This window comes from Solea solea, chromosome 8 (assembly GCF_958295425.1).
Source record: "Solea solea chromosome 8, fSolSol10.1, whole genome shotgun sequence".
NCBI lineage: Eukaryota > Metazoa > Chordata > Actinopteri > Pleuronectiformes > Soleidae > Solea > Solea solea.
The window spans coordinates 22,155,670-22,259,364 of NC_081141.1; the positions used below are offsets into that span (position 1 = coordinate 22,155,670).

Sequence of the window (103,695 nt, forward strand, 5' to 3'; positions counted from 1 at the left end):
TGCACGCAGTGTTTGACGCATGTGTGCGCGTGTGTGTCTCAGGAGAACCACAGGAGCCTATAGTTCAATCTCACCATTTAAATGGGTCCGCAGGAGGCAGCTGAGCCTCTCACAGGGAGAGGATGGATGGACAGATTCAATGCATATTTCTCAATGGGCGTGTGGCTGAGTGAGCGCCACATGTATGTCTAGATTGATAGTCAGGTACAAAAGACAGGAGTAGAGATAGAGATAGAGATGTCATCCAGTGGGGGGGGATGGATGGATTTAACTAACTGTTCATTTAAAGCTGCAGAAGGCAATTTCGCCGGAAAAACTGATTATGGTTGAGTTTCGTCCACAGGTTGTTAAAGTAATGGCGTTTGTATAATCTCTCTATCTCTGATTTATTGTGCGCTCAAGGATTATTAATGGAATTATTGATTAATAAAGTTACGCTATAGTAGATACACAATGATGCTCCACAACTGAGCATGAAAGCTTTAAATAAACTGTCCTTTCTGCACCACTTTGGCGCTGAGAGATTATGACTGTGATAAAAAAAGGCTATTTCATCTGCTATTTGAGTTTCTGTATCTGTTCTGTCATGCTGCCCATCACCACTCACGGTCTATGTAGCCAGCTCTTGCTTTGGTTAAAACAAACGCTCCTCTTTTCCCCGACCACAACTTAAAAACTACCCGTTTTAGAGCAGCAGGTCTGAACAGATTGACTCCAGTGAGACATTCATTGGCAAACAGACCAACATTAAAGGTGATGTGTGTAATTAATGTGTTATATTAACACACATATGACCGTGATGTGTCACTGTAGGTAAAGGAAACATCCATCCATCCATTTTCAACCGCTTTATCCTCCACCGTGTGACCCCATAAAGGAAAGTTGCAGGCATCAACAAACATGTCGACCATTGAATAAATTATTTTATTGTGCTTGATTCCAAATAGACTGAAAAGTAAGCAGATTTTGTGGCGGGGGCATGTAAGAACACTGAAGGTAAGTCAATGCTGAGCAACAATATTTCCGCATGTCCGCCGTGACTTTTGACAACTTGCTTTCGCAGGATAGCCCCTCGAATCAAACATGCCACATCCTCCAGTGCACCAGTGAGTAAAGCCGATCACCTGGCAATCACTCTTGGTTTTCTGGCTGCAGGGATAAGCCAACAAGCTCTGGCAGCCGGTTTTAAATGCCCGTATAGACTCTTCGTCTTTGTCGTTTGCCTGACAAATTGGACCATTGACTCTGCCCAATACTGCCCCCAGGATTTCCAGTGGTATTGCTCAGTTTTGTCTGTCAGCGTAAAAGTACCGGCAAAGGGCTCAATCCATCCCCAAGTATAAATGGGTTTTAGCACTGTGTATAAATGCGGCTTCTTATTTATGTGTTTTGTCGACTCTGGCAGCCTCCGTGAGCCACGCTTAGCAAAGTTTTAAAACTGGGATCGCAGTAACTGTTGTAAATGCTGACGGTCGCTATTGTGCTGGTACAATATTTTGTGTATACATTTTACATATATCACTTTTAACATTGTATTTATAGATCCCAGGAGTGAGTTTCATTCCATTAGGGGCAGGAGATGAGGCCTCTCATCCACTTCTCCTACATTTGTAATTTATTACCTCTGTATTTTTGGTTCAGTGGCATCAATACATCTCGTCACAGTGTTTGCCCCCCCCCCCCAGCACTGAGATGATTACGTGCATGAGTATGAAGCTTCTGGACTGTTCTGTCTAACATGCACATGGTCTGCGTGGGCCATCGCTCATGTACACCCACTCGTGTCAAATCACTCGTCTAATCCACTCGTATCAAGTCACTCTTCTTCAGCCGCTATAAAATACGACCGGGCCTGTTGTCCCTGCGGCAGCAGTGAAGCTGCATGTAGTGACATTATTCAATGCCACCTCCTCTAATTTAACAGGTGTTGTCAAATATTTTATGATATACAGTATATATATATATACAGTACAGAGTCATCTACTGATAGCCTCTGGTGTTGCAGAGTAAATAAAAGGCGCCAGAACTCCGGCTGCCTCCTGGGAAACCATCCATCAATCACACCTTCTACCACTTTATCTTCCACATGAGGATCCCGGCGGGCGCTGGTGCCAATCCCAAAAGAAAAATCTTCAACTTTATGTTTAAATTAACTTTATTTTTTATTGTTGAAGATGTCTGAGTATAAAGGGAGGAGAAGGGCGTTCAGGAAAGATCTTCAGGAGGACCCACCTGGAAGCACTCATGTGAGGAGAAAGCTGAACATGCACAACCATTATCAAACAAAACACAGCCACTTGACCCACTTTTTTTTTTCTTTTTTCTTCTTTTACCATCTGCGCAATTACACAAAAGCAACGCCAACAACCGCCAATACAATCCCGAAACCACAGATCATTGTGGTCCTCCATGTGTAGCTCTCATCAGAAGCATGTCTGTGTGATACCTCAAGGCTCCCAACAAGTCTGGGTCACACAGAGGCCAGCCAATCACGGGGCTCGTAGTAAAGTCCTCATCCAAACCCCCCCTGGCAGAGCCAAGCAGCGTAACAGTAGATCATCTTAATCAGACAGACATCTGGAGAGAGTGAGTCTGCAGCTCCTACGTGCATCTGCTCTACGACGTGTATTGCAGATGGCGTAAATATCTGCCCTGTAACGTCCAACACGACAGCTTATTTGAATCCAAATTGTTACCCATGTGCGGGAGAAAAGAGGGTCTCACTGTCTCTGTGTGTCTTTCTGCCATAGAGGCGATTTGAGGAAACGAGAAGCACTTAGAAGCAACGAGCTCTGGAGTCTGACGTCTGGATTATGCTGCTCAGCCATGCATGTGTGTGTCTCTCTGTGTGTGTGTGTGTGTGTGTGTGTGAGAGACTGAATGTGTAATTCTGTGTGATGCACTGTAGCAGGCACCTGCTGGTGCACTTTTATGGGCCTGACCTCAGAGACACACTCGCTGGGCTCCAGGTGCAGGTTCAGTGCACTCACTTTGTTGGTGGTAGTGAGATGGAAAATAGTCTACAAAGCCTCGGGATGAACAGTTTGTAGTGCGGACGTCTCTGTTCCCTGAAAGGACAGTGCATTTTTCATTTATTTATTCTATTATTGGGCTGTACTGCATTGTCAGACTTGATTATTTTTGCAGGATGTGTGATGTAGTTGTATCTTGAAGTAACGCCAACATTAAAATACAGTGGTGTAAATAGGTCGAGCAAAGTCAGCTACAGACTTTTCACAGGAGGGAGATTTATTCCTCTCTTCTTCTATCTCACCTCCCTCTTTTCTTTTCTCTACCCTTCCTCTCTTCTTATCCCCCATTTTTCCTTTCACCCCAACCGGTCTGTGAGTCTGGTTCTGAAAACCAAACCAAAATTCCTCTGGTATACACAGTAAAGTACCTCCATTAAAAATTCTATTATGGTGAGGAAAATATTAACTAACTGGTATTTAATTAATTACACAGTTTTATCCAAAAAACAAGATAAGCTTTAAACTCTGCATTGTTTAAAAAAGAATTGCTGCATCAGACCTCATAAAAAAAGTCAATAGTTTTCTAATTAAAAGAACACGTTGAAACAAATTAGTCGCCGCTGCTTTATCAGCGTTCGGTGCAGTGGATTCATTCAGTGTTTGTAATTGGCTCGGCGTCGGCTTTGTGTGGAAGACGCATATTAAGATGCTCTGTGTTTGAACAACACCGGGTAATTGTTTGTTCATCTTCATTCATAATCTTTCCCAGAGGCTAATAGAGTCAATTTGGCTTCAGTTGACTTTTCCAAATGTCTTTGAGTGGATCAGAGACGTATCAGCTCTGCTTTCATCCTAAAAAGTGGCACCTGGAGCATTATTGGCCTCATTTAGCCCATCTGCCTGCCTCAGCCCCCCTCCCTCATTCTGCTGTCACTTCAATCCTGTACCCAACACTCTTTCCCTCCTTCTGAGTAATTTGCCCCATCTGCTTCCCCGTCTTCCCCTCTTTCTTGTCACGTGTGTCTACGACTCTGTCAGTCTGTCACATTTCTCTTTTATATCTGACAGCCTGCGAATGGAAACTATAAAGAGAGCAGAAGATGGAGAAAGAAAACAGCAAAAAAGCTGAGTGAAGTCATACTTTCAGTCTTGCTGCCCCCACCCGCCCGCCATCTTCCTCACTTCCCTGTCCTCTCTTTAGCTTAATGTTTGCAAAAGCTTTTATTCCAGAAAATTCTCTACGCTCTCATGAATAACACATGAGCATCAGCACTGAAACTCCCTCTTTTTTGCTTCATCCCCACCCTGTTCTCCTTTCTCTCTCTCACTGTCTTAAACACACACACACACACACACACACACACACACACACACACACACATAGACGTACAGATGCACACACTCTGACTCACACTTCTCTCACAGATGGCCTGGTCCAGGTCATTTCCTCTATGGATGGAGGATAACTGGATTTTCAGTCTGTTGTGTACTGTCGTTCTGACAGATCTGGTTATGAGCAGAAAATGCAAAACACAAGCAAAAGTAATAACGTGTCTGTGTGTGTGTGTGTGTACTTGTATAAACCTTACAAACCTATCTCTGTGGGGACATTTTGTCTGGGTCCTCACAACTTTAAAATGCTTTTCCAGGGTTAAGACCTGGTTTTAGGGTTAGGTTTGGATTTGGGTTTAGGTTAGGGTTAAGGTAAGGGTTAAGGTTAGTCACTTAGTTGTGATGGTTATGTTTAGGTTAAGGGGCTAGGGAATACATTATGTCTATGAGATGTCCTCACTAAGATATAAAAACAAGTTAATGTCTGTATGTGTGTTGCTGTATGTATAGCTTTGTGAGGACCATAAAATAATCCATAGGAAGTGAGGACATTATGGGAAAGTGAGGACATTTTGGCTGGTCAAGGGCTTTCGGGGGGTTAGCGTTAGAATTAGGTTTAGGTTAGGGCAGTACTTCTCAAATAGTGGGGCGGGCCCCCCTGGGGGGGCGGGGTGAGGTGTCGGGGGGCGTGAGAGGCAGCGCAGGACAACTCATACAGTGGTTTATACAGTTAAATAAATAAAAGTTATCAGGTTCTCAATAGTATTTCAATTCGGGGGGGGGGGGGTGAAAACATTTCTGTCCTCTTGGGGGGGGGCATGACAGAAAATAATAGAGAACCACTGCGTCAGGGTAAGGGTTAGGTATTTAGTTGATGGTTAAGGTCAGGGTATGGGGGTCAGGGACCTCTTTAGGACCTTTTCTGGCATAAACACTGACCTTGTCAGGACCAGTCGTCCTCATGGAGACCAAAACCTGGTCCTAATGAGGCAGAACCTCATTTCTGAAGAAACTTGAAATTGTGGTTCAGTCAAGGTAAGAGTTAGGCTTTGAGTGGTTGTGGTTATGGTTAAGTTTAAGGATAACATTTAGGTTAGGCTGTCCAAATGGTTGAACGTCAGTTCAGGGTCTCAAGAAGAATAGATGTGCAAACGTGTGTGTGTGTGTGTGTGTGTGTCCTCCAGGACTGATGATCGTGCTGCCATAACAGCTCAGTAACAGTGGTAGGAGTTAATAGTATATCAACCACCTCGTGACAGTGTAATGTTTAGTTAATGTGTTCAGCAGATTACTCCATTATAGCCTATTTTTGTGTTTTGCAGAGAGGGCTATAATGTATGTTATTTCTCATTTTTGTCACTGTGTGTGGTTACAACAGTCATCTTTACATATTACCCTGTATTACTCTGCTGGAAAAAGCTATTTCCACATTCACAGTCTGATTGCGTTTCCAGTGAAACAAACAGCCAGTGTCACTTAAATAAAACATTCCAGCATTTGTGATTGTGTCACATAAAGCTCAAATGAATACTCTGCCTACCAACATTCAGAGATTTGAAAACAGAATTAAAGAAAGAATTTAAAAGAAACAGAGATTGAAAACGAAAATGATGCACAGTCTTGACAGAAAAAGCCCAAGAATCTAAATCAAATATGACATAAAAAATACATAATGACACACGTTTTCATTCTCTTTTTTGTTGTGACAGGGAGAGACAGGCTCTTTTGTCTGTACCTTATTTGATTATATTCTTCTTTCTGCGCCAGTTTCATTGGTGTTTTGGGATTTTTCTTTGTTTGAGGAGTGAATTAAAGTAAAATGTCTTTGGAGCTGAGTGAGCAGGGTTTTTGCAAACATGAGACACAGTTTGAAGCCTGAAGGTGATTTCTCTTTGTTTATTCTATAAATCATTTTCTGTGGGCAGCATTTTTTTTGTGTGTCAATAAAGCACTTAAAAATTGTCCAGCAACAGTGTCCAGCAAATATAACATCACAGGCAGACTTTATGGTTATTTAGTTTTAAGTGTTTCTCTGCATAGGTACATGAGGCAAATCCAGGTTTGCCCCTGGAAGTAAGTTTTGTGCGGAAACAACCGAGTTGGCCTAATAACTGTGTGTGAAGTCATCAGCCCACACAGAGTCGCTGCAATTTTAATGCCCCCTCGCTTCGAAATGAACACACACACAAACACACACACACACACACACACACACACACATACAACTCCAAACTAAACAAACCATTAAAGTCAGCTCTGCTTCCCCGGGGTGTCATCTGTCGGGAGGTGCTGAAACATAACATGTTTCATGTTTTTTGACTCGAGCTGTCAGTCAGCTGCCAGTTTTGCCAGAGTTCCAGGCTGAGATCATGGATCAACCAACAGGCAGAGAGACACACACAAAGACAGACAGGACAACATGCACTGCATACACTTTACTATTTTATTTTTTTTACAGTGGGAACTAAAGGCGTGCTGTGAAAAGTTGATTTACACATCATTACGTCACTGGTTAACATCCGTTTATCTGTAATTAGAAGGGGGCGGACACTGGGCACCCACTTATCACAACTCACTAACCTTTGTTATTTACATGACATGGCTCAATAGATGCTGAAAGAAATGACCTGTGTGCTGTGCCAGGTGGGAAGTGGACTGCTTGAATCCAGATTGATTACTTTTTGTCCTCTGAGCACCTGCCTAAACACACACACACACACACACACATTTGTAGTGGTGGATGAATTCCCAGTCCTATGTTTGAGCTGCATTACAAATGCATACGTCGTGTTTAGAGTGGCACAGAGCTCCTTTCATATGGAGATGCCGCTATCTTGTTCGGCATTACACCCCCAGCTGCCCCCCCCCCCGTCCTTCACATGTCCCTCGTCTCTTTCATCCCCGGCTTTACTCCGTTCCCAACGACCAAAAAAAGCTTAAACATGGGTTTAAACGGGATTTTGACCAGCAGGAATGTATTTAATCTGCCTTCACTTGTGTTGTGGGTCACGTGACGCTACGATGCAGGTTGCTTGAATTCAAGATTCTGTGTGATCATTTCTTGGCAGCAATGTGAATTCTGGCATTATTTCCGGCGACAGTCTCGGGACAGTGCTCAATATTTTTTATTTTATCAGTTGCATCAATTAAAAGACTGATTAAATCATCATTGAGCTCCACTGTGTTTTTGAATCGTCTTGTGTTTCAATCGCGTCTGTGACATTATTACCTTCTAACATACAGAAGAAGTTACTTAGTATGTTCTGTATGTATATATGTATATGTATAAACTTTAAATAATAACATCACAGTTCATACATGGGTGACATAGGGTAAAACCACAGGGCAAACTGGAAATGGGGAACATCAGACTTTGTGTGTCTGCTCCATACATTCATCTTTTTATGATAAGTGTTAACAGTACAGTATGCAGAGAGATGGCAGGAATGCTGTCCCAGTTGTTGGCCTTTGTTGGTAGACTAGATAGTAAAAAATAATGATTTTGAATTCAGGGAATGAAATGCAAATGCACTACACAGAGAAAATGGTGGGGGAAAGAAAAGAGAAGATAGCAGGGGCAAAATCGTTCCTGTAGTCTGCCAGAAGATAAATCTGATGGAGATGAATGCCAGTGAGGCTCATTGTTTGGCTGCCATGAGAGGTGGAGGCAGCTCATCACGTATGTCAGTGTGTGTTTTTTGTGCGCGTGTGTGCACGCTAATTATATTCACACTCTGAGCTCCAGTCTGATTGTCAGGCTGACGTATCCTCACCTTTGTCTGAGGGGGAAGTGAGAGGGGAGAGGAGGAGCACAGAAGGAGAGCAGCAGGAGCCGGAGAGAGAGACAAAGCTTTGGAGGAAGTTGAAGAGGAAACAGGAGGCGACGAGTGTGTGTGTCCAGTGTGAGTGTGCGTGTCAGAGACAGAGTGAGGGGAATGAGGAGTCCTGCCACGACAATTTATCCGTTGCTTAGCAGGTGCAGCCTGACCTGCCTTCCTCTCCCTCCTGCTGAACAAAGGCAACAAAGTCTCTTTCTGTTGATTCTGAACAAAGAAACCGGATTAAAACTGTCGTACCTCGTTGCATCGTCTTACTCCAAAAACACACATTTTCTTTCTTGCTTTATTCTTGTCGCCACCGATACTTACACTGCCATAAATAGCCTTAATATATTTATTTCTGTACATTGGTAAGTAGGACAGTTGTGTTTGAAGTGTCTGTATGTGTGCACATCATTTACACTCAGTATGTTTCCATGCATAATTAAGCTCTGCTATAGTTGTAGCTTCACTACGCTGACTGTCTATGTAACACTCGAGGGGAAGTGATTATTGAAGTGGTGATATGCCCCCGTTTCAACGAGGTGTTTGACCTATGACCTCATTTTCGTGTTCCCGTAGCAGCCTCTGCATTAAGAACAACTGGAAGCTGAGTTTCGATTGCGTTGAGCTCGACGGTGATTGGACAAACGTGGCAAAAATCGCCACTTCCATGGAAGCTCGGCTTCTCTGGGAGTCAGTGGAACCAGTGGGCGGGCGCGGACACTGGGCTTCTGCATGATGATTGGAGGAAGTGTCTGAAAGGTGGAGCCAGTTTTTGATTGACAGTGTTGCAAAAATGCAACACGACAGCGGAGCCTTTTCTGCCTCAGTCCTGTGTGGATTTTGGGAGGGAAGTCTGTAGACACACAGCTGGTCGTTGTGTGTTATTAGCTTGTTTGTATATATATATACATTGTAAATAAAAACACTATTAAAGGATTTCAATTTATGTGAGAGTTTATGTATAAATAACTGGGCCTGAAATGAGCTCCCCTGTTTCAAAGACCAACAACCGCCACTGGTTCACACACATACCATGTTTTTCTTTTTGTTTTGTCTTCTTCTGTGAAACAGCGTCTTCTTTCATTTCTGGGTCAAAGGTCAGTTTGATTGAATCGGATTAGACATACACATGCGTTAGAATTACAATTAGTTTTATTTGCACTCAAATGATAGTGAATTAAGACTTCTGCATTAACACATAATCAGTTGTGAACACATACAAACTGGGTGCAGGAGCAGTGGTGGCTGGGTGCCAATCCAACCTTTGACCTGCCTTGTGAGTTCAACTAGCAGCCCTTCGGTTACAAGCCCAGTTCCCTTCCACTCCTCCATGGGCTCCCAACCACATTATCTGCGTGTGTTAGTTTGGCTTTGAGAAATCTGATTGAATCGATTTTCAGTCGGACTAAAAGTCTGTTTTTTTACTTACACAGTGATTTTTTTGGGCCTTGTGGTCTTTATTTGTAACATTTGAAACTGGAAATGTGAACAATATGAACAATATGTCAATACATATTATTTGCCCTTTCACTTCCACCCCTCCCTACACGCACACACAAAGTGGTTTCTCGGTGTGATGGCCTGCACTGAGCTGAAGATGGATTGTGAATAATTAGAGATAATTACTCAGGCAGGGGAGGAAGAGAAGATCAATGTTTGATTTTGAGAGTGTGTGTGTGTGTGTGTGTGTGTGTGTGTGTGTGTCAGGGTGGGACAGAAACTGTTTCTCTAATTGCTTAAAAATAGGACAGTGAGCTGCTCTGGCTGACATTTACTCTCCCCCCCTGCAAACAGTGGCAGCCTGCAGTGTAAATCAGTCACCGGTGGATGCACGGGCCTCCGTGCTCAACACACACACACACACGCGCACACACACACACACACACACACACACACACAGCAGATCGCCACACGGACAATATGTCACGCCTGTCATATTTAGGGAGCCATTAAGGAGGAGTCAGCACCTCTGCTCTTATTAATGATGTCACTGTGGGCAGTATGTCGTATTAATGATGTCACAGCGAGGAGTGAGTTACAGCAGCTAACGGTCATGAGCCTGTGTGTGTGTGTGTGTTTATAATAAGTGGGGATATTTTTTTTGTGTATAGGAGAGGGGTGGAGCACTGCTTCATTTCTATCACGGTGTGACCTTGATGCTGGGGAATGAACAATGGGGGAAGGGAGGAGAGTTGAAGGAGGTGGTGGAGGAGGAGGAGGGATGGAGAGGTGTAACATCTCTTTGTCATCGTTCCTCTCCTGTGGTTTTCCACTCGGCCCTGACGCTCCGCTCCGAGGTGCTTATAGTAGCACAACCTCATTTTGTGTTTGTGTGTCTGTGTGTGTGTGTGCGTGTGTGTGTGTGTGTGTGGGCCGCTGTCCTTTGCTTTCTCAGTGCAGTCTGTGTTTATTCAGACTCAGACACCAGAACATTCCTCTGGCCTTACACCTTGCGCTCATTCAGAAAGAGGGGATTATAAAAGAAAAGCGAGGGACAGAGACAGCCTGTTGGTTCTTAGCCATTAAAGACATCATATGTAATATTCCTGCAATAACATTTAAAACAAGATATTTTATTGAGTAGTGTACTAACATGAGCTGTTGTCTTGACGATGTTATTTTCTTTACTGTCTTTGCTATAACTTCTGCAAACTATGAAACATCAGCGGGAGGAAAGCAATATTCAGTACTCGTTAGCCAGTGTGTTGTCTTTTATTTTTTAATTTTGTGACGTGTTTTTATGTTCTTTACGATCACGATCAAAAAGAAGCAGCTAGCGACAAATCTAGCGACTTTCTGTCATAAATCTAAATACGTTACGAGAAGGGAATGCACAATTATGCCACACGAGTGAGATCCATCTATAACTGTATTTATTTTAACTCTACTTGTTTTCGTTCGTGTGCGAAAGACAGGACGTGTTCTAGTCTAATATCTTGCGTCGTCATCGTGTCTGTACGTGTCATCGTTTTCCTAAAGGAGTGTATTCGCTATAATATATTCAGGTCCCCTAAAACGCTGTCTCCGTGTGGACGGAAAGTCTCTCTGACAAAAAAAGGCAGGCATATTCACCTTTTCTAACCAGAACTACCATTTTTTATTGGATTTTCTTGACTCTAATGAAGAATAAGCTGATGTCAGAGTGTTTTGTGAGGCTGATGTCAGTTCAGAGGAGGTCAGAGAGGAGCGAGGTCAGGTTACCGTGTGTGTGTGTGGGGGGCTGAGGGTTGTGTGCACATGTAGGTGCTGACTATACTGTTCCACCGCACAACAAGGGTGGATTAGTGTGAACAAACGCACTTTACAGTGATGTATGCCTCGACTCACGAGGACAAGGTTATAGACTGAGCTCCTTTTTTGTGCCTTTTGTTGGAAGCTGGACAATGGGCTTGTAAACAATTTTCCTCCCTTTCATTTTCTCTGCGTGCCAATTCACCTCGCATTTATATTCGGTCACTTTAATAAAAATTCAATTTCCTTTCCTTTTGGATTATAATGCTGCCGCTGTTGAGGGAGGAGATGCATTTCTTTCTGAGTTCAGTTATTGCTTCAGAGTCTCTCTGGGGGGTTAGACCCCCTGTTGGCGACAATATTAGCATCTGGAAATCACTGTGTGTGTGTGTGTGTGTGTGTGTGTGTCCTGCAGCCTCCCACTGTGTTTGATGTATTTGACCTGCTCTTTGTCTTGAAACAAAGAAGTGCTTGTAGACGCGCTGTTCTCGGACACAAACACACAACGCACACGTTTTTCAGGGCACAGTTCTGAGTGTGTGTGTGTGTGTGTGCACCATGTGTGTGTTTTGCCTTTGACAGCTGTGTCCATGATGAGGACACTTCACCGTGATGCATTTTAATAGTGAAAATGCATGTGTCTGAAGCGGCTCTTCAAAACGTTCCCCATCACCTCCACCTCCACCTCGCTCTCCATGTGTGTGTGTGTGTGTGTGTGTGTGCGCGAGGGTGAACAGTTTTCAGGTAATTGTCCCCCCTGTTAAATGTGTCGCACAAAACTGATGAACACAGACTGACGCGTGAATACATTCAAACTCCTGACACCTGACAAAAGAGAGAATTAAATTACAGAAAATAAAACAAGTGGAATGAGGGAGAACAAAGAGAAGGGAAGAGGAAAGAAGGGTGGATGGAGGATGAGGGTGAGGAAATCTGAATTAGGAGAAAGTGATGACTGTTGGAGAATATTGATACGGAGGTGGTGGTATCAGTAATAGCGTTATACAGTGCCCTCCTATAGTATAGTATATATTGGAACAGTGAGGCCAATTCCTTTATTTTTGCCATAGACTGAAAACATTTGGGTTTGACATCAAAAGATGAACATTTCAGGTATTTACATCTGGATCTGATACACAACATAGAAGAGAGCACCTTTGTTTGAACGCACCCATTTTTCATGTGAGCAAAAGTATTGGAACATGTGACTGACAGGTGTGTCCTGTTACATTGTTTAGGAATTGGCCTCACTGTTCCAATACTATAGGTATACTATACTATATACTATACTATACTATACTATACTGTATACCAGCCTCCTCTGTTAAATATTGCGATTTCAGACATTTCCTTTGCTAAATGTTGGAGATTAAGACATGTTTCAGGATTGTTAAGTCTCTTTAACTGTGTAAAAGCAAAAATAACGGAGTGGACTCGAGCCATGCTGGTACTGTATAATGTATGCTGGTACTCTGGCTGTGAACAGTTCACTGTCCACTGCAGCTGGGTTTATCCGGCCTCTTATATTGGAACCTCCTGTGCTCCAGGACCAATCAGCTCCCAGGATCCACCAAGACACTCACACACATGGCAGTCAATCAAACATGCACACCTGCAACCCATCTCACACTCACATGCAGACACACACACACACACACACACACACACACACACACAGAAAAGGAAGCCACGACCCCAATTTCAACACTTAGAATCGTTTGTTTAATGTGTTGCTGGTGGTTTCTTCAGTCTCTCTCCTTCATGTCCAAAAACACGTCGTCCAAAAAAACACCAAAGAATCTTCCTGTGTAAATTGGATGAAGGCATGAAGGCTTTGTTCACAGCAGTGTCAGGTTCAAATCAGTTCCACTCACCCACCCCCCTTCACTGTGCCTCCACACTGATGGTGTTTAATGGCGGTGAGGCCCGCTGCTGGATCTGCAGGGCTCGCCACAATCACACATAAACAGACCTCTATGGGTGCGCTTTAATTACCAGTAAGTCACAGGGTGTCATGCTCACACAAACCAGAGCTGCAAATATCACAGCAAACATCTGAGCACAAACAGAGACGTGGACACACAGTTTTCCACTCGCACTCACACAAGTCAGTGAGCGTAATCCACGTAAGCCTCATTACACACATGCGTTATTGCAAACGCATGCACAGAACCCACTGTAATGTAAATGCAGACACAACCAGACGATCAGGCTTAAGTAAAACACTATGAACGACTCAAGATTATTGTTTCTATAGAGCCAGGGTTCTCAAATCTGTGATGTGCTTCCTCTGGTGCTGCTTGGAGGAAAATCAGAAATACTGTTCTACTGTATATAGACGTATATATTACATAGAAGATAAATGACATAATAATTAGTTACCTTATCTCTCGCTCCATCTTAATCTAATGTCACTATAACAGTGTGTGAAGTATAATGTGAGGAAGAGGAGGATGATGAGAGAGCAAATGATCTTATTGGGAATAAATCTGCCTCCTGTGAAAAGTCTGTAGCTGACTTTGCTCGATCTATTTACACCTCTTCAAGAGCTCAGTATTTTCTCAGGTGGTACTTGGTATGAAAAGCTTGAAGTGTCAATAAGAACACAAGTGTACTGCAGTAAAAAAACGTAACTTTAACTTGTACATTTTATTTAAAAAGAGCTCAAATTTGAATGGTAGGAATATGACTATCTTTCAACAATAAAGTCGTAATATCATTTGAGATTTTGCTGGAATAATAATTACGACTTTATTCTCATAATATTTCAACTTTATTCTCAAAAGATTACTACTGTATTCTCATCATATTACGATTTTATTCTCATAAAATTACGACTTTATTCTCATAAAATTACGACTTTATTCTCATAATATTACGACTTTATTCTCAAAAAAATTCAAATAAAAACCTTAAATTTGGCCCTAATATAAATCACCAGCTCTGGTGTTAAAACTTCGAGCTTGTTGTCTCAGACAACCCTTGCTAACGTGTTTGTACTTTATAAATCACTCACACCAGTTTCACTCAACTGTAATCCCTAATCTAAACATGAAGGTGTAGATATAGACATTATTGAAACTAGAGAAAAGAGAGCAAACATCCACCCACACATGCTGTTTCCTCTCAGTCTCCGTGTGTTCCCATATCTCACAAGGTTAACAAAGAAATGATCAGAATCATTTCTTCCATGGACCATAATCTAAATCCCAAGGAGAATGTCGTTGAACTCTGTCCTTTACTTTCTGAGTGATGCCAATGAGCTACAGTTAAATAAATGAAACCACCACCCAACTAAGCGTTTTCAGAGTGTGGGATTGCTGCTGATTTTTGATACGAGGGAGTAATTGCTGTTTTTATTAGTCATGTATGATGCAACCAAAGGTAGGGATTTGTTTGCACAAGTTGTTTTGGCTCAAATGAGCATCATTATCACCACCATCTGACATCAGACGCCTCCCAAGAAGCAACTCCAGCCACGACTTCAGAAAAAGTCAGTGTAACTTTTTGTTCAGTGATTCAGAATTGAGGTTTTAAGATGTTGTAAAAACTGAAGTGTCCCTTGATAGGAAAAAAGGTTCCCCACCCTTGATGCAGACCAGTCCCTTAAAACTGATGTATGCGGCGAAAATGAGCTCAAATAGACTCACGGTTGTGTTGTGCGTCCAAAGGCAGTTATTTTGTCCGCCCTTGTGTCTCAGTTATGTGCTGTAACTCGTGACATATTATTTTTGAAACAAAGTCAAGAGATTTGTACAGGTTTCACGGACTCTCAGTGCGTAATGGCTTTATGCTTCAGAAAATACATGACGCAGTGTTTTCACACACGCACACACACACACACACACACTTTTCTCCCCATATATCTGTGCTTTACTTTGTTATTAATATTTCTAACAACTTTTACTCCATTACATTTCCTTTAACTATAATAAAATCAGAAGAAGAGTTGGTAATGGTCTGTATTTATATAAAGCTTTCCTGGTCTTGATGAAGTCTTTCATACTCATTCACACGCTGCAACATGGGGTTAAGTGTCTTGCTTAAGGACACATATAGACTAGCAGAGCCAGGAATTGAACCCACAACCTTCCAGTTGACTGAAAACATGCCCTACCACTGAGCTACCATGTCTAAATCCTAACTCCACACCTTTTTTAATACTTTTACTTCTAAAACTTAAGTACATTTTATATTACTATTGTGACTTCAACTTCTACCAAAGTCATTTTCTGGTAAGATACTTCAAGAGTGTCTAACCCTAATCCTTTTAACCAGGTCCTAACCCTGACAAAGCTCTTTAACCCTTTGACACCAAACGTGTGCAAACAACACGTTTGCACAAGCCCACTTTGCATTAACGTAATTATGCGACGGTTCATGCTATTGGGAACATTTACAATGGGCTCTTAAAGCTGAGAAGTTGCACATCAAAACCAGCGTGTGGTTATTACGGTAATTTCGTGCCGGAGGACGCCAGAGAATCAGCACCTTTGTCACCAGAGAGGAGAGAGTTGGAAAAAACACCTGTACATAATCTGTTTTTGCTCATTGAGACACGAGACTCAACCAAATGTTAATTTAACGCACAGAATCTTTTTTCTCAATAAAAAAACATTTTTCTTCATTTTAAATTGTTAATAAACTATTTAAACATGCAGCAAATTGTAATTAACTGCCAGATATTGAACGTTTTTCTGCAAAAACATTGAATTCACAGGACATTTTTACATTAAAGTTGTAGGGCCCAGACAAAATGTCCCCACAAAGATAGGTTTGCACGTTTTTTTGGACCACACAAAGATATAAATACAAGTACACACACACACTGCTGCATAGACTTATGTGTAGTGAAGGTTATCTTCAGTCCCACATGGGTGACAAGCCACCAGACCATACAAGAAGCTATGTACTCTACACATAAGATGTGTGTGTCTGGGTGTGATACAGAAAGTGTGTATAACCACGCCTTTTCCTCCACCATAGTTTCATGAGTGCACACAAGCAGCTTGTGTGTGTGAGGAGATTAGCAACATTATGTCTTAGTGAAAACAAACCCAAAGCAAATTAGCATGTGAAGCAAGGTCATTTTAAGAGAGACGGTTTATTTATTTATTTAGTTACTTATTTTTTGAAGGAAAGCGAGGACAAAATCTTGACTGTGAATTTAAGAAATAATGATCTCAAAATGAAAGGCCATGCGTCTGGGGGGCGGAAGAAATGGAATTTGTCTCCCTGAGACGGGTTTTTCACACAAAAGACGAAAATGTGTTGCTGAGCGCGGGACTTCAGCAACCGCACAGATATGTCTATGTGTCCATATGTGCAGTTGGGAATGGCTATGGGAAAGGGATTAGGACAGATTTAGACAGGCTTTGGTAAATAAGCAGCACAACGGCTGCTCCGGATGGGAAGGTGCCCAAATACACACACAAGTATGCACACACACACACACACACACACACACACACACACACACACACATAAAGAAGACACCATAAACTACCAATAGGCTGAAAAAGCTTGGACCCTTTTGTTATAGTTGAGGACGCTCTGTGGCTAAGTATGCTGTATTTTTATTGGTGTGTGTGTGTGTGTGTGTGTGTGTGTTGGGATTGGGGTCCCTGGCTGTGGTAATTGGGACTGATGGAGCTGAAAGCAAAGGATGAACCATGGGATAAAGGCTGGATAAAGGAAAGGACGGGACCATGCACATTGCCCAAGGAACTGTGCGCTGATTGGTTGAAGAGCGACTACAATGTGTGTGTGCATACATGTGTGTGTGTGCGTATGTGGGTGTGTGTGTGTGTGTGATCTCTGCAGATGTGAACAGCTTAGCGATTTTCTCAGCGGACCAATTAGATGAAGGCAGTTTTGTCCTCAGGTGTTAAAGCCTCCTCCTGGTAATAGAGGCTTGATTAGTGGGACTATTAATTGGTTTTTTAACCAGTCTGACTCTGTGTGTGTGTGTGTGTGAGTGTGCGAAAGTGCATGTCTTTCTATAGTCACGAGGACAATTCGGGGGGAAAGGGTTTTTCTGAGTCTTAAAGAAGATTTAGACGCCATCATGTGACATTTAAGTGTCGCCCCAAAACTAAGCGTTGGCCTAGTCATTTGTTATTGATGGTTAGGGTTATATCCCATTGGTCAAAAAACAGACACACCTGTTCTCCTTTGCATTTGAGACAGTGTGAGTCTGTTGTTCTGCATTTCCCGGGTGAGTTTTTGTTGTTTACTTGCATGTTTTATGTCTTTTTGTTTGTTTATTTGTTTCATTACTACTGTACAGCACTTGGTCAACTGTTGTTGTGTTTTTAAATGGGCCTTATAAATAAATTGGATTGGATTGGATAAATCATGTTTAATCCTGGGGTTTAAATGGGTTATCGACCGGTGAGAATGTATTTATTTGGCATTTATTCCTGGATTGATGACTCCAATAATTCAAGTGGGATTTTCAGTGAGAATGCAAGACCTTGGTGAACAATAACATGACACTTTCTTCCTTTGTCAGCTCAATTTTTGTGCTGCATCATTTCCTGCGCAGTGCTATGACATGCATTCTTTTACCAGCCGTTAGGCACGATTGTTTGTGGCAGTTTTACTTATTTGGGACAGGACTCAATATATTTTATTTCATCAATGAGGTAATTGGAAGGATTGATTGACAGAGGGGACCAAAGTGAAAAATGCAATATAGTAACTGTGTGTGTTCTTGTATTTGTAGCATTGTGAGGACCAAAAATCGTACAGACCATACAGAGTGAGGACATTTTGGCTGGTCCTCAGGGCTTTTTGGGGGTTAAGACCTGGTTTTAGGGTTATGGTTATAAATGGGTCTATGTTAGGATTAGGCACTTTGTTGTATTCAAGCTTTCAATGTATTGTATAGCGCCAAATCCCAACATACATGATCTCAAGTCACTGTACATAGTAAAGCAAAAACCTTTACAGTATTATAGAGAAAAGCAAAACCCACACACCTTTTAACAGGAAGAAATCTCTGACAGAACCAGACTTAAAGATGTGCGGCCATCTGCCTCGACCGGTCGGGCTGAAAGGGAAAAATGGGGGAAAGAGGGAGGTGAGATAGAAGGTTTAAAAATTGCAGGTATACCCGTGTGTGTGTGTGTGTGTGTGTGTGTGTGTGTGTGTGTGTGTGTGAGGGTTAAACTGAAGGCATCCCCAGAGAAGTAGAGCTGAATGTCATCCTGTTGCTAAATACATGCAAATAAATTCTGACAGTATTTCCTATCACTGAAATTTGCCCATCAGAACATCTCTGCAGCTGCGTAATTATCCCAAAAGAGGCGTGCTGTTAGAAGCAACAACTCCTAGTAATGAGAGAAAAGATAAATGTGTGATGGGCTAAGTAGAAGCGAAGGAGGAGGAGGAGAGGAGATAGAGATGGAGAAGGCACGAGGAGAGAGGTGAGGCCTGCTTCTGAGCGCCACTCCCGGGAGCCCAAATGCTTCCTCATCGGTAAACAGTGAATAATTCATCTAGTTACCATAGAGAGCACACTCACTCATACATATGTGCATGCACACACGCAAACTGTTTTTTATATCTCAGTGAGGACATATAGCCCCTTACCCTAACCTGAGGTATCACAACTAAGTGCCTCACCCGAACCCTGAAACCTGAAAAGGCACTTTAATGTCAAACTGTCCTCACAGTGATATAAATACAAGTACACACACGCAGCAAGGACCCTATTCATTTCACAGACATTTCTTTCAGCAGTCAGACAGCATGGTCCGGTGTGATGCTTTTATTATTCACTATAAACTCTGTGGGACCCTTCGCTCACTCACTCACGGACTGTATGTGTGTGTGTGTGTGTGTGTGTCTCATTTTTCTGCATCTGTCAGGGTGAAAAGGAGGACAGAGATGCAACATTCCTTCATTCATAACCTGGAGGCATGCACACACTCACAGGGAAAACGACTAAAGCAGGTGATGGAGCGCCGGCTGCTCCGCTTTTATCCCGCAAAACAAATACACAGCTCAGTTTCTCACGACCTCCTGTGTACATAACATCACAAAGAACAATCGATTTGGGGTTTTACAAGCTACAAAAACACACCCTCGAAAGCCTGTTTTTCTACACTAAAATGAGTGTGTATACCTGGGTATTTCAACCTGGGTATTACCTACTGTCCTGTGGTGCTTCTGTTTCTGTTTTTACTTTTTGTTTTAAATGTGTCGAGGAAAAGAATGAATTGAAGGGAGAAGAGCGTAATAACAACAAAAAGGGAACTACCGTCATTACATTTTTGCATCTTTTACTTAAGTCTGTCATTCAAAATCAAAGGTAAAAGCTATGGTTAGCTAAAAACGTGTGTGGCTAACGGCTATGCTAATGGCTGGAAGATGAACGTACATGTGCCTCAGTGAAGATAATTCTCACCAGTGTCAAAATGATAAAGAAGAAGAAGAAGAAGAAATAAAGAACATTTTCATGTTCCTGAGTCTTGTGTTCCCACTAAAGCCAACTGGAACAGGAGCCGATAAAAACCCACTGGTATTCCAGAGTCATTTGACCCTGGAGTGAATCAGTGAATGTATTCCCACTGGTAAAACAAACCTGGGATTAAAACGTGTTTTTTCCAGTGAGAATGGGGCATTATAAGCATATACAAGCGTCGGCCACTTTATCAGACACACAGGACACAGTAATAAAGTGGCAGCAGCAGAAAGCTCAGCTGCTTTCTTGGTTCAAGGTTGTGCCTTCAGAGACTTTCCTCTGTGTACCTCGGTTATAATGAGTTTTTATTTGAACTACTGTTGTGTTTCTATCCTCTTGAAACCAGTGTGGCCACTCAGCTCTGACCTTTGGCACCTGACAGCTGTCGAACGGAATATTTTCTCTTATTTGGACCATTAAACCCTGGAGATGGTTGTGTGTGAAAATCCCTGAAGATCAGCAGTTTCTGACGGTCTGTCGACAACCATGACACAGGCACAATCCGCCGTTCTTCCCCATTTTGATTTCTCAGTTTGAACCAAAGCAGCTGGTCGTCTTGGTCATGTACCAGAGGGTCGTAAAATAAACTACGGTCAAATATGCAGTGTTGTGTTGGAGCAGTGGGCGGGGCACGGACGCTGGGCTGATGCACAATGATTGGAGGAACTGAAAAGACGGAAGCACCTTTTGATTGACAGCGTTGTGGAAATATTGAGGATACAATATTGAGTTCCTGTCTCTGTCCCATGTGGATGAAACAGTGCATTATGTGTTGCTCTACAATATAGACTCTTTGTACATGTTACACTCTGTAAAAACACGATTATAATAGCATTTCTTCATCAGTTTTACATAATTCCTGCATTTCATAGTTCCAGTTCATTCAGTCTTTCATTTTTTATCAGTGTTGGTTTGACTAAATTTGATGCTAAGATTTGCTGATTAGATATTTGCGTTAATAGGTTCAACAGGTGACCCTAATAAAGTGGCTGTTTGTGGTAATTGTTTATGCACAGGTAAGAAATATTAAGCTAATCTATTTTCTGTAGTTCAAAAGAAGCCCTTGATCTGATCTTTACTCAAGTCACAAGCACAGACAAACAAAATGTGTTCAAGCAAGTAACACCCAAACAATTCTAACGTACTTATGGAACACACCCATTAAACATTCACAGTGCCAGTGGAAAAACTAAGTGAACATACAGGTCTTGCCCCTTTTAACCTCAAGCAAAGGTTTGTGCAGCAGTAAATCAAACCTGCACGGCATTCAGAAGGACGTTTCTCTCGTTCTTCTCACAGACCTGCTTCAGATCAGACGCAGTCTCAGGATGTCGACTGTGGACGGCTCTCCTGAGGTCGTTTCACAACATCTGTGCTGGGTTTTCACCGGTTGTCTTTCTTTGAAGTGGTTGAGTTGCAGTTTTACGGTCACCGCCCTGCTGCTTCAGCTAAAAAGCCATCCTGATATCAGGCACATGGTACATGATGGTAAGAAATGCCTTATATTAAGTCATCCAATGACACCTGGGCCACAAACTCTGTACTGCAACACGCAGGTTATCAGCATGGAGCTGCAGCAAATCCTGGTCTTCAGGGACCTTTTCCCTGCATGTTGTAGATGGTCAGCTCGCCATGCGTTCATTTGAATCAGGTGTGTTGGAGCAGGGTTGAAAATGCTGAAATTTACCAAATCTAAGAATCCAGAGGAGAATTAAAACAAAGGTCTGCAGTTTGCATTTAACATTATAAAAGGTAACAATAGACAGACGTTGGTGAGGATAATTGTAACCAGTTTGGTTCTGTGATTTTTTTCTTCCTCATTAGAGCATAATGTAAGTTTAGTAAAGTTTGCTCCCATTTAGAGAAGATAGATGAAAAAGCATTGTCCATTTGTTATACTCGCTAATTGTTAACATTTCCTTTTATTCTTTGGTTGAAATGTATTTCAGTTGTCTTCACATCCTGCTCTCCTGTGTTTCCCGCCCCTTTGATTACTTGCACCTTCCCCAATGTGTTCCACCTGCGTCTAATTGTCTCCCCACACCTGCAGGTGTATTTAAACCTGCTCTTCCTCAGTGTTCCCTGACAGTTTGTCTCTGTCCTTTGAGTGAAGTGTTTCAGCATTTCTATCCTCTGTGAGATTTCCGAGGATATTTCGACCCACTTTCTGACTACTGACTAAGTTTTATCTTATTAAACCTTGAGTTATTTCTTTAACTACTGTGTTGTGCATTTTTGGGTTCAATCTGTTCCGCGCACTGATAACATGACAAACATGGGTACTCACCTGCTTGAATTCTGTAGTAATTGTGAAAGTTGTGTTCATTTTTGTTCACGTTAAGATCTGAGTTTGACATTTAAAGGTAAATTTATACACGAAATGCAGTTAATGTCAAAGACCTCATTTCCATGTTCTCGCCACTTGTGCACGTACACATCCCAGACCCTCGGAGAGCACAGAGGCAGAGTGAGAGTTGAGACCGGTGTCTATAATTCATATTTGTCTTGTATAATAACTGCTTGTCATAGCAGAATACTGCTGCGTGTGGTGGAATATAAAAAAAAATTCCATTTTATTTCATTTCCATAACTCCAGTCTGCAAATTGCAAAATATTACTATGCTAATAGCAGCTAGGACTACAGCCCTGCTGTTTCTTTTTTTAAATATAAACTGAAAGAAAACACAATGAAACACAGAAAGTGTCAGAATAATCAATGGTAAACTGTTTACTAAAGCTGCCCGTGTTGCATTGTGGTCTCGTTATTTGATTACAGCAGTATTTCACTTTTAAAACGAAACCAAATCTGAAGCAGAGAGCAGTGACATGCATGGCGATGAGGCAGAGGAGGAGGAAAATGGATGTGTGTGTGTGTGTGTGTGTGTCGTATGACTGACTGATACGTCTGACCGTAACCTCTGCCCCAGAATGCTATGGACACCTGTCTTCCCACGCAGGATCCTTCAGGACTTCCCTGTTCAATGCAGACCTGATTTATTAGACCCCAAGGGCTCCCTCTCTTTTGCTTTTTGTTCTCCCCTTCCTTCCTCTTACTCACTCTCTGAAGCGCACACACACACACATGCAGACAACGATCATCCTGAAGGGCCACGGAGAGGAAAAGAGAGAAATGGCTTCTGTCATTTTTCCTCTTTTAACTCGGCCTCTGCAGCAGTCTCTGTCACACAGGCCCCTGAGGGGAGGACATCAAACAAAGGAAAAACCTTTCACACTTTATTGTCTTTTACCACCGAGAGCTCATATCTCTTTTCTCACTCTGTCTCCACTTTCTTTCTTCTTTTTTTTTTTACACTTCTCTCATATTCCTCCCATCCATCTTTGTTCCCCCATGTCCGTAGTGTCTGCGCATCTCTTTCTAAATCTATATTTTATAAAGTTTGACGTTTTGACAACGCCCTTTCACTCTGAAAAATACAGAGGCGGGCAAAGGGGGGGGGGGGGGGGGGGGGGGGGAAATGGGGCAGAGCTGGAGGGAGACCGAGGGAGTCTCACCTGTGCTGAAAATATGCAAATGTCACCACAGGTTTCAACCAACATGTGTGTGCAGTTCAAAGACAGCACAGTGGACATATACACATATAAAGGTAGCACTCTTGCCTTCTTCTTTGCAGCAAGAAGACCCGGGTTGGAACAAAGGCCTTTCTGCATGGAGTTTGCATGGTTTCTCCGGGTTCTCTGGTTTCCACCCACAGTCCAAAAACACGCAATATGGGGATTTGGTCAATTGCACGCTTTAAAGTGACCGTAGGTGTGAGAGTGAATGGTTGAATGGTTGTTTGTCTCTATATGTGGTCCTGCATAGACTGGCACACTGTCCAGGGTGTGACCCCGCCTATGTCAGCTGAGATTGGCACAGCAACCCCCTCCCACAACCCGCCTGTGGAGGATTAGGTGGTAGAAAATGGATGGATGGATATTTATAGGTGCTTAATGTCAAACAAACATATGATGAAAGGGTTTGTCTTAAACGTTCTCATGATATACACACATTCCTCAGAGGTGAACACTTGATTTTACATGATTTCGACTAAATATCCGCACACGTCGCGCGCAGCAAAGTGCGCAGACCCTGACGTACTCGCGCGTCAGGGTCCTGTAGTATCCCACTCCGCCATCTGGTGGCGGTACAAGTCTGGACGCACAACGAACATTGCTACAGCTGCCTTGAACACGTCTGGTTCAAGCGGCTCACAGTTGAAGGTCCGTTGGGCAGAGGGGGTCAGGCTGTCGCTCAGGTTGAGGCTCAGGGGACTGTCCTTGGCGACTACTTCTTCATGTTGTTTTTCTGCTTAGTGCAAATTCAGGTCGCGCATGCGCTCTCCGCGCACGGCCAACGCTCTCTTTGCGTGTTGATGACACAATTCGTCATGCGCACGGTGCACGTTGGGAGCTGGAAGTATACCGAGGCCTTTAACAAGCATGTGAATGCACAGAGTGTTGATGTCAGAGAAGTCCTCACACACACACTCACACTCACACACACTCAGGGCCTGGGCAGGGGTTAACAGAAATGCCTCGGAGCGACTTTCATCTGAGGTTAACTGTTTCCCTGTGGACTTCCTGCCCTTTAGCAGGCAGCAGAATTTCTCCGAGTGAAGTTGCTCACAGCATCATTATTTTTCATCCTCCGTGCAGGAAACAGAGCGGCTTGACACAGCTGGTATCTTCTGGTCTGAGTTGGGGGTTTGACTAATCAATGCCATTGAGGAAGATCAATCCTGCTGTGAGTCTCTCTGCGGTTTCCACTCAGCGTTCACGAGTGTGTGTGTGTGTGTGTGTGTGTGTGTCATGATGGTTCCTGGTTCATGGCATTTAACTGTTAGAAGACCTAATGGGAGACCTTCAGACGACGGCTATCAGGAGCTACACACTGGGTTTAGCACAATCTGTTAGACACTCTGCACATATCGGTGCATATGTGAGTGTGTCTGGGGTTTTTTTTGTCCTTGAATATAAAGGTATATGTGTGTGTGTGTGTGTGAGTGTGAATATAAGCACTGCACCCAGGTGCAATGCCTGGAGGTTGGCGTGTCCCCAAACCCCAGCACAGAAATAAGGTCATATTTGAAAATTGTGTCAGAGGAAGAAAATGGAGATAGAAATAGAGCTGGGAGGTATTTTTTATGTAAATTACAATCATCCGCTGAATTAGAAATGTAGATTTGCAGCTGGAAATGTCAATATGATTCACTCAGCAGCACAAAAATGAGACTGGGAGGTTTGGATAATTTGGAAAAAAGTGATGCAGATGCATTTCGATTGAACGGATTCTTGTCAGGCAGAATATCATGTTTATTACTGTATTTCATTTTCTATTTAATTAGTGTCTATTATAAGGAAACGGAAACACAGGATCCCAGCCTTTAAACTCCTCATGGAGAGATAAGGAAACATATTATAGTCGACGAGAGACCACTTTCACTGTCATGTGTTTCACAATGGGACGAAAGCACCGTTTTAAATGGAGGTAGAGACGACGAGGTGACACTGAATGGAGATTACAAAGAACACCTGTGAGGACCTTTCCCTTTCTCTGCTGCCTCGCTCTGATTGCTGTATGATGACGTGGGCGTGGGTGTGAAGGAAAACTTGTAAAAATAACCAAGCCCACACACACACACACACACACACAGACACACAAAGACACTGCAGCTCCACAGACACCCACACAAACATGTACAGACACAATGGAGTCTGGCTATTTCTCAACAGTCAGGCCTTGAGGAAAGCGGTGTAAATCATGTGTCGCAAATATTTCTGGTGCACTGCCCGATGTTCCATCTGAATAAGTCATCAATTAGATTTTCATGCGACTGATTTTTCTTCTGTCTTCTGCAGCTTGTGTTTGTCCTCGGCTTTGTTTTGTGAACTGAAGAAAAATCCAAAATGTAAGAAAGGAACCCCTCAAGAGACGCATGCTTACCACTTTATTAGGTACACCTGCGGTCTTCTGCTGCTGCTGTAGTCAAGTTGCTTAAAGGTGTTACAGTTGGCTTTCTGTCGCGTTGGACTAGTCTGACCCATTTTTCAGCCCGTTCTCCATGAGACATGAAGATGGGTGTGTTTGAAACTCTCAGTAGATGAGCAGCTTCCTTTATTTTAACCCATTTATTCACCAATTTAACTGAAAAAAAGACAAGATTGACAGATAATGTGACACAGCAACACATAATTAAACACAACAAATCCAGGCAGAACAAACAGGGGGAATTAATCTAATTTAAAAAAGAAAACAAACAAACAAACGAACAAAGAAATACGGACACAACGGACACAAATACTAGGTTATTTGTGTCTGTTTGGGAACAATTTGGCCGTGTGAAGTTTTCAGCAACACATTTAACGCGTTAAATATGTGTTAAAATCAATACAAATATAACAAAAATCAGAGCAGCAGGTTCTGAAATACTCAAACCAACCCGTCAAAGTCACTTTCTTCCTCATAGTGATGCTGGCTTTGATCATGAATGTGCTGAGTTGCTGCCATGTGATTGGCTGATTAGATATTTGTGTTAACGAGCAGATTAACAGGTGTACCTAATAAAGTGGCCCGGGCAGTGTGCGTCGTAATTGTACATCTGGCCCTCATTCCTCTTGTTTATATGACACGCGTTACAAATGTGCCTGAATTCATTAGACTTATACTGATTATCATATTGAATCAACGCTCGACGCTGATGAATGGTCCACTGTCACTGCTCATTTTCTGTTTTTTGCCAAACTGAGTTAAATGAGGAAATTAGGCCGGAGAATGAATCCTGATGGATGACGTCTTTTGAACTTCAATTGTGCGTGGAGCCATGTGCTCTTATCCACAACAATAAACGGTGAAACCGGCCTTTCCTGTTTGACCGCAAAACATTTTAGAGAGAAGGACTCATACATATTCTGCTACGACACTTTCTTACAGTATCTGGAAAAAAAGTGTAACCATGCAAATATTTAATTTTAAGCACTCAGATTTCACGTTCTCACATTTTCGCTGCTGCAGCTCTAACAGCCGCTCTGTTGTTAAAGGGGTTTTGGACACTTTGCCCACTCACCCCAGCCTTCACCCGGCCTGGGTGGGCCCCCGCTGCAGGGTGCCAGGCGGGGTGTCTGTCTGTGGGCCAGCGACACATTTTTGAATTGACATACTGTTTAAAAATGGATCTGTCTAAATTATTCAGTCTGTTATTTTAGTGTCAGCGTTCGGCGATGATGTCTGGTTGTCACGGAAACGTGGTCCCATGATCCTCAGCCCACAGCTGAGTCCCCTCCTTTGGAGGAGGAGGAGGAGGAGAAGGAGGAGCACTGAAGCGGCAGAAAATGTGGTAAAGAATAAACACTGTCACTCCATGTGAAAACGAGTATGGAGAGAAAAATAAAGAGAGAGAAAAAGGTTTTTTAAAAAAACTGTATTCAATAATAATGAAATCATGTATATCATCTACTTTGGACCTGATATTTCATCTCAAGCAAAACTCAGACTCTCATGAGGCTCAAAATGTCCATTTTTTCTTATTACAAACAACAGCTGCTGCCATTTTCGCTCGGCCAAAAAGAAAATGTAGTCGTCAACTATTTCCGTTTCCTTCTAGTCTATGACTACTTCTCCAAACGCTTTTAATAAAGTGCTAAATCTCCCAAATAACGTGGGTTATTTTGAACAGAAAAAAACAATGAAGATTGGAAAATGACAGCGCCCGGGAGAGATTTTTTTTCTTTATACGGCAGTAGGAGGAAGAGATTACCCAGGACTACAAAAATGATATAACACACTGTAATACTAGTATAGGGAGTGGAGAAAATATAATTATTGTCTGGATCTCATGAATATAAACAGGCAGGTGTGTGTGTGTGTTTTTTCTTCTGTTTAAACACACACACATGCTGGTTTTACATTCTTTGTGTGGACACTCATGGACATAATGCATTCCCTAGCCCCTTAAACCAGGTCTTAATCCTCATAAAAGCCTGTTAAAGTTGTGTGGACCAGCCAAAAACGGCCTACTTGAGACATGTACACACACACACACACACACACATGCAGGTGTGTGCAGCTGTCGTCTCTTCCTTAGGACACTGCATCTGCAACTTGAATTCATTTGCACAGATAAAGCAAAGTGTTATCCCTGAAGTAAATACTTAACCCCAACCTTAACCTATAACCACACTTCAAATCTTAGCCCCTGAACTTCACCAGTTCCTCAGGTTTTGATCTCCATGAGGTCTACTGGCCCTGGCAAGGGGAGTGTTTATGCCAGAAAAAGGTCCTAATACAAGCATACGCGCACACACACACACACACACATTACTGGAGAATGGGTCCCAGGCTTCAGCGGTCATGCTTTATGGATCTCCAGTGAGACATGAACACATGGAAGAGTCATCTCTAGCTTACAGCTGCTGGTGTGGAGTTTCTCTCCATCTCCCACTGAGATTGTCTCTGTGATGAGATGCCGCATCTGGGAGCTGGCACTTCGCTCTCTGGACACTTATCTGCAAAGAAAAAAAAGAAAGCACCCTCCCCATTCATTATAAGTATGTTCTTGCTGTGTTATCCACATGAACCTGAACATCTGCTTGTATGTATGTACGTACGTGAGTGTGTAGAGTAAACAATTCTTTGTGAGCGATGAGGCTTCTGAAGCTGCTGGAGCTGCTGAGGCAGAGAAACGTCTGTGTGAGCAGCTGGGAAATCAGACTGGGGGATTCTTTCCTCCGCCTAAACGCTGAGATTTACACGCTGCCCAAAGCCCAGACACACACACACACACACACACACACACACACACATGCGCGCGTTCCAAGACAGAACATGCATATGCATGCAATCATGCTCTCTCTCTCTCTCTCTCTCTCTCGTGCACACAAAGGATTCTTCCACTTGCACAGCTTGCGTCACACTTTTCAGGTCATTTCATCATCTGTTAGTCATTTTTCTCCGTGAGCTTTTCACCTTAAACAAACAGCCATAATAAACTCACTGATTTATTCTGAAAGAGAAAAAGTCGAGGAGGAGAAAAGGAGCCTTTGTGTACAAATTGGTTCTTGTTTGAGCAGCTCACTTGTGATATAACATCCCTGCCTCCCTTTTCACGTCACTGGGCACCCACTCAGTTACAGTAGCAGCGTTTTAAGCCTCATTTAGGCACTGAAATTGACAGATTCCGCCCCGGGTTCTTTCTTTGTACAGAACATGTATTTAAATAATGGTTCTGGGTTTTTTTTTTTTTTGAAGCATGTTTTTTGAGGCACTGAGTGACACACCCTGTGTCGAGAACTAACACGAGACACAGAGGCTCGCTCTCACTCACGTGCTCCGCCCCCATTGGGCGAGTTCATTAATATTAGTGGAAAAGTAACAGGAGCCTCGACTCGAGGCGATTGTGCAACACCTCGTAGACGTGCATCACACAATAAACAGGTGTTGGAATCCGATTCCAGCTGCAGTAAGAGAATTTACTACCTTCAGTTTATTTAAAACACATCTCTTGATTTTATGTGAATATGTGTCACATTTAATGCTTTTTTCAATATTTATTTGCAATCCTGTGTTTTTCTGCGGATTGTCATTCATGCTGTGCATTGTTTGATGGTTTGTTATTATTCGTATTTCTTGTTTTTGTAGCCTTTTGGCTAATTCTGGCATATGTTCATCAATACGCGTTTCATTTCAAATCTCAAAATTACATCTGCTGAAGTCTATGATATCTTAAAAATGTGTTTCCTGCTTTATCTCATCATTAGACAGCCTTTTTTTTTTTTGACGGGAAACTTAAGTTTGTGTGACATTTGTAAACTGCTCACTCCCTGCACCAAAGCCCATACAGAAAATCTGCAATTTTACATCATGGTACAGAGGAGTTGTTGATCGACTGCTGCCTCCATCAGTATAAAAAAGTGTCATTATGTGACTTCTGTGATTGAAGAACTTCTTCTAGGTTGATATAAATAACATAAACCGATCAAACTCAGCAGCTGTAGCTCAGCAGCACCTGTGTCCCTGTCAGCTAAAGTGATGATTTTTCTCTACTGACTTTGGTGGGAAAGAGTGACGGGTATACAAACTTCACTTTCCTGCTGGGAAAACTTATTTTTCAAATATCAGCCATGTTTTCAGGGAGAACAACCACATTTCAAACACCCTTAAATGACTTTTTAAGTGTTTTTCAGCATAAGAAAGTTTGTTCACTGTCACCAAAATAACTTTTTCTGAAAAATTTGCCACAGAATCACAGCCAACAGCAACACAGGATCATACACTGAGCCAACTGGCACTGGGTGGAGACATAAGGTGAGCGTGTATATACATATACTATATACTAAAGAGAGCAAGACCTGGACAAGTACTTATCGGCACAGGAAACCCTCACAGCAACACAAGTCTGAAAGAACTGAATACGAAAATAAAACGGGAAATATCCAACAATGACTAAAACATTAGAAAAGTTTCAGCGACGCACACAGCTGAGGACTTACTGCCAGTCAGGATATGTTAATTCCCACAGCAGCCATTTAGAGACATGCAGCCTGCTGTCTTCACAGTGTGACTCCAAATCCCACTGTCCCCATCATGCTTTCATGCCTACCTGTCAGCAGAGCACAGCTCCTTACACCTGCGGCAGACTGCGCTGGTGTGTGTGTGCGCGTGCGTGTGTGTGTGTGCGTGTGTGTGCGTGTACACGCTCATGTGTGTGTTTGTGTTTACCCACAGAGGAGCTTACTGTGCGAGCACATTCACAGCCAACATGTCTGACAAGCCTAATGAATCTCCAGCGTACAGCTACCTGCCAGCTCTCTCTTGTTCTGTCTTGTCTTCATTGTTCTCTCACTCTACCATCCTGCACCCCCCCCCGCCCCCCCCACCTCTCCCACCACCAGCACCAGCACCTCTCGCTGTTCGTCTGCTTAAACCAACACTGTCACTCTCACTCAGTGCGTTTCCATGCACAGTGATGTCAAGCTTAATTGGACTACTGTCCTTGTCCCAGAATACGCGCACGAGCGGGGAATCGATTTATGGGTGATATGCCCCAGTTTCAACTTGTTACCGCTAACCATTTTCCCACTGACCTATCTAGCTATAAATGATAGGGAACTCTGTCTGTCTGTTAATCGCACAAGTGTCCAACCCTTGGCAGGTGACCTAGTAAGGGCACGAGTGTGTGCAGTGCCGGCTTTCATGTTGTTTGGATGAGAAATGAGTGACTTATCGGTAGAAATGTGACAGATACTGTATATCCCGAAAAGTGCTGCTTCTGCCCCCCCTCAAAAAGCAGACACATAAGCCGTGTTTCCAAAATAACCATCCCTAACCGTTCTATTCTTAACTACCCTTCCGTTGGGGTGGCAGAGTAAAATGGTACGGTACAGTTAGACGGGCTCCACCCACAACAGTGAGCTGATTGGGCGACAGAAAACATCGTTCCTTTGCGATCGGTGTAAATATCCCATGGAAGTCGAGGCAAACGCTCGGCGTCGCGCTGTGTTGACGTCACATGATGCAGCCCCGCCTACCAAGTAAATTTACTGTTCTCAATGGAAGTTCAAGTCTGACCCAGGACTCTTCCATTCCAAACTATACTGTACCAAACAAAATTGAACTGGTTCTGCACTATTTTCGTCAAGGACCAAATCAATGTTAGGCTAGGTGTTAGCATCGTTCCACGTTTTTTATACCATCCATGAACTTTTAAATGCTTGAGCTGACAGAGCATACATTTGGTCTCCTCTTCAGTTCAAACCATAGACCATATATATATATATATATATATATATATATATATATATATATATATATATAATGTACACAGTTTTCCCCTGAAGCCAACCAGGAAATAAGAATATAATGAATAGCCACTGGGGAAAAAGAGCAGTGTTTAAAGGTGACATAGAATGCTTGTATCACACATATATGTTAGTTATGGAGGTCTACTTACATATATTAAGTTGTTTTCATGATTAAAAACCTCCTAATCGCTGCAAACGAGCCGATCAAAATATCTCCTCACTGACGCTCTCGTCAGCCGCGCTGTTTCAGACCAAACAGTTGCTGTGATTGGCCAGCCAACGAGAGCTTTCCTACTGTCCTGTGATTGGCCAGGTAGTGACGTAATAGATAGGCCAGCTCTCAGATACACAGCTCCCCCTCTGGCACGGTGGATGCTCTGCATCTCAGCAGCTACAACGAGACTAGTTCTTCTTCTTCTTCTGCGGTTGAATGTACGCAACCGGATGTGCCCGGACTAGTGCCCGCACCGGGAGGCGCTACGGTGGTGAGGATTTCTGATGACGACATCAAATTAAGGAAGTGTCGATCCGCTTCGCAGAGCCCAGGAAAACAATACAACACTATTTTCTCAGCAGTGGCTGAACTGTTTGTTCTGAAACTTTAGGGTTTCATAAACGAGGTAATGACGCAGATACACACACAGACGCAGCGTTAATTGGAGCTTCCGGTCTATGTCACCTTCAAATGAAAGTCTATTGGAAAATGAGCCAACTTCTCACTTGATTTATTACATGAGTGAACATTATCCTGAGGCGCAAATGGTCTCAAGCATTAGTTTCAACTCTTCTTTGATAGAAGTAACGTCAAGAGGAAATTAGATGATAAATCATGGTACATATGAGTGGACATCATAGTGTGATTGAAATTTGATATTGTCCAATTAGAAAGTCCCTTTGCACAACATCAACACGGCCACTGTCACAGTGCGAATCTCGACACTTCAAAAGGGGAATTCAGAGTCATATGGGTGACGTCACGACATGCTGCCACACTCGTGTGATCTTTATTTAGACTTTTCCATGATACAGTTCCAGCACGGCTTGACTCGACTCTCCACATTTGTTTTGCTTTTCCATCAGTGATAGTACCTGGTGCTTTTCTTTGGCACCTGCTCTGGCGAGGTTCCAACTGAGCCGATACTAAAATGGGACGTCGACAGACTGCCGGTCACTGATTTGTCACAGAGTGTCGTCACTGGAAGAGTCATGAGCACAACGTCCGAGACAAGAATCAAACCCAACAATGCCGGACTGTAGATCAGTTAAAAAGACTTTAAAATCCAGAGAATCTCCAACATTTACCAAGGAAATGTCTCAAATGAGCAGTTTTACGCAGATGTGCCATGACGACTCGCCATGCTGAGGACGTACAGAAGTAATGTAAAACCGATGATACCAAACTGTCGTAGCGTCGAGTAGTGCTAGAACATTAGCTTGTTACATCATGTAAACCTTGTGACTGTGAGGAAGTTTCTTTTTATCGCCCACTCCAGATTTGACGGCGTGCTACATCTATCGTATCGCCATTAAATCCCAAGGAGGTTAATCACACAAGAGGCCTGATTCAGGACGGGATGACACAAACCTCTCTCACAGTGATGCTGACTGATGCAGTCTCACTAAAACGTCTTGTGTGTGTGTGTGTGTGAGAGAGAGGGACGTGAGCCTCACACCAGAGACAGAGGCTTTAATTATACTTACCAATGATGTATTAGTCATGCCTCAGCTCAGCTTGTCTATCCAAAATCCATTACCTATGCCTAAGGAGGTCTTGTTAGTTCACAAGTGAGTGCTAATTGCACAGCATTATGATACATAGGCCTCATCTTGCTCTAATCACAGTAATTATGGTAAGTAAAGCCTGCTCACATGTGCAGGGAATCAGAGAAATGACAAACATGGAGAACAAAAGAGTCGAATGTAATCAGAGTCTGGAATTCACCTTAAATGTCCCTCAACACACACACACACACACATACATATCCATGTCCCATGCTAGTTGCAGAGTTGTGACTGCATCACTGATCTGTTGCCTGGCGTGAACTGAAGGGTGGTGTGCACACACACACACACACACACACACACACACACACAGAGAGCATGAGTAATGAAACGCTTCACACTCATTTGGCTTTTGCACTTCAAATGAGACTGGCATGGTGCAGCGTCTAAAACACAACCATTAGATCTATAATGACTCTACAGCCGACTCCCCGCGGGCCGACTACACACACACACACACACACACACACACTGCACCCTCCCAGCCCCCCAAATAGACTATGTATTATGCATTCCACCCATCTGCCACTCTGTGAGCACTCTATCCCAGGGGGAAGAGAGGGGAGGAGATGGGGGAGGAAAAGAGGGGGAGACACTCACAGCTGGATGCAGGAAAGAGAGAACTTTTACCCTCTCTCTCTCTCTCTCTCTCTCTCTCTCTCTCTCCCCCTCCATCTGCATATCTGTCAGGTTGAAGGCGGCTGGAATGTGAGGGGCTCACCTGTGTTTGGGCTTCCTCTTCCTCACAGACAGGTATGAGCATATGGCTCTGATGTGTGAGTGATTTATAGATAGCTCCACATTCTATGTGTGTGTGTGTGTGTGCACACTCATGTATTTGTTAAAACTCTTCAGAGTTTTTGTTCTGGTGTAAACACTGACTTTTTCAGTACTAGTAGTCCTTATGTTCTGGTTAGAGTAAGAATTTCGTAAGAAGATCTCAATTGTGGTTTGGTTAAGGTTAGTGATTCAGTGTGAGTGTTTGTGTATTGTTTAACCTCTGTAGGACCTTTTCTGGCATAAACACCTGACCTTTTCAGGACCACTATGGAGACCAAAAACTCGTTCTAATGAGGCGGCAGAACCTCATTGATTATGTTTTAGGGCTAATTGAGGCTATTTGAATTATGGTTAGGTTAAGATCAGTCGAGGCATTTACTGGTTATGGTTAATGCTCTATTTAGGCTGTCCGAATGCAAGTCAGTGCAATATCCTACTTTCAGAAAAATAATTTGTGGCTTTGTGAGGACCAGAAATCGTATACACCACATGGAATGAGGACATTTTGGCTGGTCCTTGCATGTTTAAAGCACTTTTAGTTGGTTAAGACCTGGACAAATTGGGTTTAGGTTAGGGTTCAGGTCAAGGGTAAGGTTAGGTACTTAGTTGTGATGGGTAAGAGGCTAGGGAATGCAGTATGTACATGAAGGTCCTCACTATGAGTGAAGTATTCATTCTTCATTCAAAGTGTATTTGTGCCTTTTTGAGGACCAAAAAATGTATAAACCATTTGAAGTGAGCACATTTTGGCAAAGTGAGGAGTCTTTAAAGGGCTTTTTCATGGTTAGGACCTGGTTTTTAGGGAATGGATTATGTCTTTGAGGGTCCTCACTCAGAATGCTGCTCAAACACGTGTGTGCGTGTGCGGTAAAGAGGGTTTGTGTTTACCACTGGAAGACAGGGTCATCCCAGCAGGAGATGGGAGCTGACCATCTGTAGCTACAACAACAACAACAACAACAACACTCTGACTGAAAATATCCGTGAAGCCCCAGTGTGAGTGAACATGTGTTAAAAACAGAAACGGCACATCCACGAAGCAGCCTGCCTGTGCATGTGTGAGAAATACCAGGAGACAGATTTGTGTGTGTGTGTGTGATCAAAGTAAATGCACAGAAAGCGGGAGGTGGGGGGGGGGGAATAGGTGAGAGACTTCCATAGCACTGCCTCCATGATTGTCTGCACAGGCTCGAGGAATAAAAACGAGCGTGGATGGTAGGATCACACGGCTTCTGCTAATTAGGCTCAGTGTTTGCAGGCAAAGTGACTAACAGAACAAGTGTCAGTACAGAGCAGGCTGAAGGCGAGAGCAGTTTTATCAGTGCGTCTTTGTCCCGCAGCTGCCAAACATTCACGCTGACTCAAAGCATACTGCAACCCCATGATCCTCATCTGCCCCATTATGTCCCTCAGCTGTTTCCTACTTACTGCTCTATGTGTGTGTGTGTTTGACCAGAGGAAACAGAGGCTCTGTTGTCACAGGGTGCGCTGTACGATGCAGCTGTGTGAGCTTCAGATGTTTTTTTACACAAAGGATGAAATGATAGATAAAGGGAACGAAACTAAAGAGGATGAGGAGATAAATGGATGTTTATTATAGATTCACTCAGGCATCTGTTACACCGTTTACTAAAAATAATCTTATCAGCAGCATGGTTTTGGTTTTTTTCATGATACCTTGTCAAGTGACAGCGTGACTGTGTCGATATCCTACATTTGATGCAAGTTTGATTTAAAACTAATTAATAAATACTATAAATAAATGTTACATACAGTCAATGCGGTGGTAGAAGCACTTAACTCAAGGTTAAGTAAAATGTTTGACAAAGATATAATATGTAACATTTTTGCATTAAAATAATCAATGCTTCCAACACTCTTTAAATCCCTAGAAAACTGGGTTTATTTTCAATTGTGGTCACGTTTTACTGACATCGTCTGCTTTACCGTCTGTGCTATATCTTCTGGGGCAAAATGCACAAACAAGACAACAACACGGCGAGTCCCGACATCATCAAACTAGATGTTTTCTTCCTGTTTTGATAGAGAGACCCCTATTAACAGAAATGACATACTGTCAACATATTGGATAATTACTTTTGATGTATTATCATTATCAAGTACTGTATATTGTAGCTGTTTTCCAAGTTTTTTTTAATAATATCAATGTTTTATCCACAAGGAAACAACGTTTGCAGGAGCCCAAAAAGGCGAAAATCTCAAAATGCCACCCTTGCGTTTTCATGTATGATGTCACTACATAACAAAGACTGGCACAGATGGGTCCCCAGAAAAATATGCCGAATCGTTCCAACATTTTTAGTTCAGATTTATGTGCACATGTTTTAGATAACGTGCATAAAATGAAGTCGTAATTAATTTACCAAACACACAAATGTATATTAAAAAAATACAGATTTAGCTGAAAGTGTGTTGCTACATTGTGATTTGGGTCACGATTGTTTGCCATTTTTAAAAGATATGTAAAATCTGTGTGCTCGCCTCTGTTTCTATTTCAAACTGTATGAAAATATTTGGGTTTTGCATCAGTATCAGTCAATCAATGCACGGCAGCAGGCTGGTCTGGGAAAAGGAGACCGGCGTTGAGAGTGAGAGGGTAAGAAGAGAAGCGTCTATGATTATCTCCCAGCTCTCTGACTCACATTAAAGAAAAAAAAAAAACACACACTCTCCCACTGATCTGACTTCTCTGATGACGCTACATTTCTCCTGAGTGTTTTAAAAGATAAACTGACCACGAGATAAGCGCTCCTGCTTTTCCCACTCTGACACGTTTTACATGGAGGCACCTGAAACCAGCCTCGGCCTCTGTCCCTCTCTGTGTCTCTCTGTGTCTCTCTGTCCCTCTCTGTGTGTCTCTCTTTCTCTGCTTGTAACAGTGGAGTGAATGTGCAGACAAAGGACGGTCTGATAAGACTAAGTCAGGTGAAACATAGCATGATGTTTGGCCAGGGCAAGAAACAGCTATCAAACACGTTATTATAGGATTGGGTTTCCACTTGAGTTATGAGAGGCTGTGATACCGTGATTTTATCTTTGGTGTTATCACCTCACATCAGGAATATAAACAAGCATGTGCGCACACACACACACACACACACACACACACACACACACACACCTGCACCCACTTCGTTTACCATTTTATTCCCCTGTCTATCTGGATCAGACTTTGGATGTGTGGGGTTTGTGTTGGTATGCTGCTTTGACTGACACCAACACTGAGCACAGAATAACTGAATATAGTACGTTGAGTAGTGTCAAGTGGAAAAATGTAATTTCAATTCAATAAAGAATGACACTTTTCTATTATGTGAAGGCCACCGTAGTAGTTCCCTCACAAGCGTGTGTGTCCTCCACTTGTTACAGTCTCACCATTAGATGTCACTAACTCTTACACACTTAGAAATTCACTTCAATTAATTTGTTGTCCATGTTTTCAGAACGGAAATGTCATTTTACCCTAATTTTAGTGCTACATGCACCTTGCTTGTATCACGATGTGGTCAGACACAAGTCATTTTAGTTCGCGTGCTGTTTTGAACACACCTGATTCAAATAAATGGGTAGTTATCAGCAGGTGTGGTGGAGCAGGGGAAACATCGAAGACATGCAGGGGGCGGTGGGTGCACAAGAACCAGGATTGAGAACCACTGTAGTCAGTTGTGGATGTCAACCAGCTGCAACAGTCCAGCAAATGTCCATACACACAAATCCACCTGTGCTAGTTATGCATAAACCTATGTGACATATTATCTATTTACCAAATGAAAGAACATCTCTCTATTTTTACTTGGTGAGATATTTGTTTTTACTTAAAGCTGGAGTATCAAACGTTTGGTCATTTCTGTTGCTGTTGTTGTTGATTTTATTATTCTGCCTCTGTTTGTTCTTTGTGAACAGACATGATAATATTATTATATCATATATATTATAAATAATATTTATATGCTGTGTCCTTCATATGAAAACGGGCTCTGTCAAGCAATACTATCAGACCCGACTGAGGGAGCGTTTGTGTGTATACAGCAGCAAAGTGTTTATTATGAGCAGAAATCGTTTTGTAGATGCTTCCTTTTTTGTTTTCAATCACACTCGAACCTGTTTGCAACAATCTCACTTTACAAGTGCAATGTTGCAGTTGTCACAATTTGCCTTGACAACCTACGTGATTCATTTCCTGTGTGCAGAGTGGGAATGTTGCGACAGGAGATCTAAAACTGAGAAACACAGAGACAGATAGTCGTGTAGCGTTGATGGGCTTAATTAAACAGACACTGTGAGAACTTCCTCTCGGTACGTTTGAATTTGTGTTGTGAACGTTTGACAGATACTTGTTTATATTCAAATGTTACACAATGCGTCTTTAATTAGGGGATGGGAGTATTCCTGAGTGTATGTGTGTGTGTGTGTGTGTGTGTTCTGAAGTTGAGTGTCTGCAGCAATGTAGCCACTCAACGTTCAGACACCGCGGCACACACACACACACACACACGCACACTCACAGGTGTTCCATGGAGTTTGCGAGAGCCATTTGTTGAATGACAGGCCGTGGTGTGGGGGAGGTGGTGAAAGGCAGAAGCGGAGGAGGGAGGCAGAGGTGTGGAGGTGAAGACAAGCTGGAAGCTTCCAAAGAAAGAAACAGACCGTCTTTGTGTCCCAGTTGCTGTGTATGAACGGCTGTGTAACTAAGCAGAGAGGGTCTGCAGTGTGTGTGTGTGCGTGTGTGCGTGTGCGTGTGTGTGTGTGTGTGTGTGTGTGCGTGTGTGTGGCGAGGGGGAATGACAGGGTCCTGTGCTCCCCGTGTCTCAGCTGTGGTGTAATTGATTAAATTAATTAGTATGAAATATAGAATTAAACTCTGTGAATAGAGTCATTATGTTATCTGGGTCTGTGTGTGTGTGTGTGTGTGTGTGTGTGTGTCTGTCGGCTGATGTGTGATCATAGTGAAATATGAAATTAGTCATGATCAATAGCGCCATATGCACACATGTAATTGAATTTAGCAGCCTGTGTTTGCATTCAGAGCATTGATGAGTGTGGCTCATCCCTCGGAGATGTACTTCACTAAATGTACTTAATGACTTTCAACCGACGCTCATCACACATTCAACAAACCCTAAAATTCCCCGCACAGAAGCAAAGGCTCACTCATTATCTCCACACGTTCGGCCTCCTGCCCGTATGTTTATGTTTACCTCGTTCAGGCCTGCTATGAATACATGAATGATACAGTTAACATATGCAACATATGTCTTGTATAAAGGGATATCGTACTAGAAAATGAGTTTGCTCACCTTTTACAATATCCATCCATACATCCATCCTACACCAGGGGGCGCTGGTGCTAATCCCAGCTGACATAGGGTGAAACGCGGTCTATCACGCGGCGGCATAGAGACAACAAACATTCACACCTATGGTCAATTTAGGGTGTCCAATTTGCCTAATCCCCAAATTAAATCAAATCAAATCCGGAGATTTACATGCATAGTTGAATCGAGCTAAGGCTGTAGTCTGACTAAGACAGGCAAACGCCACCACCGTATGATTTTGAGCAACAGTACTGCAGTTTATACTTTTGTATACTTCCTTCTACTTCCGGGTCCAAGACCTGGAACGACATTTTGGTGGGGCGACTCCATTCCAACGAAGTGTATACATGCAGAAGTAATCAGACTATGAATCACATTATCCAGGTATGTTAGTCCGACTAACAGGCTAGCTTCATTTACTAACTCCTATTCTGGTTTTATTTGGTAGTAATGAGTAATGAAGATGGTTAGAGGAAATGTAGTTACTAAGTTACTAGAAATATAAATGACAAAGTAAAGCACAGCACTGTACTGTATATACAAGTGTACAGCGATTCATATGACTTCCTCACTTATGGACTCCACATATCCTCATTGGTGAGATCAGAGGATTCTGGCAGAAACAGGAAGCTAATGTAATCTAATATGAGAGCCTGTGTGAGTCGCACACATCATCTCTCTTACTGTCAAACCCTCGTGAGCTGTGCAGTGACTCTGTGTGTGTGTGTGTGTGTGTGTGTGTGTGTGCAGTTGAGTCATGTTGGAGTGAAAACTGTTCAGCTGTGACACACACGGCACATAAAATCTCGGCCACAGTGAAGCTCTGTTTGCTGCCCCGGCAAAGTTATGGAAACACACACTAAATAACACACACACACACACATACTGTAAATATACACACGTAATGCACATACTCACACAAACAAGTTAAGCTATATGGCTATAAGGATCTGGCAAAATGTAGCCAAAGTGCTCTCTCGACAGAGTAAACTGAGCATTAAAAGGAACAAACACTCAGTAGATAAGAACACTCAGTAAAATATTATCTAAATATAAAGCCGCTTCTGTTTCCACCTTAAAACTGGTCAAACTCCACAGCTCTTAACAAAGAGAGAGAAAAAAAGAGCATTTTGGCTCAAGTTCAAAGTGGATTGTGGGTGTGAAGTTATTGATTTATGATCTGTAGGTGAAAGGAACAATAGTGATAGCAGTTTATGGGCTGTTTTGCATAGTGATCACTGTCTGTCCTCATTCCTGAAACAGTTTTATCTCCTCATAGTCTTCCTTCTGCAGTTTATGTTTTTGTTGCTGTTGTGTGTTAAAGAACGTTGATTGACTGATGCATCTGTTTATTTATATGTGTCATGCACTCATTAGTGCCCCGCCCATAAAGGCTTATAAGACACCACGTAGTATCTGACAATATACACATTCCCAAATCCATATTTGTAGTTCTACAAAAAGAAACGGCAACAGAAAGGTGATCATTTTAACTGGACACAATATTCTTCTACACATCTATAATTATGACTACGGCACGTAATAACAAATGTTGTTATTATTTTTTAAAATAGATAAGAACTTTGTTGATCTTTGATCTTATCTAGTACCTGCCTACCTACCTATATAACCTACCTACCTACATATATAACCTACTTACCTAGTACCTGCCTACCTGCCTACCTATATGACCTAGTTATCTAGTACCTGCCTACCTACCTACATAACCTACTTATCTAGTACCTGCCTACCTACCTATATAACCTACCTACCTACATATATAACCTACTTACCTAGTACCTGCCTACCTGCCTACCTATATGACCTAGTTATCTAGTACCTGCCTACCTACCTACATAACCTACTTATCTAGTACCTGCCTACCTACCTATATAACCTACCTACCTACATATATAACCTACTTACCTAGTACTTACCTACCTGCCTATAAAACCTACCTACCTACATATATAACCTACTTATCTAGTACCTGCCTACCTGCTTACCTATATGACCTAGTTATCTAGTACCTATCTACCTACCTACCTACCTACCAACATAAAATATAACCTACTTATCTAGTACCTGCCTACCTACCTACATAACCTACTTAACTAGTACCTGGCTACCTTCCTACCTACCTATATATCGTACCTACCGACGTAAAATATAACCTACTTATCTAGTACCTGCCTACCTACCTACATAACCTACTTAACTAGTACCTGGCTACCTTCCTACCTACCTATATATCGTACCTACCGACGTAAAATATAACCTACTTATCTAGTACCTGCCTACCTACCTATATGACCTACTTATCTAGTACCTGATTGCCTACCTACCTACCTACCTACCTACATACATACCTACTATAGATTTTTTCAAATCCACAACAATAACGTTCACTGACCTACTTCTAAGACACAATACAAGACAGGCCTGTGATGCTTCTTGCATTTATTACATTTATTATACAATGCTAACTATGGACTTGCTGTAAACCAGTCAAACCAGTTTTATCTGTGACTGTTGCTTTTAATCTTTTCATATGCCAAATTAAATCAGAGGACATAAAACAAGAAACCAACCATGGATGTAGCCACTTGGTAGTGAATGCCCTCATTTCCTAAATGTTATGTTCAGTTGTTTTAGTTTTGGCAAAACATGAAGAAATCCAGAAAACAAAATAAAAAAAGAGATAAAATGTATATTGTATTTTTATGCCCAAAGTTTCATGTAATAATCAAACACTTTCCTCCACTGTGAATGCTGTTAAAAGTTGAAAAATATGAATTCAAATGTATGAGAGGCAAAACATGATCAGGGTGCAATTGTGTACATGCTGTACAGTGTTGAAAAGTAACTAAGTACAAATACTGCACTTAAGTACAAAATTCACGTATCTGTACTTTACTTTATATTTTTAGCAACTATTACTTTTACTCCACTACATTTCCTCTAACTCTCTGTTATCCGTTACTACCAAACACTATCGTTTTCACCCATTCACCGATTCACACACTTCAAAGTGTTGTTGAGTGGCTTGCTTAAGGACACTATTATAGACTAGCAGAGCCAGGAATTGAACCCACAACCTTCCAGTTCAAAAGACAACTCGCCCTACCACTGAGATGCCATGGCTCAATCCTTACATACGTTTACTTCTCAAACTAATAAAGGAGTATTTTATTGGGAATAAATCTGCCTCCTGTGAAAAAGGGACTTTGATTTTAACGATAATGGTTTTACTTCAAGAGCTCAATATTGCCTTACAGGTGGTACTCGGTATAAAGAGTTTGAAAACCACTGCTGTAGATGGTTGCAGGAAGAAAATAAAAATAAATAAGGCGAGCTCTGCTTTGTGTTGTATAGCTTTCAGTCAGTGGCAGTAATATAAGTCAGAGCTTGGCAACACTGCATCGGAAACACATTATTCTCCTCTTTGTACACAGTGATTTAATGGCATCTTACCAACGTTTTACAAGTTTTATATCAGGCCTCTCCACTGTTTCGCAGAATGCTCTCTCTCTCTCCCTCTCTCCCTCTCCCTAGAAAGACTTTTGTAGGCGGGTTTTCCGCCAACAGTGTTTGGTTGATTCACTATTGATTTGTTGGTGAGGCAGAGGAGGAGGAGAAGAAAGTGAAAGGGGGAGGAGTGGAGGAGAAACCCCGACCCCGCGAGGCAGAGAGAGACGGAGAGAGAGGTGTGATTGTGCGTAATTTGGAACGAGGGGAGAAAAGCACAGAGTGATCCTGAAACAGGAGTCGTATCGCGCTCTGACTGGATTTACACAGGGAGGGGGGAAAGTGAAAGTGCTGTCGGAGTGACTTCGGCTTCTACTTTGTTTTGCTCCTCTCTCCTCTGCCTCTCTCCGTCTCCACTCCTCCGCCCTGCATTCCGCGCTGCAGCTGTGCTTTAATGCGCACCCGAGGAGGAGAGGAAGGAGAGAAGAGTGAGGAAGAAGAGACAGAAGGAGAAGAAGAGGAGGAGGAAGGAGGTGAGAGGGCCTGGACACCACCCCTCCTCGCCCTCTGTAGGTCTGACCACTCTCCCCTCCTGGCCCTGCATGGACGGGGATGGGGAGAGCCGGATGCTGTTGCCGCGGGGCTGAGCGCCTCGCCTCCCCGTCTCTGGTGCGCCGTTTCCGGCCACTGCTGCTGCTGATCATCGCTCTCTGCTGCGGTGCTCACATAGGTAACTGTTACACACGCTTTTCTCTGTCAACTGTGATTTTTTTCTTTCTTTCTCGCACTCAGTTTGCGCCACTTTAAACATTTCTGTGCGCCCCTGCAGCGGCAACATTCCCCTTTCCCCTCAGTCTGTTACATTTATTATCCCACAGTCATCAGAGATACTCTATTAGCCCAGTTATTAGCGTTTGTAATCATTGCGTTAGGCCCAGTTCTGCCTGACAATGGCTCTCTCTCCAGCGGCAGTGCAGCAGTCTGAGCACGGATCGAGTTTCTCCTCTCTCCTGGGCCGTCATTCTCCTGTCTGCCCCTTAATGGCTCATGGAGGAGGGGAGGAGAGGAGAGGCATAGAGAGGGTGACTGACTACTTCTCCTTATATCCATACATAACAGATCTCTGCTCTGCTCGGACCACTGCATAGAAAGAAGCAGGGAAGCAGAATATGGGAGAATGTAAATAGGATCACGAAAAGTTTGTATTTGAGATTTTACAGTGCCGTAAATCTGAATTAATAGAGCAGTTAATGTTCAGTTTTAGAGTGCTAAAAAAAAATCCCATTACAACTGACTTAAGTCTGGCCTGAGATAAGGAATAAACGGATCATATAAATTAAGTTTTGAATCATTAAAAAAACACAATTTATCTGGTTTCTTTGCTTCAAATAACAAAGAAGATTATTATTAAAATGGAATAGTTTTGGTTTGTGGAAAAAACATTTGAGAACATCGTCATTTCAAGGTTTTTTTTGTTGGATGATATAATAATGAACTTTTATGGACAGATATATCACTTACCTACATCATATATATCATATCTACTCTACTTGTCTTCCATTATCTTCTATATATATATATATATATATAAAGATATGAGCTGTTTCTGACGTGGTGTACTCACAATTGTGAATCAGCTCAAAGGCAAGAACTGTCCATTATAGAAGAACCAAATTCCAATTGCATTGTTTTAAACTACAATTTTGATCCATTGTTCACTTTAGTTGTTGTGTTCCTGTTGTTTCTGGAAAGTCACATTCCAGTTTAAATCCACACCAGGTAGGAGAGAGATAAACAAAAGAAGACTGTACTGTGAAAGCCAAAGGTTAATAAGGTGTTTGTAAGGATTACTGACACTAATGTGACTCCTTTTTTGTGTGTGAGTGTGTCTGTAAATGATTTACTAGCTCCTTATTTACCACTTTGCTTGGACCGGTTTTCTGAATTCCTTTGCTTAAGTTTAGTGAAGACACAGATGCACGTCTCATTTGGTGCAAAGAGCAACATGCTCTTATTATCTTTTTCCTGCTCGTGTGTGTGTGTGTGTGTGTTGGTGTGTTGGTGTGCGTGCAGGGGTGGGGGAGTTGGCTGTTGTAGTGGCTGTCTGTTGAGCAGTCACACCTTCAGTAATTAGTTTAACACGGCTCGGGCAGCGGGACAAAACGGCCCCTGCCCGCAGTCTGACGGGAACAGAGAGACCCACTCTTTAAAGACCCTCTTGGCACCTTCTGCCACGTCTGCGTCAACACCAAAGAATGTGCATTATTGAGTCTTTGTCGCCCAAACATGAGGTTGTTTTTGTCCAAATGTGTACATTTCAGCAGGTTTATGCCCATTTCATTGTTGCCCCAGCTGTCACCCCCCCCCATGCGGATGACACACAGGAATGTCTGTATTGTCCACCATTGTTTGCCGTGTCCACGGAGAGAGAGAGAGAGAGAGAGTGCGTGCCCTAATAAGCTCCAGCGAAGCCTCGTATCTCCAAGCTCTCAGGGCAGTTTGTGTGGTTTGAGCTCAGCGTGTGAGAGTGCACACAACAAGGTGATCAATAAGCACTTCTCCAGCCATTCCCTCCTCGCTCGAGAGATGATCCCAGTAGAGGCCTCTCTCTGATCTCCGGAGATCAGAGAAGTTGGAAGCAGCTGGACAGTGAGACGCGAGGAAAATCACTAAACCCGTGGGAGATGCAGCTTGTGGATCTTTTGACCTCTGGCTGATGGTAGAGAAGGTGCCTAAGGATGCAGGGAGGAGAGGGTGAGAGATGACTAGAGGGTGAGGAGCCCGGTCAGGAGATTTGGCTGAAAACAAAGTAGCACTGATGGGGCAAAGATACACGGAAAAAAGAAAAAAAAAAGCATGACATGAAGAGTTCAGAGGAGAAAACGCTCGGGAGAAAAGAATACATGGGATGATAAAGACACCTTGTGGGGGGATGGAGTGAAAAAGAGGTTGATATAGGGCACGGAGGGAATGGTGTGGGCTTTTTCTGACTGTTTTATTGTGTCTATATTGGATATGTATCCCAGGGGGATGGAACAAACCAGGCTGTGGATGTATTAAACTGCCCTCACATGAGGAGTTCTTTATTCTCTTCCTAGCAACACTGTCAAGTCAATTCAGTATTCATGACCCCGGCTTGATTCGATTCCCCACAAATTTCCAATGTAAATGCATAGGTGGGATTCTCCTTTGTACGCGTGGCCATGCATACTCAGAGAGAGAGCGAGAGAGGACGTTTTTTTTATTAAAGACAGCACACACGAAGCTTAGACAATCAAAAAGTGTGAAGAATTGTCCTTAAAATGACATCATACTTAAATTATGAAGCAGAGTGAGAGAGAGAGCGAGCGCAGGAGAAGCTGCAGAGCAGTTCTGGTGTGAAACTGCTGACGCTTGTCATTAGCGAGGTTCTAACAAAGACTGAAACACTTCATTGTTTTTCAATTGAAATCTCAGTTTGAATGAAGGCAATTAGCAGACTGCACAGGCGGCTAGTTATTTTTTGATTATTGTACTTTATGCTCTATGCAAAGACCATAGGTTAGGTAGTGTATCTAAGAATAAGGTCTATGGGGAAAAAGAGCCTAGTTTTTATTTTAGATTTCACTTCCCTGAGGAGTTAATGGTCCCATTTGCTAGTGTCAAGTCTCCATCAACAACACATGACGTCAATTCTTGTGTGATTGACAGCTGGTATTGTTCAATAGGAAAAATGTCCTTTTGCGCTGGCCAAAATACACATCTGGTGACTTCAAGACAGGAGATCAGATTCTTATGGGTGACATAATTACCAGTTGCCACCAGGGCTGCAATGATTTTTTTGATGAATTGATTAATTAGTCAATTACTAAATGTCAAACTATTTTGATATGCAATTAATTGGTTTAAGTGGGGTTTTTTTGTTCAATCATTTTATCTTCTGCTTCTTAAATGTGAATATTTTCTGGTTTCTTTGCTCCATACAACAAAACAATAATCATTATAACTGAATCATTTTTGGTCATTGGAGAACACTGAACAAGAAGATAATCAAAAGATGAATTGATACATACTGTAAATGTTATTCATATCTTTAAGTTCTCATTCTTGTCATGTGGTGATGCACTGAACCCGTGTAGAAGTCAGTGCTTTTGATGACAATGTCACTGAACCAGAGCGACACCAGGAGTCAGATCCACTGCCCTCAGAATCAGAACAAGACATTCTGATTAGATTGGACGTGGTCTTCAGGTTCTGCGGGGCAGATAGGAGAGAAAGAAGGAGCCTGTTGGTGCACCAGTCAATCACACAATGTGGCCTCAGTGTTCAGACTGTCTGAGCAGCGGTGGCTGGCATGGAAGGCAGCCTGTGTGTGTGTGTGTGTGTGTGTGTGTGTGTGTGTGTGTGTCTGTGGGTTGTGGTGTCAGTTATTTAACAGGCTGGGGAGAGATTCTGAAGCACGATGTGAGTGAGTGGGGGTCCGTGTACCTGCACCCTGATTCCCTAAAACTCAGCGCTCTACTGCCCCCAAATGGTGGCGTGTCTTGACTCCTCGGTGCCCCCCCCCACACACACACACACACATCTGATCAATGTACAAAGACGAGCAGGAATGTGCTGTTTGCGTATGTGTGTGTGCGTGTGTGTGTGTTTATGTGCTCGTGGTAACTTCGTAGGCGAGGGAGTGACTTTGAGGGAATCTGTTGATTCAGGCACTGAAATCTTTTTCGCTCGGCCGTGAGATCGTGGCAGCATCTGAAGATTGTGCGCCTTTAATGAAAGCATGACCAGCATTCTTTCTTGGACGGCAAATTGCATGTGTGTGTGTGTGTGTAGCTGCCCATACACTGCAGGGCCGCTCTCTTTCTCTCTCAGGTCTAATTTAATAGGAGCGTACTGTGACTGATGCATTAGGTCTGGTCTCTAATCTCTCTTTCTCACTCTGTTCCTCTCTCTCTCTCTCTCTGATGAGCTATGATATAAAAGGCTGGTTTTTACTCTTGTTACATTCAGAAATGTTGCTGCAGTTGGTGCACCAGGATAAAATAGAATAGGATAGAATGCCCTTTATTGTCATTATACAGTGTACAACGAGATTGGAGAGCTTCACACAGTTTTTAAATAACAACAGTTAAAAGAAAGTTCAAATATGCTTTATATACACACACACAGGATAAATATTTAAATATATACGATGTCAAAAAATAGGATCCATTTCCACACAAGAGTCTGTGGAATCACAATTACGACTGTTAACGTACAATAAACACACACACGCACGCAATTCAAAGTCATTAGGTCACAAAGGGAGATTTTGATTCCTTTGTTGTCGTTTGTAACACACACTAATGTCTCAACACAGTTTAATCAACAGCTATAATAAGCTTTACACAACCATGGCAGTGGACGTGGATGCCAAGCACTCCCTGTATTGTCTAGTTATCTCCGTCACCATAATAATATACCTGTTAAGGGTTTGTAAGTGTCGTTTCACTTGCGTCTTGGCTGTATAAGCAGTATTATCTAACTCTGTGTGGGAAAACGGTCTTTATCTCTTCTCTGGCTGCTCTTTGGTTTATTACACTCGAGATTTATTACACTTACAGAGCGGCACTGCTGATTGATCAAGACTTTGAACGAGCGGCTGCCTCTTTTTCTATTTTTTATTAGGCTGGATTGTAACTAGCTGGTAGCATTGTGCGGTTCACATCAAAGCCTTCACATTGTAAATTTAATTGTTTAATTGTACTTTTTGTTATGAGCGCGACGTCCAACACAAGAATCAAACCGAACAGTGCCGAACTGTAGATCAGTTAAAAAGACTTGCGTTTTTTTTAGCAAGGAAATGTCTAAAATGTCAATATTTAACAGAGGAGTCTGGTGTATTTAGCGACAGCACTGCTGAGAGCCGGCGATCGTTAGCCGAATCACAACCCGTTCAGCCGTATTTCAGGTCAGTGACTATGTCAGACAGAATCTGCGCTCCGGTCACGCAGGAAGTTCTGAACGATTCAGTGAACGAATCATTTTAATTCACTGATTCTAATGATTCAGCACTAGTGCTAGAACAAATGTATGTGGAAAAGTACAATTAGTCTCTTAGTCTTAGTGTTAGGTTAGCTCTTAAATGATCAGACATCAAGACACCAAGTAACTGGCAATTGATAGTTACCTCATCCAAATCCAAACTCAAGATTCTCAATTTTACAAGTGCTGTGTTTAGGTTTTGCAACTGGAACTTTGCAGACGTCACCAGCTGTCCATCACACTGGTCTCCCCCTCATGTGCTGTACTTTATAGCCTGAACATCATTTACAAAATTTGCATCATGTGCTTTTGTAGAAGACTTGAAACTAGAAATTAACAACATCCTCAGGAGAGAATTAAACACATTTTCCATAGACCATCATTTAAATTAACCTATTTTTGCAACCAGTTGAGTCGCCCCCCCCGGTGGTTAATTTATACTTACTTCAAGCGTATCTTAATCCAGTATACCCTACATGTGCTCAGTCACCCGCCTAATAAGACTGTCTTGCAGTCCTCCTGACCATTTCTTTTGTGTGTGTCCTCTCCAGGTCAGTGTCAAGTGGTCACCCCACAGTGTCGTATCCAGAAGTGCACGACTGACTTTGTCTCCCTGACCACCCACCTGTCACCGGCCGTGGATGGCTTTCACACTGAATTTTGCAAGGCTCTACGCGCGTACTCCGCCTGCACCCAGAGGACAGCCAAGTCCTGCCGGGGCAATCTGGTCTTTCACTCGGCCGTGTTGGGCATCTCAGACCTCATGACCCAGAGGAACTGCTCCAGAGATGGACCCACGTCTTCCACACACCCCGAGGTCCAGCCTGAGCCCTGCAACTACCACAGTCGCACCCAGCACGCGCACACACACGCGCACTCACACGCGCATGCACACGCCCACAGCAACAGCCACAGCCACAGCCACAGCCACAGCCACTCTCAGCCTGGGTACCTGTTCTGCGGGCTGTTTGGGGACCCACACCTGAGGACGTTTAAGGACAATTTCCAGACTTGTAAGGTGGAAGGAGCCTGGCCTCTCATTGATAATGACTATCTGTCGGTGCAGGTCACTAACGTTCCTGTGGTGCCAGGCTCCAGTGCGACGGCAACCAATAAGGTAAGAGAAGAACTGGTGCAAAGATAAGTGGGCTTTTTGAGTCCAATTTGCTGTCATTAAGACTGTAGGAGTTACCTAAGTGAGAGCAGCTGCATGTGTGCGCGTGTGTGTGTGCTTGTTTGTGTACCCTTGTGAGGACCGTGACCATAGCCATAGGAAACAAGGACATTTTGGTCCTCACTTTCTGTCAAACCTCAGAACGACTGTTCATGGTTAAAGGCCTGGTTTAAGGGTTAGAGTAAGGTTCATATTAGGGTTCGATTAAGAGTTGAGCTAGACGTTTAGCTGTGATGGTTGAGGTAAGGGAATGCATTATGTCTGTGAGTGGCCTCACCAAGATGTTCAGCTAAGAAGCCGTACAAACATTACAGCTGAGTGATTAATTATGCGATGTAATTAGCAAATCACAATGGCTATAATTTAGGCTTAGGGTTTTTAATTTAGGATACATGTTATGCAGCTTATCAGACCCAGACGTGATACTTTACTGTTAAGGGTTTCAGTTATGGTAATTCAGATAATTGCAGTATCAGAAATAATGCAATGAGGTATTTTTGCCCGAATCTTTCAGCCGTAACAAATGTGTGTGTGTGTGTGAGAGTGATTGTATTTATATCTTTGTGAGGTCCACAAAACATACAACCCTTTTTTTGTGAGGACATTTTGACCTTGTGGGGACATTTTGTCAAATTTATAGTAGGGTTAAGACCTGGTTTTAGGGTTAGGGTTAGAAATGGGTTTAGGTTTATTGCATTATGTCTATGATGTGTCATGTGCGTCTGTGTGTGTTTGAGAGGCCACCATTGATTGGAATGACATAAAAGTTACAGTGTCCCGGGGAAAGAAATGGTATCAACAGATTCGGGAAAACACCCTGACTCTCTCTCTCTCTCTCTGTGCTCTGCTGTATTTTTCTTTTCTTTTTTTTCCTCCCCGTCTTTCTTTTGCTCAGAGTGTTTTTCACTCCCTCCTGACTCACAGATGTGAGGCAAAGAGTCAAAGATCTTGTGACTGTCTCCTCTGACTGAATGTTGCAAGTGTTGGAAAACCTATATTTGGCTAATGGCTGCATTTTGCATGACCTTTAATACCACGGAGCGAGAGGTGTGAATGGACTCACTGTTTACTAATGCATGTAGTATGTGTGTGTGTGTGTGTGAGTCACTGTGCGATAAATGTGTGTCCTTATCTGTGTATATGACAACCATTTTCAGCATGACACTTATGGACACACTCTGCCCCAAGGATGTCGAGCCACACAAGCGGATCTTTGTGGTGTTAAAGAAGCAATGTTGATGTTTCCCCCGATGGTCTACCCTCTCTAGTTTAGTCGATAGCTTTAATTATTAAAACACATACACACCCATGCATACACTTAGTCATTCACTCACACACACATGCATGTATATTAAGCAAATAGTTGGGCTGCTATGCTGTGGAGCTGAAGGTCTAACCTTGTGTCAGAGGTGGGGCAAGTTATTAGTCATGATTATTAGAGACACACACACACACACACACACACACACATTAACAGTCCTCCAGGCTTAATGGCCTGCCAGGCCTCATTCCTCACAGCTGTCATGTGAACAAAGCAGCCATTCACCGGAACTATGATGTTAGTGCTAACCGTAATGCTCACACCACACCCTGTATCCACCACTGCTTCCACTCACCCACTGGCGCCCTGCGTGTTTTCATGCGTGTATGTATGTACGTGTGTGTGTGAGCACACATGTGTCAGCATGTTTGCATAGCTGTGTCAAATTACAACTTGTTAAAAATCCATTTAGTGATTTCTCAAATGTAGTGTGATGAGAGTCAATAACCTGTGTAATAGGTGCGCGTTTATATACGCGCGTGTGTGTGTGTGTGAGAGGGGGTGGCTCTTTTACTATGGGCTGTAACCACGGCTTCTTTTAGTTATGAATTAATCTGACGAAAATGACTTAACATACATTAACTTGGGACTAATCTTCACCTTTTTTAAAAATGTTCAATATCTGTTAATCTGTTGCTCAGTTTAACGTCATTGTGGGACTGCACCTACTGTACTGAACTCTACTGTACAGTGAGTGCACATCGAGCCCAAAGTTATGGCTCCGAGGTCTTATTTTGTTGGACGGAGCAGATTAAAATCGCTCAGTTTACACAGTGAATATCGGGATGACGCGAGCAAATATTTCAAACAATTAACTGACAATCACACTAGTTCCTTTCACTTCCCGCCGACTAGTTCTTCAAGTTGTGCGAGCTCCATGTGTTTCTTGGGTGAATGTTGTTTTTGTTCTGTTTGCCTGTGTTTTGTCTTTGTAGCAGTTGTAAACCATTATTCTCTCGAACTCTTTGTTGTTGTTATAATTGTATTATTATACAACAGAAACAATGTTACATCATTTATATGCTGCGTCCTTCATCTGAAAACAGGCTCTGTCAAGCAATACTATCAGCCGTGACTGAGGGAGCGTTTCTTTGCATACAGTGGCGGCTCATCTCATGAAACTGCCGAATAACAGTTTCCAAAACCTTTTGTGGGCACTTCTTTGTGTTGTCTGTCATACTTGACATAAAACAAATCACTTCCTGTGTGCAGTGTAGGAATGTCGACATGGGCGACATGAGAGCTAATCACGGCTATACTGAGAAACACAGGCAGAGTCACGTGGAGCTGAAAATCAGCTTTGTGCAAACTTATCTGTCAATGGTTTAAAAGTGACAGACTTTTGTTGATTTTTAAAAGTTATGCAGTTTCTAGTCCCTATAACCAATGTCTCGCTCTCATATGCACTACAGATCACCATCATCTTCAAGCCCTATGAGGGCTGCACAGACCAGAGGGTCTACCAGGCCGTCACCGACAACCTGCCCGCTGCGTTTGACGACGGCACCGTGAGCAGCGGCGACCCCATCCACACTTTATCCGACATAGACGGCGCGACCAGGAGGATGCGAGCTCTGTGGATCTCTGAGCGCACGCCGGGGAACCACGTCGAGCTGCACGCTGGCTACATCGGCGTGACCGTAATTGTCCGCCAACTGGGACGCTACCTGACCCTGGCGGTGCGGATCCCGGAGGAGCTGGCTCAGGCCTACGACGCCACCCAAGACCTGCAGCTGTGTCTGAACGGCTGCCCCAGCGGAGAACGCATCGACCGAGCGGGGCATCTTCCCCTGCCTCTCTCGCCTCCTGCTCTCGGCCTCCAGCTTCAGCAGCAGCGTCGGCCCAGCTTCTCCTCACAGACACAAGCGTACCCCTACGGCACTGCACAGGTTTTCAGCGTGGAAGGGGCGAAGCAACTCTGCAGGGAGAAGCTGGAGGTGCAGGACATTTACTTCCTCTCCTGCGTGTTCGATCTCTTGACCACCGGAGATGCGAATTTCACGGTGGCGGCGTACAGCGCCCAGAAGGACATGGAGAGTCTCCACCCACACCAGGACAGGTGGAGGATCTACCCCAGCGGTTCTGCCACCTCCATTTTACACTCTGATTTTCAGCCTGTCCACCGGTTACCCCTCCTTCTACTGTGCGCTCTGAGTTTGGCGTTGATGTGAGAGTGGGAGTGGAAATCGTTTTGTGCGCCTGTGTGCGTGTGGGCTTGTGTATGTCTGTGCACTAGCAACAAAAGTGTGTTTTTGGTTTGTTTTGTTTTTGCTGAGCACTGATATAGAGCACTGATTCATCATGCAGATACTAAACAGCAGGCATGACAGGTTCCAGTTTTTGTAGAGGAGGCGGCAGATCCGAGTGACACTGACTACGTCTGACCTGCAACAATCAGCCGTCTGGAGGCGACGACGCGATGGAGACGCGACGGCGGCTCCATCGCGTCCGTCTTCACCTTTCAATAGGACACGATGTGCAGTGACATGAACACTGGGTGAAGTGTGTGTGTGGATAAACACCACAAACTGTAAATATTTCATTTTGTCTTCAGTGCACAGTGTAATGGCGTAGAGTTGTTTTGGTTTTGTGCCATTTGATGTGAGTTTTCTTCAATACCTCAGACAGAGGATGTTTGTTTTAATGGAAGCACTTTATTTTGATTTTTTTCTCCTTTTACAAATCCACATCAGTGTTTTCTCCCTTCACTTAACTCTGACTCAAACGCTTTTGCAGACTCGCTTCACTTTTTGGGTTAGAAAGAAAAAGTCAGCTGACTTACAGTTTTCTCAAATGAATCATTCTTTCAGTGGCTGATTTGACTCAGCGTCCCATTTCTAAGTCAATGTGAGTATTTCTGTTGAATGTATTGTGTAAAAGCAAATGCCATCATTACTCTTTTTTTCTTGCTGTACATATGTGTTGTTTTTCCTCAGTCCTGATTTCAACTGTGCGTGCGTGCGTGCGTGTGTACATGTTTAAGTGTGTGTGTGTTTTAGTTAAGCAGCTGGTGACATACGGGCTTGAATCTGTTTTAATTTCACCTGAGAATCACATCAGAGGGACCGTTTTCTCTTTGCCAGGAGGCTGTGTGTCAGCACTGCTTCTTTGTTTGGATAGTTTGTGTTATATCATTTGAGCCAAAGATGGATGATAGATGGTTTTTTATGTACAAAGGAAATCACAACTCACCACCAGACCAGCACCCTCCTCCTCCTCCTCCTCCTCACAGTCTCCCACTCTCCCCTCTGTTTTTACACTTAACTACTGTAGACTATTTTTCTCCTTAATGAGGTATGTGTACGAGACTGGAGTGAAGACAAAACACTGCAAATCACAGAGGAAACGTTGGGATACATCTACAGTCCTTCATCACGTTGGTGGGAAGTGAACGTGTCATTTGATTCCCGGTTGTTTTAAATGCCAACCCCTTCAACTGTGAGCTTTCCATACAATATTTGTCATCCTGTAGTACGTACGTATGTACGGCGACGATGACGTCCCCCCTCGTTTTTTGCTTTATAAGCTTAAGTCTGTTTTGTGACCTCGTACATCGCGTGTGAGCGTCAGTTTGGTGAAGAGTTGACTGGTCAGTGTTTGAAATACCTAACTTATTTATAAACGTAGTGTCCTGTAGAGGAAGTTAAGCTCCATATTCTTGCTGTTGGATAATAATTTAAAAAAGAAATGTCAGATGTGATTGTACTGCCACCTAGTGGTGCTCTGTTGCTATGTGTGTTCTGCTCAAAAAAAGGAAGAAAAAAAATGAGGAAACAAAACTGTGTGCAAGTGTTTTTATTTAACACCCCCCCCCCCCCCATTTACTCTATGTTAGTTATTTTTTACAAGACAAACAAGAATATAGAAAATATCAGCAATATTTGAAACATAATGCCGTAATAGTATGTAATAATTTTGTATTAGGGAGTTTTTCTAATGCCATTTCCATCTAGAGCCATGGTTCTCAAACTGTGGTACACAAGCTTCCTCTGGTGGTACTTGGAGGAATATCAGAAATACTGTTCCACTGTATAAACCAGGGTTTGTGATTAGAGTGTAGCTGAGGAATTTTGACCGGAAAATGAAACAAATAACAGTAAAATTAAATAATAATACGTAGAGAGTCACCGTATCTCACTAAAGTAGTGTGTGAGGAAGAGGAGGATGATGAGAGAGCAACTTATCTTTTTGGGGAATTTATATAAAAAATAAATCTATGAATTTCAAAAACAGAATCAAATCTGGACAACTGTAATTAAAACACCAAACAGGCTTTTATATATGCAATTAATAATGTCCTTTAATGTTGAAGGCAATACATTTAATACTGTGATAATTACAACCAAATGTCTTATTACTATTATAAAAAAATACTGCTAACAAACACATTTAGTATTAAATTGTGTTTGAACACATGATATTAAGTGGTGGGCCACATGTAATCCATTCGGGGGGCCGCCAGTTTGACACCGCTGGTGTAAAACCTTCACAGGAAAAGTATGTGAGAATCTAATCCCTGAGAAATGTAATCCCCGTGTGAAATTGGGTTTTGTTACAGTTACTCTAACAAAGAATAAAAAACATTTTTATAAACGTTCAATTACCTTAAGCCGCGTTTACACTCTCAATTTTCAGTAAAGATTAGTGGCCATGCTGTACAAACTCACACACACAACCACAAACATGCTGTACATACAATAGACAACGTTGTATTTGTAACCCATTTGTCTGAGGTTAGGTTTTGAACAGATTCCAACGTTTGGCTTCTCAAACTGCCACAGCCGGCGCTGTATCACACCTGGCATCATGTCAGTGTGTGTCGACGGCTCTGAAAATGGCGCGAGGGAAAATATCCGCAGTGTTTTAGAGCTGAGGGATTCCCCTGATATTTCACTGTAGGACTGAAGGAGCATCATCATCCTCTCCGTCTGAAAAGTCACACAGACTCAAAATGAGTCCAATAAACCCAGTGTTACGTTCATTTGAAGACAAAGCACAAAGACCCTCACCACTTAATAACTGCGTACGTCGTCATCAGAGTGTTGAAGACCATGATCTTCATGAGGAGCAGCCTCATCGACAGGACGACCACCGTGTTCGTCCACATGACGACATCTGCAGGTCAAACCACACAGACTGAAGCAGAAGGAACTATTTCTGTGCAACAGGAGTGACAATTTATTAACAGGGGGGAAAAAATTAAGATGTACCGTCTATCTCTTTCTCTTCAAAGCAAACCTTGCCTTCATGACCTGGAAATATAAAAAAAATAAAGAAACATTGATGAAATGAGCTGTGAAATCTAATATATGTGTGTGTAAAATACTGTATATTATACAGTTATTATGCAATAGCCCTTAATTTCTCTTTATCACAATGTGTGCACCTTCTATAGGTGGAGAGTGTACGGAGTTGTGGTAAAAACAGCAACAAAAAAAAAGGAAAATGAGGGTTGAAGGTAAAAATTACACTGGTAGTTTTTGTCAATGACGAGGCTACTGCTTATTCACTGTTATTTAGCTAACGTTAATATTATAGCTATACAAATTAAGTGGTGATTATACAGTAATACTATGTTGTTTCCAATTTAATATCCTGGAAATAACATGGTAACTGTGTGAAAATGAGATTATTTTAGTCCCATTGTTTTTCCCACATAATTAAATGGTGATTACATAGGAAAAAGATGGTGTTATGATAATAAAACTTCTCTATTACAAAATGGTATATACAAAATCGCATTTTGTCCTACCTGACGAAGTGATGTGGTGTCGCCTGTTGACCTTTGGACGTCGTCTCTTAGTCACAGAGCAGCTGTACGAAGGCCAGTCCCTGGTCACCACCGTGATTATGGACACGGGGCCGTGTCCGTGGCCGCGGCGCCTCCTGCTGAGAGCCACGCTGTTCGGCGCAGTCGTCACGAGGTCCTCTGACGGTGACCTCCAGCTGACCTCCAGGTGACCCCGCCGGAAGTCGCTGACCATACAAACCAGCAGAGTCCAGCCGAGCCTTTCCCCCGTCAAGTGGACCGGGGGACCCAGCGACGCCAGGACGTGACCTTTCACCCCTCCTGATCAGAGGAAGGTGATGGATTGTGCACATCACTGAACGTTAATGTTTCAAATCTTAATATACAATACCAGAACATTATAGTCCATGAGCACATGGAGAAGAATATATTCGTTTTAATGACTTAGAAGTATAAAACATTAACAGCATTAAACAAAATCCTCTTTGTATTTATGTTACAATCCCTAACAAACCCTTAATAGAGATTACTACTTTGTAGATTAGCTCATATCGAACTCTGGGGCAGCTGTGCATTGTCCCTATTAATTATAAAAATCTAAATTAATAATTTACACAGTAGTTACAGGAGAACAGTTCCAGTAAACGTCAGAAAACATGAACACTTGCTCATACACTTGCACACAGAGAACCTGGACTCCCACATCTGTACCAGACGTTTAATCTTGTTCAGACTGTAACCTGACATTCACACAGTGAATTATTCCAAGCACCAGGTGTCAAAAACCTAGACGCTTTCTTTCCCAATCAACATTTTCAGTGTTAGAAACAACAAATCACAAGATCGGGATGACGTCTTAGAGATTTTAAAACTCTTACCGGTCCACAGATAGATAATAGGAAGGTAGAATAGACTCTTGGACGCCTCAGTCATGTTTGTCTCAGTCTGTGATAACTGTCCCTAGTGTGTGTGTGTGTGCGCACCTTGACTGTGTGAAATGGGGGCATGCCGTTTGGATTTGGCAGGAGCATTGCATTATGGGGGATTTACATTGTTGTGCCCTTTCCATTACAATGGTATCCCCTCATAGCACACACACACACACACATGGACAGAGGGAGCAAGTGGGAGAGAAACACAGAGTGAGCTCAAACATAAATGAAGCTCTACCTACATTTAAGAAGAAAGGGGAAAATAAAGCAACAGGACATTCATGTGGACAAGAGACAGTGAGTGACTGGAGACACACCTGTGTTTGGCTGTTAGATCTGAGGTGAGAAACTGATCATATCAACACACCCAGAGCATGAGACAACACTGTTGTAGGCTACACCTGTGCGGCACACACACACACACACACACACACACATGCACTCACATGCACACACATGCACACACATGCACACGTTTTTGGGGGTTTTGTTGAACGATTGTGAGGATACTCATCGTCCTAATGCATCTCCTAACCCTTTACTCATTTGATCATTCACACACTCAAACAGCTGACACAAACCTAACCTAGACCTACACTGAATTCTACCCTAAAACCTAACAATAACCACTTAATCCCTAACCACATTTAAAATTTTAGCTCTCAACTTTACCAGTTCCTCATTGGGATCAGGTTTTGGTATCCACGAGACCTAATGGCACTTACAAGGTCAGTGTTTATGCCAGAAACTGTCCTAAAGATAAATAAATAATAAATACAAGTACACACATGTCACTGTAGGATTGACCCTAACCCTAATCCTGAGGACACATTATCGATCCAGTGAAACATAGCAATATTTTGCATGATGATATATTGCCTTTAAAACTCTAAGTATGTCATTGTTTAACTGATGTTACAAATAAACATTAAACCATTTGTGGATTAGCATAAAAAAAGAAAAATCAAAAATCAATTCACGTTTCCGTCCACTAGATAGCGCCAAGTGCACACACTCATGAGAGCTGGTGTAAACGCAATATATGATTTCGCAAATACTCGTGATAATATCGCATCCGTGGGGTCTCTGGCAATTAGGACACATCACAGACATAATGCCTTCCCTAACCCCTTAACCTAACCTTAACCATCACAACCTTAAGTGTCTAACCCTAACCCTTAACCTCACCCTAATTTAACCTCATTCTAAACTCAAGTCTTTGTGAGGACCAGACACAATGTCCCCACAAGCAGTGGTGGGAGGGGAGTCAGTTGCATGTTGAATCCTCCTGTACAGTAGTTGGCGCTGTGAACCACAAAGAGTTGTAATCCACCTTACTAGGAGAAGAAGAAGAATCACCACAGAAGAAGAAGAATGAACAGCCTTGATGGACAGTGAAGTCTTCATTCTAAGTCTAAGTTTTACAGTGGGTGCCTAATGACCCTAACCCTAGGTCAAAGGTCAAACGTCCTCACAAAGATAGGTTGTCTCAGTGAGCACATACACACACACACACACACACATAAACACACACAATGGCAGTGGGAGGGAGGAGTTATAAACAGAAAGTGAAAGTTAACAGCATTCTCTATGAGGAAGTATGATGAGGCCAAACTGACTGAGGTAAAGCTTTTCTTACCATTTCTGTGAACACGGGAGAGCTTTATTTTACTTAACTGTTGTTACCTTTAAAAGCGTACGCAACTGTCCTTTTATTGAACAGCCTCGGGTTGTTTGTGAGGCAGCAGCGGTAGCAGCAGCAGCAGCAGCAGCAGCTTCATTTGTTCTGTGCGACTCCACATATCATGTGCTGCTGCTGCATGTGTGGCCTGACTCGACCTGCATGTTACAGTTATGCTCGTGCAGCTGTTGTCTCCTCACACTTTTAGCTGTGTCCTCAACCTGTTTAGTTTGCTTTGAAAGTCATGTGGTTCGACTACAGTCCAGTGAGACACCCTGGAAAATAATAGTAAAGCAGTAATTGTATTCATCCATTTATTCATGTCAAAGTTTTACTGTGACCTTAGCGTCTGGAGGAAGCAGTGCATTACATTCAGACTTTTATTAGTTTAAGGAAAGCATTATGAGTGTTTTTAAAGGAATAATGTGTCCTTCATCCTCCGCTAATGTCTTTCAGATTCAAGCAGAAGTCCTGGGTACTTACAGTACGTGCCTGATGTGTTTGCTTCAGCAGTGTCTCTGACGCTCCTCAGTTTCTCTCCCCGAGTCTCAGTTGTGACCTAAGGATTTAAATACCAGCTGTCACACTGTCACATGATAGGTTTGCCTTTTTAAATCAAGCACCGAAAGGACATCACCTCCACAATGGTCTCGGCGAGGCTGTTGGCACTGTCCCTGTTTCACGTGTCTCTGGTTGCGTGTCAGAGTTCACAGCAGGCGTCAAACATTACAGGAGGACAACCTATGGGTACAGATCATCTGTCTTTCCCATGGAGTCGTTTTCGCCTGCCTAGGTACCCTTCACTCTAGTCTAGTTTTACTCCCATATATGCAGGAAATGTACAGAAAACTGATTTAAAAAGGCTCCAAACATTGTTTTGTGTTATGTTTGTGTTACTGTAGGTACATCATCCCTCTTCACTATCGCCTCCTCCTGCACCCCAACCTCACAAGTCTCAGTTTCACTGGTTCAGTGCAGATCCAGATCGATGTCCAGAACAATACGAACTGGGTTGTATTACACAGCAAGGGTCTGAACATCACCAGAGCCACGATACTGAACCAGAACCTCGCTCATCTCTCTGACCAGGTAGTGTATCCTGAACGTCTTCCTGTTTCACACTCACAGAGCATTAAATGACTTCTTCCCTTTTTAGGTTCTTCCTGTTCTTCACAACCCGTCACATGAGCAGATTGGCATTTTCTCTCCCAGAGTGCTCAGCAGTGGGCAAAAGTACTTCCTGTATATTGAGTTTGGGGCAGACCTGGTAGACGGCTTCCATGGGTTTTACATGAGCACGTACAGAACCACCACAGGGGAGACCAGGTAGGACTTCTGATGGATTCTTCCGCAGAGTTTGGTAAAATACCCAACGCAGTACAATGCACAGACAATCTGCTTATGTCTCTTTCTCAGAACCTTAGCTTCGACTCATTTTGAGCCGACAAGTGCTCGGACGGCGTTCCCTTGTTTTGACGAGCCAATCTTCAAAGCCAACTTCTCTGTACGGATTAGGAGAAGCCCAGAGTTTATTGCTCTCTCCAATATGCCCATAGTGAGTGTTACATAGTCTCTGTGCTGTACACAACATATGAAGATGGACGTATTCTTCCAGTTTGCAAAATTAAGCCTCAATATTTGCATTTTGACAACCAAAAATTCACCTGCAAACAGGCAAATCCCGGATGATACCAGCTGTCAATCACACTGGGGTCCACCCATATGTGCTGCTCTTTAGCGACTGTTTCCCAGATTATGGGAACATCATCCATCTTCTACCACGTTATCCTCCACATCCATCCATCCATCCATCTTCTACCACGTTATTCTCCACATACATCCATCCATCCACTACCACTTTATCCTCCACATCCATCCATCTTCTACCACTTTATCCTCCACATCCATGCATCCATCTACTACCACTTTACCCTCTACAGCCATGCATCCATCCATCCATCTACTACCACTTTACCCTCCACATCCATGCATCCATCCATCCATCTTCTACCACTTTATCCTCCACATCCATGCATCCATCCATCTTCTACCACTTTATCCTCCACATCCATCCATGCATCCATCCATCTACTACCACTTTATCCTCCACATCCATCCATCCATCCATCCATCCATCTACTACCACATCCATGCATCCATCCATCTACTACCACTTTATCCTCCACATCCATGCATCCATGCATCCATCCATCCATCCATCTTCTACCACTTTATCCTCCACATCCATCTTTTACCACTTTATGATATTTGAGAATATCATCATTTCCAGGTTCCAAACTAATTTTCTGACATTTTACGGCCCAAACAAGTTTTTGATTAATCAGAAAATGTTTAGTGTTGAAGTAGAAGCTCATTCTCTCATAGACTTCTATTCAAACTAAATTATTATCGCCTCCTGGTGTCTAACTAGTACCTCCATTAGACTTCCTTGGCTTCACTTTTCAAACCAGGAGACCACGTCCATATGTGTACGACATGATCCATCGTATATGTTTTAAACGTGCTTGGAAGATTTTGTTCCAGTGACATACATTTGCAATTCAGGTGAACTCGGTCCAGATAAACGCTGACCTGCATGAGGACAGGTTTGCTGTGAGTGTGAAGATGAGCACTTACCTGGTAGCATTTATCATCTGTGACTTCAAATCTGTCACTGCATCCACATCCTCTGGAGTGAAGGTACAGTAACGCTTTGCTTTTTCATCTCAGCCCTCAGGTCACATTTTATGTCCTCACTCATTTCTTGTGCATTTATAGGTTTCCATCTATGCCTCCCCTGAGAAATGGTCTCAGACCCACTATGCCCTGGAGGTTGCTGTCAAAATGCTGGACTTTTACGAGGACTACTTCAACATCCGTTATCCTTTACCCAAACAAGGTAACATTTCTCTTGTTTCCTTGTCTTTACCCTGTCACTTTTTATTACCTGACCTGTTTTTTTTCTTCTTCTCAGACCTGGTAGCCATCCCAGATTTTCAGTCTGGTGCGATGGAGAACTGGGGTCTGACCACCTACCGAGAGACAAGTCTTCTCTTTGACCCTGCCTCTTCCTCGCTGTCTGACAAACTCTGGGTTACTATGGTGATCGGCCACGAGCTCGCTCATCAGGTGAGAGCATCAACACAATAGTGGCACACAGAAGCAAGTGCCTGTTTATTTACAGCAGCTCAAATGTTTTATTGTATTTATTGTTTTCTGATGTTATTTGTTGTTGTTTATGTGGTTATTCATATGCATGGGTGGTTTGAATTTTCCTGTCATGATTATCATGATTATAACAATTGTGATTCATGATGTAACTGTAAGATTTGTAAATAGGGATGAGCCAATACGATACTCGGTATCGGTATTGGTCCACTACTGGTCACAATCACTGGATCAGATATCAGACAGATAAAAATCCTATATGTATGCAGTAAAATACCCGAATAAAAGTCGCCAACAGCATTTTAGCTGAGTAATGTTGTGGACTGTTTCTTTCTTCGTTATGGGAGACGAATATTTGTTACAGTATTGGAGAATTATTTTCTTGAAACAGCTTGAAATTCATGAGCATGAAAAAGTAGTATCGTGTCTTCCCTTTCCTTAAGTGTAAACAGGCAGAGTATTTTTGTGTAACTTCATTTGGTTCAAATCGTAATAAATGCTCAATAAAAACCTGCACTTTTGCCTGCAGTGGTTTGGTAACTTGGTGACAATGGTGTGGTGGAACGATCTCTGGCTGAATGAAGGATTTGCCAAATACATGGAGTACATCTCAGTGGAAGCCACGTACCCTGACCTCGCAGTGGTAAGAGCGTTATTATTATTATTATTACTATGAGGATTCACTGATGGATAAATGAAGAGGGACAGGTTTTAAAATGATGTTCTGTGCACAATCTTGCAGGAGGAATATCTTCTGAATGCCTGCTTTGTAGCAATGAGCCATGATTCGCTGAATTCCTCTCGACCGATATCCAGTGCGGCAGAGAACCCCACTCAGATCGAAGAGATGTTCGACGAAATCTCCTATGAGAAAGTATGTTTTCCGTCGCGTACGCGTGTTTCACTCTACGAGATTATGAATCTGGACAGTCACTGAGAAATTATAAGAACTTCTCCTAATTTTTCATTGGTCTGTTTAAAACAGAACCACTTGTGATTGTGCATCTTAATTTTTGACATCAGTAATATGACTTGTATACTGTATATGTAACTTAAAATGAAATCAGTATGTTCTCTTTCTTCCACCAGGGGGCCTGTGTCCTTCACATGCTGCGACACTTTCTGACCACTGATGTGTTCCAGAGCGGGATAGTGCGATACTTACGCAAATACAGCTACAAAAACGCACTCAACCAGGACCTTTGGGACAGTCTGGCCAATGTATGACCACAAATGACATTTTCCTGTTATTTGTTTTTGTTTCAGTAAATCAATTTGCAGCCTTCAAGCTATAGTACTTAACTTTTAATTTTAATTTCAAACAGTTGTCAAATTAGTTCAATGCTGCCCAAAGTCTATCAGCTCCACATGATGATGTTCTGAGTATAGCTGTACATAGGAAGTAATTTGCTTTAAATCAGAACAGTGGCAGCAGCAACATTGCATTAGTGAAGCGAGACACCTGCTTACAGGTTGATATGTGACTGACGATGCCACAAAAACTCTCAGAAGTTGATGTAACTTGTAACAAAACAAAAAAGGAAGACCACACTGCTTAAGTGTGAGGTCTGCAAAACCTTCCATGCATTTCAACAGGAATGAATTCCGATTGTGTTTTGCAGACATGCTCTGAAGAGGACTTTATGTCAGGAAAACACTGTTACAGCAGCAGCCAGGCCACCAAGAATGCAGTGAGTTAACAGTTCAACAGAAACTCTCTGGTCTCTCTCCTAAAATGTCCATGTCCATTTCCCGTTCACCTGTGTTGATATCCAGCTGTTTCCTGCAGTACCTGTTTGCAGGGGAACATCTGGACCTCACAGCCATGATGAACACTTGGACTCTGCAGAAAGGCATCCCTCTGGTAACAGTCACAAGAAGCGGTTCTCGTCTACTGCTGAGACAGCACAGGTTCCTGAGGACAGTCCTGCCCTCTGACCCTCAGTGGTCCAAGTTACAGGAGGGGTGAGCGTTGGCCTACAGCTGTGCAACCTTTGCTAGAATTGTCATGATTTCAAATAACTCTCAGACATTATCTGGAACTTATAGTTCTGGTCTGACTTTTGCTCCTGGTGTGTCACGTGTCAAATCCTGTGCATCATTTTTGATTTTCATATGATAGTAGTGATAAAATAACCGATTGTTTTTGTACAGTTTCTTGTGGCACATCCCTCTGACATACAAGACTGACACCTCCAGCACAATTCACAGACACCTGATGACAACATACACAGGTAAAACCATGAGAGAATGTTAAATGCAGCTCTTATCTTCATGTTTTCCTCCTGCATTTAATTGTTTTCCGTCCCTTTATTTTGCTTTTTTGTGTGACTTTTAGACAGTATACCCATAGGAGAGGAGGTCAGCTGGGTGAAGGTAAACACTGACATGACCGGCTATTATGTGGTCCACTATGAGGATGGTGGCTGGGATGACATCACCAAACTCCTGAGGGAGAACCACACGGCTCTGAGCTACAAAGACAGGACTGACTTGATACACAGCGCTTTTCAGTTGGTCTCGTAAGCATCAGATGTGTGACTCAATTGTGGATATATATATATATGTGCGTATATATATATATATATATATATATATATATATATATATATATATATATGTGTGTGTGTATATATATATATATATATTCTTGTTTGTCTCTAAAGTGCAGGTCACCTGCCGATCGATAAAGCCTTAGACCTGATTGGTTATGTGCAAAAGGAGACACACACAGTCCCTCTCCTCCAAGGACTGGGATATCTGGAGACCTTTTACTGGATGATTGAGCACAGGAATGAGCAGGAGTTGACACAAGTCCTGGTGGTGAGAAGACACAGACACAGTGTGATATTTAAGTCTGTGTCAGCACGAAACTGAGGTCTGTGTGCTTCGGTGCAGATGTACATCCTGCGATTTTCCCGCGCCATCATCGACCAGCAGACGTGGAGCGACGACGGCTCTGTGTCAGAGCGGCGGCTGAGGTCGCAGGTCCTCTCTCTGGCTTGTCATCTGGACGACCCTCCCTGTCTCCAAAGGGCCCGTCAGAGCTTCAAGGACTGGCTCGAGTCCAACGGAACTCTCAAGTATTTACATTTCAAACACATTGTTATCAGCCAACATCCACTGGTTTAACTCACATAAACAACAGCTCTCTGATCTCTGACATGTTTGTGCTTTGTGCTTGTGTTTGCTGTAGTTTACCCACGGATGTTGCAGAGACCGTGTATGCAGTAGGAGCTCAGGAAGACCATGGCTGGGCTTCACTCCTGCACACATACAAAACCTCGCTCTCTGAAGCACAGAAAAACAAAATCCTTTTCGCCTTGACCTGCAGCAGAGACATCAGCAAGCTACAATTGTAAGTATTCCCTCTGCTACCTTTTTCCACAAAGATAATGTTGCCACCCTGTGGCTCTCTTGGGGTACTGCTGCCAACACTGTACCATTTTTATTATTGGTCAATATAACAGAAATGAAAAAGCAACTTCAGGAAGACAGTAATAGATACATATACTATGTCATAAATGTATTATTTTATCTTTTAAGTCAGGAGCTTGTATGTGTGCATGTGTTTTTGTTGCAGACTGCTGGAGCTAGGTCTGGAGGGGAAGGTGATTCGAACGCAGGATCTGTCTCATGTCATCCTCATGGTGTCCAGAAACCCACGGGGACAACACTTGGCCTGGAACTTTGTCAAAAACAACTGGGACACACTGGTTAAAAAGTTAGTAGAATAAATATGTACATAATACATTACCTGATATACAAACCAAGTCTTAAACACAGTTTGATACAAATGCTGTGTGCAAGTTGACCTCTTTGTGGGTTTTGTGCATTCTAATACAGAGTTCCCACAGGTCAGTGAAATCGTAGACTAGTAGACTAGGCCTAAGCAGAATAAATAACTACTAGCGGTGTTGTGGACACGGTCCACTGTCTCTCTCCGCCGTTGACGTGAGATTCTGTGCAGAACAATGAGCGAGTAAAGTTGAGCAAGACAGAGCAAAATATGTGATGCCTGAAAAATAAAAATTCCAAGATTTCTGTCTCACCAAAGAAAATTACAAAGACTGACTTTAACCAAGATCCCAAGGACAATCACTTGTCCAGGTGAAGTTGTGTCAGCACATTCTGTCCTTGAATTTTAGGGAATTGGTCCTGGAAAGTCCTTGAATTTCATGTCAACTAAGGTGTGAGAACCCTGTTATAACAACTGGAACAGTTTTTTCCCTATTCATGTGAGTCAAGTATCATTAGTGTGTGTTTGCTCATGCTTGTCCTCACTGTTGTGTCTTTCTGACCTGCAGGCTCCAGTTGGCCTCATCTTGTATTAGACACATCCTCATCGGCACAACCAGACAGTTTTCCTCTGCGGAGGAGCTCACTGATGTGAGTATACTCCTCAATCTTCAATTTGTCTTTATTCTACAAAGAAATGTCTAATGATATCTAAGGCTTGATCATAATTGTTTCCATTTCTTAAAAATATTTGGAGATTGAACCAGGAAAAATACATCTGAGAAACCAAAGGTCACTTTTCTTGTGTACATTTGTGTAAATGTGTGTTTGTGTGTGTTTGACCCGCAGGTACAGCTTTTCTTTGAATCCATCGAAGAACAGGCGTCTCAGCTGAGAGTGACTCAGCTCGTCCTCGACATTGTGCAGAAAAACGTTCGCTGGATGCAGAGGAACCTGGAGACTCTGAGGAACTGGCTAAATGAGCAAGTGAAGTGAATGAAGTTCTGCAGGAGCGTTGGTGGTGGCAGTTAACAACAAAGGAAGGGGAATTTTGAAATCACTGGACTGCTGGTAGTTTTGTATGTTAAAAGTATTTTGTAAACTTTGACAAGATGTGTGTTTGAATACAATTACAGCAAAATTACTGATGTTGAACTGAACTGATAGAACATTTGAATATTTGTCTTGTGTGTGTGTGTGTGTGTGTGTGTGTGTGTAAGAGCGAGAGAGAGCAGTACACAAACTTTGTGAATGGATTCTTCAGTAAAATGGTTCACTTTACCACATTTGTGTGTAACTTGTGTTATTGTGCGTAAGTATAACCTTTTCGTTTGTGTGTGTGTATGTGTGTTTGGTATTTCTTGTGTTATCTATGTTGGGGTTAAGATATGGTTTTAAGGCTATAGAATTGTTTTTTTTACACTATTTTATAGCCGACATAAGCTTAATATAACTTAAGTATTAACTCAAATCAACATTATGTTTTTTAATAATTAACTGTTCCATTTACTAATTTAATTATTTATAAATCAGTTTCTTCATAGTGTATAATTTAAATTTCAGGACACATTGTCAATACAGTCACTTAGAATAAGCTGTAAAATGTAGGGGTCATGTTTTAATATTTATTTATTATTGCAATCATTTATTGGGTCATGGAGACATTCTTTTCAAGATTTAAACCCGCGATTTATTTAGTAACATATGCATAAAATGAAGTTATGATCCATTTATCTTGGAAATGGCTGGATTGCCTTTAAAAAATATTAGTTGCGAAAAGTTGTTTGTTTAAAAAAAAAATGCTTTAATATACTCAGATTTGCTCTTGTGACGATGTTTATTATGAATTGAGTCACGACAACTTGTTATCTTTGAAAAGTGGGTTCCTTCAAAATAAAAGTGTTAGTTTTGAGATGGAACGACATATAGTTCACAATAAAAGACATTTATTGTAGAAATAATACATAATAATAATAGAAAAAACATACAGAAATGATTTGATTTTAAGTGGTGGACCGAATAAGATTGACTGGGGGCCCGGAAATGGCCCACGGGCTGCGAGTTTGAGACCCCTGACTTTTAAAGGCAACACAAAAAAAAGGTGTGTGTTGAGTACAGCACTCTGGCCCCGCCCCTCCTCAGTATATCACCCAATCCGGCGCGAGCGTCGTAATATGATGGGAGGTTGTCAACAACTGCTCGCTTTGGAAACAAAGTGACATTCACTCAGTCGCTCGCTCTGTCTTCTTGATGTTCGTGTCAGAATGACAGTTGTTTACATGTTTCCGTGCTAAGGCAGACATTTTAAACAAACACCTTCCGTGATTTGTGTGACTTTCAGTCAACAGTTATGGACGACAAAGTTGTGCGGAGCAGCTAGCGTTCGCTGAATGAATGTCAGCGTGATTTGTTGGAAGTTGGTTGTCTCACCGCTAGCTCGCCTGCCGTTGTGTCCACAGAGACCGTGATTAAAAAGCAGCCACATAACATCTGCGGAGCTGCCGTGAACGTGCGCTTGTCCTTTTGTTTTCGGACGCGAAGAAGCTCTGTGAGATATTTACACATATACATATATATATTATTATTTTATTTGTTTTACCATGGATCCATTTGACAACAACAGCACAGGTAAGCAAAGCCTATAAGAATCCTCTCAGTGTGGGTAAGCTAACAAGCAGCAGGCCAGCTAATAACTGACGTTAGCTGCCTTCAAGCTCCCACAGAGTGACATTTACCGGAGGACATGTCCACGGACATGTGGCCTAGATTGACTTTAGACAAACCAAACGAAAGCTACGTCTGTGTTTTCAGAGTCATGTGTGTCTTTATTGTTGTCCCTTTACAGTTGAGGAAGTGTCGGAAGCTAACTTAATCGCATTATCAGTCTGTTTACAGTGGCATGATAATGTTTTATTGTACATGAGACTGCTGCGTCTTTACTGTCAAAATCTAAATTAGAACGCTCCATAACGTAAAGGTTTTATGCCCCTTAAAGTTGAGCAAAACGTCTAATAAGGCTCATGCCCAGATATGAACATTAGCAAGAATGAAATAAACAACCTTGTAATTGTTTTCCTCTCCTCGTTGTCAATATAAATCAACATATTCTTCTTATTTTGTGTTTGTACGGTACCCTTTCTTATTCCTTATCCTAATATTTACGATTATAATGTAAGCCATAACATTTTACATGTAAACACAGCATCTATCATTACAAGAAAGAATATACACACTTTGGGAGGCATTTTAGATGTGCTTTATATATGTTATTTAAACTGCACAATGCTTTCTCACTGTTCTAACAGTGGCTGTCTTGTCTTTGTTGTAACACAGCAGCACTGTTGTTTTTGTGGTAATAACAATGTTTTGTCTTTGGTGCGGAGCTGCAGATAACTCGTGCTCGGCCCTGGCTTCCAGCTGCCATGGCTCCTTTATAACCCATGTTATGGTCCCAGGGCGTCAGGGGTTTTATTAAAACAAACACATGCGCCAGTGAACACACACGAACAGGAACCAGTTGTCTTGAACGAATAAAGCATAGACCAAATCACAGTAATCTCACTTCCCTTTTTTTGTAACTTGGTGATTTTTTTTTATTGTTGCTGAAGAAACAATCATCCATTTTTACTTTCACTTTTTAGCCCATATGCTTTTCATTATCACAAACTTACAGAGAACTGTGGAATAATTTTTACTAGGCATGAATCAGTGGTCAAAAACTCCGACCGATATGTAAGTGACTTTCAGGAAGAGCACAGGCAGCACAGACAATATCCTACTTCCTGCTGTGTTTACATACAAACTAGACAAAATGCACTGAAGTTGTTTGTTATTCCCATTCGCTTAATTGTAGTCTAGATCATAACCATTACATGAAGCAGCTCTGTCATGCAATTTAACTAACAACATAACATCATAACAACATCGTAGAGCAGTAAGAAATAGGTGCGTCTTATATTTATAATGTTATCTGCTCTGGACATTACACATAACCTACTACTTAACCACTAGCCTATTTTTAAACATTCATACCACAGTAATGAAGTCCAGACATGAGACAATGATAGCCTATATAGTCATATCAGCCACTCGCCTTCCTTTTAGGGAGTTGTAGCTCACGTTTTTGTTGTCATTTGGAATTCTGAGAACAATGTGCTTTCACTTTCTGTTACTTACCAATTCCCAGTCCATCTCCATCACCAAGTAAGACTGAAAATGCTTTGTCTTTACCTTGTAGAAAATGCAAATGGAATGTGGTGCAAAATGGGAGACATGCACTGCATAGCATTTCCCTACTTAAGATATTATTAAATCAGGAAGTGGAGCATGCCTCTTATTGTTTCACAAATTATGGAGGAGAGAATCTGGCAGCCGGCAAAATCACGTAGATTGTAGAGGGAGCTCCTCCTATAATGCTGAAGATGCACATTATTTTGTGGAAATGTAGACTTTAAAATGCAGAGGCACAGAACATGTTTGGATGATTAACATTCATTACATTTTTATATTTGCTTTTTTGACAGGTTTTGAAGCCAATTTCAAAGTTGTTGGGGTTTTTTTTGCACTGTTATAAAACGAGTGTACTCTGCAAGATACTGAATGATTCATCATGTCCAAACAAACTTAGTTTATAATACTTCTTGTGTCTGTTTTACCAGTTATGTAGGTCAAAGTATCAGGAAATATCGCAGGAGATTTTTCTTACAGGAAACTAACCCAGACACCACCCCCCCCTTCCCATCAAAGTAGTTTACGAGTTTTATGTTGAGAGCACGTTCAGTGATATTGATAAGTCCTTGTTTTACTGTTACATAGTATCTATTTCGTTGTTTTTAGAAAGCACATATACATTCATACTGTAAGTGTGTGTCAGTGTAGCTAAGAATCTGCTCTTTCTCACACCTTTCAGTTCCTCTTTCTAAAAGTGATTTCTCTGATTTCTCCTTTCTCAGACCGAGCAAACCTGCCGAGAAACATGATTGAGAACAGCATGTTTGAAGAAGAGCCTGATGTCATGGATTTGGCCAAAGACTCTGCAGCATTTCCGGTACACTCAGTTCCTCTAATACTGTGTATGTTATGCACATGCAAACCCCTTCAAGGGGCTAGTCTAATAATTTGCATATCTCCCATTTCATATTTGCTCCACTCTGCACATTTCTCACGGGCACTTTTATTTGTAAATCTTACATATTCATGATTGGCTAAGAATCCGATCATTTGAGGATGGCTTACGCCGTGATACTCTGCTCATTTGCAGCTCGGCCCGTTTGCTTATCTAAAATTATTTTATGGGATCTTTCATATCTATAATAAACACAGAGTAAATTACTTTGAGCTAAAAGGAAAGCGACTTTATTTCAGTGTAATGAAGGCGCTGGATCCTCACGACGTTCATAATATCAACAGTATCCCTTTCTGGTTCAGCAGTGACCCATTTTCCCCCACAGAAGCCATTTAAATTTGATCTTATCTTTACAATGCACTTGCCCTTGTGTCAATATCTGTTACTTAAGGGCTTACTGTATCAGTCACCCAACAAAACCTCATATTTCATTTCCCTTTGTGTTCTGTTTGGCTAAGATTATTATTTTTGCATGTACTGGATGAAATTACAATAAAAAAAACATTAACCTGTCATCTGTGGCCTGCTGTTTCAAGACATTTCTGTCTTGATCATTTTCATTTATGATATGATATACCCCTGTGCTAATTAATGTACCTGGCTGGAAATTAAATCCACTTTAAAGGTATTACATGTAAAATTTCTTTAACTCCATAGAAATTCATATTAATATTGAAGTTACTGGGCTGTTTCATTCATTTTGGTAGTTTTTTTTTTTTTTTTTTTAAATGTGGTACTCCTGCTACGTTTTGCACGGGGTTTGCCTCTGAAAATCACCAAAATAACAACATTTTAACAGCTCTAAATGCTGCTCTGTACTCAATATAATACCAGCACTTAAGTGTGAAGGTACACCTCCATTAGTCCTGCAAGTATTTTACAAAAGAAGCTTTTATCTCAATAAATGATTGGAAACGGAACAGAGACACTTGCTTTTACTCGGCTGTAAAAAAGGAGGATTATTCCCTCAATCAGGAAGTGAGCTGAAGCTCGTGATCACACTCTGCTCCCCAATGTCATCAAACTAGGCCATATGTTATTATTTAGATCGAGAGAGAGATGAAGTGGCAGAAATGACGTACTGTGCATTTAACTTGAGAAGTAAGGCGTGTGCTTTTGTGTGCTTTCTGCAGACATTTCCCACCCTTGACCCAGACGAGGTGGTGTTTGAGCCCAGTAGTTCACGGCTGCTCGTGCGAGGCCTGGGAGAGCACGACATTGACGAGGACGAGGAGGACTGTGAGTCTTCGGCCCGTCTGCTCGGCATGTCCTTCATGAACCGCAGCTCGGCTCATAGGTCCGGCTCTTCCCCGTACACCAGACAGTCTCCACCCAGGTAATGGCCTGAGAAAGGTCATCTTGAGAGCTGTGTAGTATGTTGGTATACGAAACATTTGTCTCAGTCGCTACACTGCTGTTTCACAGCATTACTCAAAGGCTTATGCAAAGGTAGTTATGAAATCTGATTTATTATGTGAGTCTATTATACTTTACCTTAGTTTCTAAAAGTTCTATTTTAGTATTTTTAAAGTACTTTTTCATGACCATAGCTTTTACATAGCATTATCATTATTATTAAAGTAACCTGTGGAGGTGTTGGTGTACATCCTGTTTCTAGATCAGCAGAGAAACATTTCTCATCTTCACCTTTCGACATCCTGCCCGAAATCTTGTGGTTACAGTTGCTAAGTAAAACGGAAATTGTGTGGGATTACAAATGTAGTGCTTTTGAGACTCTATCTTCATTGTGTACTGATCAAATAAAAGGAATGTCTAATGCATCATGAATTGGCCTAAAAAATGAAGCGCTACTTAATATACAACAGTCCATTTAATCTCTTGAGCAGTTTAAGTGCATGAAGATTGTAGCTGGGTAAGATTCAGTTTACTACATCACCATCAATTAAATGTAGTAATTAAATGCCAAAGTATTTCGTCTTCTACACAGAAACAAAGAAACCTTTGCTGGTCTTTATTTGACTGAACATTCTGAAGTATGGTTAGTTTTTTTTCACAGTGTGGCTGCCTCACTAACATCAATTCTAACCGCATGTGTGGCTTATAGACAGCCTGTTACTGTCTGTTATCTGTTGAGTTTTATGATGCAGATATGAAAAAACAAACATGCAGGTTTACATACTGTATGTGGGACAATGAGTAACAGAGGACCAATTTTGCACTGCTGATCTTTGTATGTACCTTTTTTTTTTTTTTTTTTTAAGGTCATGTTCACGTCCCTCTGCCCGGACAATGGTTGTATGTGTGTTATTACTGGTGATAGTGGCATCTATGACTATGGTACTATACTTTTTACCTGGATGCACCTTTACTAAGGTAAGAAAAATATTCAGTTATTTTTTTCCCAATTGTAGTAACCTATGTTTCTTTGCATTAAGCAAATATCTTAAGTTGAAAAAGTCAAACAGTTTCTCTTGCTCAATCTCAAAACAATTTCCTTGGCTCAAACCAACCCTCTGTCCTCCTGCAGGCAGGCTGTCCTAAGACAAACAACACCGCGCCTCTCGAGCCCGTCTACCCCATCTCCACAAATGGCAAACCTTTTCCATGGGCCCAGTTCCGGCTGCCTTTCAGTATACATCCCGTTAGCTATGACATCACCCTGAACCCGGACCTGGACAACATGACCTTCACTGGGTGCACCGTCATCACTATGTCTGTCCATCACAACACTTCGCTCATTGTCTTTCATGGTGCCAACCTCAACATTACTAAAGCTTCCTTCAAGGTGCGCGTGGAAGGTGTTTGTGTGCAGATGATACTTTACAATGACAAACTTAAAGCGGAACCATGCAGGATTTACCCTAATATAACCGCTTTGGAGTCATTGTAACGGTTAAACAGCTTGATGTAGGGAGAATGGTCTACTGTCTTTCAGCCGGAAACCTGGGGAAAGTCTGGGGTCATGCGGCATTACACACACACACACACGCCTCCCAGCTGTAAGATCAAGGCAGCGATAGCCTTATTTTGGACATTCATTAAGGCCGAGCCGGGGGAAAAAGAAGTAGGGAAAACTGTTGTCTGAGAAAGGGATGAATAGGAAATGGCTGTCTGACAGAGCGTGGGGCCACACACGAGTAAACATCAACCAGTTTGCACCAAAGTCATGCCGAAGAGGTCCGGAACCTCTTCTGTGATTATTTTAAACTACAAAAATGATTTATCAAAAACTCTCGTCCGAATAACAAGAACTAAAAAACACAGAAGCATGCAAAGGGGATGCCGACCTGGCGTTTTTGCTATTGCACTTGTAAGTCTCTCTGTTTTCTATGTATTTATGTGTGTTTGCACATGGCTCCATGTCTCCTGTTTGGCAGCTCTGTTGCAAACAAATGCACATGGCCAGAAGGGGGGAGTGTCAGCAGGGAGTTTTTACTACAGTGAGGATAACAGTAGACACAAGGGGGAGCTCCATAGAGAAAAGGAGACTTGCAAAGTTCTGCTTTAAGAGTGACTTGAATGTCATTCCTGAATAATTGACATCTATACTATGATTTTTTTTTTTTGTGCCTGAAGAAAAGAAATGTTTCAAAGCTTTTTGCTTTGGTCATCTTTTTCAGTAGTTGTCAACTGTTCGATCCTCTCTTCCAGGTGGGTGATGGGGAGGCACATGATGTGACTCTGCTGGAATACAAACCCAGGCAGCAGTTAGCCTTTAAATCAGCTGCAGAGCTGAAGCCGGGCCAGCTCTGCGTTCTGACCCTGGACTACTCTGCCAGCCTCTCACACACTTACGATGGTTTCTACAACAGCTCGTACACGGATAAAGATGGAAACAAAAGGTACGCTTGACTAAACATCTCTGCTGTGAGTATTTTCACCACTGACTCAAAGCAGTTGCTGTAAGATCTTTTAGCACAATCGTCCTCATGTACCTGTTGTCACTAGGGTCCTGGCTGCAACCCAGTTTGAACCTCTGTCAGCCAGGAAGGCCTTCCCTTGCTTCGACGAGCCTGCTTTCAAAGCCACCTTTCTGATTAAAATCAACAGGAAAGCAAACTACATGACTCTTTCTAACATGCCCAAGGTACTGTAATAATACTGAATCAAAGAAATGAAATGTATGTGCTCAGTGTCCCTATCTCAGGACAGATATTTAAAATGCTTAATGTGCAGTAGAACAGCATTTGCAGTCTCCCTCTCTCTCTGTATAACGTCTCTCTTTGTCCTGAAGAAGCTGTGAGTCGTTCCTGTGACCGCTGTCATTTTAAAAGCTTAGATTGAGAAGGATTTTAAGAAGAATGAGCACAGTTGAGTGAAAGATGCATGCGTTTCATTTCAGGCCAAATCCACGCCACTTTCAGGAGGCCTCGTGCAAGACGAGTTTGAAAAGACCTCTGTCAACATGAGCACCTACCTGGTGGCGTTCATTGTTGCTAATTTCTCCCCGGTCAGCAAAAATGTCTCAAAAACTCAAGTAAGTCTGACACAGACGTAACTCTGTGATGATCTGATGATGATGATAATATAATATAGGTTTTATATTTAGTATTCAGCGATTGTTTGACGCCTGCTTTGCTTCAGGTGTCGGTGTATTCAGTGCCGGAGAAGGAACAGCACACAGAATACGCTCTGGAGACGGCCTCCAAACTGCTGGAGTTCTACAATAATTTCTTTGAAATAGACTACCCCCTCAAAAAACTAGGTGAGTACAGTAGTACTAGGTGTCATATCTTAGCGAGGACACCTCATAGAAAATAATGCATTCCCTTGCCCCTTACTCGAACCTCAACCATCACAACCAGGTGCCTAAACTAAATCTTATTCTAACCTTAAGCCTAGGAACCAGGTCTTAACCCTGAAAAAGCGCTTTAAAGTTGTGGGTCCCAGACAAAATGTCCTCACAAAGATATAAATACAAGTACACAAACACACAGAGTTAATACAATATGTACTATATGCACATGCTTGTTTTGGCCCCTCTAGGGTTGTGAACTGTTCACATTAGAATCAATAAGGTAAAGTTCCTTGAGATTTAAGTCATGAACAAAGTTCAAACACCTCAATTTGACCCACCTGAATAAACAAGTGTGCACTGAACTGAGATGTCAAATATTTCTCCATTACACTAAGTTTTTTTTTCATAGATTTAATGCTTTAAAGTTTAGGTCTCTTTTATTCAATTGATATTTTTTTATAATAGTTGGTTTTAAGAAGTTGCTGACTGATGAAGTTCTTTCTCTCAAAGTGTCTCTTGTAACAGACGGTAAAAAAATGTAAATGTGTTACATTCTATGACGCCATGAAATGTGTTTTTTGTGTGTTCTGTCACGTTAGCCGGTCTTCTTATTTGTCTATATCTATGCATATTAATGCTCGTTTGCACTACACGAATCTGTACAGACACAAAAACAGAAACCATGTTAGGAGACAAAGCAGCTCACAATTCTCTGTGACACATGAAGCTTCTCTCTTTCTGTCTCATTAGGAGTTTTGCTCATTCTCTTTGCTCAGATGCACATGTGGTTTGTACAAATGTACAAACCACATGTTGGGGACCTTTGTTTTTTTTTTTACTCACCCAATATGCTCCGTTTCCCTTTCGCCAGATTTGGTAGCCATCCCAGACTTCCTGGCAGGTGCCATGGAGAACTGGGGGCTCATCACTTTCCGAGAGACCACCCTGCTGGTGGGCAAACAGTCGTCGCCCCTGGAGAAACAAGTGGTTGCGTCCGTCATAGCGCACGAGCTTGCCCATCAGGTAGCTTTTGTCCTCCTTTTGTGTTTGTGAAAGGAGCAGTGAGTGTGGTTTTAGCGCTAGCTCATGATCTTGTATCTCTCACCTGTTGTGTTTCAGTGGTTTGGAAACCTGGTAACGATGAGATGGTGGAACGACCTGTGGCTCAATGAAGGCTTTGCCACATACATGCAGTACACGTCCCTGCAGACAGTGTATCCCCAGCTGGACATTGTACGCCGTAGCATCCGTCTCATGCATTACTTGTCGCGTACTTTGGAGCAGATTAAAACGTCCTCTCCGCTGTGTACATGCGCAGTTCATTTCTTTTGTTTGTTTGCAGGGTAACTTGTTCCTGGCAGTGCGTTTCAGAGCGTTGGACAAAGACGCACTTAACTCATCCCATGCTGTGTCAACAGAGGTGAACGCAGCAGAGCAGGTGGAAGAAATGTTTGACTCCGTCTCATATGAAAAGGTGAGGGGGGGGTGACACCGGAGGAATTGTTGTTTTAATCACCTTATCAAACTTCCATGTCCTCTGGGCGTCACACTGAGCTTCAGGTGTGACCACAGACTCTTCAGGCCTCTCTCTCCCTGTCTTTAGGGTGCGTCTATACTTTTGATGCTGAATGCTTCGCTGCCAGGGGATCAACAGTTTAAAAAGGGTATCATTCAATACCTAAACCAGTTCCGTGGTTTAAACACAGACACCAATGACCTCTGGAACAGCCTCACACAGGTGTGTTTGTGTGGTCTTCACAGTGCTCTTTAAATCTAACTTTTCTCAACCCCGGTCCTCGACGACCCCTGTCCTCCATGTTTTAGATGTTTCTCTGCTCCAACACATCTGATTCGATTAGTCAGCTCATCATCAAGCTCTGCAAAAGCCTGACAACACAACCCACTCATTTGAAAACATGCAGGACAGCGGTCCCCGAGGACCAGGATCTGGGAAAAAAACCTGGTCTCGAGAAATGCCAGTGAACACAGATTTCTCTTCCCATCTTTCAGGTTTCAATGCTGAACCAGAATGTGTCAGAGATGATGAGCTCGTGGACTTCACAGAAAGGCTTCCCATTGGTCACTGTGAGCCTCAAGGGCGACCAAGTGACCTTCACCCAAGAGCACTTTCTACTCACATCTGATAATGCGACACATACGTCCACGTGGGTCGCATTAGCACAAACTGAGATCAACTCACAGATCATAAAAATGCTGTAATCAACCTGTAATAACCATGTAATGTGCTCTCTCTCTCTCCAGCTTGTGGAATATTCCACTGACGTACGTAAACGACAGCTGTAGTTCGGCCCCTGAATGCAGACAGGTGTTTACGCTGAAGACCAAGACAGGTAAAACACTTTGATTCATCTTTTACTTCTCAAGATAAACCAGTGTTGTTGTTGTTGTTATTGTTTTTTTAAACATTCTATATGGGGACCCACTTTTTAAAGATGACAAACCATTGTCACCCAATTCATGGGATTTTTATTGCCTTTACCGTAATACCTTATATTATTTTGAATAGGTAAACCAGACATTTTCAAACGATTGTATTTGATAAATGAATTGTATGCATGCATGTTATGTAAAACATACACATGTTAACAAACAACAAGACATACTATGATAAACCAACACATACAAGACAAATGGGCTGAGACACTAAAAGAAAGAAGAAAAAGAATGAATGACAAATAACAGTGATGTCACATTTTAAGCAACATATTTAAAGTACTGTCTATTGGGAGTGACTTATCAAAATTAATTGTAAATGAACAGAAAAATCTAGTGCAGCATATTTTACCATAGTTTTTTGACCAAATATATTCTAATATGATTACAGTCAAAAACTTGGGAAATGGATTATCTTAATCCTGACAAGCTGGCTTTTTGTTTTAAGATCCTATGCCATATTATCGGTTATTGGTTTGCGGCATGCGGACTGCTGTGTGCCCGGGTTAGACTCAAATCTTTAGTCTTGTGTTTTATCGCCGTTTCTCCCCCAGAACAATGTGAGTTTCCTGACCGTGTGCGCGTGTTTCTCCACGTCTTTGTCATGATTTCAGGCACTCTTAAACTGCCGGGCAGTGTGAAGTGGCTGAAACTGAACTACAGGAACACGGGCTTCTACGTCGTCAACTACGGAGACGAAGGCTGGGCTGCTCTTAGGGAGGCTTTGTCCAGCAACGTCGGTGTCCTTACAAGTGATGACCGGGCCTCGCTCATACACAACATCTTTGCTCTCTCCAGGTATGAGAGACAAATTCTCCTTTTCCCGTTTTCACTCTTTTCCACCACTTTTCCCCTCACTTGCTTTTGTGTTCAACAGACTGGGACGCGTGTCCTTCCATCAAGTCCTCAACCATTTATACTACATGACCAATGAAACGGAGACCTCTCCAGTGACGGAGGCCTTGTTGCAGCTTCAAAACATTTACAGGCTGCTTGACAAGAGACAGGAGGTTGGTCTGGTGGCTCGCATGAAGGTAATAAACACACACGCTCTCCTCATACTCAAATATAATCATTATCGTGGTGAACCAAAAGTGAAATAGGCTGTTTTCCTAAGTTCCTGTTGCCCCATATAGTGTTTAAATGATAGTTTATGATAACATTTCTACTGTTTTAATGTTTGCGTACTAATCTTTTCTTTTCTTCCTTTCCTATGACAGAATTACATTCTGCGTCAGTTTGGTTCACTGATGGCTAACCAAACGTGGGGAGAAGAGAACAGCGTGTCTAAACAGGAGCTGCGCTCAGCCCTGCTGGAGACGGCTTGTCGTCTGAGAGAAGAAAACTGCATCAGGCGAGCCAAAGCGCTGTTCAAACAGCACGTCGAGTCCAACGGGACGATGCGGTACGTAAAAAACACACAAGGGAAAACCTCCGGGAACAGAGAAGTAACACACGTTCACACGTTTCCCGTTCCTTTCTGTAGGATACCAGGCGATCTGCAGCGAGTTGTGTTCACCGTGGCTGCGCAGTCAGACGAGGACTGGGTGACTCTGCTCAACATGTACGCCAACACCACATATGATGCGGAGAAGCGGAAAATGATACGGGGCCTGGCGTCCACGCAGAACACTCGCCAATTAGTATGGTAAGCTAGTGTGTCTGTGTGTGTGTGTGTGTGTGTGTGTGTGTTCCAGGTAATACTCATGTTACACAGTCACACTTTGGGGACTTGTCTTCCTTATGGGGACAATTACATTTTAAGGCAAAGGCATGTTGTATGGTTTGGATAAGGTCAGGGTAAGGGTAAGGTTAAGGTTAAGGAGATGGCTATGACCTGGATGACTGAGAACCTTCACAGACTTCATGTAACTGGATTTACTAAATCTAATCTTGAAAGGAAGTCTCATCAGTGCTCTCTGATGCACAGTCTATGTAGCACATGAGTTGTAACTTCTTGGCTGACACCTGTAGTTCAGTGAGCACAAAGGACACGTTTTTTTTGTTAAAATGAAAGATTTCTGATTTTTCAGCTCCTTGAATGTGAATATTTTCTGGTTTCTTTGCGCCGCATAACGAAGAAATCGTTAAAAGTGAATCATTTTTGGTTCGTGGACAAAAGAAGACTTCATCATTTCCAGATCTAACATTTTTCAACATTTTATGGACCAAACGATTAATAAATTAAATTGTCGTTAGTTGCAAAACCTAGTTTGAACTACGAACGGGTTGTTTTAAAGAAGTTTGAGAAATCATTTGAGGCGACTGTAGCGACGTGAAGAGCGCTTGAACTGAGCACTTACTTCATCCTGTGTAGGATTCTGAAGACGGCTCTGAACGGAGACATCATCCAGACACAGGAGTTGCCCTTGGTCATCAGCACTGTGTGCAACAACTTTGCTGGCTACTTGTTTGCCTGGGATTTCATCCGAGAAAACTGGGACCGACTCATAGAAAAGTAAGCGTTTGCTCTCTGGCTTCACGTATGTTCTAAAAACTAATAAAAGAACAAGATGAAAGACACTTTTATTACATTGTTCTCACTCTAGGTTCCCTGTGGGCTCGTATGCCCTCCAGTCAATCATCAAATCTTCCACCTCTCAGTTCTCCACACCAGCACACCTCGATCAAGTACGTGCTGTAGCATATGCCACTCAATGAATTGAATCTTTTCATGTACGTAATGAAGTCTGAATTGAAATAAGATGGACCTGGCCACAGCTTAACATGTGTTTTTGTGTGCGTGGTGCAGGTGCAGTGTTTCTTCTCCAGTCTGAAGGAGCGCGGCTCTCAGATGAGGAGCGTACAGGAAGCTTTAGAAACCATTAGGCTGAATCAGCGCTGGATGGACCAGAACCTGTCTACACTCCGAAAATGGCTCTAATACAGACACTCCACCTCGTGTCGGGCTCAGTGACAGACGAACGGAGAGAGTGTTGGAATGATAACAGCAGTGTTTGCACTACTGTAGGGACTGTGTCTCCTAACTTTATCCACAGAGAAGTAAACAAACCCAGAGTCTGTCTTTCACCTGGCTGGACAAGGTGTCAGATTTTCTGAGACTGGGACCTGTAGATCCCGAGCTCAGGGTGCCAGTCCTGGTATCAATCTCAGTCCTCATTGAGGATAGCGACTGATCACTGACCACATGAGGTCAGTTTGACACCACTTCCCCCCGCCCCCTTCCCTTTACTCAAATATACACATAGACATCAACAAAATGATGTCTGTACACGTGATTGTATGTGTTTGCACAAGTCCAGGATGGATTGGGAGCATTCAGACCTGTACTTGGTGTAATCCAGATGTGATTTAAATCACTCAGGATGGATGTTCATACCAGGTCTGAACGCGGCTCAGTGCGTTTGACAGCGAAGCCCCATGTCTAACAAAGTGGTACAGTTCGGTTTCGTATGACACCTTTTGCAAGTACGCGCTCCTTCGATTGTCAGAATTTGTGACGGTACCAAAATGAGCATTCCGTACATCCCCACCTCTCAGTACCCTTCTGCTGGGCTACCGAGCGCAGAGGTCCAGCACCTGAAGAGTGGAGCTGGAACTGGGAATGTCTGTTTGTCTGTTTGTCTGTTTGTTTATTTGTTTGTTTGTTTTTTTACGCGTGTCATTCTGGTGTGATGTCACGCTATTTATATACAGTAGCTGGGTGGAAACGCAAGTCAGACCAGGTTTTTGTACCACTGTGAGCTCGAGCGCTCTGAACCGCTTTGTTGAAACGCAGCCAAAACAAACGCAACCTCCTCAGCGCTACGTTGCGGTGTCGACCAAGCTCTCACATAATGCAGTCCTCACGCCTGAGCAGACAATCAAGCTTCTCCCAAACTTAGGCTCAGCTCGCTCTCAGGCACTTCACTCCATGAGCTGTTTGATGGCCACTTCACAAAAAAGAAAAAGGAGCAAGTTTGAAGAATGTCTGTGTGTTTGTGTCGTCTGTAGACGCAGCTGCCGCTGACCCCTCCGTACTCGAGATGTGTTAGGGTTCTTAATTAAGCTACGCTCATGTCACTGTCGTACTACTTTAGTCATAGTTTGGCAAGAAGACTGGGGGTTTATTTCACCGATAGCTTTATATTTCTGCATCACATGAATGTACTGACGAAACCTCCCCACTGTGTGCAGTAGATGGCGCGCTGCTCACAACACGTGCAGATTTGAATCAACAGCCAATGTGTCTTAGACGAGAGAAGGCCGCGCACACTGGAGCCAAATGTTTCCTTCCTGTCTTTCCTCCTTCCTTCCTATCAGCCCAATTTACCTCAAATTTAAAGCGTATCTATTTTAATTGCTCTCTCGCGATCATTGCGGTCTCTGTAAACTCATTCTTTACCTCCGCGTGCTTGTATAAACTTGTAATTATGATGTAAATATGCTCAAGCCGACTGTACAACCCTCGCAGTTTTAGATGTTAAAACATTTTTACATATGCTTTATTTTCTGTAAGCACACTATATGTGTATATATGTATATATATATATATATATATACACACACATATATATATATATATACTTATTACCGTGTTTCCTGATTTTAGAGCACCCACCACAGGGAGGTACGTTGTTGTTGTTGAATGTTTTAGTTTTAAGGGCTAATGTGCAAAGTGTATAGAAGGACATCCGTATTGGCCGTAATGAGTCTGTCCAGCTCATTGGCCAATAAGAAATACAGAAGATGAACCAGCTGCATTGCTCCTGATAAAAACAAACAAAAAAACATTTATTTGCTCCGAGATGTTATTTAAACACAGTTGTACTCTCTCACTCCAAGCTTTATTTTAAGTCCGTACTCGTCGACTTCATCCTCTTGCGTTAATGAAGATAATTGCTGTTTTATTTAGATTTTTTTTGTCACGCTTGTGTTTTGAATTTGTGGTTCTCATATTTGTGTTACAGCCTCTATGTGTGAATTATGTGTTTTATAGAAGGAATACAATCATTAGTGTAAAAGAACCCCTCTTCCACCTGACCGTGTGCATTAATGGGATCATTTGCTTATGTGTGCCCTTGTCACTCCTGCAGGTTATTTAGTTAGTTAGTTGGTTAGTAGGGGTGGTTGTTATGTTTTGGTACGGGTTTGCTGGTTGAACCTCAGAGCAGTTCCGTTTTACTGACGCTGTAAAAGAAACGACTGAGTCCACACTCTCCCCGGGTTAACAGTGGAGCGACTCACTCCAATCTTGTTCGTTCTAGTTTCAGAGACTGTGACCCTGTGATCCACGCCTACCTATGCCTTTAAGTGCACATTGAATAGTTTAAAATCCTGAATGTATAAAGGATTATATTATATACATATATATGAAGGATTGTACTGTTGTGGAGACACATTGTCATTCTAGACACTTTTCCTTTTAAATTGACAGAGGAGATCCCCTTTAACGAGTGGGACATTGCAATTAGCATGATGGCACATGATGATTTCCCCTTTATTTTTCGGTTAGGAAATGAAAATGATCAGGTACAGGGTTCAGTCAGAGCAGAGGTGTAGTAGAGAAGAATACCTTATGTATTCTGCCTTTAATGTTTTCTTTATTCTTGCACTGGGAGAAATACTGCAGATGCTTTGACAATGTGTTGCTTTCCATGTGAATGAAAAATAATATAAATAAAGTTGTTGTTTTTTTTTCCTGAAAGTGAAACTGAACGCTTCTCAGTCGTACCGCTAGATGTCTTTCTTGCTCTTCTAGAAACTTGCTTGTTTTGGCTGTTAACCTCTTTCAAATGGTTCACGTGAGAGACGCACGACTGCAGTTTAACTAATTGGCCTCTGTCTGTGTGTGTGTGTGTGTGTGTGTGTGTGTTTACTTGTGGATCGCTGCAGGATCTTTTCTGACCTGGTCAGGACCAGCAGTCCACACAGAGACCAAAACCTGGCCCTAATGATTTCACAATTAAGATTTGAATTATGATTGAGTGAAGGGTGAAGGAAGTGTTCAGGGTGGAGTATTTGAGCAAGAGAGCGAGGGAGTGGTGCAGTTTGGTGTATCTTACCAGAAAATGACTTCGGTAGAAGTTGAAGTAACTTTCTTTTTTTACTTTTTATTACTTAAATCTCAATCTGTGCCGCTTTATCTTTAAAATCTTTCAAATTTCCCCATGCATTATATTTTACATTGCCACAAATATAAAGTTTAACCTCAGTAATCCTTGACCCACCTCTCGTGGACATAAACCATAATATGCAGCAGCAGCAGCCTTTATCAGGTACTCTCAGTTCCGGGCTCTTGTTTATCAGTGAAGAAAAATCATTTGATGCTCTCTTCAAAATGTCTTTAGTCTTTCTCTTCCAGGACCTAGGCATACTGAAATTGAAAGAAAACATGAAATATAAAGAAAACTTCGTTTGGGGGTAGGTTGTAACATTTAAGAATGTTGTTCCAACTAACCCAAACTCTTGTATCCATGAACTAAAAACAAATATTTTATTTGACGTTTGCTACATGGTGCTAATTCTTCTCATGTGGAATAAGTACTGAAAAGAGCTTGTGGAAAGTGAATCAGGCGATTCCTAACTTGAATGTGTTACAACTGACCCATGTTACAACTATCCCCGGTCCCCCCCCCCCTTATCATTTTTAAATATGTTTTTCAAATGGAAATAAGAAAAAAATTTGTAATTTCACCCTAATCCTGACACTAACCTTAACTTAACCTTAACCTCACTTTAAAATGTAGTCATTTACATTTTTGGGACTTTTTGTGTGCGTGGGTTTTCTCCGGGTTCTCCGGCTTCCTCCCACAGTCCAAAAACATGCAATATGGGGATTAGGTAATTGGTCACTCTAAATTGGGCAGCCTGTGACCAAATGGAAAGGGAACTTGGCTTGTAACCAGAAGGTCGCTGGTTCAAGTCCCCACCAGGTCGAAAGGGCTGGGGTACCCAACCCCCATTGCTCCCCGGGCGCTACTTAGTGTGACAGCCCACTGCTCCTTATTCTAGGATGGGTCAAAATGCAGAGAATAATTTCCCTAAGGGAATTAGTAAAGTATCTAAAATAAAATTAAAAAAATTGACCGTAGGTGTGAATGTGAGAGTGAATGGTTGTGTGGCCCTGCGATGGACTGCCGAACTGTCCAGAGTGTACCTCGCCTATCGCCCTATGTCAGCTGAGATTGGCACAGCACCCCTCCAGTGGAGGATAGATGATGGATGGATTTTTGTCTCCATAATGATGACAAGTCCCCACAGATTTAGGTCCCCACAACATGAGGAATACCAGGAACACACAACACACGCAAGTTCATGCAGCTATTCTTTAAAAAAACACTGTTGACTTCCTTTGATTTGGACAGCATGACCGAAACACCTCCCCTAACCTTTACCACAACTAGTTGCTACTTGCTTAACCCTATCATTAACCTAACCACATTTTAAATCTTAGCCTTAAACTTAAACAGTTTCTCAGAAATGGACCACAATTTGGTCTCCAACGGTGTCGTGTTCTTAACATAGTGTTTGCGGGACAAAACTGTGTCTGAACACAAGCGACCACTTTATTATCCTGCCTCACCCACACATCCGCCTGTCATCACCGGACACCAACACACCAATACAAAAAGTGGTCAAGACTGTAACTTTCCAAAACAACAGCTCTTTTCTGCATACTCCAGGACATCTTCAGGGGTATCAGGTGTCCATGGTTGTGTCTCACTACTTCCTGAAATAAATCCACAATGTAGGATCTTGGCGTGCAATGGCTCTGGATCACAATTCCTCATGTTTTTAGTGTTGGTGACCCATGCTTGCTCTCCTGGAGACAGGTCACTGAGATTTCTTTGCCACAAGCAGCATCAGACATCCTCTTCTCCCTTTCCTGGCGAGACGGCGAGCTGCAGTCTGGCAGCGCACGATCCAGCTCTGAGGCACTGTGGTGCGCAGACGTGGACCCATGAGGAGTCGAGCGGGGCTGTAACCATCCTGAAGAGGTGTGGCCCCGTAGGCAAGTAGAGCCATATAAGGTTCATCCGCCTTTTTCAGGAGATTCATCACTGTTGGGGCCCGCTCATTCCGCCTCACCGTTACCTTATGGAACCTGTGGCTGCTGTGGCTGCTGGTGACATGTTTGAAACCATATGAGGCTGCAAAGGACGTGAAAGCTTGAGGACATCAAAGTCTCAGGAATGCCATGACGAAAAATTGAAGTGTGTGATTACATTCGTGAATACCTGGAATAGTCAACTACAAGCACATACATTTTGAGATTTGTGCCAAGGCCTGTAAGGGTATTGTGATGGAACGAATGAGCGGCTCCCTGTAATGGTGTTTCTCTTGGCGTTTCTCTCACGTCACACCATGAAAGAGATGATGATAATTGTTATTTCTCACTCACTCACTCATCTTCTACCGCTTTATCCTCCCCATGAGGGTCGTGGAGGTCAATGGTGCCAATCTCAGCTTGACGTAGTGCGAAAGACGGGGTAGCAGTCAGCGGTCCATCACAGGGACACAGAGACAAACAACCATCCACTTTCAATTTTGAGTGTCCAATTTACCTCATACCCTCATTTTTGGACTGTGGTTGGAAACTGAGAACCCGGAAAAAAAACCCACGCACACACAGGGAGAACATGCAAACTACATGCAGAAAGACCCTTGTTCCGACCGGGGCGCGGACCCTGGTCTTCTTTCTGCAAAGTCAAGAGTGCTAACCGCTCCGCCAACCCTGTGGCCCCTAATTGTTATTATTAATGTTATTACATTTTTGAAATGCACCTCGTCTCCGTCTCTCCTCTCATGTGAGCTTTTTCATGTGAAAAATGTGAATCTTCAACTTCGGTGTCATCAGTTCTACTCAATGGTTCAAGGACCTGGAGGGAAACCAGAACAATGCAACAAAAGTCAAGTTCATGCAGGTCCAGATTCTTGCTTCATGCAGGTCCAGATTCTTTCTTCACGCAGGTCAAGATTCTTTCTTCATGCAGGTCAAGATTCTTTCTTCACGCAGGTCAAGATTCTTTCTTCACGCAGGTCCAGATTCTTTCTTCATGCAGGTCCAGATTCTTTCTTCACGCAGGTCAAGATTCTTTCTTCATGCAGGTCAAGATTCTTTCTTCACGCAGGTCAAGATTCTTTCTTCATGCAGGTCAATATTCTTTCTTCATGCAGGTCAATATTCTTTCTTCATGCAGGTCAAGATTCTTTCTTCATGCAGGTCAATATTCTTTCTTCATGCAGGTCAAGATTCTTTCTTCATGCAGGTCAATATTCTTTCTTCATGCAGGTCAATATTCTTTCTTCATGCAGGTCAATATTCTTTCTTCATGCAGGTCAAGATTCTTTCTTCATGCAGGTCAATATTCTTTCTTCACGCAGGTCAAGATTCTTTCTTCATGCAGGTCAATATTCTTTCTTCACGCAGGTCAAGATTCTTTCTTCATGCAGGTCCAGATTCTTTCTTCATGCAGGTCCAGATTCTTTCTTCATGCAGGTCTAGATTCTTTCTTCATGCAGGTCCAGATTCTTTCTTCATGCAGGTCCAGATTCTTTCTTCATGCAGGTCCAGATTCTTTCTTCATGCAGGTCAAGATTCTGTCTTTACGCAGGTCCTGATTCTTTCTTCACGCAGGTCCTGATTCTTTCTTCACGCAGGTCCAGATTCTGTCTTCGTGCAGGTCCAGATTCTGTCTTCGTGCAGGTCCAGATTCTGTCTTCATGCAGATCCAGACACGTAACATAAATAATAATAAACAATATGCATGACCAGTGTACCCTCACAAAGACGAAAACTTTAATACATTTTCGCTACAATTTAGTTTCAGTTAAGTGTCCGCATCTGGAGTTTGAAGAGAGGGTGCTGGAAAGTAAGTGTTATAACGTGATACAACTGTTGTATATCTGCTCCTCTCTCTTCTGTCTCTACCCACGCCAACCCCCCCCCTGTCTCCCATTTTTCCTTTCACCCCAACCGGTCGAGGCAGATGGCCACAAATGTTTGTGTCTGGTTCTGTCAGAGATTTCTTCCCTTGTGATTCGGTGCTATACAAATAAAATTGAACTGAATAGAATTGAATTGAATCAGAAAGAAAATAAATGCTGGGAGGAGTTGGCCACGTGCATGGTTACACAATATGAAATTCAGGGAGGGAATCACCAGCGACAGCTCACGAGGCCTGCACCCGAGACGCTGCATGAGCCACGCTGATTGTAAACTGAGACAACAACGCCCAGTAGGAAGGACAGGCACAAGGCAGTACGTGAGACACACGCTGGTTGATAACACACAGGTATTACAGCATTTTAGACTATGATTAGACCCTGATTAGTAGGAGTGGATGAGGGATGCGTGACACACACTCAGCAGCACGCACATGCTGACCAAAATCTTAACAGGTGTGAAGAAAGAAAACCGACCTATGTGCAGATAAAAATCTCCACCTGCACCTGCAACGTGCAACATTTGCTCCAATACTCCATAATAATGAAAGGAGGAAGTACTGCATGCAGAGATAATCCGTCGTTTAATCAAAGAGGAAGGAAGGGTGGGTTTCGTTTATGTTTAAGTCGCCAGTGAGTCTCCATTTGTTTTTTGTATTTTTGGTTCATTGCTGCAGGAAGGAAAAAACAAACTGTGGAACCTTTTGAGTCCAGCTGAAGCAGCAAGCAGCAGGTGTCAGAAAGCTATTTTGGAAAGGAACTATTTGCATACTTATTGGTAACAAATGACATACAGCACAAATTTGAGTAGAGATTGAGGCAACCAGATATAGAGGAACAGCTCAAGACCCCACAGTCAACTACTGTTAAATAAATATATATTCTTATATTATTCCACTTCTTCTGATGAAATCCCTACATGTTTAAGTTAAATAAATGTCAACCACTTTTCTCTTGTTTATTGGATATATTGTAAGGTGAATTATAATATGTACATATTTGATACCACTTTGTTTTGGTGTCCGATACAGATACTGTTATCAAGACATAATTCTCTCGTAAAGGAGGAAAATAAACGCAACACGACACGACTCGGCTGAAACGACAATCGTATCATACTTCACGCGAGTTTCTTGAGGCACAAGACGACGCAGATAAATACCTTGTCGTCAAGCCGTGATTGATGTGGATAATTTGTTATTGGAGTTATAATTACCCAGCGCGTTTCTAAACAATGTTGACTCCATTTCAAGCTGTCAAAGAGACTCACACTCTCACACTGTCTTCATCTTTTGAATTCTTCTGCTGAAGAACAGAGGACGCATTATGTTGGAAGGGCCTTTGTGTTTGCAGTCGTCTCGCTTTACTAGCGCAATGTTGCCGTTTCCTCTTGTCTGTTACATAAACAAATTGGATTTAAAAGGTCAATTTAGAGTGCCGACTCCAAATCCGAATGTTTTTTGGACTGGGGGAGGAAACCGGGAGCCTCACAAACAGTACGAACAGCTAATTCGTACAGAGGGCTTGGGCAAATACTCTTTTTCTAGGATTGCATAATTCTCTCGCCACATTGTGTTGTTGAATTTAGCACAGAATTTGACCAAGTTCAGACTCACGTTCACTTTTATCTATCACATGTGAATAGCACTTATGTAACATTGTTCATACCTGGTATGATGATGCGTCATGGATGTGTCTCATGTGACCACAGGAGATCACATCTGACTTCCCCGCCTCTTTGTGTGCGTCTGCACAAGTGAATGGGTTTTTTTTATTTGTAGTTTATCAACCATCTATTGCAACCTGTATGATGCACTGCAGTGATGGAAGGATACCACAAACTTTCCACCCTAACTGAATTCTCTTTGCATCACATGTTGGGCTATTTTTATTAGACAGTTCTAGCACTGCTCTGCTCGCCTCGCCTCGACTCGACCACAGCAGATTCTGGCAATGTCTGATTTACAAGTTAAGAACTGTAGTGTGCAACTTATATACGTTAACATTTACGTTATTTACACTCAAACCTCTGTCAAAAGGGTTCACATAATTCTGATATAAGCCTTTCAGCTCCAAAACGACTTTATGCAATTTACTCTCTCTCACGAAAGCCCGGCAACACTCCTGCACTGCGCACAGGAAGTGATAGAAAGACGGAGGTAACAGCAACAGTGTGCCGGTAAAGCTAGAGGACAGCAAAGAGGATGCAGTGAGACAGAAAAAAAGAAATTTGCAGAAGTGAATTCTCCTGCTCCGAAAACTAAGCATTTTATCAAATGGCATTAAATAGTTTGATAAACTTTCCTTTTCCCTTTCCTGATTCCCAAAAAATGCAGCATAAAAATCACAATTCCTGATTTCTGTTGACCAAGACCAAACAGAGGCAAAATAACACCAAAAATAATCAAAGGTTATGCTTCAGGCAAATGCTGCAACCCGTCATGCTCCTGTGTCAGTTCTATAGCAATTACTTCAGTTTGAATGATTTGTTTCACTTAATCTGTGACAGCTTTGCCTCCAAGCTCCCGGAGGGCGAGCTACGTCCATTGTTAGAATACTTTTCATGTCATATTGCATGAGGTTTAACAACGTGCAGCGCTGCTTTGCAAACGGTGAACACTGTACACGGTGATTTAGTTTTCTAAACAAGTAGCAGGAAGGAATCTGGATGACACAGGATCGGTTATCTGATCTACGCAGAGTGTAGTTGACACATGCATTGACATAGAAAGAAAGGCCTATAGAAGCTTATGACATGATTCTTGTCTAAACACAGCATCAAAAAACGATTACTTTAACAGCTACTTCAACTTTGCATAGCTTAATCTCTTGAATCTTAAAATAAAAAAGGCACGTGGCCAATCGAGATAGTCTCCGTGTGAACCTCTCAAGACACAGACTTAACACCATTTTTAACTAACCGTAACCAAGTGTTTCTGTTTAAGTTAAGCATTTTCTGACTGTGGGAGTGGGAGTCGTGAGTTTATTATTGATGATGACGGATGTGCTGAGATCTGTTATTACATTGTGAAGCAAGCAAAAATAGGTTTCTCCTAATCATGTCATCATGTTATTACATCGTGGAGTGAGTCAGCGTGGAATGACGAGGCTTGTGGAATGACATTAAAACCTTTATTTCTTTTTCAGTGAATGTTATGGCAAAATTTTATAGAAGTAGTAAAATGTCAGTGGCTCTTATTTTGAAAGCCAGGTTACAGGGAGGGGTGGTAAGTAAGTAAGATTGTATAAGTGACTATTGTGTTGAAGAAAAAAAAAAAAAACAGTCGGCTGGTAACCGGTTCACGTGTTCATATCGTGTGTTGCGCGTCTTGTAAAGTTTATTTTAGAAAAGGTACAATCCCTTTCCTTAAGGTGTTTTCACGTTTTGTAATAATGGTTTGCACTTCCAGGCCACCGTAGTGAATTAACTCCCATCTTTCACCTTTAATATTGTTCTGACAACAAAACCACCATGGACATAGACAGAGCATAAAAAAAATATTTATTAGAAATATAGATTTTTGGATTTGTGCAGCATGTTATTTACGTAGACTCGGCGAAACTGATTGCAACGTCATCGTCTTCGCTGGCATTTTCTTTGGACACAAATATTTTCAAATCGTTATAATCTGATGCCTCGCTGTCAGCTCTCCCTTCCTCTGCCATGGCGAGCTCAAGCCTCAACTGCTCCTTCTCATTTACCATTTCCCTTTCCTCGTTGGCTCTCTGCTCCTCCTCCTCCTCCTTTTTCTCCTTCTCTGCCTTCTCCCTCTTCTCGTCCTTCTTCATTTTCCAGAAGAAGGCCAGGTTCTTCTCGGGGTAGACGACTTTGGCCAGTGGGAGTTTGAAGATCTTTTTGGTCTCGGTGGTTAAGTGAAGGAACGTAAGTGCAGAGAGGCAGAAAGGCCAGGTGCAGGCGGGCAGACCAAACTGTGGATGAAAAACACATTATATAGCTGCGAGTCTGATTTTATAACGAGCTGTTGTACATTTATGTGAACATGCGCTCACCCTGGACATAATGTTGGCAATGGCTGAGCCGAGGTATGCACAGAAAAATGCTGCGGAGGAAAAAAATACAAGAGATAATTAGCACATGCACATGACTACATGTCACATGTTTGTCATGTTTAGATAAGATGCACTGTTAGATAGTGAGTCTGTCCTCACCACATGTACTCACCACATGTAAGTGCGAGCAGGTGTACCTGCCAGGTGAGAGCATAAAACATCCCCCCTATAGCGATGCAGGCTAACACACAGTTGTATCCCCAGAGGCCAAAGTAAATGTCTCCAAAAGGAGCAGCCAGAGCCAGACCTGCAAAACAAACACTCGGTTTAAAGTCATTCTGGAGTTTGGACAGACAGTGTTACCCAGCTAACAATGTCTGGTTCCCAGAACGTTCCCTGAAGGTTCCCCCCACAGGTTCTCCTTCGTACAACCTTTATAGAATGTTCTCTTTTGGTTCCCAGAACATCCCCCTAAATTTCCTATGTCACAACCTTCATACAACCTTTACAGAACGTTCTCTTTTGGTTCCCAGAACATCCCCCTAAATTTCCTATGTCACAACCTTCATACAACTTTTATAGAACGTTCTCTTTCGGTTCCCAGAACATCCCCCTAAAGTTCCTATGTCACAACCTCCATACAACCTTTATAGAATGTTCTCTTTTGGTTCCCAGAACATCCCCCTAAAGTTCCTATGTCACAACCTTCATATAACCTTTATAGAATGTTCTCTGTTGGTTCCCAGAACATCCCCCTAAAGTCCCTATGTCACAACCTTCATATAACCTTTACAGAATGTTCTCTTTTGGTTCCCAGAACATCCCCCTAAAGTTCCTATGTCACAACCTTCATATAACCTTTATAGAATGTTCTCTGTTGGTTCCCAGAACATCCCCCTAAAGTCCCTATGTCACAACCTTCATATAACCTTTATAGAATGTTCTCTTTTGGTTCCCAGAACATCCCCCTAAAGTCCCTATGTCACAACCTTCATATAACCTTTATAGAATGTTCTCTTTTGGTTCCCAGAACATTCCCCTAAAGTTACTATGTCACACCCTTTATACAACCTTTTCTAGAACGTTGTCTTTTGGTTCCCAGAATGTTCCCCTAAAGTTCCTATGTCACAACCTTCATACAACCTTTATAGAACTTTCTCTTTTGGTTCCCAGAACGTTCCCCTAACATTACTTTGTCACAACCTTCATACAACCTTTAGAGAATGGATTTTAACATGGAACTGAGCAACTGAGTGGATTAGCACAGTAAGACAACCTTAACTGAATAATGACTCCTTAAAGATTTATTTTCATATTTATATTTATTAAATTACGAATTTTACTAACCCAAAAAAAAAAACAAATCGAGAAAGTGGGGTATACATATATTCCTCTGTAGTTCATGAGAACAAATGTCTGTAAAAACCTTATAACCTTAAATTTTAACCTAAAGGTGAACGTGATAAGTACGACCCAGGCCATGTGTATAACGTCGTGGCCGGTTGTGAAACAGATTCACTTTTGAAGCTGCTCACTATCCTGCATCCTTCCATTCTGAGGACCCCTCACCTGAAACCATGCCCACTGCAGATCCCAGGACAGCATGAGCACAGGTGATGGGAGAAGAGATGAAGAGTGAGATGATGAAGATTCCTCCTGTCCAAGGGTTGTCGCAGCCATAAACCTGGCCTATTCCCACAGGCACTGACATGAACAGCTACAGAGAGACGCACAAAGAGGTCAAACGTATGAGACCTATTGTTTGGGCTGTGTTGGTGAGCAGACATCTCCCTTACTCCCTCATAGTAAGTTATGTTAAAACCTAGGTAAGAGACCTAAGGCAATATCCATTGGCCAGAATAACTTGCAACATCCAGCAGGGCTTTCGAAACTAATAAAGGATTTTATTTTTTTTGAGTTCGTAGAAAAATCCCGGACCGCCACTGACCTTGGCAACATCGATTTCAGCCCAGGTGATGTTGGGCAGCTCCGAGCGAGGCTGAATGAGAACCTGAGGGAAGTGGTGGTTGAAGTGACCGGTGGCGACCATGTGGAGACAAACCAGGATGTTGAAGGGCAGAGTGAACACGGGCAGATCCCAGCGACTGTTGATCGATGCGATGGCGCTGGTTAGGACTGGGCTGAAACACAGGAAGGAAACACCATCTGTGTAAGATTTAATATATTTTTTCATTTATTTATTGATGTCTAAGTAGTTGCTTAATCTTATTTTTATAATCCAACATGTAACTATACCATCCTGTGCCAGAGATGAGGATCAGGGAGAGAGGGAGGACAGGGTGTCACCAGGGTGTCTGTAAGCTAAGTGCTTAGCTGTTATTGGTTACGTTTATATCCTCTGATGAGGGCATGAGTGTTACTTCATATATATCGTCACCTCTACCTCTCATTTACAATCAATGCTTAGTTCTGCTACTCACCACATCATGGACATGAAGATGTTGGGTAACAGAAGCCACCAGTACCAGTCTCCTGCACCGGAGAACACAGCCATCAGCAGACCCACCAAGATGCCGTTGTACCCATACAGCCCTGCAGCTATGGCACCCCTAAAGAACAACGACAGAACAACAAGAACAACTGTGAAGTCCATCACCCACACAACAGCAGACTCTGTCTCTCAGGTAACCCTGGCAACACTCTTTCACACTTTGTCTCAGGTGAAACCAACAACCTGAAACAGACAGGGGTGAATTTAACAACTAAAAGAAATAAGTTCAATAATCAGATGTTCTGACCTGTTCTGCTGCAGAATGAGGGCAGAGATGGTAGAAAAAAGTGTGCCCACAAAACCATTGAGGGCCCACCAGTAGTTCTGTAGGATAAGGCCGCCAAAGATGATGAGACCACTCAGAGGGTTGTTGACAAACATCACTTGGGCAGCTCCACGCAGAACCCAGTCCAGCAGCTGCAGCAGGAGGAACTGTTCTGTAAGATGCAGAGAGAGAGAGGGAATCAGTGTTTGTACAGAATATAAATGTCACTGTGAATGTGAATAAACATGTAGAGAGGCAACATTTTCCCGACACATACTGTGCACGTGCACAGAGCTTGTGTAGCTACATTCCTGCCCCTCTCTCTCCCTCTTTATCAGCGCCACCTGCAGCCTCACAGCAGGAGTATAATAAATATTACAGTGTTGTTTAGTCTTATTCAGACAAAACAGCTCAGAAGCTTGGATTTAGTAAAGAGTAAAGAGTTTAGGAAAGGCTCCGGAATCTTTCATTTACAGTTGTTGTCAAATTTTTTCCCACATTAAATAATCTAATTAAGAAGGATTTCAATACCATATTATATCTTTTATTTCATGTAAATCTCACTTGAATATAATATTAGTTAGTTAGTTAGTATTATCATAACATATGCAGTGTCTAGATGCAGCTTGTGCACCCCGAGGGGTACATGCACACCTCTTTGCGTGGCTCCTCCAGGGGGCTCAGTCCATTCAGCGACCCAGATTAGGGCCTCCCCTGCCTGGACACAAGTCTGCCATGCCCCCCCCCCCCTTACCTCCATGGAGCTCCGCTCTGCTCCAGGGGGCCCAGTACTCTCGCCTACCAGGGCCAGGCACCCCCTTGCCCAGCCACAAGTGCCCCATGGCCCCCCTTAGTCTAGCTGAGACTGCTGACCATGTTCCAGGAAGCCCCAGGGGTTCCCAAGCCAGACACTCCTCTCCCTGCCCCATGCACCTCCTTACTTCGATATAGCTCCACTCTGCTCCAGGGGGGGCCCAGTCCACTCTTGCTACATGGGCCAGGGACTCCTCTGCCCATGCTCCCCCAAGATTCAAGATTCAAGATTCAAGATTTCAAGCTTTTCAAGCCCCCTGCTGTGCACCCAGAAACAAACAAATAAATCCTGGACAGATGCTCATGTGCAGTAAATAAGAAAAGTTGTGCATTGTTAAACACGGCCACAGGGAGTGTAGGTTGCAGTACTAACTTACTTTCCATCCATTTTCCAAACACCTCCATGTTTCCAGAGAAGTAGGAGACTCCCTTGAGGAATCGGGCCCTGGCCTTCTGCAGCCGTGTGGGTCCTGAAGGCTGCACTGGGTCTTTGTCCTTCGTCTCCTCCTGAGAGCCATGGTCAGGTGGCAGATGTGGTTGCATCATCAGTGGATGGAGTTCCTATAGAGTCATGATTAGAGTTTGAAAAAATGCTCTCTTTGGACCTCTTTTTGTATTAATTTAATTTAATTTAATTTAATTTAATTTAATTTAATTTAATTTAATTTAATTTAATTTAATTTAATTTAATTTAATTTAATGACAATTAGATGACATAGGTCAATTCTTAAGAGGAATTGTAGGGATTTCTACTAACATACAGAAAAGAAAAAATTTAAAATTTAATAAATAAAATCATTTAAAATGTGCGCGGGCAAATGGAATATATTTATATAGACTTGGTTGTCTTGATGTTCAACCTTTGATCCACCTTTGATCAACCTTTGCTGTCTTGATAACTATCATTCAAAGCTCTTCCTCATACATTTCATAGGCAGGTGCTGGCAGAATGTGGATGAGCGTGACTTACAGAAAAGGTGGCTGCAGGAGCGTGAGTGTGGAGAGCGGCGCAGGTGGAAGCAATGATATTCTTCTGAATATCCTGGAAAAAGAAAAGAGTAAAAAAAAAATGTCAGAAATGAAGTCCTCCTTTGGCACATTTTTCTAAATCCACTACACGCACATACACACAAACTCCAATTCCAAAAAAAGTCGGGACACTTTCTTCTTCTCCTCTGTGCAGTCCAGTTCTGTCTTCCACTGAAGTTTTCTGGTGCATAATGAAGTGAGTGGCGACAGTGGACTGTGGAGTCTTGTTTTTGGCAAGAATGGACAAGCATTCCACATGCAAAGTTGCCATAGTTAGAACATTCACTTCCATTCAAAGTCATGAAAAAGTAAAACAGTTGCTCTCAAACTTGTGTTGTTGTGTTGCAGGCCTGGATTTATACACTTGTATTGTGTATGTTTGGAAACACATAGAATGAACTACTTTTAAATGAAGGCCCCAGTTCATTTGAGTCCAAACTTCTCCGGAAATGGATTTGTGTGTGTGTGTGTGTGTGTGTGTGTGTTCTTGGACCATAAATACGGGTAGTCTCTAAAGAGAGCAAAACCTGGTCCTAATGAGGCATTCACTGGGACCCCCCGAATGCGACTCATAGGTACGTTTTTAGTGACTCAGCTAAGCACAAGTGTTAATGAGGTTATTGTTATGGCAATGACAAATAAATAATAAATAAAATGAGCGCGTTGCATGTGTAAAAGTCTAACTTGGGAGTAGAACCTGTGTCGATCACACCAAAGTACATCGCTTTAACCACGAAGCGAAACCTCGTCGACTAACTTGATGACGACACACCCAAGGTACCAGATTGCTGTTATTTATACTACCACTAGGGGGCGCTTATTTTAAAAACACACCCTTGAGTCATAATTCCTGTTTACGACCCATAGTTATGTTTCATTGGAGGACAGTCTCCTTTGTTATTTGTCTGTGTGGTCTTCGTCTCCCCTGTCTCTCAGTTGGGCGAGACAACCTACATATTATTTCGGACAATTTTCTTTTGCCTACTTATTGTTATGAAAATCAGTTGAACTCTTCCCTTGTGTCTTGTCCAGCCTGAACAGTTTCAGGGTTAGGCTTAGATTGGGTTTTAAATCAAGGGTTAGGGTTCGGTATTTTGTCTTTGATGGACTGGCGCCTCGTCCAGGGTGTACCCCGCCTCCCGCCCTGTGTCAGCTGGGTTAAGGTCAGGGTAAGGGGTTAAGAAATGCATTGTGTCCTCACACACAATGCTGCACGGACGCAAATTCATCTGCCTTCTGATAACGATCATTATCTTTAGAAAGATTACTTCAGTGCACTGCTTTGTAAATGGTTATCACTCTTCACTTTCTCTTCACGTCCCCGTCCCTTATATAAAACACACTTCCTCTCTCCTTTTTTGAAACTCAGTTTCAAAGGTGAGCTCAGTGTCACTTAAATCACATTCTTCACTTTTCTTTTGCATGAAGTGATGACCGTGATCTGCAGATAACAGTTTACCGGCTATGTATGTGTTATGTAACTTCTACTAGCTTTGTTAACGGGCGACACTGAGGTCTACAGCAAGGTAAGCTGCCATAATTAGGAATAGAGCTGCAACTAACGATTATTTTCATAATCGATTCAACTGTCGATTAATCGTTTGGTCCATAAAATATCAGAAAACCTTAAAAAATGTTGATCAGTGTTCGTCAAGCCTGGAAATGATGATGTTCTCAAATGTCTTGTTTTGTCCACAAACCAAAATGATTGACGTCTCATGATTTCTTTTTTATCCAGAGCAAAGGAATGAAGAAAATATTCACATTTAAGAAGCTTAAACAATCAGAAATCTTGTTTTAATCATCAAAAAAGCTTCAAACCGATTAATCGATGTTTTGTCGATTAATTTAGTAATCGATTTGACGTGATTTGCTGTCCCTACCTTGGTGCCGTGTGATGCAGTCATATGTCCCAGAGAAGACACAAGTTCAAGGTTTGCCGGCGTTTCTCAAGCTGTACTACAGACACTTTTATAGCAGCATGCCACAGAGAAGACCCCACCTTTTCTCCACCTCTTCACCTCCCATCTCTCTCTGTCACTCACATCCACATCGCTCTCGTTATGAAATTAATGCTGCTCAGCGAGTTTCCCCACACCCAGCCAGGTGTACATACACAGCGTTGCGTGAAAAAATGCGCCACGTCTGTATCAAGGACGCCCATCTACAGGAAACACTTGAGATGTTATGCAGTTCTCTGCCACACAGTCAAGACTAAACTAACTGAGACCGAGACTTTCAGGGACCGAGACCATATAAGCACCATCAGGATCTGCATCCAAGCTCCCTGATACAGATCTGGCATCAACTGACTAAAATAACTTCAATTCAATTTTGTTTGTTTTTCAGCTTCTCCCTCGATGGACTGGTGACATTTACAGGATGGACCCCACCTTTCACTCTTTGTCAGCAGGGATTGGCACCAGCAACCCCCCACAACCCCCATGTGGAGGATAAAACAGTAAAAGACGAATGAATGAATGAATGAATGAATGATGTATGAGCTGCTCCCTCTCTAGGGGTCGCCAGGTTGTCCTTCCTGACACAACCCTTCCAATTTATCTGGGCTTGGGACCGGTGTAACAGACCATAATATACCCCCATTCCAGAATAAACCTGGGGTTAAAGTGACCTATGCTAGATATTTTATGGCCTAAACCGCTTTGACTGCAGATTATACCCCTCTTGGCCAGATTAAACCCCTCTAGGCCAGATTATACCTACTGTATATCTTGTGTAAAGAGGTTTTGATCATATTTACACAAGAATGACTTCATTGTTCAACATGCTATTGGGCTTTGAGCTGTGTCATGTAAGTTAAGTGAGAAAGCTCACTGACTCCAATCTTGAAATAAGGCCACAACCTTCACAAATTTTATTATGTCGTGAAGGTTTACACAATAAAATAAAGGCACAGACTCGAAACAGCATCATTATAAGTATTAGTGAGTGAGTATACTGTGTACATACAATCAAAATCTCTTTACACAAGAGGGCTATACTGTGGCCTGGACCCACTGGGGTCAATTTAGAGTGTCCAATTAACAACGACCAATGAGGTTTGGGTGTCTTGCTCAGGGAGACCCCAGCCTTTTACCCGACGGGCAATCAAGCCAGCAACCTTTTGGTCACAAGGCAAGTTCTGTTTGCGTTTAGCCACGGTGTGCCCCAAATACTAAAATAATAGTGGTGCACTAAAATAGCAAATGGCACTAAAATTTCAACACTCATGGTTTACTACAAGCCTTTCTTTTTTGCGTTAGACTGAACTAGTGAAAGGTATTCCAGTTATGGATTGCATTTGGAAAATAGTTGACAGAAACAAGCTGATAGAAAGATAATAGAACACAGATAACTGTATTTGTTAATATCCAACTGAAGCAAAAATCAATTGTCCTTTGAACGTCTTGTCTCACACTGAGGTCATGCAGCCGATTATTTGCATCAATCATTGTCATGATTGGATGGAAAAACTCCATCTTTGAAATAAATGAAAGCAGTGACATAAGTGGTTTGTGTTTTATCACTATAGTAACAGCTGCTACCCGTCCTCACCTCCAATTCTACGGAAAAGGAATTGGAGGTGTGACTACACACTAAATGTGTCAACTAGGCTGCTTTGTCGAGTCGTTTCTTGCTCATCTTGAGTCCAAATACACAGTTACAGATATATAAATATAGCACCTTTCAGTGTGGGAGCACGGCCTCTGTAATTTGCACAAAATGTAACCATTTAAATATGAATTCTGTTTGAATTCTTACAGAAAACGATGCACAAAATGTTCCTTTCAGTCATCCTGTTTTTGTTCATTCCTTCTTTCCGTCCTTTATTGCTTCTTCTCTCCCTCTTTCTTTCAGTCCCTTCTTTCCATGCTTCTTTAATTCTTTCCATCCCTTCTCCCTCCTTTTTTTCATCCATTCTTTTTTCTTTTATCTCCCTATTCTGTCCTTTCCAACATTTCTTTATCATTTCGTTTTGTCCCCTCTCGCTCTCCTTCTTTTAGCCCGTTCTTTCTATTGCTTTCATTCTTTCCAGCCCTTCTTTCTTTCTGTCATTACTTCTTTCTTTCCATTCCTTTTTTCTTTCTTTCCTCCTTCCCTTCTTTCATGTCACCTCTTCATGTTCATTATTTCCTTCTCTTCCGTCCTTTATTGCTTTCCCTTCTCTCTCTTTCTTTCTTCCAGTTACTTTCTTTCTTAAAAGATGTTCAATTAATGCAAAATTTACACGTAAATAGAAAAATGTAAATATTAAATATAAACAGGGATACAGAGCAGAAAGAAATTATTAGAATAAAGTGAAAAAAAATATGACGCTTACATGTAAAAATATAAGGAAACACAGCATAACTTGATTGATTTAGCACCTTTTTACAGACCAGATTAATGAAAGACATACTAAAATGTCACACACTGGTCCTTTAACTTGACTGTAATCTGAAGTAGATTATTCAGCATACTTTAATCTACAGTTTGATTTTCAGCACTTTGAATCTCTTAAATAAAACTAGATTGATAATAACTTGATAATCACTGTCATTGATTTGAAGTCAGTCACACACACACACACACACATGCACGTGTTACTTCATGTCAGTGGAGTAACACGATTATTCATCAGTTAAGAATTTAGAATATTTTGGTTTCTGTTCTGTTTTGTTGTTTTTTTATGTAAAAAAAAAAATTTAAATCATGCATTTGGTTTTATTTCATGTTTTTATTATTATTTCTATTCTGTTTTTATTCTTTCATTATTTAATTACTTATTTATTTGACAACGTTAAACTTTTTATTTGTACAGCAATCTGCATCTATATCATTTTTTAAATCAAGGCTCCTTTTTCCCCTGCAATGATGCTTTTATATCTCTAGGTGGCAGCAAAGTTTTAGTTTATGTCAAATGCCAATTCTCTGTGGTTGGATTTGCTTTATTTACCCACAGTTTTCATTGTTGTGTGTTGTCACTGTCGTTTACAATATAACATAAAAGAAAGAAAGAATACACGTTCTAAAAATAATTTTTATGTTTTTATTTTTATTTTGGGCAAATTGCAGGTGGGAAACAGGCGAACTGTCCAGGGTTTGACCCCCGGCTATTGCCCTATGTCAGCTGAGATTGGCACAGCACCCCCCCACGACCCTCCTGTGGAGGATAAAGTGGTAGAAAATGGATGGATGGATGCAGGTGGGAAAAAGTGAACACAACGGATGTTTAGTACATGGTTACGCAAGAGTATTAGGACCACATGTAAAAATATATAGATAAATAAAACAGCATGAATTCTGAGGAAAAAAGTCTGACGTTAAAATCAGAATATCACCTTTTCTTTTTCTAATCCTGAGATGAAAGTCAGACTTTTTTCCTCAGAATTCTGACTTTTTTTCTCAGAAGTCATGCTGTTTTATTTATCTATATATTTTACATGTGGCCCTAATCTTCCAATACTCTTACACTCTTCCATCAGAATTCGAAAAAAAAAAGTCGAAAAAAAAAAATCTGAATTCTGAGATTAAGTCAGAATTCTGAGATCAAAGAAAGGGTCAGAATTCTGAGGCAAAAAGTCAGGATTAAAGTAGGTATTCTGAGAAAAAGTCAGTATTCTATTAAAACTATTTTAGCTACCCACACTGCCAAAGAAAATCAAGCTACAGACAATCTGGATATGCTTAAAAATCTGATTTGGGCTGCAGTCTGAACGAGGAATGTGTATGGAATGTGAAATCCAGGTGTGATTATATGTGGTTAAAGGACATGGGGCATGGGACAGGGGACACAGGACAGGACAGGACACATGAATTGTCATGTGTGAGTGGAACCACTAAATCTAGTTTGATGAATAATATCCAAACTTATAACTTCACATTTCAAATGATGTCTTCTGTTTTTCATTCCAGTTAAATTGTACATTTTTGAAGGCGAAAAAAGGGGTTTGGGGAAATCTGAGCGTTCATCTGTAAGGAGTAGTCAAGAGAAGGTCGATGCTGACATCTTGTGGAATAATATGAAAGTACACATCAGCTCTGCCTCTTCTTCACTCCCTCCTCCTCCTCCTCCTCCGTGACTATTTAACCTGCGGGCCCGAGCTGGATCAAATTAACAAATTCTTCTGGAATGATTTGCCTTTGCTCGGTCTCGGTG

General features: G+C 42.2%; 4 protein-coding genes across 6 annotated transcripts; 3 read left to right on the forward strand and 1 right to left on the reverse strand.

Annotated features, from left to right (window-relative positions):
- Positions 1-43,194: 43,194 nt before the first annotated feature.
- rgmb (repulsive guidance molecule BMP co-receptor b) lies at positions 43,195-55,271 on the forward strand. The gene is made up of 3 exons (XM_058636883.1): positions 43,195-43,721; positions 49,549-50,114; positions 52,905-55,271. The coding sequence occupies exons 1-3, from the start codon at positions 43,604-43,606 to the stop codon at positions 53,661-53,663; spliced, it is 1,443 nt and encodes a 480-aa protein (XP_058492866.1). The 5' UTR covers positions 43,195-43,603; the 3' UTR covers positions 53,664-55,271.
- A 3,154-nt stretch (positions 55,272-58,425) lies between these two features.
- Positions 58,426-67,992, forward strand: erap2 (endoplasmic reticulum aminopeptidase 2). Of its 3 annotated transcripts, XM_058637284.1 has the most exons (21): positions 59,159-59,796; positions 60,311-60,647; positions 60,757-60,943; positions 61,011-61,180; positions 61,271-61,409; positions 62,420-62,554; positions 62,633-62,753; positions 62,829-62,983; positions 63,552-63,665; positions 63,765-63,896; positions 64,112-64,243; positions 64,645-64,713; positions 64,812-64,987; positions 65,177-65,256; positions 65,361-65,544; positions 65,689-65,845; positions 65,921-66,105; positions 66,219-66,380; positions 66,606-66,746; positions 67,330-67,411; positions 67,610-67,991. In XM_058637284.1, exons 2-21 carry the CDS (start codon positions 60,499-60,501, stop codon positions 67,754-67,756), a joined length of 2,817 nt encoding a protein of 938 aa, XP_058493267.1. In that variant the 5' UTR covers positions 59,159-59,796; positions 60,311-60,498; the 3' UTR covers positions 67,757-67,991. The 3 variants fall into 3 exon arrangements, with proteins under 3 accessions (XP_058493266.1, XP_058493265.1, XP_058493267.1); XM_058637283.1 differs by lacking the exon at positions 59,159-59,796 and adding an exon at positions 58,426-58,514 and having other exon boundaries at positions 62,633-62,983; positions 67,610-67,992; XM_058637282.1 differs by having other exon boundaries at positions 59,157-59,796; positions 62,633-62,983; positions 67,610-67,992.
- Positions 67,993-68,968: 976 nt separating this feature from the next.
- On the forward strand, positions 68,969-84,696 carry lnpep (leucyl/cystinyl aminopeptidase). Its single transcript, XM_058636547.1, has 22 exons — positions 68,969-69,388; positions 71,713-71,807; positions 73,019-73,221; positions 74,108-74,219; positions 74,374-74,631; positions 75,498-75,688; positions 75,795-75,933; positions 76,189-76,323; positions 76,431-76,551; positions 77,456-77,607; positions 77,704-77,817; positions 77,927-78,058; positions 78,188-78,322; positions 78,595-78,749; positions 78,847-78,935; positions 79,653-79,836; positions 79,916-80,072; positions 80,259-80,443; positions 80,525-80,686; positions 81,356-81,496; positions 81,588-81,669; positions 81,791-84,696. The coding sequence occupies exons 1-22, from the start codon at positions 69,361-69,363 to the stop codon at positions 81,920-81,922; spliced, it is 3,102 nt and encodes a 1,033-aa protein (XP_058492530.1). The 5' UTR covers positions 68,969-69,360; the 3' UTR covers positions 81,923-84,696.
- Positions 84,697-92,417: 7,721 nt separating this feature from the next.
- On the reverse strand, positions 92,418-99,489 carry slc14a2 (solute carrier family 14 member 2). The gene is made up of 10 exons (XM_058636557.1): positions 99,440-99,489; positions 97,498-97,569; positions 96,905-97,088; positions 95,697-95,886; positions 95,379-95,507; positions 94,886-95,078; positions 94,507-94,654; positions 93,110-93,244; positions 92,938-92,987; positions 92,418-92,856 (listed from the first exon to the last, which is right to left on the reverse strand). Exons 1-10 carry the CDS (start codon positions 99,461-99,463, stop codon positions 92,470-92,472), a joined length of 1,512 nt encoding a protein of 503 aa, XP_058492540.1. The 5' UTR covers positions 99,464-99,489; the 3' UTR covers positions 92,418-92,469.
- Positions 99,490-103,695: the final 4,206 nt, after the last annotated feature.

Bases quoted from the DNA above. Each gene is read 5' to 3' on its own strand.
- slc14a2 (XM_058636557.1), bottom strand. From the start codon at position 99,463: ATGACTGCATCACACGGCACCAAG. The intron at 97,089-97,497 runs GTAAGTCACGCT...ATGACTCTATAG, and splicing joins CTCCTGCAGCCACCTTTTCT to GAACTCCATCCACTGATGAT. The intron at 95,887-96,904 runs GTAAGTTAGTAC...TGCATCTTACAG, and splicing joins GTTTGGAAAATGGATGGAAA to AACAGTTCCTCCTGCTGCAG.
- lnpep (XM_058636547.1), top strand. From the start codon at position 69,361: ATGGATCCATTTGACAACAACAGCACAG. The intron at 78,936-79,652 runs GTAAAACACTTT...TCATGATTTCAG, and splicing joins TACGCTGAAGACCAAGACAG to GCACTCTTAAACTGCCGGGC. The intron at 81,670-81,790 runs GTACGTGCTGTA...TGCGTGGTGCAG, and splicing joins CACCAGCACACCTCGATCAA to GTGCAGTGTTTCTTCTCCAG.
- rgmb (XM_058636883.1), top strand. From the start codon at position 43,604: ATGGGGAGAGCCGGATGCTGTTGCCGCGGGGCTGAGCGCCTCGCCTCC. The intron at 43,722-49,548 runs GTAACTGTTACA...TGTCCTCTCCAG, and splicing joins CTGCTGCGGTGCTCACATAG to GTCAGTGTCAAGTGGTCACC. The intron at 50,115-52,904 runs GTAAGAGAAGAA...TATGCACTACAG, and splicing joins GTGCGACGGCAACCAATAAG to ATCACCATCATCTTCAAGCC.
- erap2 (XM_058637283.1), top strand. From the start codon at position 60,499: ATGGTCTCGGCGAGGCTGTTGGCACTGTCCCTGTTTCACGTGTCTCTG. The intron at 62,984-63,551 runs GTGAGAGCATCA...TTTTGCCTGCAG, and splicing joins GCCACGAGCTCGCTCATCAG to TGGTTTGGTAACTTGGTGAC. The intron at 66,747-67,329 runs GTTAGTAGAATA...TCTGACCTGCAG, and splicing joins TGGGACACACTGGTTAAAAA to GCTCCAGTTGGCCTCATCTT.